Source organism: Mustela erminea, chromosome X, assembly GCF_009829155.1.
Source record: "Mustela erminea isolate mMusErm1 chromosome X, mMusErm1.Pri, whole genome shotgun sequence".
In the NCBI taxonomy this organism is placed as follows: Eukaryota; Metazoa; Chordata; class Mammalia; order Carnivora; family Mustelidae; genus Mustela; species Mustela erminea.
Genome location: NC_045635.1, coordinates 114,230,393 through 114,352,288, shown reverse-complemented (window position 1 = coordinate 114,352,288; position 121,896 = coordinate 114,230,393). Strand labels below are relative to the sequence as shown.

At 42.0% G+C, this 121,896-nt stretch overlaps 2 protein-coding genes, 1 long non-coding RNA gene and 1 pseudogene across 8 annotated transcripts; 1 reads left to right on the top strand and 3 right to left on the bottom strand.

The window, feature by feature from the left end:
• Positions 1 to 5,144: 5,144 nt before the first annotated feature.
• SLC9A6 (solute carrier family 9 member A6) lies at positions 5,145 to 57,849 on the bottom strand. Of its 5 annotated transcripts, none has more exons than XM_032330341.1 (18): positions 57,756 to 57,849; positions 56,732 to 56,956; positions 45,870 to 46,069; positions 44,388 to 44,465; positions 44,023 to 44,099; positions 43,604 to 43,716; positions 40,550 to 40,655; positions 36,854 to 36,995; positions 34,671 to 34,776; positions 34,293 to 34,381; positions 31,368 to 31,481; positions 26,311 to 26,422; positions 25,268 to 25,421; positions 21,090 to 21,179; positions 19,924 to 19,954; positions 17,587 to 17,666; positions 11,602 to 11,707; positions 5,145 to 7,877 (listed from the first exon to the last, which is right to left on the bottom strand). In XM_032330341.1, the coding sequence occupies exons 2-18, from the start codon at positions 56,898 to 56,900 to the stop codon at positions 7,605 to 7,607; spliced, it is 2,040 nt and encodes a 679-aa protein (XP_032186232.1). In that variant the 5' UTR covers positions 56,901 to 56,956; positions 57,756 to 57,849; the 3' UTR covers positions 5,145 to 7,604. The 5 variants fall into 5 exon arrangements, with proteins under 5 accessions (XP_032186232.1, XP_032186228.1, XP_032186230.1 ...); XM_032330337.1 differs by lacking the exon at positions 57,756 to 57,849 and adding an exon at positions 57,106 to 57,203; XM_032330339.1 differs by lacking the exons at positions 21,090 to 21,179; positions 57,756 to 57,849 and adding an exon at positions 57,106 to 57,203.
• Positions 57,850 to 62,435: 4,586 nt separating this feature from the next.
• Positions 62,436 to 66,271, bottom strand: LOC116582941. Of its 2 annotated transcripts, none has more exons than XR_004282560.1 (3): positions 65,848 to 66,268; positions 65,316 to 65,473; positions 62,436 to 62,478 (listed from the first exon to the last, which is right to left on the bottom strand). It is a non-coding gene; the product is annotated as an uncharacterized LOC116582941 (long non-coding RNA). The 2 variants fall into 2 exon arrangements; XR_004282561.1 differs by having other exon boundaries at positions 62,447 to 62,481; positions 65,848 to 66,271.
• On the top strand, positions 66,238 to 77,621 carry MMGT1 (membrane magnesium transporter 1). The gene is made up of 4 exons (XM_032330811.1): positions 66,238 to 66,584; positions 70,602 to 70,654; positions 72,831 to 72,934; positions 74,536 to 77,621. Exons 1-4 carry the CDS (start codon positions 66,506 to 66,508, stop codon positions 74,693 to 74,695), a joined length of 396 nt encoding a protein of 131 aa, XP_032186702.1. The 5' UTR covers positions 66,238 to 66,505; the 3' UTR covers positions 74,696 to 77,621.
• An 18,766-nt stretch (positions 77,622 to 96,387) lies between these two features.
• On the bottom strand, positions 96,388 to 98,020 carry LOC116582371 (annotated as a pseudogene).
• Positions 98,021 to 121,896: the final 23,876 nt, after the last annotated feature.

Here is a 121,896-nt window from a genome sequence, read left to right as displayed (position 1 = left end):
TGGGCCAGCTGTCTCACCTGGCCAGGTGTTCTAACCATTACCCCTGCATCCACTTTTGCCCCATCTTGATAATCCATCTTTCCTACTGCATCTGCAAGGAGAGAGATCTTTCTAGAACCCAAATGTGGTCAATGTCTTCCATATACTGCCACTCCCCAGGAATGTAGTGGGCATGGTGGCCCAGAAAAATTCCTTGCACCAGTGAGCAATGTGTAAGTGCTCAAGTCATAGGAACGGCAGGGCCTTCCCAGGCTTCCCAGCCTCCTGATCCTTCCCCTCCCTGTGCGTTTACCATCTGGACTTCCTTCCATCATGGTGCCATGTTGGCCCTTTACTTGCTAGTCTTCCCCACTGGGCTGTGGGCTGTGGACCCGTTTCAGTGATGGGTCTGCAACACCGGGCACAGTGCCTGGCACAGACCAGACATTCAGAACTAAATAGTAACAGAGACGACACTCTCTCCCTCCAAGGCAGCATGTTAGCCCCCCACTACGGCCCTAACAAATTAGCATAGACTCAGGGGCTTGTCCTCTTATGCTTCTGGAGGGCAGAAGTCTGAGCTGGTTTTACTGGGCTGAAGTCAAGGTGTCAGCCGGTTGCATTCCCTCCAGAGGCTGTAACGGGAGAATCCACTTCCTTGCCTTTTCCAGCTTCCAGAGATGCCCTTCCTTTCTCTTCCGATTTAGCAACATAGCATCTCTCTGACCCTGTTTCTGTTGTCCCAGCTCTTTCTCTGAACACGGCCTGGAAAGGGTCTCTGGTTTTGTGAGACTGTGTGATTAGTCTGGGCCCAGGATAATCTCCCTGTCTCTTGAAATCAGCTGGTTAGCAACCCAACCTATAGTCTTAATTCTCTTTGCCAGGTAACCTAACAGACACAGGTTCCCGGGATGTCCTACAGACGTCTTTAGGGACCATTAGTCTGCCCATCAGGAGCAGAAGTGGGTGAGGAAATTCCATCTGAAGTCCCTTGCTAATGCTTTTCACACAATTGCAATGCTTTGACCTAATGGGCCACAGTGGCCTGGAGATCAAAATTGTGACTGAGTCCCCTCTGTGGTCCCAGCGCCTGGCCCAGGGCTCAGCCCATTTGACATGTTCAGTGTTTGCCGACTGGAAGTCAGGGACTAAAGGATCGGTTGGCAGGAATGTTTAAATCAACCTCTTGGCTCCCCTTAGAAAATGGAGCTTTGAGGGTCGAGGTTTCAAGCAAGTGTTAAAAAAACAATTTTGTAGCACAATGAGGGGTCCAGTTGCCATTGTCTTGCTTTCTCACACTAAACCAGCTTTACAGTTAAAAAAACAAAACCCAAAAAACAGGCATCTTCCATAATTCGACAGAAGTCTTCCAGATTTTTTCAGACAAAAAAAACAGCTCACATGCTTTTTGCCTAGGCTACACGGGAACACAGCTGTATAGGAAATTGAAATGAATAAAAGAAAAAAAAAAAAGCATGTCATAAAGCCTCGTGACTCCCAGAGCAACCAAGAATTGAATCCTTCTCAAGCAATTTTTGTAAGATTAGTATTTAAACACAGAGCAAGCCACTTCGGTTCCAACAAATCTGGAGAAATTAAACCTTGTTTCCAAGAAGTGCTCACTGAGCCTTCGATGCATTTTTTCATCACTGCAAAAGAAATAACTTGCACAAATACATCGTGACACCTTAGGGGGCCCGAGCGCCCATCAGCCAGCACCAAGTGGAAAATGAATAGACCTGGGGTCCAGGCAGACGCCAGGGGCAGGACTCCCCGGCCACAATTGCAGTATGGTGTGTGGCAAAGGAGAGAAGGTCTTTTACTAGGCAGACAGAATTGTCCAGAAACTGTCGGGTCTCACGGAGTTCCGGCTACAGCCAAGACAGCCCCAACTAAGCCAGTTCTCAGAGTTCAGTCTGCACCGTGGCAACGGCTTGGGACCCCTCCAACTTGCTGAACGGGAGATTTCAAGAAAAGCAGCCCGGAGTCGAATCATGGTCTGTAAAGTGTTTTCCATATTTTACTCATACAGCACCTCGTCAGCAAAACCTTACAGGGTATGCAACCTCAGTTTCAAGAGCCTTCGGAATCCTGGTCAAAATGTTCCGGTGTACATCACTTCATCTGCTCCCCTGAGCACGGCTGGCAGCTGCACGGGGGCCGGAATCAGAATCCAGCACCTACCACAGTGTTGGCACCCGGCAGTAGCTCAATGAATGTTTACTGAATCAGTCGGCTGGCATCATTTCATAAGGGAAAAAACAGGCTCAGAGAGGTTTAGGTGGCTTCCGGAGAGTGCCCAGTGGCCGGCAGGGTAGGGCCTTAGGCCTATCGATTCTCCTGCCCCATGCTTCGAAGGCCTTCCAGACCCAGCTCAGTAAAAGATCAGGAGGACCTTGTGCTTCTTTTCAGCACATTCACTGAGCATCTACCCTAAACCAGGCCTCTCCGCCACGCTTCCTGTTTGCTGTCTGCCTGGCTGGTTCCTTAAAGCTTTCGTGTTAACGTTACCTCCCGAACCTTCCCACATTCCCCTGCCACTCCTCGTGCCCATCGCCCTCCACCGTGTTCCCTACCTGTTCCTGATCCCAATCTCTAATTATTTTGTGTGTATTTTGCGTATTTGTGGTTGGCCTGCTCTGCCGGGAATATAAGCTCTGTGAGGGCAGGGGGCCCGCCCAGACTTTCTGGGGACAGTCAACCCACTGTAAGACGAGGGAGATGTGGCCACCGAAACAAAGAGCCAACATGGGCTCAGGCGCATTCATGAAAAAGTCTAGAACAACAGACTCCTGGTGCATGTCCAGAAGATAGGAAGAGAATAAGGCTGTAAGTTTGGGAGCAGAAAGGCCCAGAAGACATACCAGCTCCTCTTTTCAAATGTCTGAAGGCTGCAAGGGAACAGAGGGCACAACTTGCCTAGCAGGTGCAGCCCGAAAGGGCTGACTGGGAGGAAGTCACAAGGGTAGGTTTGGCTTCGAGGTGCCCCTCGTTACAATTGCTGGGTACTGTCTTCCATACGGATATTAAGGGCTAGGAGGGTGACCTGTGTCAATTTTATTCTTCACTGTGTATACAGCATAGCACATGGTATGTCTGTCGCTCAAGGAACCATTTGATTGGATGCATGTTGTGTGGAAGATCGAGTACAGGTGGTGAGTTGTCACTGTTCACTCTGCTCAGAACTGCTCCTCGTCCTCACCACCCTTATTCTGGGTGACCCCCTGCTTAGCTTCGAGGTCTGTTTAAATGTCACTTCATTAGAAGATCTGCCTTATTCCCCTACCAGCAGGCAGCAGTCCCCTCTCCCAGCCTCCTGTACTCTGCCATCACAGTCTTTATGGCGATTGCATTTTATGTTCTTTGCCAATTATTTTAGATATTCCCCTACTGGAAGGCAATCAGTGTTTCTGTAGCATATGCTCTGTGAAAGCAGGGATGGTTGTAGAACTGTCTGCACTATAGCCACTGTGTGTGGCACAAAGTAAGCTCTCAAATATTTCTTGAATGAATTCACTTTATAGCTAAGGAAGCAGAAAGGCTCAGCAAAGTCAAGTAACCAGCTGACACTGTGTAACAGTGGCGCCTGGGTTTGAAACCAGATCTGTGTAACTCCAAAGCCTGGGATTTTTCTACTTCATCACGCTATGTGGGCACAGAGCCACTCTTTAGGACCACATGCTCTGCCACAAAAGATGCCCCCCTCCGGCGAAAATAGTGGAAGGCAGATTGGGGAGGCATGGTGCTAGCCAGGCTGCCTTGCTTATGGACACAGGAGGGCACTTCACTAAGAATTCGAGAAACTTCCCAGTCGGGCAAACTTGTGTTTGGCAGCCAACAGTGCAGCGAATGGAGGGACAGAGCTGAGACTTCACGCCTTTCCCTGGCCTCATGTCAAGCAGGTGGTGGGCAACAGAATGGAAGCCCACAATTTTCTGCAGCCTCCTTCTAGTTCTCCAGATGGATTAGCCCGCAGACCACCACTGGAGCCACTAGAGGAGTGGCTAACAATCTAGACTTTGGATCAAGCCTGGATTTGAGTCCTGGCTCTGTCCCTTACCAGCAGGGTGACAACCTCCCTGCACCTTACCTTCCACGTCGGTGAAATGAAAAGAACAGAATGTACTCCCACAGCATGATTTGGATTATGTTAAAATGCAGCTCTTCAAGAAGACCATGTATACACACAGCCTGTATCCAAGAGGGGCTCCAAAATATGGGAATTAGTATTGCTATCATTTCCAATTTATTCCAAGCTTCATACCTTACGCTGCATCATCTGTGTGGGGTGCCTCCTATCAAGGACTGCCTGATGGAGTTAAAACATCAGTACTTCTGTCTCTTTTTGTTAAATAAACTTAAGTTGAAGAAACTAAGCTTAAGTAACTTAAGTGAACTCAAGAAAACAATGCCCCGAACATGGGGCTCGAACTCATGACCCTGCGATGAAGGGTCGCACACTGCACCGACTGAGCCACCAGGCGTCCCTACCCTTCAACTCTTTACACTCCTGCGTTGAGCCAGGTTAACAATGTACTTACTCAGATCGAATGTCAGATTTGATCTGTGAATTAGAAAACATGGTTTGTTCAAGAAAAGAGGGGTGTGTAGGCCTACCACCTGCGTCTCGCACTGGACCATGAATAAGAAAGCTGGCAACAAAACAGAGTGCTAGTGCAGTTGGTGCCTTTACTAGACAAAGTTGCTGTAAGCAAACCCTAACCTATAAAACTGCTCAGGTACACAAAGAAAGATCTCTCTAACTGGGGAAAGGGCTGTTTGCGTGAGCGTGCTTTCAACTAAACTTGGAATGGCTTTTCTACCTAACGGGACACAGAATCTACTCTCACCACATCATGGAACTGACATTTTCATGACATTATCCATTACCGAGCTAACAGGCTACAAATCAGTGTGATGGAATTTGAGAGCTTTGAGTCTTATTTCTTAAATGGTCCAATTGTGACCACAAGCAAACATGTCCATCCTTACACATAAGCCCCTTGGTTGGCAGCCCCACACGTTACGTTCTGGTAGGTTCCTGTCTGCTCTTTTTTTAAACATCAGTCTTCCCCGCTTTCCCAGTAGGTGTATAGGTAGAAAAATAAATGAAGTCAGCACTCTTTACTTCTCACTAGAATAAACTGTGACTCAAATACGGTGAGTGGTTATTTGCAAGGCTATAATTTTTTTTAATGACAGATTTTCCTAAAAGAAACCACTATAACATCTGTCCAAGTACTCCAAGGGAAAACGAAAAAATACATACAGATTAAGTCTATTTCTTTAACAGCACATTGCCAAACACGGACGACGAGGATAAAATGCCAAGGAACCTTACAAAATAACTTTGAAAGATGCAATGTTTGAGTCACTCAAACGCGCAGGGCTCACAAAGAACAGAACAGTTAAGTCCGAGAGCAGCTCTCCTTTGTGCGTGATGGTAACTCAGACTGTCCTTCATTCGAGTTCACTCAGGTGTCGAAAACCGACGGGTATATGAGCACAGTTTGTTGGTTCTTCTTTGCTTGGAGATGTGCACACAGATTAGAGGAGAGGAGAAGCTTCCAGATGCTGATATAAGCACAGCAGCCTTGGTTCCCCTTTGATAAAGTACGAAGGCAGATTTAGTTGACTCAAGCTGTATCGGTTTCCCTAAGAAAAAGTCTGATGCATGCTGAAAGAGACGAGTTACTGACTGTGTCATGCTAAGTATTTACAGCCATTTTCCTAAAGTGAGCTCAGTAACCTGACAGAATAAAAAAGGTAGTTGTTAATTTTGTGTATGACCTTTTACAACTTGAATAACTTCATGGGTGAATGACGCTGAAGTTCAAAGCCCCTCAAACACACATTAACAAGAAATGAGAGACTGTAAGAAGAGGCGCACGTCCTCTCGAATGCACACGTCACGGGGCTCCTGCATAGCAGGAAAGTCGCTACCACTACGTAACAAATGGCTATGCCAACAGTTAGAGCTGCCGCTCGAGAGTCCGACAGTAGAATTCCCTTAAAATCTCAGAGTGTTCGCAACAGTACAGACACCTTGGGAAGAATAAGTACATATTTTGTTTGGAAAGACATCTTTTGCTGGGAAATTTGAACATCATGTAAACATGTCAGTTTGCGAATCGGGTTAAGATTTAAGGCAATGCTACTCAGACCCGAGGCAGGGGGAAGACCCACAAAAGTTCCCATTTGTCTTCCGAAACATTAACAACAGGTCAGGATCCACATCAGAACATATCCCCCTTTGAAGCATTCGCTGCACCTGTAGGATTTTTCAGCATTACAAAATAGAATCTACTTTCATTCTCTGAGTAGGAAATGGGAAGTTGCTAAGTACTCTTCCTTGAAAACTGTAAAAGAAAAAACAAACCACACCCACACACACCCACATGGCAGCTTCGGTATTTCATATTAAAAAGTAACATGGAGAGGAAGACAAGTCTAGCCGGAGCACATAAAGGAACACTGCCCTTACGGTGAGTTCCAAAGCGGTGCGCTTCTCCCCGACTGACCTTGATGTAGTGTGGAACGATCATGGGAGTCATAAATTAACTTTAAACATCAACTACAGACTAACGAATGACAATGAGACACAGTAAAGTTCAAAAATTTTACATTTTGCTCCTGTTTGGCTGCTAAAGAGCAGCGATTTAAATCGATATAAAAACATCTGACCACAAAGCTTGCTATACAGATAAAGTATATAATCCAAAAGTAAGCAGCACTGAGTTTCTTATTTAAACTTATCTGGTATGGAATATTTACACATCTGGGAAGAGAGCTCTCCGAAGCACCCCCGCTTCTCTTGACTCCGCTCCCGCGCTCTGCCCCGGCCCCCACCAATGCAAACCACCTGCCCTGTGCCATGTACACCCGTACTTTGGCTAGCCTGGCAGGATGATACGACTCCTTCCTATGGTCTTGGTCTGGGAGAAAAGCAACACAGTCTTGGATGTCATTTGTAGCCCTTCTTTTCTGAACACCAGTGTGCTATAGTCAATGAATCTGTTCTTTCATAGCAAGGGTGGGGGGAAGAGGCCCCCCCCACTTCACTCCCAACTCCCAACGGGACAAGATCCGAACACCATCAGCCTCTAATGCCACAACAGGCCACCGGAGAAAAAGGAAAGACAAAGGTCACGACCAAGGCAGTAGCAATGAACACAAGTTTCCCAACAGAGGAACCTCTCGGTCCCTGGGCTTTCCCAGAGACAACACTCCCTCTTTCCTCTCCCTCCCCTCCCACGAAACAAAATTAATTCACGGCACAAGAACTTGGTTCTCTGGTTAAGTATCAGGTAAGTGTAAGAAAGAGTAAATCTGTCACTTGGTGTACTTTAACTGAGACGTAAAGCTAACGGAACACACAACATCACTGTGAAAATAACTTTTTTCTAAAACAGATCCAATCTACATAGTGCAGCCAATGAAACATAAAAGAATAGTTTGTTCACAATCTGCCTTGTACAGGATATTTATATTCTCTCGATGCCATATAAAGAGCATTTATATAGCTTAAACATTCAGAGACATGCACTGGGACTTTTTAGGTAGTACAAATTTCTTCACAATCACATGTGCAAATTTTACAAATCACTAGGTGAGTATTAGTAAGCTTAGGCTGGACTGTGTCTTGTATTATCTAACAAATTTAATGGGGGCTCAGAATCATCCATTGGAAGAACCAGGCGTGTTCCCCGAATGACCAGTTCGTGGTCCCCAAACGCAAGCTCCCGATCCAAGGCATCTTCAGAACTGTTTCCCATAAACCTCCTAGGGGCACCGGATGCTCCCGATTCGGTGTTCACAGTGGAATCCCCATACGTCAAACTAATATCGCCATCATTGAGAATAAGATCGGAGTCATCGTCTTTCAGTTGCTCCTGGTTCTAAATGCAAATAAAAGAAGTCTTAAGAATTGCTATGTGGCTGACTCAAGAAACATTTCCAAGAGAAGAATTTTTCGAGGACTCGTATTAAAACCCTTCAGGGCTAGTCTGCTGCCTTCAGGATAAAGCCCACAGTCCTCACCTTGGCTTAAAGACACCTCCGTGATGCAGGCGTTTCCCCATCCCCCCACCCCATCCCGCCCTGGCATCTGCCTCACCCACTCCAGCCGCCCCACCGTGTGCCTGCCATTCGAACTGCTGACACGTACCCAAACCACTCATGCTTTCCCTTCCCTTCTGTCTCCCCTGCCCTCCGTCCTGTGACTAGAGCCTGCTTATCACTGAGGTCTTGGCTTAAAAGAAAGTCCCTTCCCTGCTGGAAGTCTTCCTTGATCTTGCAAAGCTGGCTTAGTTGTGCCTCCTGTGCTCTTGCCCAGTGGCCGGCACTTAGCCCTGGCCCTGGACTGCCCTTTCCCCTTGTACCACAGCTGCACGCGCACTGACTGGTCTGCTCTCAGCCCACACTAGCTTCTGAGCCCCTTCTGTGCTTGAGTCCAACCACCAGACGGCCCGGGGCACACGGAGGGTATTCTCCAAATGTAAGGTCAATGGATCACTGAGTGGATGAGTGGATTTATGGAAATCAAGCTTTTACTTCAGTATGAACAATGCCTAGAGATACAATGTGTTGAAACCTCACCATACACTTGCCTCCCAGCTCAATAAGCTTTGGTTCTCATGGGACTTTGTGGCCAAAAATGTAGAATTAAATAAATTATGTTCTACAAAAGGGGAAAAATCAAATACACACACACACAGAATGCCATTTTGGTAAATAAAAGAATGTTATATATGCATAGAAAACTTTGGAAGGGTAGCAACAAAATGATGATCTTTAGCTCTGCATGATAAAATTGCTAGTGATTTTTATTTTCTTATGTTTTTGTACTGAAATTTTATTATATTGATTACCTATTACTTTTAAAAATCAGAAAGTCATCCTTTTCTAATATAAAGCATAAGAATCATTCTAAACACTCCTACGGATCTGGCAAAAAAAAAAAAATCTGTGACTAATATTCCTTGAGGGAAGCAGAGCTGATACAAACAGCGGACATCCGTCTCTCCTGAGTTGTATGTGTTTGAAAATCGTGAATTTGTCTGAGAGAGTCAGACTGAGGAGACTGTTAAACACCAATTTAAAACAGTTTTAATTTGCTGTTGCTAAATATTTGCCTAAATACTCAAAGCCATGTGAATTAAAAACCAAACAAACCCATTCTACTAACCAACCGTAAGGCCCTCCTGCTCTGTAGAGTATGACATGAAGGCCCACCAGGGTCTGTCACCTCGCTGAGCGATATTCAACAAAAAAGCTCGGGGATGCCTTCGCACCAGCAAGAGCTCTTCAGCACCTTTAAGGACTGTGCTGAGTGTGAGGTTTGGGGCAATAGCTATCAAATTTTAGAATGCATATATGCCTTTTGACTCAGCAATTTAACCCTTAAAATCTATTTTATATACCTTTATATACTTGGATAAATTCATAGGTACAAGAATATTTACTATAAACATGGTTTGTAGAGACAAAAAAGGAGAGGAAACAACTTAAAGGTCTATCCATAGGAGACTAATTAAATCAATGCTGGTCTAGCCACACTAGGCAGCCATGAATAAAGAGAAGATAATGGGTCTTGTGTAGTCATGGAAAGGTAGCCACGATATATCACTAAGTGAAAATGCAAGTAGCAGGACAATGCAATTGTGATCTCACTTGTATAAAACAGTAAGAAAGCTACACATGTAAATTTGTCTAAGCTTGTGCAAAGCTATATATACACATGTAAGTAACGTACTTCTTGTGTACTAGGAAGTATACACAATAAATCATTAATAAAGACCGTTTCTGGGGGTATGTAAGTGGGAGAAGGAGCAAACTGATTTTTCACTTTGTACATTCCATACTGTTTGAATAGCTGGCCACAAGTAGAGTTAACTTTAATAATTAAAAAAGTAGGTGTTAATTAATTAATTAACAAGTGATAAAACATTAAAAGTTAAGTTTTATGGTTGTTACAGGTTATATGCTACCCCCCCAAAGATGCTAAAATCCCAACCACGAGTACCTGTGACCTCAAATAGAAATAGGGGCTTTGCAGATGATCAAGTTAAGATGAGGTCATTAGTGTGGGCCCTGACCCAGTATGACTGGCGGGTGTCCTTTAACAAAAGGGGAAATTTGGGGACACACACACACACACACACACACACACAGAGTGTCATGTGAAGATGAAGACAGCGATCTATATAACTCATCTACTACAAGCCAAGCAACACCAAAGACTGGCAGCAAACCATCAGAAGCTAGGGAGAGGCCCGGAGCAGACTGAGCCTTATGGCCCTCAGAAGGGACCAACCCTGCCCACATTTAGACCTCAGACTTCTCCAGAACTATGAGATAACACATTTCTGTTGAGCCATTCAGTCTGTGGTACTTTGTTACGGCTGCCCTAGGAAACAAGTATGACAATGTCGTATTTTGCTATAGGCCGCAGGATGCGCAGTTGTGGAACTCTTGGCTTTCGGTGACTGTGAGTGGGTCTCTGGAATCCAAGAGCTGAGGCTCACTGACTGAGCTGACAAAGCTGGCTGCCCCTCTATGGCCTCGTAGGCTGACAGGGCACAGAGGACAGGGAGGCTGCTCGACATGGAGAGCCTGGGCCATGTGCGAGGGAGAGACAAGATAACACGGGTGCTCCCCACACCCCCGGGCACAATCTGTCAGGAAGCTGCATGGACTCAACGTCCCACAGAGCTGTAGGGCACCCCACCCTGTAGGTGCTACCTCTACTAAGACTCCTCTGCCCGTCCCTTCTCTGTGGGCTCTGCTCTAATATACCCCAGAGGAGGGCATAGGGAACCACAAGGTGCCTGTCTACACTGCTTCGCCATGGCCTTGTTGCTCTACTCAAGCTGTTCCATCAGATCAGCCCAGGTGGTGGGCTTAATCCGGGCCCTGTATCTGATGCCACAGATGATTTTGGAAGGGTTGGGTTGGAAGCAAAGCGTTTTTAAAAAAAAGGAACTTGAAAAATAAGATGTTCATATTTTTAAAGTAAAGGCTGTCAGCATTTGTCATTTCTTCCTGTGTTGTGACGCGTGCTGAATCACCAATCTCATGATGGCAGCTAAGGGAAAAAAATATGGACTCTAGGTTCTATCTAGATATGCTCTTGCTGCCGAGCAATGTGGAACACCAGCAGATAAACTCTCCCTGATGTCCAAATGTGGCGGGTTTGAAGTAAAAGACCATCTGTTGTACTTTAGGGGTATCAAAAATGGTTTTATTAATCCTCTCAACATGACTGTGACCTCTCTAATTCATAGATGAAAACATAACACATTCAATACTGAGCTCGGGCCACATACTGTAAATAAACGAAAACCAGTGTGGGATTAGAATTATTTACTAAAATCACTGACAGTAAGTGAGGCAATACACTAGATCTCTTTTCAAATGAGGTTTCAAAGACCATGAAATTGTATCTCTAGATTTCTATATGTATCTATATGCATTTTCTGGCCAGGCAAAATAGGGTTGTATTCCCTCTCACGGATTTTATACCTTAAAGGCCGGTGAAGCAAAACCGAACCAGTGATGTATCCACAGAGCAGAAAAATTTAACTTCATGAAGAACTTAGGTTTTGGATAAAAGCAACTTACTTCATAAGCTTGGGGGCTGGTCAGGCATCTGGCGATGGGCCCGCAGCAGGCAGGGAGCGTTGTAGTGAGAGGAGGTCCACTGTGCGTCAGCAGGGGCTTCAGATAGCTGCACCCCGGGTTAAGGAAGAACCACGCCCCTTTCCTCCCGAACTCCAAACAAGTCGTGTGCTCACCACCACCCTCACGGTGTACCTGCTGCTTCCGAGGGCAACGGAGGCCTTTCACATATGCTGCCTCATTTTGTGGCCACATTATGCCAGCGAGTCAGCAAAGCGAGATTTTGTTACCATCTCTGTTTCACAGAAATGGAAACTGAGGCTCAGGGAAAGGAATGACCCACCTAAAAGTCACACAACGAAGCAAGCGACGGACCCATACATGAACCCAAACTGGTTGGATTCCAAGCCCTGCACCACGTCTACTGCGTCACATTGCCGTTTTTCTTTTACTAAACCCAAAGGGAAGACAGGATCACTCTCAGTTTAGCCCTGAAGGAGATATGGTAGAAAGTAAAGAGTGGGAAGAGTCAGAAAAAAGATGAAATTTTCCAGTCGCAGAATTTAGTAACAAAAATGGTTTTAATCATCGATTGTGAATTCAGCTGGTATCCTGAATGAGTTGAAACTTCGTATCAAAGGAAATTCAACTCTAAAAACGTTAAAAAAATTATGTATCATGAGTTCCTCTATCACAGACCCTCATTTCAGTGTTCATTTATTTTCCAAAAAATAAAAACAGACATGATAACAGGTATGATACTCAGAAGAAAACAAGAGGGAATCGTAAGAAAAAGTAGAGACAATGGGAGAAAGACATATTCCCCACTTTCTGAAGTCACAACCTAAGGTTGTTCTCAGTTAAAAATGAGGAAGAGTCCTGGGGCACCTGGGTGGTGACTCAGTTGGTTAAGCGTCCAACTCTTGGTTTCAAGTCAAGTGGTGATCTTGGGGTCATGGGATTGAGTCCCATGCCAGGCTTCACACTCAGCACAGAGTCTGCTTGAGATTCTCTGCCTCTTCCTCTGCCCCTGCTTGTGTGTGTGTGTGCGCGTGCACGGGAACTCTCTCTCTCTCTTTCTCTCTCTCTCTAATAAATAAAACCTTTTTTTTAAAAAAATGAGGACTAGTGGCGCCTGGGTGGCTGGGTGGGTTAAGCCTCTGCCTTTGACTCAGGTCATGATCTCAGGGTTCTGGGATTGAGCCCCGCATCGGGCTCTCTGCTCAGCGGGGAGCCTGCTTCCCCCCTCTCTCTCTGACTGCCCCTATGCCTACTTGTGATCTCTTTCTCTCTGTCAAATAAATAAATAAAATCTTTTAAAAAAATGAGGACTCGTCCTATATCTATTAAAGAAATGAAAACCCTCCTCAGAGAAAACACTACAGGCCCAGGTGACTTCACTGGTATAGTCTTCCCAGCACTTAAGGAAGAAAACATACAAATCCTCCGGAAAACAGAAAAAGAGAAAAATTCTTCCCCATTCATGTCATCAAACCAGCATTATCTTGCTATAGTCGCTTGACAAGGACATTACAACAATGACAAAAAAGCCCCACAAACCAGTATCACTCCCAAAAATAGACACAAAAATCAGACACAAAATATCAGTAAACTGAATCTAGTGACACACAGAAGGGATGGTGTATCACAACCTAGTGGGATTTCTTCTAAGTGTGCAAGACTGGTATAATATTCAGTCGATGAAAACAGCACAATGACAGATCAAAGGAGAACAAATTAAATACATGATCACCTCAACTGATGCAGAAAGAGCATCTGATAATATTCAATGCCTGTTCATGCTAAAATCTCTCAGGAGACTAGAAATAAAAGAGGATATCCTTAACCTGACAAAAGCTATCTCAACAACCTATAGTTAACATCATACTAAATGGTGAAATATTGAAAATTTTCCTCCTGAGGTCAGGATAAGACAAAAATGTCCACTATCATCACTTATACTCAACATTGTACTGGAGAAGACCAGCCAGTGTAGTAAGACATTAAAAAAAGTAAGGTGTTAGAAAAGAAAAAAGGACACATTATTTTTCACTTGATTTTATAAGCAGTAAATACAAAAGGATCTATAAACTATTCGCTAATAATCAGTGAACGTGACAAGACTGCTGGATACAAGGTCAATATATAAAAACCCCATTATAGATCTATATATTAAGAGCAAACAAGTAGAAAATAAGTACCTTTTGCAATAGCATCAAATACTTAGGGATGGTAAATACAATAAAAGATATGCAAGACTGGTCAATGAAAACTATAAAGCATTAATGAGAGAAATTAAAGATCTAAAGAAAGGGAAGGATATACTGTGTTATTAGATTGGGAGACTCAATATTGTTAAGACGTCAGTTCTCTCCAAATTCATCTATTGATTTAATACAAACCCAAGAGAATTACCAGCAGGTTTTTTTTGGTGAATGGATGAGTGAGTGAGAGTGTGTATGCGTGTGCATGTGTGTGTGTGTGTGTGTGTGTGTGTGTGTGTGGAAAGCGGCAAGCTGTTTCCAAAATTTAGATGAAGATGCAATGAACCTAGAATAGCTAAGGCAATACTAAGGAATAACAAACCTAGAGAACTTCCCCTATTGGACAGCAGGATTTATTACAAAGTACAATCATTACTAGAGTGTGGTATTGATGTGAAAAAAAAAAAAAAGACAAAGAGAGAAGAAAGTCCAGAAACAGACCTCCACTCATATGGCCAAGTGATTTACAACAAAGGCTCCATTCCAATTCAGTGGGTTAAGGACGGCATTTTCAATAAATGGTGAGGGGTTAATTGTATACTCATATGGGAAAAAAGTAGGTGTTGACCCATATCTCACACCATACACAAAAATTATTTTGTGGCGGGTCAAAAACTTCAATGTGATAGCTAAAACAATTACACTTCTAGGAGAAAACATAGGATCTTGGGATATGAAATATAAAAGCATTATCAAGACACAAAACCACCAAAAGAAAAGACTAGTAAGATAAACCTCATTAAAATGAAGAATTTCTATTCCTTACAAGACAGGATTAAGAAAATGAAAAGGTGAGCTAAAGACTGGGGGAAGATATTCATAGTACATACAACCAACAAAGAACCCAATTCAGGAACACAGAAAGAACTACAAGTCAATACGAAAAAGGTAAGCCAAATCAATTAAACAATGGGCAAAGGAACTAAACAGAACTAAACACACTTCATAAAAAATGAAGTCCAAATAGCCAATAAACATATGAAGGAATGCTTGATCTAACTGGCCATCAGAGAAATGCAAATTATACCACATCTGGTATCACTAGGCGTCCATGGAAATGGCTACAATTTAAAAGACTGATTAAATATCAAGTTTTGGTGCAGATCGGAACAAGGGGGACTCCCTGAAGTTGCTGGTAGGAATGTAAGTTGGTTACAACCACGCTGGAAAACTGGTTGGCACCATCTATGAAAGCCGAACAATACACTTGCCTGAAGATTTTCCCCTAGGTATATACCCAAGAGAAATGAGTGCTGACGGTCACTAAGAGATGCATATGTGGACTTTTAACTTTGTTCGTAATAGCCAAAAGCTGGGAACAACCCAAATGTTTATCAAACAGTAGAATGGTTGGAAACAAACAAACCAACAAACCTGTAATATATTTGCACTTTGGAACACCACACAGCAATGAAAAAGAACGAATTATTGGTATAGGCAATGATACGGACAAATTCATGTTGCTAAGTGAAAAAAGTAAGACATAAAATAATACGCAATACATGATCCCATTTATATGGAGATCAAAACCAGGAAAAACGAATCCATCTGCCAGCAAGCAGAACAGTGGTGCCCTTTGTGGGGGGAGGAGGGGCAGGAAAGGCACTACTGACTGTACGAAAACATGGGCAGCTTCGGGGATGCGGGAGATGTTCTTTGTATCTTTACAAGGGTAGCAAGCACACAGCTATATACACAGGTCGCAAGCTTAAGATTTATTATTAAGATATATTATTTCAGTTGTATCTCAATTATAACAATCTGGCTACCCAAAGGACCTGAAATCCAGAATCATGAATGATTAATTCTACTAGGGCACTAGCTATTAAAATTACTGGGTTTGGGGGCACCTGGGTGGCTCAGTTGGCTAAGCGCCTGACTCTGGGTTTTAGCTCAGGTTATGACCTCAGGTCGGGAGACTGAGCCCCACGTCAGGCTCTGTGCTGGGCATGGAGGCAGCTTAAGATTCTCTCTCTCTCCCTCTCCTCCTGCCCCCACCCCTCCCTGCCCTAGCTCTCTCTCTCTCTCAAAAAAAAAAAAAATTACCGTGTCTTAGTCTAGCAGTACTGCTTCAAATCTTGGTGTTTGCTTCTATAAAAATATACAGAAAAATAAGCTATTATTCTGTGCTTTCTCTACATCAGGATTATTTAGTTGTTTCATACATGCATTATGCAGAAAATGTGCAAAACATTTTATGCAGGAAACATTAAACAATTTTTGTTAAATCAGAGGGAAGAAAAAGCCCCAAGAGATATGGGAGTGGCTTATACCCAAAATGCTGATAATGGAGCCAGAAGTAATGACATAATCATTAAACAATTTTAAAGAGGCAGGATCTCTCTCCCTACTGGGAGGCTTAATACAATACCACAGATACGCTTGCGTTCTTGTTTCCATAGAGTATTTTCATTTTGAGTACTTACAAAAAGTGATTGTAAAAATCTAGCAAATGGAATATAGTAAGTAGTAGCTTCTAATGATAAGTGTCAAGTGCATTCTTCTTAAATACACAAAGCTTTCATCAGCAAGTCGAAAGCGAGGGAACCATTTTTTACGTGGTTGTCCCAAACTGGCTTTGGTGGAACAGAGACCGGGTTTTGATTCATTTACTAATAAGCCTCAGCCTAAAAGAACTGCATGCTCCCTTTTCCCAGTACAATTTTCAAATAAGAAATTGATTTTTTTAAAAAAGATTTTATGTATTTGACACAGAGAGAGAGAGAGAGACAGCACGAGACAGCATGCTCACGCACAAGCAGGGGCAGAGGGAAAGGGGGAAGCAGGCTCCCCACTGAGCAGGGAGTTCAATGGCCGACTCAATCCCAGGACCCTGGCACCATGACCTGAGCTGAAGGCAGACGCTTAACCCACTGAGCCACCCAGGTGCCCTTAAGAAATTGATTTTTTTTTTAAGATTTATTTGACATAGAGAGAGAGAGATCACAGGTAGGCAGAGAGGCAGGCACAGAGAGAGGGGGAAGCAGGCTCCCCGCTGAGCAGAGAGCCCGACGTGGGGCTCGATCCCAGGACCCTGAGATCATGACCCGAGCCGAAGGCAGAGGCTTAACCCACTGAGCCACCCGGGTGCCCCTAAGAAATTGATTTTAATAAATGGTAAGGGATAAAGTATTTTCTGAAGGGCATGATTTAAACAGGTTATAGAACATAACACAACCCAAAGCAGCGCTATGAGGAACACTTATAATAGAAGACAGAGATTTGGCAAACAATGAAACACTGGCACCTTGAGTGGATAGGCGAATCTTCTAGTGTCCTGACAGGTCAGGGAAAAGCAAACCCACCACTGGCTACTGCGGTATCTAATATGACTCTGTTTTCATCTCATGTGCATGCTTTTCCCTGAGGCAGCCTTTCCTCTTTTACCCCAGCACACGGACAAGGACTGGCAAATAACCTTTTGCAAGATTCACTAAATTAGGTAAAAGACAGCGACTGCTCCATAAAGTCTCCCATAAGGGCTCCTGAGGCCCATCACACAGCTAACTTCTGCACTAACCGCTCCCTGCTGGCTCGTGGGTTTTCAGAGGGATTCATTGTGGGGACTGTCTCTCATAACCTTCTCCGTCCGCCACACTGAAGGGGAAAAGACCAAAGGTAGGTTTTGTAGTCCACTTCAGGAAGGGAATAGTCAAAACAGCCATCCCATTAAATTGTAACTGGCCATGTTCACACTACCATTTCTCCCCTCAGTTAAGGATACTTATGGTCAAAGTTGTACCATATCCGGAAAAGCCAGGCACTCTCGGCTTTGGTGGTTCTTCTCTCACTTTCAGGGATACCCTGCAAACAGATAATAAAGAAATAAATCCATATACCAAGATAAAAAAACACATTTATTTAGAACGATTTCTTTTTAGACTTGGAAATATAGCCTACTTCACACAAGATACCCTCTATCACGGGTAGCATTAGACATTTAATAGCTTGTATACTGCAGCTTTGGAATACGGAACTGAAATGTTTTTCTGAATACCTCTATTACTCAGGCTGCCTGATGATTTATGAGTCTACTGTCATTTAAAAAAAAAATCAATGTGTGATAATTCGCCCTTAAATCTGCAAGACTTACACCCACAATGTGAATTGCATCTTAACAGAAAACATCACATCGACATCCCTATCTTTGGGAGTTGTTATGGGTCCCAAAAGTAACGGGCTTCTGCAAAGATGCTATGTTCTTAGAACACTAGCAAAATGAAAGCAAGCAGAAAAATTCCATGGTAAGCCTGACTGGCTAGAAGGGAAAACTAACAAAGCAAGCAGGCCTCTTTTAAAATAGCTTCCAAAAACAAACTGGGTCCTTATTTGTAATGCGGTACAGTCAGCAGTGGGGCAGTTAGGTGATCTGGTTCCTGTCAGCTCTGACATGAACTAGTTGGACATGTCCCTTCCCCTCCCTGAGCTTGGATTTTTTTGTGTACACAGCGTGAGGGGTGAAGAATCTCAAAGGCCCTTTCTAGCATGGATGTTCCACGGTCCCAGGCTTTCTGAAGGACACAGAGTTTAGATTCTGGGTTTTGGTTCTTTCCTGTCATTCATGATCTTCAAAATAAATAAGTAAATTTTTCTCTCAACATGTATCCAAACATACACAAAGTAAGAATGTTTGAGAATACTGCATGGGGTTACAGGAGCTGAAAAACAGCTGCACTTCCATTCACACTGGTACACAAAGGTTTGTATGTCTCTGTGTTTTGAAGAGCAATGGGTCCATAAATCTCATGATCCCCCCACTACATAAACACCTATACCCCTAACCCCCACATACTCTGTGCTTCCTAACACATTCCTCTCTGCTTCCCAGTGGACACTCAAAATACTGACTACATGATGCAACAAAGCAAGACACCCACAGGGTTTTGAAGGCAAGGGAAAAATGTTTTTGGTTTTTTTTCTGTATCTCACAGGTGGTACTCACCTACCTGGTTTTCTTTTTCCCATCTCTCCTCTGTGAGGGGACATAGCAGGGGGAGACTTACATGGACCATGACCAAGCGCTGGTCTGGTGAATCGTATGATATTTGATTCTTGTTGGGACACGGGGATGGAGGCCTGAGGAATTACTACCCCTTAGAAACTACCCCAGCAGCTCGGCATCATGGGGATTTGTCCAGCCTGGTTTGCACAAGTATTTCAAGCCCATGAAACTAAACTAGTCTGGTTTGGACCACAAAAGAGGCAAGTACTTACTGTATTACATACACACTCGTCACTCAACAGCTAACAAAATTAGCATTTAGGAAATGAATCTGAGAATTTTTTTTTTGAACCACCCAGAAGACAAACAGACCACCGCTTGTTTCAGACAAGAAAAAGAATGTGTTTTGGAAGAGAGACTTTCCATCTTTCAAAACATTATTTCTGTGAATTCCCATCTAATGTCTAGGATGGAGTCATGTATTCAGTGGTGCCCAGAAACCATGAAAAAGCAGATGGAAAACACCAGAAATGGGTGGCCAGTCTAGAGAAGGCACCTACCAGGGTCAGGTTCAGAGGAACAAGTGAAAAAAGGACACCTAAAATTAAGCAAGGAGACCTGGCCAAGGTAGAGGCACGGGACGAGAAAGTACATTCTCCTGACCAGCCAGGGAAGACTGGCTAAGGACCGCAAAGCTTCTAGGTGGTTCTCAAGGGCAGCTGCTGGTCATCCAATTTGAGAGTTACACAGGAAGAGCAGCTGGAGTGGAGCTGACATCAGAGACAAGCCTTCATGCGCAAACCAGAGTGGAAAAAGGCTCCATGTGCCAGAGCCGCCACTTGAAAACTAGGAGTGCTTAAGGGACTGTTTGGCTCCACGGCCAAACCCAGGCCGGCCCACAGACAGGAGAGCTGTCACCCCCGATAACCATATGTTGTCTAAAATTTGGTTTTGTCCCTATCAAGCAGGGAGAAAAGCCAGGAATGATGTCAGTTAAAAACTGGTGCAAACAGGACAGAGTCTAAATAACAGTGGCATGAAGTGTACGGTAGGCCATTTCCTTTCCGAGTGGCTGCACATTCGAGAGGAACGCTAGAGACAACATAAACGCATATTTACCAAGTGCTCTTGGTCGGAATCAACACCAACCCTAAAGGAGAAACACAAAAGGCAAATGAGATCCTGAGGCTAAAACGAGGTCTAGTCCCCTGTGCGCCGTGTCAGGCCACTACTTTCCCCAACACGCAAGCTATGGAAGGGTGACTCTTTTCTTGCTTCTCTCTGGTTGTTGATGTAGATTTTTGGCTCCTGCCACTTTCCTTAGCAACAGCTTGGATCCCGAGGCAGGCAGGGTCTACTAATGATTCTCTTCCTGCAATCCCACTTACCAGTTTCAGAAAAATAACATTCTCTTCACTGAATGGCAGGGCACTGGAGGCTGGATAGGAACCACTGGGTAGTTCCAAACACAAGGCCGGCACGGCGCAGTTCCAGGAGGGAGCTGCGTATTTGCGGACCTCTCAGCTCTCATGGCAACATTCTGTTATGATGACTGAAGAGAGGGCCCAGTTACAGTTGTTTTCACAGGCTAATGGACAGATATTAGCCTGGCTTCTTCATAATTATCTTTCATCTGCTTAAAATTCCTTTCCGTATCCCAGGGAACAGCTTCATTAGGAAGCTCTCTTGGACTCCTCTCTTGCAACAGCAGCTCCCACCAACTCTGTCTGTTCTTTCTCGACCCTGTTTCTCACATCCTTCTCTCCTTTCCATTCCGACAGCTCAAGCTCAGGCCTCACTGTGACTCATGAGGTCTGTCGCAATTGGCTATAAGGTTGTCTGACTGCCAGGATACCCCCTCGAGTGAGCTGTCTAAAGTACAGAACTCCCTTGGCAAAAGACTTTGAGGGTGGCTTATAACCCAGAGGGCCAAGCCTAAAGCCCTTTGGGTGGCACCGAGGACTCTAAGACTAGTGACCCCTGCCACTCCAACCTAGCTTTCCACCCTCATTTTCCCTCATTCTCTTTTATATACCCTGTATTAGCCATCCCCACCTACACCTGTCCCCAGACCCATACTCTCCCGAGCCTCCGTGCCTTTGCCCTCTATCTGAAATGCACTGTCCCTCATGTGTTTCCTGGTCTTTTGGTAGGCTCCAAAAGAACCATTCTGAGACCCCTGCAGCTGGAACCATTCTTTCCTCTGTCCTACAGCACTTTCTAGATTCCTCTATAATAATACTTTTTTCCTCTATAATAATACACAGTAGAGTATAATTATTTACCTGTCAGTCTCCCCAAATAGACTGTGAGTTCCTTGAGGGTAAAGGCCATGTCTCAATTCATCTCTGTAGCCCCAGAGTCTAGCACAGTACCTGATACACAATAGGTGCTCAAATGTTTATCGATTAAGGTCACTACTACAGACAACACAAAAAAAATAGCAGTGTGAGTAGCTGTAGCAGTAGCATCCCAGAATATGAATACACCAAAGGGAGGAAAATGATGCAAGACCTCATCTGGAAGGCGAGTGAATCATAGTCAAGTGCTTGAAAACAGATGGCCATGACCAGATTCATAATTCAAAAGGCTCATCTTGTCTTTGTTAAATGGCCAGAAGCTGTTTAATACCTTCTTAGCCGTATTGAACTCTAGACACATTTGTGCATCTAAAGTGACATCTAGTGGTCTTAGCGATAGCACATTTGTAATACTCGGAATGTTACTGGAAGCCAGTTCAGTGTAATAAACATTTATAGAGCAATTATTATCTGCCAGGCACTGTGCTAGGCACAGGGCATAGACATGAATGAGACACAGCACCTGCCCTCAAGGAGCTCACAGACTAGTGGGGGGCACAGACACAACTAGAGCGCAATCCCCAGGGGCTTTGCCACTGGGGAAGGCTGGGCTCCAGTCTGGCCTCAGCTCCTTTCTAGCTGGGTGAACTTGGCTATGCAGCCTGATGAACCCCAATTTTATACCTGGAAAATGGGGACCATATCCACCACACAGAGTTGATGCAAGGATTAAATGAGAAATGTAGCTAGAGAGTTTTAAAGCATCTGATGCCTCATCTCACCCCCACTGGACAGTCGGCTCTTCGGCCATTACAAGACTGGCCGACAGAAGTGCTGTAACAGCCATGGCCACGTTAAGCAAAGGGAAGAGGGGGTCCGACAGAACAGGGCAAAGGGAGGAGGCGTCTGAGCTGTGCTATTTCCTGGGGGGGGGGCGGTGAGGGTGAAGGAGAAGTCCAGGCAGAGGAAACAGTATGAGCAAAGGCTCGGAGACCGAGAAGTGCCAAGTCTGTGCGGGAAATGACAGGGAGCCAAGTGTGACTGTCACAAGCTACGTGAAAGGACACAGGAAGAGCTGGCTGGCTGGCTCTAGCTCACTGAGGAGCCTTTGTCTGCACAACAGCTGGAGCAATCCTTTCATATGGTCCAAGAGATCATGTCACTCCCTTGCTTTAAAATCCTAGAAGATTTCCAATTGGATTTTAAAATCCAAACTCCCCACATCCTACAAGGCCAGATAGCAGAGCTCCTCAAACTACGGCTCACAGGCCCCATCCGGTATGCCTCCTGTTTTGATGGAACACAGCCAATCCAACGGATTTACTCATTATCTATGGCTGCTTTCATGCTAGAGTTGAGTAGTTGAGACAGAGACCATACGGCCAGCAAAGCCTAGAATATTTACTATCTGGCCCTTTTCAGGACACACTTGCCAACCCTTGCCCCTGTAGGATCTTGCCTATCTCAGCTCCTGCCCACCCTTTAATCACTATATTCCAGCTATGTGGGCTTTTTTTTTTTCTCAGTTTATTAAACAGGCAAAGTTTGCTCTTGCCTCAGGGCCTTTGCACTTCTGTTCCCCACTGCCTGGACCATTCTTCTTTCTGCTCACTGTTTAACTCATAATCTCTTGTCATTCAGTTAAACTGAGCTCCAGTGGAACCTCAGAGAGACCTTACCTGACTTCTGCATATAAAAGTCACTCTATCCCCAGTCGCTCTCACAGAATCGTGTTTGTCATCACAGCACTAAATTGTTTTCTCCATATATTTGTTTGCTGGCTTATTGTCTGTGTTCTCTTACTAACGTGTAGACTTTTCTATATTACTGCTACCACTGTATCTCTCCAGAGCAAGGTCTTTTACCCTTTGCATTACTGATATTTTGGTCCAGACAATTCTTTGCTGTGGGGGTGCTGCTCTGTGTCCTATAGGATGTTTAGAGGCATCCTTGGCCTCTGCCAACCAGATGCCAGGAGCAGCCCCGTCTCTTTGTGACAATCAAAAATGTCTCCGGACATTGCCAAACTGCAGCCCTCCATTGAGAACCACGAAGTCAGGGCCTAAAATAGTGCTTGGCACGTGGCTGGTGATCAATTGGTATTAATCAAATGAATGAATAAAAGGCACATTGGAAATGCTGTACCAAGAGCTCTACAGACATTAGCTCACTGAATCCTTACAGCAACCCTCAAGGAGGCAGGTACTATTACCCACATGTTACAAATGAGGAACCTGAGGCATAAGAAGAGTTAAGAATTTGCCCAAGACCACAGAATTGGAGAATGAAGGAGCAAGAACTCGAAGTCAAAACTTGGTCTGCATGAATCTTAAATTTAAGGACTTCTCAGCAGCTTCAAAACTGTACTAGACAAATCTGGGGGGAGGGAAAGGAAACTTAAAATCCAGCCCCTGCTCACAAAGAGGCCAAAAAGCCCCAACCAAGCACAGTAAGAACTAACCTAAGATTGTAAGGCAATGCATGTAAGTAAGTGCCAAACTATGCTCCAGGACAGGCAAGATGGCACCGAAGGGCTTGCAAATCTGGTGAGGAGGATTCAACTCTAGGTGGGTTTTTTTTCAGGGGGCAGTGGTAGGCATGGATATTTTGTGTGGAGAGTTGTTAGGAAAGAGAACTGAGTCCAAGGAAATGCTGAGACTCTACCGAAGAGCATTACTTTTCATAAATTATCTTATATGGAATTTTGTTCTTCTCAGTAGAATAGAATGAGGACGAATCTTCATTTACAAGCTCTTAAGGCAAGAAAGGAGTTTAATCCTTCCAAAAGTGAACACCTTCATTTCTTGATGCAGCACGTTCTACAAGAAATGAGGTGAGACCCGAGGCTCCTCTGTCTGTGACTTCTCTGTATGACCTTGAACAACTTAGAAACTTTTAAAGCCACTATTTCCTCACTTGTAAAATGGAGCTATTGTGATTAGATGAATACATGAAATGTACTTAGCCCAATGCCCAGCACATAGTAGGTGCTCAACAAATGCCAGGTCCTCCCTGAAGTAATGATCTGGATTAGAAGAACATTATTTGCAATTATATACAATAATAGCACAGAAATGGTAAGAAAGGATTTTGAAAAGTAAAAAGAAATAAAGACAATAATAACATTCAAAGTGTGATTTAGGGCCGGCTAGTCTCTAGAATGTCTAAGGGAAAGGCATAATAGAATGGAAAAAGTAGAGAACAGATTCTATAAAACATGAAATACTGTTTTCTCTAATGAACCCTACACATTCTAGAGGCTCAGCAGAAGGTCTATGAAGTTTCAGCCAAACACAGAACTAAAATCTACAAAAGCTTTAGCAACACAGGCTGCTGTATCCATGGAAACAATGCAGTACTCCTGAGAGACAGGGAGCTTTCCAACTGAATACATTAACTAGTATGAATTTAACACTAAGACCTTGCAATCTTGGCCTTGGACTGTCAGGTTAGAGACAGTGCTGATCATAAAGTTGAGAGAGAAGGATAACGTCTAGTTATCTGATTAGGATTGGAATAAACTGGACTGTCTTATATGCTGCAGATGAGAAGAAACATTTTCTATCTGATCAGGTGATATGGATCAAAAGCCTTAAATATAGGCATATCCTTTGACCAAGCAATGCCACTCCTAGGAATGTATCCTAAGGAAATAATCGAACAAGTGCACAGTGGTGTGTACATTTATGTATGCTCATGCTGTTAATGGTAACACTTAAGAGCAAAATCCTCAAATGGTAATGGTAACAGAAAAATCCTAGAAATAATGCAAAAACCCAAAGATAGGGATTTGGTTACATAAATTATGGTGTATGCAGCCATGAAGTTCTGATGTAAATACAGTTCCTAACATAAATGCCCACGCTATAATTACATTTACAAATTGCTTTACAAGAATACCTGCAGCGTTGCCCCTTTCTGTTAAAAATACATGTTAATGCATAGCAAGAGATCTGGACGGACATCCCTCAAAGTGTAAACAACGGTTTTTAACTTTCTTTTGCACATTTCCGATTTTCTCTGTACTACAGGTTACGTAATTTTTAGAAGGGAAGAATAAAATATTATACATTTGTCAAAGCTTAAACTTTTCTCATAATGGAAAGAAAAAAACCCCTAAATTAGAATTTAATATGAAAATGAGCTTCCCAGGCACTACCTACCTTATATGCAAGCATGAAAGCATGGCAGTGGTACCACCGCCAAATACCCACACGGTAAAAAACACGATCAGAAGTGTGGTGCTGAACATCATTTGCCGTGCGTAAGTGGCAGTATCGCGAATGGCCAAGGCAAATGCCATCGCGCCACGGAGGCCTGGAAGGGAACGAAAGAGGCTTTCTTCAGTAACTCACTACTAATGTGAGCTTCAGAAATTCAGAGAAGTAAGGCACATTCTAAGAACTCAGAAGCATGTGAACAAATATGTAATATATACTAACAAACAAAAGTATATACAGATACAGAGAATGAGTAGAGGATCCTAACATGTGCTGACCCTTTAGCAGTATTTTGAATTTTATTTTTAAACTTACATGCAGTGACATCCACTCTTTTTGGGCGTGCAGTCCCAAAAAGTGGGACAGTGTGGACAGTGGCTAGAGGCGTGTGTCCTTGGTACTACATCTTTGGTACTACATCCTTGGTACAAATTCCTTGGTACTACATCTTTCTAGTTGCACCTCTCTGTCACCCTGCCAAACCCCTGAGCTGTTCTCCACCACTGTGCTTTTGTCTTTTTGAGAATGGAACCCTTTGAGACTGGCTTCTTTCTCACGCAGCGCAACGCCTCTCAGGCACTGTGCGTATGTATCCCCAGTTGGGCATTCCAGTGCTAAGGAGCACCCCATGGCCTCATGGACATCCTACGGTGTGCCTACTGGTTCACCCACTGGGCTATTTCCAGGTTTTGGCAATTATGACTACGACTGCCATAAACCCTCACACACAGGTTTCTGTGTGAAAATACATGAATCCTTAGCTTCTCTACAACATGTGACGTATTTCTGAACCAGGAATTTGAAAACAGAAAAAAATTCTGACAGAAGGGAACGGGACACTATAAAAAGAATTTTCTACTGGAGGTTGCAACTTCAATGTTTAAGGGAGTCATATTACTAGTACATCATTCCTGTTTAAAATCAAGCTAGCATATGTGTTGTGAGTGGTTCCGTGGAATGGGCCAAGAGGGAAAGTTCCAACTTACCAGCAAACATCATCATGTGCTGAAAATTTGATCCAATCTTACTTCTTCTACCCAAATTAAGTAAGAGGGACAAGGGGTAAATATTAGCCGCTCTTCCCAAGAAAATAGCAATCTAAAATTAATAGGTTAAGGCTAATTTCATTTTACTATTAATATTATCTAGACTACACACTCAAGACGGGGAAAGGCTATCTTCAGCAGCTTAGTCTCTGGGGTGCCTGGGTGGCTCAGTCAGTTAAGCATCTCTGGATTTTTGGCTCAGGTCGTGATCTCTGGGTCATGAGACTGAGCCCTGTGCATGTCCCTCCAACCCCAACCCCACGCTCTCTCTCTCAAATAAATAAATAAAACCTTTTTTAAAAAAAGTTCAGCCTCTAACAGTCTTTTGCTTTTGCTAACAGAGTGCTATCTAATGGAACTTTCTGCCATGACAAAAAATATTCCGTATCTGCCCCCAACACGGTGAGTGTCTGAATGTGACTTGTGTGATGAGGAACTAAACTTTCAGTTTTATTTCATTTAAATTAACTTAAATTTAAATAATTACATATGGCTAACTGGTACCAACTTGGACAGCTCTAACATATAGGAAATTCATTAGATGAATAGAAACATTTTTAAAAGCTGATCTTCTTTGGAATAACTGTAAGATTATTAATGTAATAGGTTAAGTCATCTTAATTTAAGTCAGTGTTGGTGGGAGGGAGAGTAATACTGGCTAAACTTGCCCTTGCTTCCTTAGAACAAACAGACGGGCAGCTCTAACCCCTCCTACCATTGATTTTCCTACTGGCCCAGGTGTGTTCCTCCAAGTCTACCATATCCCCACTGCTTCAAAAGGAAGTCTTAATGGGAATGCAGACTGGTTTGAACTACAAACCAATCCTCATGTCTTTTTGCCCACTTAGCTGTGTAGAGACTCCTGCTTTGCAATTACAATTTTTATGATACAGTCTCCACCCCATTTTCTAAAAGGGATAAAAAGGAGCATTTAAGACACAAAATAAGACAAGGTAGGGGAAGCTGGGGGAGGAGAAAAAACAAACTAGGTGGAGTAAAGTGTGTTGACCGGAGTAACTTTGGAAGTGGACAGAGTCTGTAAGACTACAGGCAAAAGGAACTGCACAAAGGCATCATGGGCTTGTTGGTCAGGTTGTTTCCCATGGGGAGTACTGGTTAACGATTCTGATGCTCCTACGTATGCTGGAACAATTAAAGGAATGGGATGGTGGACCGTGGGAGCCAGATTTCTCACTATTGGAATGGGAATTCGTGGATCATCAAGAGGAGGAGGCCAGGATGATGTGTGTGGTAATGGATTAGAGTTAGAGACATCAGTATGAACTTATGCTTAGATTAATAGCGATATGGATGATTACATACACACATATAGGTATATGTGCATACAGGAGCTAGTACATACATACATCTTTCCTCCCAGTGTCAGCTGAGGGTGCCTAGAAGCCAGGACACCCCAGTAACACTGAACACACTCACAGCTTAGATCTTGGTTTCTAATACCATTCCCCAATAAAAGGAACCAGGGATCCTTGGGAAAATGTTGATTTGACGTTGGAACAGAAAATACACAAGATGAGCATGAAGCATCTTCCCTAGAAAGTAAGGCAGTGCTCAGAAAAAATTTCGAAACACACAACGATGGGAGTGTGCCAAAGGAGCAAAGTACCCACTGAACGAGCTCCTGATGGCCAAAGCTGGAACAGTTTGGGCAACAATATTTTTAAATGTAGTAATGTATTACAATCCGAAGTATAAAATAAATTCCAGTGAGTCCATACTGATATAAATGAAAATAAAACAACAAATGGAGAAGAATAGGTAAGTCCTCCATACAAAGAATTCTAAATAATTTTGTAGATACTCTGTCCTTGAGAAAGTGGAACCTAACTTCCTGCTGTGGATGGTGACTCCCTTCCAAGTGGGACAATAGAGAAAGGGAAAAAAAATGAATGACTTTACAGTGGTGCAACCTGATAAACACTATCTCGGTCAAGTGATGAATGCTAATACCATCATTATTCACATGCTAATGAGTATATGCCCTTGATATAATGTGATGAGAATGGCATCTTACTTCTGCATCTTCCTCCCAAATAATGCACAACCCCAGTCTAATCATGGGGAACACATCAGGAATTCTAGTCGTGACACATTCTGTAGCAGCCCTTCAAAACTATCAAGGACCATCAAAAAGAAGTCTGTGAAACTGTCACAGTCAACTGGGACCTAAGGAGGCATGACAACTAAATGAACTGTGGCATCTTGGATGGGATTTTAGACTAGAAAAAGGCCATTAGGGAAAAACTCTTGAGAATCTGCGTGAAGGACAAGCTTCAGGTAACGATAATGTGTCAATACTGGTTCATTAATTGTGATGAGTGTACCATGCTAACGTGAGAAGTTAGTAACAGGGGAACCTGGCTATGGGGTATAGAAGAACCTTCTATATTATCTTCACAATTTTTCTTTATTTCTAAAACTAGTCTAGAATGCAAAGGTTATCAAAAATAGTGAGTCCCTATAAAAAGAAAGAAAAGAAAAAAAAAAGAACAACAAAACATGGGCCAATGTGGCAGTGACTGCTAGTTATATCCCCAGTATATATCCCTCCTTTCCTCTCTAGCAGCAGAACCTCCTCACTTTCACCTCTAATTTTCATCTGCATACACAGTCACCTAGATAAAGAACAGAATTCCCAGCTTCTCCTGCAGGTATGTGTAACCCAATGGATGTTAAGTGGAAGTGATGTGTGGCTATTCTGGATCATGTCCTTAAAGGGATTGGCAGACACAGGGGAGAGCCATGCTGGCCCCTAAGAAGAAGGGCAACTCCTGAAGGATGGTTGCAAGAAGGCTGCTTGGGTCCCTGAGCTGCCACACTAGTTCAGACTTTGACACAAGAAAAAAAGAAACGTCTATCTTGTTTAAACCTTGGTTAATTTGGGTCCTTGTCACATAGCATCAAGCCTATATCCTAACTAATAGAGCTGGCAAGAGGACAACTCTTTCCTGCTAAAAGTCAATATTCCTGGTAGGCTTTTGCATTGAGGAACCTGAATTCCTGACAGACTCAACATATAGAGAATATTTAGCCTCATTTCTGGGTAAGTATAGTAGATCAAGCCAGTTGACAGCTCCAAAGTTTCTCAAAGACTAGCGGGACACGAAGGGACTGATCTCATGGGAGTCTTCAGCTAGGGTTCTTCTCTTATTAATAGGGTTTTCTCTTTTTTTGCCTGAAGTTCATTCCCAGAAGACTGAAACACGACAGGATGGCATTTCAGTAATACCTTATTTTCTAATAGAGATCCTACTTAGAGTTGTAATTTTAAAAATATTCCTGGTACTCTCTTTGGCAGAAACTTCATTCGGAAGTAGTTTTTAAAAAATATTCCTTTTGGAAACTAATTCAAATATCCCCCTCTCTAATCACACTCTCTGCTTCCATGCCTCACATTTATCTATCCCCCTTGGATCGCTCCCCCACCTCCATCTCCCTGGGACCTCCCATCCAAAGAACCCTCAACTCTTCCCTCAAACAACCAGTCCTCTCCCTTCCTCACTTCGTTTCTCAGCCACATCTTAGTAACACTCTTCCTGGTACCCTATACTCATCCGCCCCTCTCTGCATTTTCACAGCACTCACTTGATTAAACCCCAAACCTCGAAGGACCCATCTCTCTCTCTCTTCTCCATGCTTCCAGCCAAGTACTCCTGGGCAAAGTAGTACCGCAGGGCAGACCGATTCTGCTGTTCGCACCTATTCCTCAAACTCAAAAGCATCCTTAGTACTGCTCGGCAATTCTACTGCATTTCTTCAGTCAACTCACTCACTCGCTTGCCCACGCTCTCTACGTGTATTTCTAAACCCTCTCCTCAAAACTCCGATCACCTGTGGGAGCCAGCCTCCAAGAGGGTCCCCTAGTGTTCACACCTTCGTATAGTCCCTGCGTACACTTACCAGCGGCCATCAGTGTGACCAATACAATGTGGACGAAGGGATGACAGTCACTTCTGAGATTAGGTTATAAAAGGCACATCAGCTTCCATCTTCATGCTCTCTCAGCTCGCTCCCTCTGGGCAAAGTTATGCTGTGAGCTGCCCCATGAGGAGGTCCCCTGGAGAAAGGCCTCTGGCTAAAGGCCATGTGAGTGAGATGGGGAGGATCCTCCAAGCCTCAGACAAGTCCCGAGAGAGGAGAGCCCGAGTCCAGAACTCGACTGCAACCTCAGGAGACAGCCTTGTGCCAGAACCCAGCTAAGCTGTTCCTGGATTCCTGACCCTCAGAAACTGTGTGAGGTAACTGGTGCTTGTTGTTTTAAGCTATTACATTTTAGGGTGCTTTGTTATACAATAGAAAACTGATAGGCCACCTGCTCTTCCCTCCCTCTCAGCAGATGCTCTCACCTCCTACTTTACAGATAAAAATAGAAGCCATCAGACAGGAACTCTACCTTACAGGTGTGTACCTGCATCTTGACATTCCCTGTCCTCTCCTGCAACAATGGCAGAGCCATGCCTCCTCCCGCTGGACGCTTACCCTTCCCCACACGTGTTAGATTCCATTTTCTCCTGTCTTCTCCCAAGGCTGGCACTACTGAGTGCTTGCTTTCATGTGCTCAGCTTCTCCATTCGACTGGTTTTTAAAGCCAGAGCCAGAGACAGAGGAAAGCAGCCCCCTTCAGCCTTTCACCATCCTGCAGCCACTGCCCCACGGCGCAGACTGCAAACTCTTTCCCAGGATCTGCGCTCTCTCTTCCCTTCAGCGACAAAGGACTAACAGTTTTATTTTGGGGGACTGCTGGAATGGTTGGAGACCTTTTTCTGCCATCTCAACCCGTGTTACTTGTGCAATAAACAAGATGAAAAGAGAATAGAATACATAGAATAGGAAAAAGAGGTGCAATTCTTCCTTTGTTTTACTCAGAGGAAAATTTTATATATTTAAATGTATTCTTATCAACCACCTCTCCAGAACACACGTGTGAATCTCAACCGAAAAGAGGTTTTCAAAATAGAACACATAATAAAGGATACAAATGCGCCCACTACAAATGTTGGGTTAAAGACATGGTTCTGGAAGGTGAACAGTGTCAGTCCCATGTAGGAGAAGATGAAATTCTCTGCCAAGAAATTGAGAAGCTCAAACAACTGAAACGAAATTTTGAAAGGTTAGTCCAGTAAATACATTAAGTTATGTAATTTGAAAACAACGAGTATCACTAAGATAACAATGTAGACACTTCACATATGTAAAGCTCATGTATAGCCCTCAAACAGGTGCTTCAGAGGGGAAAAAATGTAGGGATGACATTTCTAGTCCCACAGATAAAGCCAGAAATGTTGCCCCCGCACGTCCCCCCATCATTTCCTTTGTCAATCCCCAAGTTTAGTCATTGTCTTCCACCTCCTCCTCCAAAACCTGTCATGTTTCCTATGGGGATGTTCCTTGTCCCTGCCCCTGGCTTAGTCTAAAGCTTTCAGCAAGCTCAAATCCTAATTACTGCAAAGGGCCCCTAACTGTATCCTGCTGCCCCCATCCCACAGCCTCATCCGCTGAGTCTCTCCGGATACGGTAGTTGGAAGACACCTCCCTCTTCTAGGCTGGAAGATGCAGTTCAAATTCTTTTCTCTTGGCACTGAACGCTTCGTGACAACTTCTGTATCACTGCCTTGTGTGATTTCACTTTTCACGTGGGTCTTAGACCTTGTTTAGGGAGCAGGGGCTTGCGGGTTATAGCCCTGTGCTCCTCCCCTCCCCGGCTGCCTGAGTGCCCCGCCGTTCACACCATTGCCCAGGCAAGTGTTACTGACCCAGCAGCGAGCTGAGACTTGCGACTTGACTTGCCGCATGAATGAATCCCAGGCCCTGTGTAAGCCAGCATCCGTCCATCTGTCACAGTTATCTACCACTGCTCATTCACACGAGCCTCTGCCCCACTAAACAGGGTAGTGGTTAAGTAACAACAGGTGCCCAGGGGTCAAAATGCCTTAGCTTGAAGCCTGTTTTTCCTACTTGCTGGCTGTGTGGCTTTGGGCAGGTTAAACTTTTTAAACCGGGCTTGCCTCATTCTTAAAAAACAGAAATTAAAAATGGAAATAAGTAAGTACATACTTAATTTACTTTAAATGACTTAATATGCTATAATTATACTTATTTGTTTAAGCATAATAGCTAAGCTTTATCTGGTTTTTACTATATGCCTGATACTATGCTAAGGACTTTACAAGCATTATCTCGTTTTAATCTTACAACTCCATGAGGTAAGTACTATCGTGATCCTCATTTTAAAGATAACAACACTGAAGAACAGACAAGTTATGTAACTTGCCCCTGGTCACACAGCCAGCAAGCAGTGGAACCAGGATTTGGAACAACACAGATTCTCTGCTTTGAACCACAATACCAAGGGCTGGCAAAATTTTCCTATGAAGGATCAGAGAGAGAGTAAATACTTGAGGCTCTGTGGGCCACATGGTCCCTGTCATAGTCACTCAATTCTACCAACGTAGCACAAAAGCAACCACAGACTACATGTTAAAAAAAAACAAACAAACAAACGAGTGTGGCAGTATGCCAATAAAACTACTAATGGACACTGCAGTCTGAATTTCAAAGAATTTTCCTGTGTCACAAAATCATCTTCTTTTGTTTCCAACCATTTAAAAATGTCAGCATCATCATCATCAGCCCGCAGACCTTACCAGGAGGTCTGGCTGCTGTCTGCCAATCCCTGTGTCATACTTTGCAGCTTTCCATTCGCTGACGCTAGCTACCTTTTCGTTCCTGCCTTTACCAGTACTGTTTCCCCACAGCTTCTTTTCTTATCCTTTCTCTATGCTTTTCTGAATCCTTCCAATCTTTCTAGGTATACCATTTCTTCGATGATAGTTTTCCAGCCTCCGCAAGCCTCAAACCATTTCCCCACTTCTCTGACCTCTTGTATGGCAAATCATTTGAAACATGTTATCTAAAAGTTCCATTAGTCTGGGTTTTTCTAATGTTATACAAGCTTCAAATCACCAACAAGACCAAAAGACCTTTTTTTTTTTTAAATTCCCCACTCCACTGTCTAGAAAAATACCAAAAACCCCAGCTGATTTTCTTCTCTACACTTAGTACAGTAAATTAATTCATAAAAGGGATTTGTAGCCTCAGCGTATATGCTTGGGGGAAAAAAAGTCTAACTCTTTTGAAGAGTTAGGAAAAAGCACAGGTCACATACTCAATTTGTATCCCCAGAAGAAAGAAGAAAAGAATAAGGACATTTGCTCCCACTTGAGCGGGAGTCCTTTCCAGGCTAATCTCACTGTGTTCTAGTCATTTGGCAAAACTGGAGGCATCTAATCATAATCAAGTATGCATTTAGTTCTATTCCAGACATTTCCTATCATTCATTCATTTGTCCCAAACGCCCCATGAGACTAGGAAATGCTATGCCTATTTCCTCTGTAAGTCCCTTCAGGTTCCCTGCACACCCGATCACTTGGCACCATGTGAAACCCAACCACGGGTGTAGCTGACATTCCTGGAAACAGAGCAGCTGCGAGGTGCCCATGGGAGGTCGATCATCTCCATGTCACCCAGCAGCAGAGCCAGTCAAATCAGAAATGTATCTTGTTTCTATCACTCAGCGGTCCTTCTAGGCAGACCTGAGTGAACTTCCAAAACGTTCCTCTTAAAAGCAATTTGATTAGGAAAACAAGGAAGGGAAGCCAAGTGATCACCGGAGCCACAGTAATAATGGCCCCTAGCTATTCTGATGAACTATCTCTACCTTAAATGCTGCCACCCTTCCAGCTGCCAACCCCATCTATCTTTGGAATCAAAGGAAGAGGAGCTGAAACGAGTGGACATCATTTGGAACCAACCAAAGATGGTTTTTCAGTAAAGACAGACTTTGGTTTTGCTGCCAAGGAGGAAACATTTATTCACAAACTATAATTATAAGCTTCTCTTACCTGTTTAGTTCTATGCTGAGACTCGGTGGACAGATTATTGTAGGTATAATGGGCCTGTGTGATGCCACAGAACAACACTGCAACCACACCTATAAAGACAACAAGTTCCAAGTTCACATCAAAGGAGACTTCCCGACTTTCATACCAAGGCTTGTATTTTACAGAAGATCATATGCTTAGTGTTGAAATTTCCAGTTGTGACTTACTTTAAGAGGAACCACTTCCATTAAAAATCTTTTTTTATATTCTAAGTGACAGCACAAATCCCAATGCTAACAAGTATGTTCAAATGGTAGAGGATGTGTCCACGAGTGGAAGCAATGACTAGCAAAGTCACTCCCTGTGAAGGCTGACGATCAAAAGGAGAAAGGATCCTACCTGTGAAGCCCCATGCTTCAGCCAAGAGGAAGGTACTCCAGGACATCAAGAAGAACAAGCCTGTCTCCAACAGCTGGAACTCCCGTAATTTGGTGAACTTTGTCACGTAAGACTGTCAAGGTTGGTAACAAGATCTCATAATACACAAGTAAGACTACAAAAAATAAGTTGAGGCAAGGCAACCATGATAGGGCAAGAGGGGTTCTTCAATCTAACACAAGACACAGAATAAGGAGGCACCAAAGTGAAAGACTTCTTAAAAGGAGTGTTGTACCAAGGAGTCTGCAGTCTCTGCTTCCATGAGGAAGTCACATAGTTTTGTCAGTCCAATTGTTTTATGGGTATCACATGCCTTGCTGGAAACCACATCATAAAGGACAGTCAGAAAGGCGAGCAACAGATCAGATACACGACAGGCCCCCTCTGACTATTAATCTGCAACTCAAAGCAAGACAGCTTCCCTAATTATAGCAATTTTCAATTACTAAGAACATGGCATTTCCATGAGATTTCATGTTTACTTGATCCCCTAGCACCTCCGTGATGTAGAGCATTCCATGATGAAGAAACTGAGGCATGCCACTCACTTATATGAATCTAAAAATTATTTGTTAGTCGACCGGGGAAGGGCCTGTGCAGACCTGTGACAAATCTCAAGACGGAATCTACGTCTGCTTCAAAAAATGTGTACCACAGCAGAAAGATGAACAAGATACACTCCCTCCCCTCAAGGAGACGGCAAGGGGACAGCGGTATGATTTGTCCTGGTTCCTCCTTCAGAAGTTTGTACTGTCTATTTGTGCCTCAGTTCACCTATAAAAAGCTGTAAGACAAGTCTCTTCCAGCACAAGGCTGAAGGAGAGCACACTTAACAGATCCTTGAAAAAAAGTATTTGATGTTATTACTTTCTTTAAAGATCTTACTTTTAAGTGATCTCTGCACTCAACGTAGGGCTCGAACTCACAACCCTGAGGTCATGAGTCACATATTCTACTGACTGAGCCAGTCAGGTGCCCCCAAAAGTATTTGTTTTACATGAAAATATCTTAAGACATTTTAGAGTTGGAAGCTCTTTAGAGACCATCTAGTCCCACTCATCTTTCCTGCTGTCCCCACCTGCCACCTTCCTACACTGAGGGCCCACAGGTGAAGGGCCAGTGCTCCCATACTGGAAGCTCCAGGAAGGCAGAGGCCATGTCTGTCTTGCCCATCTTTGATGCCCAGAGCATAGCAACTCGCACGCAGCAGGCAATCAAGGAGTGCTTTCTGAATGAGCACAAGAATGACTTGCCCAACATTTCTAATAGCAAATCAGTGGCAGTGCCAAGGACTCTAGAACTGAAGGTTAAAACCATTGAGAGCAGAGATGAACTCCCGTCTGTCCAAACCCAGGAAGCTGATTTTGTTCAATTGACATTATGGTCATACATTTCCTATTTGTCCCACTCAACCAAGAGCAAATGAACAGCAGTGCAGAATACCCAGAGGCTCAGTGAAATATGTTTACCTTTATATCAATTTAGCCAAAGCCTTAAAATTCACTCCCAGAGAGTCACTGTGTCTAATTAGACTCTGGTAGTGAAAGTTGGAGAGCATGGAGCCCAATGCAAAATAAGGAAATTCCTTTATTTATTGGTAAAGATGATTACATAATGTTTTCAAACCAAGTCCTTGATTATAAGGTTAATAATTATAACACAATGGGGTCACCTGGGTGGATGTCAGGTAAGCACCCAACCCTTGGTTTCAGCTCAGGTCACAATCTCATGGATCCCGGGACTGAGCCCCACACTGGGCTCCACACTTCGTGGGGAGTCTGCTTGAAGATTCTCTCCCTCTGCCCTGCCCCCTCCACTCTCTCTCTCTCTGAAATAAATAAATAGGGGCACCCGGGTGGCTCAGTCAGTTAAGAGTCTGCCTTCGGCTCAGATCATAACCTCAGGGCCCTGGGATGGAGCTCTGCGTCAGGCTCCCTGCTCAGTGGCGAGTCCGCTTCTCCCTCTCCCTCTGCCTGTTGCTCCACACTGCTCATGCTCCTCTCTCATGCTGTCTCTTTCTCAAATAAATAAAATCTTAAAAAAAATAATTGTAACCACAACACCAATTATGGAGCAGGAGAGACCATGGAATATAGTATTCAACCACTTTTTCAGTTAACAAGGAAAGATTAACAAAAGGATATTAAAGCGGTTACCACCCCAGTAGCAGCACCCATTGCGAAAGAGCCACTGAAGATCCCAAGGAAAATCCCAATAGACTTGAACATGGCTGTGACATCAAAGGTGTGGCTGTTGTCTCCAGCTGGCTGGTATGCCACTATTGAGCTACAAAAAAGAGATCGTTTTTACTTCTAGAAGCAACTTTTACTTCAAAAACTATCTTAAAAATAATAAATAAATACATTCTCTAGAGTCGTAGAGCTCAAAAGATGAAATCAGGGCCGGAGGAGGGTACGGGGGAAAGGGGACAAAAACCTTTGATTTGAATGGGCAAAATAAGGACAAAAGGTTACCAAAACACCCTGTGGTGGGTCCAGCTAGCAAGAAAATTCAGCTTTTACTTTAAATGACAATTTCGGGAGATTGAATGTTTTAAGGTCTTCTATGTGAAGTTGGACTGAGCCTTTTTCTCCAGTGTCAAGACACTGCAGTACTATTCTTCTATGACTCTGTTCAAGACTTCCTAGCACTGAATGCCTACAAGCCCTAACATACTAATGTGAACAAACTAATGAAAAATTCCACTTGTTTTCAGCAGAGGCATAAGAATATAAAGAATACTGCTCAATACTCAACCTGGTCACATTTTGTTTTTCCTATGGGAAAAAAAAGATGACTGAAGTACCCTTTCAACTTTTAGAATACCAGAATGGGCCCAATGCCTAACATCTATTCACTCACTGAAATAGACTTTTATAGGGAAAAGGGCTTGAAAGTCCATCCAAGGAATTAGAATCCACTCAGCTTACTCAGCTGGATCTCTACCTCAAACTTTTGAAAGAAAGTCACTCTGCAAGTGGCCAAGACACACAATTACAGGAGACACTCTCCATCTTGAACTTACAAGTCCAAACCTGGTCTAAAATGCTTCTTTTAAAATGGTCACCCTGGGAAAGAGAAGTGGCTGAGAAGATCACTGTTGCCAGCAGGTGTCTGGCAAGAGTGCCTACCATTAGTAAATCCGTTCTCATCTCAGTTAATTGACATATCAGTGTTTTTATAAAAAGTGGACTCAAAGACATCATACAAGTCATGTCAAAGAAAAGAAGAAGAAAAAAATACATTCCCAGGAATATAATGAATTTTCCCTGTGGTTACTGCAATACCTTTTAAGGTTCAGGCTGAAAATGGGCTTGCTATACATATACACCAAGTTTTTTTTCATACCTCCACAGTTAAGTTAAAAAAATTATTTTAATAAATATGAAATGGCTTCTAATGTCATGCTATCTTATCTATACATAAAGGGTCCCACCATTTTTTATGATTTTTAAGACGTCAAGAATGGTCCAAATGGATATAACCATTTGTTTAACCATTTCCCTACTGCTAGACATGTAAAACTCGCTTCTAATATTTTTGCTACCATAATAAACATGTGAAAGAGCGTTTTTGCATTTTTTCCAAATTTTGGACTAGTTCCCTGTGCTATATTCCTGGAACCTGGGTATTACTATACCTATGGCTCCTTTTACATGTAGTGCAACTGCTTTCAAATAGACCTATATTACATTTTTGGAGGGAAATAGGACTGTATCTCTCAATTTTTTACTGATCACAACCATTGGCCTAGAAATTCAACTTCTAAAAATCATACAGAAAAGCTCACAAGAATTCACAGAGATTTACACATAAATATGTTCACTGCAGTGCCATTCACAATAAAACAATATTAGAAAACATTGAACATTAAACGGTAAGGGACAGGAGAGGTAAATTTGTGGTGTATCATACAAAGGGATGGTAGAAGTATTAACATAGTAAAATGTCCAAATGAGAAAAGCAAGTTACAGAAGAGTATGTTTAGTACTATGCCTTTTTTGTTTAAAAATTATTAATATAGGGGTTGGGGAATGGGGTAACTGGGTGATGGGCATTAAGGAGGCCACTTGATACAATGAGCACTGGGTGTTATATGCAACTGATGAATCACTGAACTCTACTTCTGAAACTAATAATACATATGTTAATTAATTGAATTTAAATGAAACAAAATTAAATTTAAAAATAAAATAAAATTGGTATATTTTTTAATTGTGAAAATTAATATATTTATATGTATGTTAATATCCTAACGAAAAGGCCTAAATGAAAATCTTAATAGTGGTTATCTGAGAGCTAAAATTTCAGGAATGTTCTACTTTCTACATCAAATACTTTTGAGACTGTTATAAACGTATTAATTTTATTATCATAAATAATGACAAAGAGGTAGAGTGCAAAAGAGTAGATGATACCAACTGCAATGTTAAGAATGTACAAGTGAGCTTGGTTAAAACACCAGGGTGTCTCAGTTCTGGCACTATTGGTATTTGGGGTCAGGTAATTATTTGTTGGGTGGTGGATGCTGTCCTGTAAAGGCAACTGTCTACAGGGCTAGATATTTGCTTAGTAGGAGTGGGTTGGCAGGACTGAGTCCCTCTAAGGTTCACACTCATTTTTTCACCAGCAAACACCTTCTGCTAACATGTATAGTAACTTCCATAAGTAGATTAAAGTCTTAAAGTATCATTTCAGTAATTGTCTTACCGCTTCTAAAAATTAAACATTTCTGCAATGCTTACGTTAAATATGAGAAATACAAATTAAACTACCATGAGATATTGTTCAATCATCAAAGTGGCAAAAAAGTAAAAGTCTGACAAATATTCTGTTGGGGAAGCTATGCGGAAACAGACACTCCCATAATTCAGTGGTTAAAGTGCAAAATGGCATAATCTCTTTGACAGGCAATGTAGCAATGTCTACCAAATTACAAATGTATTTACTCTTGAACATACTAATTTCACTTCTGGAAAATTATCCAACGAATATACCTATGCATGTATAAAACAGGTGAGGTCAAGGTTAATCACTGTAGCATCGTTTGGGATAGCAAAGGACTAAAAACTCTTTAATGCTTCCAGCAATGGGAGACTGAGTAAACCAACTTTAACAGTTCATAGTACAGCACACAGGGTAGGTACTCTGTAGCTGCAAACCAAGAATGAGAAAACTTTCTGCTTCAACATGGAGAGAGCTCCAGGATATAGTTATGTGAGAGAAAGCTAGGCATAGTCTATATTTAGCATCTACTTTTAAAATAAGAAATAAGAGGCAAATGAGAATATTTATTCATATGTGTGGTTGCATTTGGTTGAAGAAATATGAGGATACACAAGAAACTAATCAAAATGGTTACATACAAGGGGCTGGGGGAACAGGAGGATGAGAACGGGAGTAAGAACATGACTTTTCTATGTTATATCTCTATACATTTTTGATTTTTGAACCATGTAAATATTTTATGTGTTCCAAAAATTTAATTAAAAAAGATGTTCACATTATCATGTTAAAATAGAATAAAAAATTATATACACACCACAGTCACAACTGTGTAAAAACAGCACTCCTCATGCATAGAAAACAAGAATAAAAGGCATTGCCTTGAATCTTTAAAGTAATTGTCTTTAGGTGTGAGCAGGATATACCATTTTTTCTTCCCCCCACTTTCCATGTTGTCTGTAAGTATGTATTTCTTTATGAGGGAAAAAAAAAAAACCAATGCCTCAGTCTTTCAAACATCTGCATTTGTAATGTACTTCATTCAATAAGCGACTTTCGGTTCCTAGTACCCCAATATTCAAAATATAGAAGATAACAAGAAAACAAACACTTACGAAGACAGCACTATGGCAACAGCATCGTTGAGGACACTCTCCCCAAAAAGAAGTGCATAGAGTTCAACATCCACTTGAAGCTCGTGGAATATGGCAAGGACAGTCACTAGCATGCAGAGAGAGTCAGAGAAGTATTTAGACATTACAAATGTAACACAGTCCCCTTCATAGATGATTATGATGGCTACTTAGAAATTCATCTCTTCCTCCTAGGATCTGATCCCAACAAATTCTCTTACCATATTAAAGATTCAGTATGTTCCTGTCAATACTGCTCTTTTTCCTAACTGTGTACCACAATATTTCCTTTATCTTACAAACAGCTGAAATTAACCCTGGAGGACTGAGCTGACCTACACGTTTCATGCAAACGCTAATCATCTTTGTCTTGCACATTTCTCTTCCATAAAGAATATATACAGAACTTCTTACAGACCAGGTGATCATTAATCTGATGAAGAAGGGTTACTATGAAAAGCATCTCTTGCTGCTAACTTCATTTTCTCCTTGGAGACTTACAACTTCTTTCTATTTGACTTGCAAATTTCAGGCACATGCTTTAGTTTAGCAAAGACAGTAGGAAATGAAAACACAAGTATGGTTTTTGGCTGAGATGAAATTTATGACCGGGATTACAGCTGTTATATTTAACTTAAGAAGAAGTCAATGACCAGACTATAACCTGAGAAGATTAAAAAACAAAACAAAACAAAACCTTCTTCTAGGCAACAATTCCATGAGAATTCTTAGAAAATCAGATGAGCTGAAGTTGTACTATAACTTTAGTTGCTGAGTCACATACAGCTCACTCACTAAACAAACCCAAGCAGACATGAAAGATTATTCTAATCAGAGATGGGAAAGCCCCTTCACACGCCAACCAACGAAACAGGAAACTTGCATTTTAAAAGATGTAGTTTCTACCGCAAAGCATTTCATTTGGAATATACTGACACAAAAGCTTACTGAGAAAAGGAGAGCAAAAGCAGTGCTGAAGAATTTTGCAAAGAGAACCCATGGCTCACCCTTCTATTGCAAATAACAGAATTATTATAGGGGCAAATGCCTATATAACTCAGAAGAAATGTTAACTGTCCAGTTTAATATGAACAGCACACTTTTACTTGAGCCATTCGGGAAATACCTCTACCAACACAAGACCAGAAGGTTGAATTAATGTAGCCAGTCCAGTTGACTTAGATTTCTCATAGATGTTGAAAAGCCAAGGGCTTTGCTTCTCAGCAAAAGGACGCAGAAAATCGAGACTACTGCCTCCTTGCAAAAACCATTTTCTCTTCATACAGATAATGGGAGCAGCTCTAAATAGTAAGGGGATAGCACTGATGGTCTTGAAAGGAGCACTTTGATTTTCGGTCTTAAAAACGCTGAACTAAAAAACTAAAAAAAAAAAATAAAAAAAAATAAAAAAAAAATAAAAATGCTGAACTATATAAATGCCTCTGTAAAATGCCCTCTGAGTTTTATAAAATCATCTCATATAGAGTAGAGAACATATTTTCCTACTTCCTATATATAACGCCCTGTGCTATCAGATTTAACACAGGAATTCAGAGATAAGCTTATTATCCTACCTTTAATTGTGCTGCATGACAGTTAAAGAAGATGATTAACTTACAAGGGCAAAAAGTGAAACAGAACAAATCTCTGCTGAGGTCCTAAAGCCCAGTGAAAGAAACCTTGTATCCTTAGTTCAAAAACTCCAGTCTTTGGTCCCATCACTAGGTCTTCAGCCTCTATCTTCTCTAAGTTGCTACCATGAAGTAACTGTGAGGCTCATCAATACTGTATTAGGAAAATTACCACCTAACTCCATAGAATGGTATTCATTCTCCAGCTGTGTTCATATCAGAACTATTTCAGGGGTGCCTGGGTGGCTCAGGCCATTAAGCATTCAACTTTGGTTTTGGCTCAGGTCATAGTCTCGGGATTCTGAGATTAAGCCCCTCATGGGGCTCTGTGCTCACTGCAGAGTCTGCCTGAGATTCTCTCTCCCTACACCCCCACCCCCCAGTTGCTTGTATGAATGCTCTCTCTCTAAAGCATTCTTTTTTTCAAGATTTCATTTATCTGAAAGACAGAGAGAGAGAGAGAGGGGGCGCACAAGCAGGGAGAGAGGGAGAGGGAACAGTCTCCCTGCTGAGCAGGGAGCCCGACAGGGGTCTTGATCCCATGACCCTGGAATCAGGACCCAAGCGAAAGGCAGACACTTAACCAACTGAGCCACTCAGGCACCCCAGCGCTCTCTCTCTAAAATACATAAATAAAACCTTAAAAAACTATATCATAACCATAAAGCTGATTTTATAAAAACAATTCTTTAATGTATAATAAGGCCTACCAATGATGCTAAGTCACACTAATGGTAGCACAACTGCCTTCTAATGATCATATAAAAACTATTTTTCTTATTCTTACATGCAGATAGCTGAATATAAACAGGAGGTTTTTAGGGAACTGGTCTTCTAAATGCATGAAAGGAAGTGTACCACTATTACCCATTTTAACTAATCTAGTTCATATTCTCCAAATACCCAATTACTAAAGATAGACACCAACCTGAATTTCTGAAGAAAAGGCCTTAGAGCCATTGTCTAAACAGCATCAAGCTGAGGACCAGTAATGGCAAATGTAAGGAATAAAATAAATAAAATAAAATAAAATAAAATAGGGTGCTTAAGCCAAAAGGACCCATGAATTTTGTTTTTTCCTCTATAATTGGAAGTACAGTACTATGGGAATTTATGAATTCTACACCCAAAGGAAGGACTGCACATATGTGCTTTTGCTAGCAAAATGCTGTACTGGGGCGCCTGGGTGGCTCAGTGGGTTAAGCCTCTGCTTCGGCTCAGGTCATGGTCTCAGGGTCCTGGGATCGAGCCCTGCATCAGGCTCTCTGCTCAGTGGGGAGCTGGCTTCCTCCTCTCTCTCTGCCTTCCTCTGCCTACTTGTGACCTCTCTCTGTCAAATAAATTTAAAAAAATCTTTAAAATGCTGTACTTTAAGTTCTGAAGCTCTGCTCTCATGGACACATACCTGGGTCAGTTGCTGATACAATGGCACCAAACAGCAGACAGTCTGTAAAGTAAAAATCTCCCGCAAGCTGTCCAGTTACTTTCATCAGTGTGACACAGCCATACATTATTGACCTGCTCAATAAACACATTTCTACTTTAGAAAAAATCAGCAACTGTTAAAGAAGTCAGAATTTTATAAGAATAAGAGGAGTCTAATGTAGTACTTTGTGACTAATCCCAAATTTAACTCATTTCATTTAAATATGGTAATATCTTGTCCTTAAGGAGAATTCAAACAACTTATTATCTACGTGAACACATTTTATTGAAAAAGGTCCTTAGGCACACTCAGGAATACAATACTACATAAATCAAATTTGCATTATTTAAAAAGTATAATTTGAAGGATAAAAAGTGTTTTAATTTTCAAGTACTTACCCAATTACAAAACAAGAAATTGCTGTTCCAAGAAAAGCATATGCTAGGATTGACCCAAGGTTTCGAAAGAAATGTCTCTAACAAAAAAAAAAAAAAAAAAAGAAAGAAAAAGTTACAGTGTGTTAGAATACTTACTGATTATTTAGAAAAGAAAAGGCGTTCTATTCTAGTGTGCCTTGCTAATATTCAATGCATTATTCATTAAAGGAAATAAGAGAAATAATTTTTGTACAGGCATAAATTTCAGCAAGGAGAGGAGAAGGGAGGGAAAGCTGGAAAGAACTGCCTGTTTCTGAAGTGTCAGACATGATAAAGTCCACGGAGTTTAAAGTTGTTTAAAATATATGAAATATACAAGCACTTACTCTTTTCAGACTATATCCTGCATAAAATATGATAGGAGGAAGTAATATGTTGAAAAATACTTCTGGATCAAAGGTAACCTGTTAAAATAAAGAGTTCTTTTAGATGAATTCCCTTAGAAGACCTTGTATTACATTATCAAATTATGAAAAAAAAAGATTGAATGTTAAACTGATGAAAGTCAAGAATATTACTGTGGTCACTGAAAAGTATTTCATATGGGATAGCCGTTCTATTTCTCAACCAAACGACAAGGAGACAGTGTTGGAGCAATCAGTTAAGTCATATCTGGGGAAAGGGTAGTAAAATACTATGACATTAAAAAATCTTAAAAATGGGGAAATCATGAACATTTCTTTGCTTTAAATTCAGGAGACCCCCAACTAGGTAACAAAATATGGGGGTATACCATTATTGCCGGCAAAAAGAAACAGACTTCTTACACAGGTAATGCCTCTAAGGGGTATACAGCATAATATTATGGCAAGAACTTTCTGTGTGACTAAGATTTCTAGTCCTGATGGCCCATTTCTTTTAATATCTATTTCTTATAATCATACAGATGACCCTTTCTGCTCATAAGGCTGCAGCAGGATCCAACATGAACACAAAGCTACTACACACATACCCATGCTAAAACTTCATTTACCAGAACTTTTAAGGAACTGGAATTTTCCACAGGTGGAAAGAACTCTCGCTGCAAAGCAAACTAAGCTTGTACAAAACTGTAAAAAGCATTAAGGATGGTCAGAACCACAACCAAGTAGCTCTGAAAGCCAAGTTCTGCCCATGCAGAAGACAGAAGTGGAGGCGCCTGGCCGAGGGTGGGCGGCAAACAGGAGACACGAGCAAAGAGGCCCTGAGAAGCTTCATGGGGAACTATGGCAAGGACAGGAAGAAGCAGCTCCAGGAATGTCGGGGTGCCAGTGAGACTGCAGCACAGCCTCCTACATAAAGCTTTATGCACAGCATGGTACAGTATCTGGTTCTCAGAATGAGGCCCCTGAAATTGTGCCAGATTATGAATCAAGGAAAGATTAAATTGTCCTCCATATAGAACACAGTCAAAACAAGGAAGAAATAATATTAATTTTATTTTAATGGAATATTAATGGAAATATTAATGGAATATTTTAGGTATTATCAAATAAACTCAACGTGCTGAAGTACCATAAAATTCTAAGGACCATCTGCTAATTGAAAGAAATGCTTATAAATTCTGCTTGAGTCAATACTAGTCACCATTTATTACAATTATAAACATCACAGAATGAAACAAAAAGGATTATAGTACTTGGCCTCGATCAGAAAATGAAGTGTACAGATGTCTATTTCCTTCGTATTATATCACACACAAATTGAGATTTCTCTCCATTTTAAGAGACTGATTTTCAACATCATTAAAAATTCACTATTGGCTTCCTTTCCTTTGCTACTAGTTATACACTTTTAAAAAAATCCAAATATTCCCTTTAAGAACTTACCTTTCTAAGCATTTCATTATCTTGAACGTTATTGAGTTCATGTGAACTAATTTCTCCTTTAAGTGTATATTCATAAAATTTTCCACTAACATTTACCAATAAGGTAGTTGGGCTTGACTGCACTTCACAGCTTAGGGTCACATTATTTACGTCACTTGGAACATGAATGCCGTATCGAAGCACAAGGCCCACCAAAAGACCTGGAAATAATAAAAGAACCATATAAGCTCTTCTTCTGGACAAAGACTACTTCTTTTATACCCCATACATACCTTTGGATTGTTAACAGAAAAACTCTTATGATAGGGGCACCTGGGTGGCTCAGTGCGTTAAAGCCTCTGCCTTCAGCTCAGGTCATGATCTCAGGGTCCTGGGATCGAGCCCCCACATCGGGCTCTCTGCTCCACGGGGAGCCTGTTTCCTCCTCTCTCTCTCTCTGCCTGCCTCTCTGTCTACTGGTGATCTCTGTCAGTCAAATAAATAAATAAAATCTTAAAAAACCAAAAAAACTCTTATGATAGTCCTCTGTGTGGTTCAGAACCAATTTCCAAACCGAATGCAGTTACATTTTAAAGTAGTATTAAATTTGCAAATCTAAGAGTCTAATATTCATATAATCCAGTGGGACAAGAGGAAAAAACATTCCCTAGGGCACAAGCATATATCACTGCATCTCTAGATCAAGATATAAATGGGTAATTAGGAATGTAACAAAATAAAAAAATACCTTCAAATTATCTGCACACAGAATATGCTCCAAGGTGTCCCAACCTGACAGCATAATCCTGTTAGAAATGTGTTTACCACCTCCACCTCCATCCATCAGTTCATAAGACCGTTAAACACACAACACTTCCCAAACTATTCTTACAGCATCTGGCTAGCCAAATAATACACGTTTAACAAACTGGAATGTCAACAGCATTTGAAGAGCAACTGAGCTCTTCTACCACTAAAAGCTCAGATTTTAATTGAAAAATATGTGCTTTGGGACACCTGGTGGCTTAGTTGGTTGGGTGTCTGCCTTTGGCTCAGGTCATGATCCCCAAGTCCTGCATTGGGCTCCTTGCTCAGCGAGGAGCCTGCTTCTCCCTCTCCCTGCTTCTCTTTCTGTCTGTGCTCTCTGTGCTCTCTCTCTGTGCTCTCTTTCTCTCTGTCTGGCAAATAAATAAGTAGAATCTTTAAAAAGTTAAAAATATATGAAAATAAAATAAATAAAAATATGTGCTTCAAAATCAAAACATGGAAAAGAAGTCCTCAGTCCAGCACTATGACATCAGCATATTGCTAGAATTATACTTGGACCATCATACTGATATTCAGATGTGCACCATGTTCTAGGTACTAACACCTATATTGATCAAACTGATAATGGCTTTATGGAGATGTAATTCACATACCATAAAGTTTACCCTTTGAACCACACAATTCAGTAGCTTTTAGTATAGTCACAAAGTCATATATTGATCACCACTATCTAATTTTAAAACATTTTCATTGCTCCAAAAAGAAACCCCATATCTATTAGCAGCCACTCCCCCCTGCCCCCCCAAACTCCAGCCCCTGGCAACCAGTAATCTGTTTTCTTTATGTATAGGTTTGCCTACTCTGGACATTTCATATAAACAGAATCCTACAATATGAATTTTCATGTTTGGCTTTTGTTCACTCGGCATCCTGTTTTGAAGGTTTATCCCTGTTGTAGCATGTATTAGACATCACTCCTTTTCATGGTCACATAATATTCCACGGTATAGCTGTATTTCAACTGCAAACTGAACTCAAACTTCTGGAACTTCCCTTAACTCCAAGATGTACTGCACACCACTATCAGTTACACCTGACCTCCCTGTTTCCTTTCACACTAACCCGCCAGCCACTCTCTTAATATATGTGATTAGAGTACTATGCTGAGTAGGCCCCCAGGGTTCAGAGATGAAAACAATGTTCTTCCTTCAAGGAGCTCTCAGCCTAGTTAGTGAAAGCAGACTTAATAAACAATTACAGTATGGTGTACACACACACACACACACACACACACACACACACACGAGGTGTTAAAAAAAACAGAAGAAAGCGGTACCTAACCAAGCCAGGGGAAGTGGGATGTGGGGGGAGTGGGATGGTGGGGAAGTCTTTCTAGAGGTGTCACCTAAGCAAGGAAACAAAGTAAAAGAAGAGATTTTCCATGTAGGAGGTACAGTAGGACACATCCAGTCATGGAAGAGAGAACATAGCCCATTCAGGGAATCACACATAGTTCAGTATGGCTGGGTTATAAAGTGACAGAGTTGAGTGTGAAAGATCGGCAGGAGCTGAGTCATAAAAGACCTTGCAAGCTGGGGAAGGGAGTTTAGACTTTATCTCGAAAGCAAAGGGAAGTCATAGAAGGGTTATAAATAAACAGGGGCTTGACATCAGGTTTCTATTTTAGAAAGACTGGTTGCTTTAGACCACAGTGGTTTGAAAGGGCCAGATAGAAGGCCACTACAGTATTTCAGGCACTAAGCTTAGAGCTTCATCTAAGAGGACAGAGAAAGGGATGGAGACAGATTTTTAGAAGGTAATTAATTTTTCCAAGAATCAGTGACTGAGTAGACCAGGAGGAAGGGAGACTGGGAGAAAGACTAAGAGGAGCCAAAATGACTTGGCAACTATGTGGGTAAGCTGGCCTGAGCAACCAGACAGGTAGCAGGGCCATTCGGTGAGAAAGGGAACAGGTTCACGAGGGAAAACATACAGTTCTGTTTCAGACCTGTTGAGTTTGATGTACCTGTGACAACATGCACAGTTGAGTGTGTGGGGTCTGGAGCTCAAGGAAGTAGGGGGTCTCAAGTGGAGATGGCTGAAGTCAGGTGCCTTTGAGATTACCTGGGGAGCAAATAAAATGGGAAGAGGACTATGGATATATGCCCGGATTTTATCCCAACATTTAACAGCCAATGTGAAGGAGCTGGTAGAGGAGGAGGAGCTGATGAAGGAGTGGAAGGAGGAAAAGTAACAGGAACAGGAAGAGAAGAGGAGGAATTGATGAAAACTAGCTAATGCTGCAGCCAAGTCAAGGAAGACAGGTATTAAGAATGGTCCATTGGGTTTGGGAACGAGGAGCTCACAAGTGAGCTTGGTAAGGGCCGTTCCAGTGGAGCAGTGGGGGCAGAAGCCAGGCCAGAATGGGAAGTGACAAATGTGGGAGGGGGACAAATGTGGCAAGTGGGGAGGGTGCAGAGATGAGGGATTCCTTCAGGCAACTTACAGTCAAACATTTTTTAAGAGAGCAGAAATGAGTAACTGCTAAACAGTATGATGACCTCAAATTTTTAGAAAGTTTTTAACAAAGTCCTAGATTGAAAATAAATGAAAGGGGTGCCTGGGTGGCTCAGTGGGTTAAGCCTCTGCCTTCGGCTCAGGTCATGGTCTCAGGGTCCTGGGATCGCTGCTCAGCAGGAAGCCTGCTTCCCCCCTTCCTCTCTGCCTACCTGTGATTGCTCTCTCTCTGTCAAATAAATGAATAAAATCTTTTAAAAATAAAGAAAAAAGAAAATAAATGAAAGAGGAAAATATTTGCAAGTCAAAAATCTGCTAAGGGATTAATATCCCCCCTATATATATATATGATAAGGACAAAAAATATCCAAAATACACATAAGTCAATAGCAAAAAAAAAAAAAAAAGAATGTGATTAAAAAATGGCCAGAAGACCTGAACAGACATTTTTCCAAAGAAGACACAGAGTGCCTGTGTGGCTCAGAGGGTTAAGCCTCTGCCTTTGGCTCAGGTCATGGTCTCAGGGTCCTGGGATCGAGACCCACACTGGGCTCTCTGCTCAGCAAGGAGCCTGCTTCCCTCTTTCTCTCTGCCTACTGGTGATCTCTCTCTCTCTGTGAAATAAATAAATAAAATCTTCAAAAAAATAAAAAAAAGAAGACATAGAGATGGCCAGTAGGTACATGAAAAGATGCTCAAAATCATTAAGCATCAGGGAAATACAAATTAAAACCATGATGAGATCACCTCACACCTGTCAGAATGGCTAAGATCAAAAAGACAAGAAAGAACAAGTGTTGGTGAGGCTGTGGAGAAGAGAACCCTTGTGCATTATCGGTGGGAATGCAAACTGTTGCAGCCATTATGAAAAACAGCATGGAGGTTCCTTGAAAAAATTGTTAAAAACCCACCATATATGGTCTAGAAATTCCATTTTTGAATATTTACCTGAAGTAAACAAAAACACTAACTCAAAAAGATATATGTACCCACAAATTTCACTGCCACATCATCTATAACAGCCAAGCCATGCCAACGTCCATGGATGGATGAATGAAGAAAATGTGGTGTATATACATAATGGAATATTATTCTGTCATAAAAAATGAAATCTTGCCACTTGCAATAATATGGCTGGATCTTGAAGGCATTAGGCTAAGTGGAATAAGTCATACAGAGAAAGACAAATACCTTATGATCCCTCTTATATGTGGAATCTAAAAACAAAACACCAAGCTCATAGATACAGAGAACAGACTGGTGGTTGCCAGAGGTGGGGTGTGGGAGGTGGAAGAAATTAGTGAAGAAGTAAACATTTATTTATAAAAAATGAAAGATACACTGTGAGGGTAGCTAACCTCTAGAATACAAAATAAGAAAGGGATGGTTGGGTATGAGTTGGGTTTGATAAGGACAACCTCAGTGAGCAAAGGCTATAGATCCATAGTCACCCTGCCTACATGATACAGAAAGAGCTCGTTTCTCTACTATCCTGTAAGGCCTCCTAATCAAGAGGCTCAGTAAAAGTCATACCCCCCTTATATTTCTGTGCCAATATCATAGCTAAGCTACTACAAATAATGATAACAGCAGCACAAATTCTGTCCATGTCCTTAAGGCCGACTGTGGAAGGAATGGTATCCACCAGTTTTCACTCCGATTCAAAGCTGAAATGTCACTGCACGCTCTGAGGAGGGCTCAGCACTTGGACAAATTTGAAACACACACTTTGGCAGTTAAAACTTCAGCAAGGAGAATAATTACTTAGGTTGGAAAAAACTGACATGCTTTTTATTACAGCATCAGACATCTGAAAAATTGGAATTTCTCTGAATAAAGTTGATAGTTCAAGTTAATTTGGGTTCTGTGAAAGGTCAAATTGTAATCAGAGAGTTAGAGCAATTCTCAGTGAAGAGAAGTACACAAAAAGAGTGCTTTGTTACGGGGATAAGGAGGAAACTTCCAGCCTCCTACACAGACAGAGGCACAAAAAAATATTGATATCACGAAATGTAAAATTACCACTAACAGGCAACAAAGAATACAATCTCAAAGAGATATCCTTCACAAAACAGAACGGTCCCACCTCTCCTACACATTCCTGACCCTCATGCGCTGGACCTCCTCCCAGGGATAAAGAACTCAGTGTATCATTGAGGGTCCCAACACTGTATGGGGCTCACGGTCAATGGAAGTTGGTTTTCTATGGGTCTCAGCCCATTCTCCCAGGCTATGACACTAAAAGACTCTGATAGTCAAAATATGGAAGGAATATTGCTGGGATATCAAATGTGGTCAAAATTGATAAAATTTCTACAAATTAACATGTGTATGTTTGTACACAGAGATTTATATACACATATGTATGTGCGTGTATTTATTATATAACATTTGTCTACTTCTTGAAGAATGCTGTTAGATTTTGTTTTAGAAGCTAATTCAGGGGCACCTGGGTGGCTCAGTGGGTTAAAGCCTCTGCCTTCGGCTCAGGTCATGATCCTGGGGTCCTGGGATTGAGCCCCACATCGGGCTCTCTGCTCAGCAGGGAGCCTGCTTCCTCCTCTCTCTCTGCCTGTCTCTCCACCTACTTGTGATCTCTCTGTCAAATGAATAAATAAAATCTTAAAAAAAAAAAAGCTAATTCGACTTCAAGACAACCAAAAAAGGCAAGTCTTTGCTGACCTCTGGTTAGTTTTTCATGTGTTTATTCAACTTTTTGTCTCCTAGCACATTCTCTGCAGCAGATCCTCCAACCTTTATCCTCCTTCTCACATCTTCAATCTCTATATCCTTTTTGGAGAAGCCACAGGCCATCTGATGTAAGCTGTCTCAATTCCAAGCCTCTCCATGTCGACACCAGCTCGTTTCTCTTTAGCCCCACTCTGGGGAAAGATCAACCTCTTTTCAGAGGGAATTCTCTCACTTAGCATCTTGAACTAGTCAATCCCCATCTTAATTCTTTCTGCATGTATTATCTGACCCTCATAACCTCATGTAGTAGATACTATTGTAAACCTCTCAGTCACCGTTTCCGTATCTCTAAAATGGGGATAAATGACTTAGCCACCAGTATTTGGCATTAAGTGATAAAACCAGCACTGAATCTGGTTTTTCTATCTCCAAAGCTTCTCTTAAGTTCCTTTATTTTTTTAGGTACATCCCATGCTGGCATAGGGCCCAACATAGGGCTTGAACTCATGATTCTGAGATCTAGACCTGAGATCAAGAGTCGGACGCTTAACAGACTGAGCTCCCCCAAGGCATCCCAAGCCTCTCTAATTTTCTTATTTATTTATTTTAAAATTTTTATTGTGTTATGTTAGTCACCATAAAATACATCATTTGTTTTTGATGCAGTGTTCCAAAATTCATTGTTTATGTGCTCCATGCAATCCATGCCCTCCTTAATACTCACCACCAGGCTCACCCATCCCCCCACCCCTTCCCTCTAAAACCCTCAGTTTGTTTCTCAGAGTCCATAGTTTCCAATTTTCTAAACATCTCACGTCACAATGAACTGCTCCAGTGGTTAAGGTCTCTACTCCCTCACGGCCTTCCCTCACAATCTACCTCCAAAACCCCTACAACCTAAGTATTATTTCTCTACATATATGATCTTATGAAATTTAGTACAGCAAGATGTAGGAGGAAAAGCACAAGTCTGAAAGTCAGAAGCATGAATTCTGGCTCCATCAAGTTCTAGTCTGTGATCTTAGGGTCGATACACCCTCCTTGAACCTCAGTTTCCTTATATGTTGTGATGGTAACACTAACTGTTTATCTTTATACTTAAGTTTTATCACTTCAATATAAGGCAATAAGGTTAGGGGGTAAGAAAATGGGGCTTCTGAGCCAGATGACTGGGTCTGAATCCTGGCTCAATGCTTACAAATTATGTGACTTCAGGCAGGTCATTTAACCTCTCTCTGCTCCAATTTTCTTATATGTAAAATGGGAGAGATAATAGTACCCATCTCACAAGGTTGTTAGGGGGTTTAAATGAACACATTAGAATGCTCAATGAACACTATCTATTAAGGCACTAGATCCTAAGTGCTTTGTGGGCAGGGAAGATGACTCATATCTGTATTTCCCATCATATCTCATATGTCAAAGACAATAATATTTATTGATGAATCATGTCAGTTAAGCATAGGACTCTGGATGCTGGAAGTTTCAGGCAAAATATTTCTTTCCTTTCTCTTGCTTTCTATAGCTTCTGTAAACACACTATAGCGAGTGATCACTTTTCAGACTCAATTAGCTACCCTGACAATTTTTACTAATGGTGACTCACTTTTAAGCTTCTTAAGCAAGCTAGCCCAGTGAACAGAGAACCCTTGGGTGCTTTCACATTGTGTTCGTAACTGGAGCAATTAGGCTATATTACAATCTAGAAACTGATCACAATTTAATCTTTTCTTTTTTTACTCTTGATTCTCAAAAAGATAAAGGAGAGGCTTATTTTAAATAGCATTCTTCCAGGATTTAGGTAGCTAAACTGACATCACAGAAGTAAAATCATTGGTGGGCTGAATCGTGGAGGGCTGGATAGTTGCAGAGTAAGGAACATTTTCATCCGAAAGTCAAGCAGAAAAATACAGGTCTTAAGTTAATATATTAACAGCTATGATGGTCTAAGAGTCAAAGAAAAGGTAAATGGCAGACAGTAATTAGGATTAGAAAATATCGGTTTCTATGGCACTGAAAATACTTTGACCCAATCCCATCTATTCTCAAACTGGACCTGGGAGTTATTCAGGAGGCTGTTTATCCACAGCCCCCAATGCCATACTGAGAAAATGGAACAGGCTAAAGAATGCCAAGTTGTGGCAAATCAAGTCCAGGTCTGACTCCCAGATAACACCTTTCCACTTGATATTCCACAAGAGACACCCCTGTTTTTCCTTCACAAAATACTAACACTAAGCTACTCCATAACCTTTTACTACCAGAAATGTCAGGAAATGTAGTCAGTAATCCCACTTTCCAATTTAGCTCAAGAGTTAGAGGAAGTTAATGACATCAACTACCAAGGAGCAAATATTTACAGGGCAATTCTAAGTCTGTATTTGATACTAAAAAAACCTGTGTTTGCCTCTCAACTTATAAGACTAATGAATTAAAAGAAATGCTTTGAGCCTGACCTGAGAAAATGCAGTATAATAGCAATAATAATAGTATCAAAGCTATCATTTATTAAACATTTACTTAGGGGTCAGGTACTAAGCTAAAAACATTTCTTCCTCACAACAACCCTCCTGTCATTTCCCCCAATTTACAGGTGACAGTGTAAGAGGGTAAGGGACTTGCCTAAGATCACATAGAGCAATTAGCACAGTGGGACAGGAACCCTGGACTGACTCTAAAGCAGGAGTTGGCAAACCACAGCGAGGTTTTGTTTTTGTGTGGCCCAAGAGCTAGGAACAGTTTTAATGTTCTTTAGCTTTCTTAAAAGGAAAAAAAAGAAGAAAATGCAACAGAGACATATGTGACCCACAAAGTCAACAATATTTATACTCTGGCCCTTGACACAAAAATATTGTGGACCTCTGGTCTAAAGCCCTGCACCTTTAACCACTACATCATACTCTCCCCATATGGAGCAAAGAGGCTTCTATGATCAGCTCCTTGTTTTAACACCATAATACTCATTTGGCAATTAACGGAATTTAAGATGCCATTCTTTTCTTTTTTTTTTTTTTTTTGAAGATTTTACTCGTTTATTTGTCAGAGAGATAGAGAGAGAGGACGCACAAGCAGGCAGAGTGGCAGGCAGAGGTGGAGACAGAAGCAGGCTCCCTGCCGAGCAAGGAGCCTGAAGCAGGACTCGATCCCAGGACCCCAGGACCATGACCAGAGCCAAAGGCAGTGGCTTAACCGACTGAGCCACCCAGGTGTCCCAAGACGCCATTATTTTCTTTATGTGACCTGTCTACCCAAGGAAGCTAAGCGCCTTGAAGGAGGGGCTCTTCTATTTATTTGTATTTTCTGTGCCTAATACATAGTTGGCTAACTAGCAAATGTTCATTCAGTATAGCAAATACAAATCATACGTTGTTACACAGAGAAATTATATATAGAAAGAGGTGTAGCTTAAGGGGCACTGCAAGTAAAATGCAAAAAAATATGAAGTAGGAAAACTACCCAATATGTCTAGAAACTAAGAATACTACGGAGCAGAGATATTTGCACACAGGCTTAGAATCGTATTACCTTACAGATGAAAAATAAGTCTGATTTCATGTATTTTCCTGATGCACACAATTACCTTGTTTTGCCACTCTTGAGATGCACATATGCTCGTTCCAGAAGTCTGTATTTACTGGGAAGGGCTGGGGAGGGGGGTCGTGGAGAAATGTCTCTTTTGTGCCAAGGCTGCTTCTACCTATTTGCTAGTCTGGGAAACAAAGCTCAGCAAGCTCATCAGTTTAAGCCTGTTCATATGAAGATAATCTTCACTCACGGACTTCACTGGAAGGACTGTCTGTCCATCCTCATCTCTTCAGCCATCTACCCTCACAGTCACATTAAGACAGTCAGCAATATGCATCTTTACCACTCACGAGGACTCCCAGCAGGCCAAAATGCCTGTGAGCCCATGGTTTGATTTGCCCTTCTTGCCTTAAGACCAAAATATAAAAATACATAAACAAGAAACCTCAAAAAGCACACTAAGACACCAGAACTAAAACCATTTACTCAAGGATCCGTCAATAACCTTACAGCACCAGCCAGTCACCCATACCGCATATGCATGGTGTTCCTAAACACTGTTTGGCTGAACTGTTCTGATCGCCGTATAGTACAACACACTGCTGGGAGATCTTTAACTCTTTCCTGTCCTAACCTCGGTATGCCTGGATTAGGACGGTAGACCACACGTATCCTAATCAGATATTACGAGCATAGTACAATAAAGCAGGATGTCATTAAAAATACCCTAAGCCTTCCTGGTAGCTTTTTCTGCATTTGGGTTTTCACTTGGGCTACAAGGGAGGTAACGTTTTCATTCTCAACCTCTAAAGGACAGGGCGTAGCAAGAGCTGGGTGATGGGTATAGGTGGACCCCGGCTCCAAAAGGACGCCAGATACTGAGCGGTAGAGATACTACTGCAGCTTCAATGGACCTTAAACAAACTGACACCCCAGAGAAATAGATCGCTACGCTGTCTTCCCCTCCCCCAGTCCCCAGCCCAATCTGACACACCGCACCCACTCCCTTCCCATCCTCAGTCCCGGGTCCCAAGCTTGGTAGGCAGAGGCGGGGGAGGGGGGCGGGGGGTGGTGCGCGGAAGAAAAAGGGGGTGGGGTCGGAGGGAAAAAAGGTGTGGACCGGCAAGGAAAGGGGGGTGAGAAGCAGAAAAAACAGGGGGCGAGGCTGAGGAAATGGGGTGAGGCAGAGAAACGGGGGGCATAGCAGAAAAAGGGGGGGATGAGGCTGAGAAACGGGGGTGGGAGGGAAAGCGAGGCAGAAAATGAAAGAAATCAGAAGGGGAGCTGAACACAGGCCAAGCAGGGCCAGGAGAGGAGGCGAAGCAGCCGGCGGGCAGAGAAAGGGGGAGCGCCAGGGAGCGGACATGGGTTGAGGCACTTGCCATAAATCATAGCCAGGCCGGTTTCATGCAGGAAGCGGGCCCGGCGGTGCTTGAAGAGCCATATCGTGAGAATGGTGAGGGTGAGCAGCAGGATGAAGATGAGCAGGTTGGCGCTGTCCTGCCGGTGGCTCTCTTCCGCTTGCTTCTCGGACACGATCTCCTCATCCATGGCTCTCGCCGCTCCGCCGGCGCTGTCCAAAGCCCCGGCCCAGCCAAAGACGCCCACTGCGAGGAGCAACCAGAACGGCCGCATGAGCCGGTTGGCCCCGGGGCCGCGGCCGCCGCCGCCGCCGCCACCACCGCCGCGGCTGAGGGGCGCCCGCAGCCAGCCGCGCCGAGCCATAACTCCCCCCGCCCCCCGCCCCGCTCCTCACCCGCAGCCGCCCGCGGTCGGACCACTCCCCGAGGGCTCACGGGAAAGAGGCGGGGCCCCAGGGAAGCCGTCGGAGCGCGCGCCGCCGCCACAGCCGCCGCTCTTAAAGGGGACGCGACACTCCCAGCTGGTTCGGGCCCCATCCCTTTGCCCTTCGGGCCTCCACCGCACCGGTTCCCCCCAGCCTCGGATACGCACGCTCGGGGGCTTCCAGGGAACGAAAGGCTGTCGCATCCAGCCCACGGCTTTCTGGAAAAGAAACCTCAGCTCGGCTTAATCAAGCAGAGGCGGATCGGGCTAGGTCTACTTTGGTCCTATTCTTAGAGCTCTCAGGGGAATCGAGCTTTCATAACCCATCTCAATATTGTCCCCCAGTGTCTCTTAACTGGATAAGAAGTTGTCCCCTTGGGGGACGCCTAGAACTCCATCTCTGTAATTTAAATCGGATTCTCCTTGTTCTGTCCTCACTGGGAAAAAACCAACACTGTAGTAGTTCATGAAAGAATTGACTCAAAGGCAAGGAATATGAGTGTGTCTGTACGTTCGGTTTTCCTTATATGTAAACCACCCGCGTCATCTTCTCACATCAGGAACCTGTACAGAGACACTCGTTCATCTCGCAAAGAAGATTCAGTGTGTGCTCAAACTTACCCAAGCTTCAAACCACTCCTCTCCTTCCTAAAGAGGAAATCTTTTGAGGTGTGGTGCATTTCTCCTTCTCTCCTTGCTCCTTTCTTCCTGCTGTTAACAATGCAGATTTTCCCAGCTGGGAAGTCACCTTTGACACCATCTCTCATCTCTCTTCCTCCAAGAGTATTTTCTCTACTTAGCCTCTCCACGCCTCACACCCAAACGGAAAGATTCACAGTTCTCACCTCTTGGAGAACAGTGGCTTCCTATTTTCTCCATACTTATCATCAAGTTACATTTTAGTCTGTGTGGGCTTTTTGTTCTCTCTGGACTTTCATTTCTACCTCTACATGAATGCACTACAAATCCCCAGCCCTGACCTGTCACTCTTCCTTCAGGCCTCTAGCGGTGGGATACTGATCACATCCTGTTGAAGGACCTACCAAGCTCAAAAACTAGAATTGCTTTGAAGTGAGCTCGATTCTCCCTTACAAACATGAATTCCTTCTCAAATTTTGCATACTATCAATGGTATTATCTATCCAATTCCTATCATTCTGCCTAGAATTCCTGATTCTTAAATGCTATATCACCCCCTTGCTAAGACAAATAACATCCAGGTAACTCCAAGCTACCCCATTCTGGATTCCCTCCTGTTAACCGGCTCTTCATTTTAATCTCTTTAAGTTCTGTGAGGATAGTGAGCTTAAGGAAAAAAAAAGACCTAGAACAGGTTGTTCAACTCCAAATTCTGTCCCTAGCAGGTCAGGAACTGTCCCAGGGGTTGTGAAGCCCATTTTCTCCTGTTAGTACCTGGGACTATTCTGCACTTTCCCAAGAAATCTCATGCCTGCCTGTCCCCTATACCCTGGCTCCAGCCTAACCACACTGCCCTGTGCACACAGAAACCCAGGTGAAGATCCTTCCCAGTCTCCCCACTGCCCCCTCCCCAGACCTAGCTTGATCACCCCAGAAGACCCACCAAATTCATTTACCTGTTTCTTCAGGCCTAACCACCTACTCTCAGGCTGTTTTGCCTCAGAACAAAATCATTTTTCAGTCTCTGAGTGTTTGGAATTAAAAAAAAAAAACCAAAAACTCGAAGTCAGAGATTTCTTGCCTGACCAGTAAGCAAATATTTTCAAGCGCCAGACTTTACTTCTGTCCACAGGCCCCAGTGACCTAGCAGCTACCCCACCACCACCACCACCACCCAGCCACCTCTTTATAACACAGTTCTGGGAGGAATCCTGACGGGGCAATAACTCTACCAAGTGGGCCAATCCCCATGAGTTTTGGCTCCCCTGAGAATGTACCCCTCGCTCAACCCAAACCAGTTGCTGCATTGATGTCCCCGAGATGTCCTCCTTTAGCAGCTACCTGAATTTCACTCAGGACATCACGTGCTCTGTGGCTGTTTCAGGCGGTGCTGTGTCACCATCCCGCTTACACACAGACAATGCCTACATGCAACTCCCGCCCTGTATCCTGTGGCCTGAAGAGGTTGCCATTCAGCTCACTTCCCCACTGTTGTTCCAAGCTCCTTGTTCCTCCAGCCCTCATTTTAAGCCCTAACACTCTCCATTCCTTGTCCCCTGATGATTTCCTCGTCTCTCCCGTACATTTACGGAGGATGTGGGCATCTGGGTCACAGCATCCATCCCCCGCCCCAGCCCTGCCTTCATCCCGGCTGGTTCAATGTCCATACTGATAAATCACCTGGAATTTGAGCCTTGTCTCCTTTTCCGTGCGAAAATCAAGATCCTCAAGAAAATCGTCCTCACCTTCCTTACCCTGCCACCTACTTAGCCATCCTGTGGGGGCCCCTCCTTTCTTCCTCCCTTCCAAGCTCAGTGAAAGATACGTTTCCTCTTCCTTTATGAAACATACACTGCAATCTGTGCTCTGCATTCCATCACCTCCTACTTGCCTCTTCCAGGATCTACTCCAACCATCATCTCCCTCCACCAACTTCAATGGCTCCTTGTCCACTAGCTTTCTTTTAATTGAAGTCTAGTGGGCATACAGTGTCACATGATCAGTTTTAGGAGTGCCACATAGTGATTCCACAAGTCTATATGTTATGCTGTGTTCACCGCAAGGGTAGCTGTCATCTTTCACCATGTGGCACTATTACAATACTCCTGACTATATTTCCTGTGCTGTACCTTTCATCCCCATGACTCATTTCTTACAAAACTGGCCCACTGTCTCTTCCTGTTCTCCAAAACCATTTCCAGATCTCTTCGGAGAAACAGGCCACTGTCTATACCTGCCTCCACTACCACATCAGTTTTGTCTCCCCATCAGAAATGAACTTCTCCAAAGAGTTGCCTACATTCTCTACACTCCCATCTGCTAGTCCAGAGATTAGCAACGTACAGCCAGTGGAATCCAGTCTGCCACCCATTTCGGTATGACCTGAAACTAGGAATGTTTTATACATTTTTTGTAATGGCTGTACAAAAGTCAAAAGAACATTTTGTGACACATGAAAATGATGTGAAATTCACATTTCAGTGTCCATCAGTAAAGGTTTATTGGATACGGCTGTGCCCATTTGTTTACTAATGGTCTGTGGTGGCTTTTGCACTACAAGGCACAGTTAAGTAGCTGCCAAATAGACTGTAGAATCTGCAAATAGCCTAAACTATTTACTGGCTGGTCCCTTACGGGAAAGGTTTGCTGACTTCTGCCTTGGCCTCTACCAACTGTCCTCCCACACTTCTACTAGAGGGATCTTTTTGAAGCACAAATCTGATTATATATAGCACAGCCCTGCTCCAAACCCTCCAGTGACCCCACTGTCATCAGTTCTGGTGCCTTAGCCTGACCTGTGACGCTCCCTGAGCCCCGATTCCTTACCGTTTCTTCCCCTCATAGCCCACCCTTCTCCCCCAAATATCATTTGCTTCAGCCATTCTGAACTCTGTGGGTTCCTGAATGCTTCACGTGGTTTCATATGTGTATGTGCCTTTCCATGTGCTCCCACTGCTTGGATGTCCTTCAGCCCTTTCCTCACCTAACCTCTGCTCCTCTGACAAAACTCAGTAGAGAGGTCACTAAGTTTTCCGGGATGCCCTCAGGCTGAGTTTGGGGCCTTTTGTATGAGTTGCCACAGCCCACTGGGCAACTCTTTCTTTTAGCCCTCCTGAAATACTGTCATGCTTGATTTACATGTTTGTTACTCTGCGGGTCATGGATAGGTATTCTGAGGGTAGGAACCAGGCATTACTTATTTCTTTGCTGACAGCACATAGCACAAGGTCTGATCCAAAGAGGTATTCAATAAAACACATCTAAGGGGCCCCTGGATGGCTCAGTCAGTTTACTGTCTGCCTTCAGCTCAGGTCAAGATCCCAGGGTCCTGGGATCGAGCCCCAGATCCCTACTTAGCGGGGAGCCTGCTTCTCCTTCTGCCTCTGCCTGCCACGCCCCTGCTTGTGCGCTCCCTCTTTCTCTCTGTCAAATAAATAAAATCTTTTTTAAAAAAATGTAATACATCTGAGCATCAGTGAATGCCTCTCAAATTTAACTGAGGACCAAAGAAATCTCCATGTGTGCAGATGACATTAAATTCTCTTAGGGACACAGACTCAGTTCAAGGATTAAACTGAAAGAGGACTTTCCAGTACTGGGCACATAGTAAGTGCTCAGTAAATACCTGATCACTGATAAGTGGAGATAAGTTTAGCCCAGTGGTTAGCACAGTCCTTGGCTCACTGGAGATGCTTGATAAACACTGAACTAACTGGCTCCCGAAATGGGGGAAAGGCCAGAAAGCAAAGTTGAGGCCATACTGTGGAAGGTCTTTATGCTGCAGACATTTTTAACTCATTCATTTCCCTGGTCAAAACTTCCCCGATGTTAATTTGGCAGCAGAAAGGGGGATGAATGAAATGCAGACAGATGGGTAGTAGGGGAGGCTGATTAAGAGGTTAGAAAAGTTAAAAAAAAAAAAAAAGGTAGGGGCGTTAGAATAAGAGGCCTTCACTGACTGGAGGCAGTAGGAATGGAAAAGGGAGAAGGGAGGTGGGATTCAGCAGCCCATGCAGAGGTAGGACTAACCTGTCATGGAAACTGACTGGGCAGGTAGATGGGGAATGCTTGAGAAAGGGCAATTAGAAGACTACATCAAAGTTTTAAACCCGTGCAACCTGAAAATGTAGGGGTGCTAATAGCATTAAAATGGGAGTCATGGGGTGCCCAGGTGGCTCAGTGAGTTAAACCTCTGCCTTGGGCTCAGGTCATGATCTCAGGGTCCTGGGATCTAGCCCCGCATCGGGCTCTCTGCTCAGCGAGGAGCCTGCTCCCCTCGCCCCACCTGCCTCTCTGCCTACTTGTGTTCTCTCTGTCCAATAAATAAATAAAACTTTTTTAAAAATGGGAGGCAGGAGGTACAGCTTGGCTCTGGACTGGTTGGATTTAAGGGACTGGTGGGATGTCCAAGTGGAGGGTCTGCAATTCAGGAGTGAAATCAGGACCAGTGAAAGATGTGGGAGCTATAAAGGCAATATTGAAGTTATAGGAGTTCATGTGTTCTCCAAAGAACAGAAGGTAGAAAGAGACCCAGCTTTAAGGCAGTGGTATAAGGAATGTCTATATTCAAGAAGTGGGAGGGGGAACCTAGGTAGTTCAGTTGGTTAAGCATTGTTTAAGCGTCAGACTCTTGATCTCAGCTCAGGTCTTGATCTCAGGGTCGTGGGTTCAGGCCCCGCATTGTGTTCCATGCTGGGTGTGGAGCCTGCTTAAAAAAAAAAAAAAAAAAGTGAGAGGAAGAATAGGTCACAAATATCAGTTGGCGGGATGCCTGGGTGGTTCAGTCAGTTAAACATCCCACTCTGGATTTTGGCTCAGGTCATGATATTAGGGTCCTGCGATTCAGCCCTGTGTCTGGCTCCCTGCTTAGTAAAATTGGCTTGGGATTCTCTCTCCCTTTCCCTCTTCATCCCTCCCCCTCACCATGTGCATGCTTGCACATTCTCGCTCCCTCTCTAAAACAAAGAAACAAACAACAATAACAACAACAAAAAGCCCCCAATATTAGTTAGGACACAGTATAGTGCTAGAGTTTTATGTTCACTTCCTGAACTTATCAGCTCAATGTGCTAAAACAGCAAATTAGACTTTTGGTGTCATTTTCAGTGTCAAGGCTACTTGAAATAAATAATCATTTTAGCCCCAGACAAGTAACCTAGGATACTTTGTGCAGATGTGGTAATGAAACCCCAAGAGAGATATTAGTAGATCTAGAAATGGCCCAGAGAAGAGCAATTAAAATAAACAAAGGGGAGAAGCTACTGATGTTTTAAGAAAGACCAAAGGGATAAAGAGCTCCTTTAGTCTGGAAAAATTGCTAGAAGACTCTACAGAAGCAGCAGCAGGAATGATAATGGCTAACATTTACTGAGTACTCACCATGTGAGGTTATTCTTTTTATTTAAGATTTTATTTTTTTGAAGTAATCTCCACCCCCAACATGGGGCTCGAACTCACAACCTGGAGATCAAGAGTCGTATGCTCCACCAACTGAGCCAGCCAGTAGGAGCACCCTTCCTACCCCAAGTGGGATTATTCTAAACAACTTGTATGTGTTGTCTCCCTCAATCCTAAGAACAATCTTACCAGGTAAGTACTATTATTATCTCCACTTTACAGATGAGGAAATTGAGGCACAGTTAAGTTAAATAACTTGCCCAATCTCCCAGATAGTAAAGGAGAAGCCAGGATTCAAACCCCATCTGTTTCTAAAGCATATACTTTTAACCACAGGAGTATAAATCTTTCAGTAAACAAGTCTTCAAAGATATGAATCAAGTAACCACAGTCTTATTTACTGAGATTCAAAACGTGAGATGCCAAGGGGCCACTTAATACATTAAGAGGGATACATGGTTTCATTGTTTGAACTTCTTACACAAACACACACCATTTTTGTAAAAAAATAAAAAAGAGATGATGCAATTTCAATATAAATGTTGAAAATACTAGTCTACCCAGCAGGTAGTAAAATTCTAGAATTAGTTACCCAGGGAGGTTGAAATAAGTATAAATAGTTTGAAGAAAGATTTAGTACCTACAGTAGATATGTTCCTTTACACATACCTATAACAGCAACGTATTCCTAGGGAAAGTAGGTTTTTGAACTAGGTAGGAAAGGACAGAGCGCGCTGGAAAGAGGGAGAATGTGTGTGGGAAATGGAGGCACAACTGAGTGATGTATGAAGTCACTCGCCTAGTTGGGTGGCATGTAACCAAATTAATTAACTTGAAGATAATTTGGGAATGCAGTGCTTTCTCTATTCAACAGACTATCCTGGGAAGACGTGATGCGCCTTCATAAATAACATCTGGGTCGGAAATGCTTTAGAGATCATTATCCCCACCTTTAACAAATCCACACCATGTATCCTCTGTGCATATGGAAAATGACTGTTTCTTTAGGAAAACTAAAGGCACTTTTGGGGTCACCTAGGAATTTAAGTGTTCTTTCACATGAAGTTTGACTTCTGTTCTAAAAACTCATGAAAACAGTGCTGCCCCTAGCTGTACCTTGCACATTTGGAATGAACTCCAACCTAGAAAACAATGTGTGACTGGACCCAAGGTACTTATTTGAATGATACAATCTTTGGTAACTATGACTCTGAATGAATACCTTGGCTTCCCTTCATGTTAAAATCTACAGATGAGACCATTAAAATCCCACTCCCTGAATAGGAGTTAACCATTTATTTCTAGAAAATGCGAAACTAGCCTAGTTTCTTTTGCATTCTGCACATGGGTAAGATATTCAAAAGAAGAGAATGGGGGCATGTATCTTAGACTGTAGTGGACAAAACAAAATTCAATGCTTGCCCACTACCCTGAAGACTAGGATAATGTATGGTGGCTTATAGAAATACCAGATTTCTTTTCAAAGGAAAGGAACCAGACCTCAGCTCCCTTAAGAAACCTAATGATTTTTCTGCTTTGAATAAATTAATATTAGCAGAGATAATTTAATAAGATATCTGAAAGGCTATTTTAAATTCAACCATTATCAAAGCTAAAACCAAGGGTTAAGACTTTTTTTTTTTTCTGGTCAACTACCTTTTCTATTTTGCCACTTCCTGGGGTGAAGGAAGCACTTTCCTGTCAAGTACAGGAAGATTATTTCCTGGTTCTTCCTGATTGTGTGGTTTATAAATACGCCTACATTTGTAAGGAATACATTACACTGTACTTGACACTGATTGAGTACCGTGTCAAATCTTGGCTTAGAGGTGAAAGAATTGGAGTGGGCCCAGAGAAAAATAATGAACATAATATTTGTCCTCTTGGAACTTACATTCCAATGGGGGAAGAGAAAAAGTGAACAATAATAACACAACAAACATAATAAACAGGTAAATTATAGAATATTTCAGAGGGTGATACAGAGGTAGAGCAGGCTAAGCGGGCCAGGAATGGTAAGATTGCAAATTTAAAAGGCGTGTCCTTTGAGTGTATGAGAGTTAGCAAACTCTCTTTGAGTATATGAGAGTTAGCAAAATTGATGCAGCTCAAAAGTAGAATCCTGACAGGACTGAGGGCATTTACCTTGTGACATGCTGCTTACAACACTGTGCCTATGAGTCAGGGGGCACAGGAGGAGTCAGTGCAGAGTTTGGAAAAATGGATGAATTCCGTCTTGGCCATATTAAGTTCGAAGTGCCGCAGGATAGAAGTAAGCGATTAGCGGGTCTGGAAATCCAGGTCTGGAACCAAAGAGAGACATTTGAGATCGAGATGTCTCTTCGGAATTACGGTGTTATCGACGGTAGCCGAAGGGGTGGGAATGAAGAGGTAAGCTCGCCAAAGGAGAGCAGAGTGAAAGAAAGGGAGAATCTCACTAACGACTGTGTGTATTTTAGGGGATAGCAGACAAAGACAAATCAAAGAGGGAGAGTACACTTTTTTTCTGATCGGAGACAGACGAGATGGGCTGGCGTTTTGCGTGTCCTTTATTCCTCCCCTTTCATTTCTCCCTAAACTGGTTCTCTTAAGGACAAACCCTCCCGCGTGACACCACACTCCTTCGGACACGAGTCTTTCTACAAGACCTTTTGAAGGTAAGGAGAAGGGAACTAACTTTTACGGAGCATCCCACGCGTGCCACGTGCTTGGGGTTCCAAATACCGGGTTGTTCTCTTCTACACCCCACCCGCCTCCTCGCTTTCACAACCTTGCCGCCTTCAGCAGTGTGGGCTCCCGGAGGGCTGAAGCACTGGACAGGCCGGCAGAAAACAAAGGACCCAGCTGGAGGGAAAAGCAAAGCAAACAAACAACCCCCCCCAGCGAGGAGTAGAGACCCAGCGCCGCTAGCCTTGAACCTCCGCCTCCAGCTCTCCCGGAGCCGCGCCCCTCAGCCCCGCCCGGGCCTCTCCTCAGGCCCCGCCCCTTGCCCCGCGGCCCGCGCTCATTCGCTGGCGCCCTTCCGCTCCGCTTCCCCATTGATCCGCTTTTGCCTCCTTCGGTACGCTCTCCGCTTAGCTCCGCCCCCCACAGAGAGCGCACGCAAGCTCGGCTCGTGGTCACTCGCGGACCTTATTCCGTGTCGCTTTCCCCTTCTTCCCGGCATTCCTGCTTCCGCTTTCTCACGGCTCTTTGGTTTTTCCACCTCTGAGGCACTTCGCGCCCAGGGGTTCGGTGACGTCATCTCTCTGCGCTGCGCGGACACCCGCCAGTGGAAGAAGGAACAGCTCCGCCGCCCTTCGCCTCTTTTGTTGGGCTGCTGCTCCTCCGGAATCATGGCGCCGTCACTGTGGAAGGGGCTGGTGGGCGTCGGCCTCTTTGCCCTAGCCCACGCGGCCTTTTCCGCTGCGCAGCGTAAGTGCTGGGGGGACAGCGACCGCTCCTGTGTGGGACTCCGGGGGCGGTGTGTGGGAGCACCCTGAGGGAGTGTCGGACCGGGTGTCCCAGGAATGGTCATTTGAGCCCTTAGAGTTGGGGGGTGACTTCGAGAAGCGGCGTGGGGCTCCCCGGTGGAAGGCTCGGAGTCTGAGTTTGAGGAGACGGGCACCTGAGAGTGCAGCAGGGGTGGAAGGGGAAGAGGGTGTCTGGGAGAGAGGGCTCTGAGCTGACTGCAGGGTGGGCAAAGAGGGAGTCTCTCCGGCTGCGGGGTGACCAGGAAGGCAGTCTTTTGGGGAATGCGGGATAGGTGATGTCAGATCCAGCGTGGGGCTGAGCAGGCAAAGTGTCAGAATGAAGACTTCGGGTGCTCATGGTCCCATGACAACTAGGTGGACAACATCTTGGGCGCTCCTGGCTGTCCAGGTAGAGTGAGAAGTTAAGTGACCGTTTGCCTTATGGGGGCACTGTGTTACAGGAGAAAGAGCACTGGACTGGGAGTCTGGAGGACTGGTTCTGAAAAACTTGATTTACCGCTAAATCTGTGTGACCTTGGGCAAGTCATGTCCCTTCTCTGAGACTTCATTGAGGTGGATTTTAATTCCTGCTTTTTCTGTGTCACAGAGTCACTGGGAAGTTTAAAAGAATAAAGTAAAACTACTTTAACATACACATACTATTGTATCATCAAGAAGAAACTTGGAGTCTAGCAGAGGAGGTATAGCTGCCTTGAGACAGCTGATTTGTTTTTTTGTGGTTTTCCTTCTCTACTAGGCCAGGGGTCAGCAAACTGGTGTGTGGGCCAAATGCAGCCTCTCTCCTGTTTTTGCAGTGAGCTAAGAATGTTTTCACATTTTAATTTGTTGGGGGAAAAAGCAAATGAATATCATTTCATGACCCATGACAATTACATAAAATCCAAGTTTCAGTGTCCATCAATGAAGTTTTCCTGATAGACAGCTACACCATTCATTTAGGTATTGTCTGGCTCCTTTCTAAGTGAGAAGTTGAGTAGTTGACACAGACACAGTATGGCCTGCAGAGCCCAAAATACTTATTATCTGACTCTTTTTTCTTTTTAAGATCTTACCTATCCACCTGACAGAGATCACAAGGTAGGCAGAGAGGCAGGCAGAGAGAGAGAGAGAAGGAAGCAGGCTTCCTGCTGAGCAGAGAGCCCTACAGTGGGGCTCCATCACAGGATCCTGGGATCATGACCCAAGCCGAAGCCGGAGGCTTTAACCCACTGAGCCACCCAGGCGTCCCTATTATCTGACTCTTTAAGGAAAAGTTTGCTAACCTCTGTCTTAGATTGTAGAGCCCACAAGGGCAGCCCATTTTATTCATTGCTGTGATTCCGTGCCTAGCACAATGTTTTCGCACAGTAGGTACTCAATAAATTAGTCAAATGAAGGAAGTGAATTCAAAGTTGAACTTAATTCATTTGCTAGATTACTTTCCATCTTAGGAATAAAGTAGAAAATGAAATGTGAATTCCTTCAAAGCTCTAATTTTTTTCAAAATAAAACCTTTTGTTTATTATGTAGAATTAAAATGATCCAGTTATTTTAACTACTTTTTACATACATGTATTGACGTTTGTCTGATTGAAACTCAGCTTTATTTTTTAAATACATTTTTATTTTGAAATTTTGCAGAGAAGTTGCAAAGATAGTACAGTTACTATATACTCCCCACCCAGTGTCCTGCATTGTAACATCTATTACCATGGTATATTGTCACAACTAAGAAACTGATATTGGTATAATACTACTAACTAAAGTCAAACTTTTTTTTGGGTTTTACCAGTTTTTCCAATAAAGTCTTCTGTTCCAGAAATCAAGCAGGGTATCACGTTACATTTGGTTGTCATGTTTCCCCGGTCTTCTCTATTTTGTGACAGTTTCTCCAAATCTCCAGTCTTTAATGATAACAATATTATAGCTAACGCTTATTAAATGCTTACTGTGTGCCAGGCACTGAACTAAGCGCTTTACATGTATTACCTAATTCAGTCCTACCAAAAGCCCTGTGAGGTAGCTGTTGTTATGACTCTTGAAAGATGAAGTTGAGACACGCATAGCTGGGAAATTTGCACAAACTGACAGAGATGATGGTGGGGCCAGGATTCAAAGACAGGCAGTTTGACTCTAGAGCCTGTGTGCTACACTGCTTTATGAAATTCAGTTTTGTGTAAGTAGTTGAAACAGTGCTGTGCTTAGGTGCCAGAGGTACAGTGATGCCCTAAGGGAGTTCAAAGTCAAGTGGAATCAATAAATAATCACAATAAAGTGCTATAGATGCTATGCTAAGGGTATGTCAGGATGCATGGAGACAGGCTGGGGATGGGAGGTGGGGGACAGAGGGTTAAGGAAATACCTTAGAGCCTTGCTGCTCAAGGGTGTTCAGCAGACCAGCCTCCAGGGAATTGCCTGGGAGCTTGTTAGAAATGCAGAAACTCAGGCCCCGCCCCAGAGTTTATTGAATCCTAATCTGCATTTTAATAAGATCCCCAGGAGATCGGTCTACACATTCATTTGAGAAACACTACCCTAGAGATCAGGATACTGTGTAGTACTGTGTCATTTTCTACAGTTGGCTTCAGCTGTAAAATTTTACAGTACTTGAGCAAGGAGATGACTGAAGTCCAACCCCTTCATTTTACAGATGAGGAAATGCCTGGTTAGAGGTACTGTTCGAATCAGATTAGGCTGCATGCAAAGAAGAAAGCTGGCTAGGAATTGAACAGACAGTAGGAAGTTAGCCAAACCTATTTTTAGTATTGGATTGATGTTTCTTTTACACCGGTCCTAATGTTAAACCTGTAAGATAAAACTTAGAAATGTCTCTAAACACATTGTCTTTTAAGAGTGGCTGCATGTTCACTCACAGCAATTTGGGTCTTTAAGTCAACAGCACATTGTTAAGTAGGGATTGTGCCAGGTTTTTCTAGAATTAGGATTTTGTGTTTTTGTGTTTCTGATGAGATGAGAATGCCTTGTGGCATTTGTCCCTACAGTGGGACCGCTTTATAATGCTCATGTTGGAAAAAGACTAATACTCACCTTTGAAGCTAATTGTGTCATGTCAGATGGTAGCTGCAGATAACACACCTTTGTGCTACAGCATGCTCACCTTTGCTGGGATGAACTTTGTTATGGCAGAATGGCTACCATGTATCTAATGTAATCTTCCCATTATCCCCCACTTTACTGTTGCAGACAGGCAGTAGAAAGATACTGTATTTCTTTGATTCCAAGATACACTCCCCCTCCCACTCCTACATTTCAACAGTCTGAAATTGAGATACATGTTACAATGCACCAGAATGTCTTAAGGTTTTGATGAGATAAAGTCAGTGAGTGACAGGAAGTAGAGGAGCTGGTTTTATGATCCCGGCTGATCAGCTTCCAAATCCTGGTCCTTTTCTTTAATACCTTGCTGCTTTCTGAGGCTAAGGCAGCAGCAGAATTATGATTTAATCAGAGAGGCAGAAATTGATGTTCTGGAACTTCTCCTGTTCCACCACTGCCCCAACATACTCTCTCAGGAAAAAGCATGTCTGTACCAATATTACTTTATTCATACTACGTGATGGTGGTGCTGTATCAGAGTTGAGATTTTCTGTAGGATTATTCGTTTTTAAATAACTGTGATTTCTCTGACCATTTAGTGAAAGAAACTGTTAGTTTCAGAGGATTCTAGTTTTCCCATAGTACCGAAAGAAAAAAAATACGTTTAGGTATTTCTTCCTCTTACTTGTTCACCTTTCACTCTTACGGTGTTTTATAAGGTGACAAAGCAGGTCATGATGAAAGTAAAATAGTTCAAGATCGGGCTGACTGGCTTAGGAAATAGAGGTTTTTGAGGAATCCGGGATTAGCATTACTTTATGTAGCATATAAGTCAGCCGTTTCTTTGGTATATTGATTTGCTTGCATTTTAAGAAAGAAAAATGGGCTACAATTTCCTTAATGGTATGCTTCTGGTTTATAGATCGTTCTTATATGCGATTAACAGAAAAGGAAGATGAATCACTGCCAATAGATGTAAGTTTGTCATTTATATTCCGTTAAAATATATTTTAAAAATTAGCCACATAGCTTATAATAATTTTTTGCTGGTTCTTGTTCTCTTAAAAAATTTCCAGACATGAAGTAACATCTGTTCACTACTTTACTATTTGTCACTCATTGTAAACCCAAAGATTTGGAAACAAAAGATTTCTGTTTGGTTTCTAGAACTGTAGTTTAAGTAGTCATTCTAGAAGTTGTTCTGTTCATAGTCTGAGATGGACTTAAAAAGTTGATTATTTGACTTTATTTTACTTAGCAAAGTTCCTTTTTATGTAAAGTCTAAGAACAAGCAAAACTAAACATTGTTTATGGACATATATGTAGGTGGCAAAAGTAAAGAAAAACAAGGAAGTTTTTTTTTTAAGCTGAAATGACTGTGAACTTCACTCATCATTTTGTTTATCTCGAATGGATTTTAAGTGACAAAATAGTAACTTCTTTATAACAGAATCAAGCAGTAAGTGTAAAAAGTAAAACTGACCCCATAAAATAAAAAATGACAAGTGACCTCACTGCTCAGCAGTTCTGCTGCTACTCCCAGCAGTTTGGAGCATGTCAGTAGTTCAGCTCACCCCCTGTGCATAAACAGCAGTCTTTATTTACATTATGTATAGTTTCACCTAATCAAAAGAGTTTTTCTTTTAAGAAGTTATCTACATGTATATATGTATAGTTTTATAATTAGCCTTTTATTACTTAACATTATTTATCTTGACATAACTTCATGATAACTCACAGATTTGCCACATTCTTGTTCACAGTGCCTGTGATTGCATTATATGAAATAGGTCTTGGTACACTGGTGGTGGGAATGTGTAAGCTGGTATAACATGTGACGTTAGTTTTAATTTAGAAAGTTAGAGTAATAGCTTGTGGCTAATTTTGACTATAGTTGTCTGTAATAAAAGTTATGATGGGCGGGACTATTAAGCCACTCTCCTATCACCTTTGCAGTGTGGTAGGTTACCCCCCCCCACACCACACACATATCCATTTATAACTATTATTTTTAAAAGATTTTATTTATTTCAGAGAGAGAGAGCACAAGCAGGGGGAGCAGCAGGCAGAGCAGGTAGAGGGAGAAGCAGACTCCCCGCTGAGCAGGGAGCCCCATGTGGGACTTGATCCCAGGACCCTGGGATCATGACCTGAGCCAAACGTAGATGCTTAACTGGCTGAGCCACCCAGGTGTCCCTCATTTATATCTGTTTAATATAGCTTGCTTCTGTTTACAAATTGGGAAATTTGAAAAATACAGAAAAATCACAATCAAAATCAAATGTGCCTGTCTATCATCCCAAGTTGGTTAATATCAAATACTGCAAGTTTTTGATTGCACAACCTCTTTGGAAGACATTTTGGTATTACCTAATGAAGTTGAACATGGGTATACCCTCCCCCAGTGATTCTACTCCCATGTGCCAGGAGACCTACTGCAGGATATCTATATTGTCATTGTAAAAGTAACACACAGAAAACAGCCCACAGAGCCATCAGCAGTGGAATAAATAAATTGTGGTATTTTCATATAATGAAATATAAAATGCAGTAAAAGTGAATGACTGCAAGGATATACTACAACAGGGATGAATCTCCCAAAATATTCAAAAATGGGGAAAAGTAAGCAATACACATTTTAGAGGTACATACATAGCTGGTAAAATTATAAAGAAAAGCCTTAAAGAATTGATTAATATGCAGTTCAGTACAGTAGTTAACTTTGAGGGGGTTGGTGAAGGATATAATTGGAGAGGGACACGTGGGACTTGAAAGGTACTGGTAGTTTTATTTCTTAAGCTGGGTGGTGGGTCCAGGGGTATTCTTTTTCATACTCAATGATATTTAACAATAATACATTAACAAATTCTTAGTTGCTCTTGGAAGCAGGTAATAGTTGGTAAATGAGTTCTGAATAGCTTAGTACCTGTTTGCTATTGGAGCAAAACCTAGAAGTATTTTTCCACTGATACACAGAATTTATGGAAGAGTTTATTGTGTCTGAGTTCAGATTATTTAAAGCGAGAACTAACTCCTTGATAGGATCTGGGAGAAATACCTGTCAGAGGCTAAAAAGAGATGGAGGGAAAATTGTAAATTTTTATGACAATATTTTTATGTTATTTGATAATCTCAATCTTTATACTCACAGATAGTTCTTCAGACACTTCTGGCCTTTGCAGTTACCTGTTATGGTATAGTTCATATTGCAGGAGAATTTAAAGACATGGATGCCACTTCAGAACTAAAAAATAAGTAAGTCTTTCCCTTTTCATAGGCATTTCGATTCATAAGGGTTTTATTTCATTTATGTAATTTCAAGTGTATGTTTTCTGGTACATAAAAGTTGATTTTGCTTTTACATTTTGATGGTGCAGTTTGTGTGAATAATGAGGTCAAAATATCGAGGCAGTGTTTGATATGACAGAAAAATGGAAGTTGAATGACAGATGATTGACATTAGACTCAGAGGTCATGTTATATTTGCTTAAAATTATTTATTGGTTAGATGGGTGGAAGGGAATAGGTAAATAGGAAGATATTCCCTCAGAAATGTTTTCCTGTCATCCCTTCTTTTTTCCTTCCCTCCCCTCCCACACCCTTCCATTTTTTTCCCTCTTTTTATCTGCATGTCCCAGCTTAGTCTTTGGAAGAATAGGGGTTTTTGGTCCATTTTCTCTATCACTTGAGCCTAGACTGTGACCTAAACTGCTCTCTGGCCCTTTCCTATTCTTGGATTACAATATATTTGTTATTCTGTTTTCTGTTTTCTCTTGTGCTGCTTCTCAGCTATTTTCTTGAACCTGTCTTGCTTTTCTTTTCCGTATTTCCTACTTTCATAAAGTTATTATTTAGCTTTATTCAATTCCATCTCTGGACTTTACCTACCTTCTTGAGCCTGGCAGTTTTAACCCTTTGCAGTGTGTCCTCAGAAGGGTTCACAATAAACATTTATTTGTTAGAGGAAACTCACCCCCTTGGTACTTTTACTTTTCAGTTTACATTTTAGATAGTTACATGTCAGGCTTCCTGTTATATGTGGGAGTATGCTTGGAATTTTAGGTGGCTGGCTTTGAGATTGGAGTTTTATCAAGCCAGAGTTCTCTTTTTTGCAGGAAAATAGTGTTTAAACAAACCAGTACTAAAAGCCATACACTTAGGTGTTTGTGAACTTTTTTCGACTATACATAGCTCACTGGGAAAGAAGAAAGGATACTCTACTATCACCACCCACTATAGTTCTTACAAAGAGTCTACCAAGAATCATAGGCAAAGGGCCAGGAAAGAAAGAAGTAAAACAGAATGGCATTAAGTAGGTGGTAGCAAAATATATAAATTTAGTAGGTGGTAGCAAAATATATGAGTTTGGACAACAGTAGGTACAGAAGGGCCAAAACGAGTTTTTTTTGTTGTTGTACTTGAAAGATTCTTGGAAACAGATCTGTGAAATGATCGTATTGCTTGAATAGTGAGGGCCAAATGAAAATAATCAAGGGTACAATAAATGTACTGTTTTTTTTAAAGACTATTTGGCATGGGCTAGTTAGTGTTAAGATTTACAGAAGTGATTAAAGCTGAGCGATTATTTGTGTTATAGTCATAGGCACCTTGGAAGGAGTGGCTGAAAGATTTGAGAGCTTTATGTTGCTTTTCCAGGTTTCTTATTTTCCTTATACAGAAACAAACAAACAAACACGAGACACAGTATGATCGCTATGTGTCGCCTGATCTCATGGATTTAAACTTAGTTAAGACTATAACCCATAGCAAATTCATAATTCGTCAGAAGCCTGCTTGTTTTCAAATAGGCTTTTGTACAGGTGTATCTAAAGTGGATGCTTTTTTTTTCTTTTAAGGACATTTGACACATTAAGGAATCACCCATCATTTTATGTATTTAATCATCGTGGTCGAGTACTGTTCCGGCCTTCGGATACAGCAAACTCTTCAAATCAAGATGCATTGTCCTCGAACACATCATTGAAGTTACGAAAACTTGAATCACTGCGTCGTTAAGATTTTTACAAATTATCATAACAGGACAGGACACAGAGCTGGAATATTGGAGTTTGGGGTATAAAACACTCCCCCTATCATCAGTATTTATATTATATTGATCTTTCAGACCTAATTAAAAAAAGTCTATGGCCCTTGTTCGTACGCTGTCAATCAAATCATTAATGGAGTATAAGTTATCTGTGAAATGAGTCTGATCTTTCATAGAGAGAATTCTTTTTTCCATTTAAAACAAACCCTATCTTTTGTAAAAGTCACTGTTTTGAGCACATTTCTTTGAAAAATGTTGATGATTTTGTAATTATTTATTTTCTTAGATTTCTTTTGCACTTGAGTTTTTAGGATCCTTTTGGAAATAATGTGACTACTGCATTTTGCAGCATGAATGAAAGTTAAAAAGTATTTGGTTTTTAACAACAAATGGACTTCTCTAAAGAGACCAAAATGGTGGCTTATCGGTTTTTCTTATGACCCCTAAAAAATGGCTCTGCTTCAGCAGCTGCTTGCCAGTTTTCAATTTCTCATGACTTCTTGCCCCACCCCCACTCCCATATACCTTCTAACATCGGCTGTCTTGTTTCATCACTTCTCTGGGGTTCTGTGTGCAGTGAGTAATTCTTGTGTCAGAAATTCTTTGTCATAAATATATTTAACAAATTCAACTTGGTATAAAGCTACTTGTGTTCTCTTCATTTCTCTGTCAGAAATTTCCCCAATTGATTAAGTAGTTAAAGACTAGTTGAAGATAGACCACAAGACCCTTCATGATTTCATGAATTATCTTGCCTGTGTAGAATAGTAATCACTGAAGAAAACTGATTACTTGTCATCAGCCAGTTTAACTTATTCAAAGTCTCTGTTATTTTATTGCATACTAAACTCGCAAATTAGTAAAACTAAAGAAAACTTCTCATCAAAGGTAGGCTTCAAAGGCATTGGGACAAATATGTTTTAAATATTTGGAACTAGTATCTTCAATGAAAAGCCATTAATGTCATTTAAGAAACTGTTTTATAGCTTTGGATTCATTAGCCGGCTTAGAGTTTTTCCATCTTTGTTGGATGCTGCCGAAGATGAGGATGAGGAGACAGAGTAGACTTTTTTTTTTTTTTTTTAAGAAACAGTAATTTTGGCTTCGGAAATTTGGCTAGCCCTTTGATCTGCAGGGAGCTGAACGCTTCTTTGTAGAGAAGGCTGCTTTTGTTGAACTGTGCAGGTATGAAAACATTGCTTTCTTTGAATTGTGTAGGTGCAAAGGGAATAACTATGCAGACTTGAAAAGCAATACGCTTTCGGCAAGAGTCGTAAGATGCCCTTCTGCTTGATGGCATTTTTCCCATTAGAAATGGACCTCCGCTCTTCTATTCTGCCGGGTAACACATAGCCTCAAGGCATGAGACTCTTTTGTCCTTGAGCTTTTACTGTTGATTAGTTTTGTTTTGCCAACCCAATCTGTGGAACACTGACTCTGCTCTCTACGGAGAACAAAGTTAGAAATCTGCTGATTAGCCTAAGATAAATTAGAAATGAGTTAAAAATGGAATTCAGGGGTTAATGTGATGATAATTAAGTCAAAATATTGTATGAGAAACAAGCTCCTCCCATCAGGCTTGCCTGCCATTTCCTCAGGTATGACTTGATTCGAAAGAGCCTCTTCTCTTTGGGGGCTGCCTTCCTTTTTTTTATTATCCACATACCTTCAGTGCAGCCATTTAAAGGGTGCAGTTCAGTGGTTTTGTCATATATTTGTGAAATGATGCAACCACTACCACAATGCATTTTAGGACATTTCTATCACCCCTAAAAGAAACCCTGTACCCTTTAGCAGGGGGGCCTCTCCTATCCCCCTGCCCCAGTGCCTCCCAGCCCTGGGCAACCACTAAACTACTTTTTGCCTCTATCGATTCACCTATTCTGGTCATTTATTATGAATGGATTCGTACAATATCTGATCTTTAGTGACTGGCTTCCCAAGTATAGTTTTGTATTCTGTGTGGAGTGAGAACTTCTCCCCTTGAGAACTGGGATCGCTGAGGAAGGAAGTGGTTTGTCAAATCAGTAGATGGGGAGTAGGGAGGGCCAGACACTTAACCGCGTTTCTTCATCAATCTTAGGCTGAATGGTTTTCCCTTGTAACCAAGCACTCACGATATACTACTTTTTATAATATTTTGCCTAGTCTCTAGAATAGATATGGAAATCTTTGCCTGCCCAGTCAGGAAAGTCCCAGTAAAAATGATGCCTGAGGATTTGGCAGATAATTGACATAGTTTTCAGGTGCGTCTAACTTTGCTAGTAGCTTGTATACCTCGGGCCAGGTGAGCTTCCCAAATTTCTTCTTCAGTTTCCTCCAGTGAATTTCTGTTTTCTTTTTCCAATATGTACCATAGAACTAAAGGTGATTTGGGTGCATCATAACAGTGCTAAATGGATTAAATTCAGAATTTTATTTATAATGCTTTGAGACAGTCCATGACTACCTAGGGTAGTTTCCCACCCGCCCCCCCAAAAATGTAGTGATGTGAGCTAGTTAAGCCTGCAGTTGACTGCCATTTTAGTGACATTCAGAAGTGTGCACTCTTGGACGGCTCTCTAAAATGTAGGAAGAGACTTTTTAATAACTAGGGAACCAGCCAAATGCTATGGGCTAGTGGCCCAGCCACAGAAAATGCAGATCGGCGGATTGGAGACCATGATGCTCTGTAACTCCCTAATGATTGTTTCCTAAGCACTGTGGCTTATTTTTGAGTGGCATGACAGCATCTTCCTAGTTGTATGTGGCCTGTTTCCATGATGTATTGAGTAGTGTTGTTTGTTGTGAACATCGATGCCTGTAACACCAAGCTAAACACCTTCTTTTGGATATGTTTCCTCTCTTTAAATGGCCTTGCCCTGTCCAATAAATAAATGATTGTCTCACCCTGTTTTTGGTAGTGGTTTTTGTTTTTGTTTTTGTTTTTTAAATCTCATTCTCTTCTGCTTCTCTGTCCCCAGAAAAATGTAAGAGGTAATTTTATGACTGTATTTTTTTCCAGTGTGATGCTGTTCTACTAAATTCAATGGATACTTTACTTTTTATTGTACGTGTAAAGTCGATTTACAATTTTATGGGTTTTTTTTTAGAGTTGAAATAGAATGTGTAATCTCATTTATATTTATAAATTATCAAAGGATCTTTGGGGTATAAGAATTTCAGTCCTTGAGTGGCAGTGCCCAATCATTCCATCACAAATTTGTTATAACTTTACACTTAACGGGAAATCATTATGATTAAAAGCATCAGTGGGCAAATCCAGAGTCTGATGAAAACCCAAGGGGAAGTTCTGGTTTGTAAAACTTGGCACCTATTTGGAGTATTTTGAAAAATAGCACTAGCAATATTCAAATCTACCTAGAAATATCTCAAAATAACCTACAAATCAAATATTATTTAAAAAAGGAAAAATAAAGACGATATACGTATGTGGCAAAAACAAAAAAAATCAGATGGTGCAGAAAGGCATGCCATTAAAACTTGCCCCCTTCTCTCTCGTGCCTAATGCCTCTCTCCAAAGGTAACCAGCTTAGAGTGCCCTGTATATTCATTTGGGGGAAAAATTATTTCCCAGCAAATACAAGTTTTAAAAACTTTTTGTTAATGGAATCACACTGTATACACTCTTCTGTACCTTGCTGTTTTTGCTACCTGTGTCTTATAAGATCTTTCTGTATCAGAAATTACAGAAATATCTCATTATTTTTAATGACTGTGTGGTATTCCAATATAGGAATGTGTTACAAATGTTCAAACACTGATGGGATCTCAGGTTTTCAATATTTTACTACTTCTAAACCATATTGCAGTGAGCATACTTACACATATAATGAGATTATACCCATGGAGTTAATTCTTAGCAATAGAATTGCTGGATCAAAGGGTATTTTTCATTTTCAATTAAGTAGTTATTGCCAAATTGTTCTCCAGGAATCTTGGCCCAGTTATTCTCCCACATGTAATTTGTAAGAACAATTATTTCCAAGGCCCATGCTGATACTGGGTACTAAACTTTTAAACATTTGATCATCTGAAACAGAATAAACAATATCTTGCGTCATGCTTATTGATTACTTACATTTCATTTTCTGTGAACTGTGTGGTCATGTTCTGTTTTCTATTAGATGAATTGTTTTTTATTGATTTGTATGAGCGCTTTGTAAGATAAGAAAATTGGTCCATTGTCATATGTCTAAGAGTATTTTCCTCAGACTTATTTACTTATTTATGTAGTTAAACGTATCAGTCTTTATGGCTTTGGGGATTGCTGCCTTGCTTAAAAAGGCCTTCTTTACATTTAAGAATAAATTTAATGTATTTTTCCAGTACTTTTAAGTTTTTTTTTTTAACCTTTAAATCTTTGTTCGTTTGGACTTTATTTAGGTAGAAGGAGTGAGGTAAGGATTCAATATTTTTCTCCCTAAATGGCTATCTGGTTATCCCAACCCCACTTTCTTACTTTTCTCCCCACACTGATTTGAAAAGCCATCTTCATCCATATACTGAATTTCTGTGTATATTTAGATCTATTTCTGAGCTCTGCACTCTGTTATGTAAATTACCAGTCTTTTAATTATTTTAAGTTGCTGTACACTTTCATATTTTACATTGCTAGTCCATACTGCATTATTATTATTTTCAGGACTTTTTCTAGTTATTCATGTATGTTTATGTTTCCAGAGGGATCTTAGTATCATTTTGTCTATTCCTAGAATCCTACTGATATTTTTCTAAAATTTTATTTTGAAAAATTTCCAACTTAGGGAAATTGTGAAAGAATAATATGAGGAATGCCAATATACTTTTCATTTAGTCACCATTCCTAACATTTTTCCACTTTTGCTTTTGTTATCTCCAAATGTGCTTTTGTCCCCTCCTGAATAGTTCATGGTAAGTGTGGATTTCATAATCAACACTTTGCGACACCATGACATCCCTAAATATGTTAGTGCACTGTCCTATAAGATGAGGACATTTCCCATTTAACCACGATACCATTTTCACACTGAAGAAAATGGTGAACCATCCAATATTATATTCAAATTTCCCCTTGTGTCCCCAGAATGACTTTCATAGCCACCCCAACCAAGGTTTGCAAATTACATTGGTTAGTGTGTCTCTCCAGTCTCTAATTTTAGATGGTCCCCCTACCTCTTCTTTTAAAATGGTATTTTCTAAATAAACTTTATTTTCCAGAACTATTTTAGAGTTACAGGAAAATTGGGAAGATGGTGCAGAGTTCTCATATAACCCATACTAAGTTTCCCCTACTGCTAACATCTTAGGTTACCATGAGACATTTGATGCAAGGAAGGACCCAATATTGATACATTATATATAAACTACAGTTATTATTCAAGTTTCTGCAGATTTTACTTAATGTCCTTTTTGTGTTCCAGGATTCCATCTAGGATACTGCATCACATTTAATTGTGATGTCTTCTTAGGTTTTCTTGGCTGTGACAGTTTCTTACACGGTCCTTGTTTCTGATCACAGCTCTTTTTTTTTTTTTTAAGATTTTATTTGAGAGAGAGAGTGAGCACAAGTTGGAGGGAGGAGTAGCCAGAGAGAGAGAAGCAAACTCCTTGCCGAACAGGGTACGCAACACGGAGCTCAATCCCAGGACCCTGGAATCATGACCTGAATGAAGGCAGATGCTTAACCCCAACCGATGGAGCCACCCTGGTGCCCTGATCTCGACAGTTTTGAGGAATAATGGTCAGGTATTTGGTAAAATGTTCCTTTATTGGGATTTGTCTATCTTTACCATTTTATACTAGGATTGTGTGTGCTGTTGTTATCAAGGGTACATATTTATTAACATTACTTATGTTGATGTTATTTTTGATCACCGAAGTTAGTGTTTGTCAAGTTTCTCCACTGTAAAGCTACTCTTTTTTCCCTATTTCCATACTGTACTCTTTGGAAGGAAGTCACTATGCGTAGCCTACACTTAGGGAGTGGGGAATGATGGTCCACTTCCTCAAGGATGGAGTATCTACATCAATTACTTGGCATTCTTCTGCACAGGAAATATGTTTCTCCTTTCCCACTTATTAATTTATTCAACAATATATTTATATGAGTTTGGGCCCCTGGACTTTTTTTTTATACTTCAGGTTATCATGTAACCACTTTATTTTGAGGTTGAAATTGTTCCAGTTTTGGACATTGGGAGCTCTTTCACTGGGCTCCTGTATCCTTTTGACATACTCTCATTATTGTGGACTTTTTTGTTTTATTTGACCACTTCCTCACCTTCTGGCACTACAAGATGTCCCAGGCTCATTGTGTATACTTCCTTCCCCAGTCCTGGAATCAGCCTTTTCTCCAGGGAACCTAGTTCCTCTTATAGAAGGATGGTACTTGAAACCAGGATCTGAGCCCTAGTTGTACCCAGTGCTGCCAGTGTTTTGTTGCTTCGAGGCCCTTTGAGCTGACAGAGTAAGAAAATACATGTGTGTGCGCTAACCTGTGCATATACACACATATAAATATTTCTGGATGTAACCTCTGTATTTCTATTAAGTGAAACACAAATTCATACTGGTGTTCCATCCATCACCACATAAATCTTTCTAACCACCCCTCCTGCTGATCTGCAAACTCCCACTCCCACACTAAGAAACCTGGTTCCCACCATCTGCTACCTGTTCACTTGAATTGCTTACAAACCAGTATACACAGTTTCAGAAACATTACCCTGTTCTCCCATGGAAGACAACATTTCCAACTAGAGCAGTGATTATGTGTTGGGTTGCCATTTACTTACAGACCCCACTTATTTCCAAATTTACCCCCTCTCCTTCAGTGTGTTAGCTTCACAGATCTGTAATACAGTTAGATTGCTTTGTCACATTCTGCCTTCTACCCTGGGATTCCCCTGACCTAAATGATTTCTAAAAATTTATATACACCAGGGTTCACTTTTTGTGCCCTATAGTTCAGCATATTTTGAGAAATCCATCATGTTATATATCCACAATCACATTATCATATAGAGGAATTTCATAGCTCTAAAATACCCTGTGCTTCACCTGTTCAACTGGGGCCCCAGTTTACCAGTGGTCTTTTTACTGTCTTATCATTTTGCCTTTTTCCAGAATGTCATATAACTGGAGTCATGCACTATGTAGCCTTTTAAGACTGGCTTCTTTTACTTAGCAGTATGCATTCAAGATTCCTCCATGTCTGTCTGTGGCTTAGCTCATTGTTTTAAATATCTGAGTAATAGTCCATTGAATGAATGTTCCACAGTCTGTTTACCTATCATCTATTGAAGGACTTCTCCAGTTTTTGACAATTATGAATAAAGCTGCTCTAAACATTTACATGTATGTTTTTGTGTGGACATAATTATTCATATTAGTTGGGTAAATACCAAGGTACATGACTGCTGGGTCATATGGTAAGATTATGTTCAGCTTTTTAAGAAATTGCCAAGCTGTCTTGCAAAGTAGCTATACCATTTGGCATTCCCATCAACAATGAAGGAGAGTTCCTATTGCTTTGAATCCTTGTCAGTAGCTGGCATGGTAAGGTTTTAAGTTTTAGCAATTCTACTAGGTGTGTGGTGATATCCTATTTTATTTATTTATTTATAGAAAGATTTATTTATTTGACAGAGTAGAGGGAGGGACAGAGGGAAAGAGTCCCATGCAGACTCCTCGCTAGCTGTGGAGCCTGACACTGGGCTTGATCTCATGACCCTAAGATCACAACCTGAGCCAAAACCAAGAAGTCAGTCACTTAACTGGGTGAGCCACCCAGGTGCCCCATGATATCTCATTTTAATTTGCAGTTCCCTAATGAAAACGATGTTGAGCATCTTTTCATATGCTTATTTGTCAGCTGTGTTTGTCTTTTGATAAAGTATCTATTTGGATCTTTTTCCCGATTTCAAATTGTGTTGTGTTTTCTTATTGTTGAGTTTTAAGAGTTTTTGTAGATTTTGAATACAAGTCTTATACAGATGTGTGTTTTTCAAGTATTTTCTCCTAGTCTGTGGCTTATCTTTTCATTCTCATGACAGTGCCTATCACAGTGAAGTTTTTCATTTTAGTGAAGTCCAACTTAGCAAATTTCTTTTATAAATCATGCTTTTGGTTTTGAATTTAAAAGCTCATTTCCAAAGGGAGAGAGGGAAACAAACCATAAGAGCCTCTTTTTTCCAAAGATTTATTTATTTATTTTAAAGAGAGAGAGAGAGAGAGAGAGAGAGCAGAGGGAGGGGCAGAGGGAAAGAATCTTTGAGCAGACTCCCCACTGAGCATGGAGACTGATATGGGGCTCAAGGTGGGGCTTAGTCTCAGGACTCTGAGATCATAACCTGAGTGGAAATCAAAGGTCAGATGCTCAAGCAACTAGCCACCTGGGTGCCCTACCATTAAAGACTCTTGATGATAGAGAAAGAACTAAGGGTTGATGGAGGGAGGTAGGTGGGGCATGGGCTAGATGGATGATGAGGATTAAGGAAGACATTTTTGATGAGCACTGGGTATTGCATGCAAGTGGTGAATCACTGAATTCTGCTCCTGAAACCAATATTGCAATGTATGTTCACTAACTGAAATTTTAAAGTAAAAAAATTCAGAAAATAAAAGCTCATTTCCAAACCCAAGATCATCTAGGTTTTCTCCTATGTTTTTTTTAAATAGAATTTCATTGTTTTTCACTTTATATTTAGGGCTATGATCTATTTTGAGTTAATTTTTGTGAAAGATATAAGATCTGTGTCTAGGTTCCGTTTTTTCCATATGAACATCCAGTTGTTCCAACACCATTTGTTGAAAAGACTATGCTTTCTCCATTGAATTGGCTTTGCTTCTTTATCAAAAATGAGTTGACTATATTTGTAGCTCAATTTCTGCTTTGTCTGCTCTGTTCCATTCATCTATATGTATACTCTTCCATCAATACTATACTCTTGACTCCTGTAGCTTTATACTAAGTCTTGAAATTGGGTAGTGTGAGTCCTCCATCTTCGTTCTTATTTTTCAGGATTGTGTTGGCTATTCAGGGTCTTTCATCTTTCCTTATAATCTTCATAGCCTGTTTGTCAATAACTACAAAATAACTTGCTAAGATTTTTATTGGAATTACTTTGAATCTATAGATCATGTTAGAATTGAAATCTTATTAATACTGAATCTTCCAATTTGTGTACATGGAGTATCTCTTTGTTATATAGATTTTTGGTTTTACACAGAGATCCTGTACATATTTTGTTTGATTTATATGTATTCATTATTTTGGTGGTGTTGCAAATGGTATTGTTTTATAAATTTCAAATTCCAATTTTAATTGTTGGTATTTAGGAAAGCAATTGACTTTTGTATGTTAACCTTATGTCTTACTCTTTATTATCATTTTTAAATTTTAGGAATTAATCTTGAATTTTATCATATGCTTTTTCAGTATATATTGAGATAATCATATATTTTTTCTTTTATGTATTAAAGTGGTAAATTATAAGAATAGCTTTTTAAGTGATGACCCATCTTTGCATTCATGGGATGAAGCAGGTGCCCATTAAAAAAAATACAGCTTTCTAGGATTTTTGTTTTTCATGATTTTCTTTAATGTTAACCCTACTTTTATAAAAATTTCTTCAAACCACAGGTTTGGTAGTAAGACTAGAATTCTGCTAAAAGTTGGATTTATTTCTTTCATGATTGTTCTTTTTAAAGATTTATTTATTTATTTTAGAGCAAGACAGAGAGAGAGAGCAGCAGGGAGGGGCAGAGGGAGAGAGAGTACCAAGCAGACTCTGCCCAAAGTGTGGAGCCTAACATGGGGCTAGATTTCATGGCTCTAAGATCATGACCTGATTTGAACAAAGCGTTAGTCACTTAACCAAATGAAGTACCCAGGTGCCCCTATTTCCTCCATTGTTATTAAGGACACTAACCTCCTTCTTTGCCATACTTGGTATGTCTTTCTTTTTCCAGTCAAACACTTTATAAGGTAATTCCATCCCAAAAATATATAGGACATTTATGTAAGATGCAACTTAATAAAAGGGATGTTTGTAAACTTACCATCAAACTTAAACATGAGAGTATTGCCAATACTATTGTATCCACCTTTTATGTTTAGCAATATTTATGTCTTCCTTAAGAAATCTTTTCCTAATTTGAAGTCTTCCAAATTTCTTCCATAGTCATGTTTTTTATGTTTAAGTACTTAATCTAAAATTGTTTCATTTCTTATATATGGTGTGAAGAAGAAACCCAATTGCATTATTTTTCATGCAGATTGCCAGTTGTCCCAGTGCCATGTATTGCACAAAGGAAAAATGTCTGTTCTTTTCCCAGTGATCTGAAATGACATCTCTGAAATGCATCAAATGTCCTTCTATTCATGAGAATTTTTCTGGTCTCTGCATTGTTCAATGTATATACCTCTGCATCTCTAGCACACTGTCTTTATTACTAAAGGCTAGTAAGGCTTGGGATAGTAAGGCAGATCCCCCTAATTTGTTCTTTGTGTTGGCTATTTTGGAGCATTTACTTTTCCATGTAAATTTTAGAATCAGCTCCTCAAGTTTCATAAAAACCCCTGTGGGGTTTAGATTATAATTGTGCTAGATTTATACATTAAATCAAGTGGTGGAGGAAGTGGACACTGAGTTTCCTATTTATTCTCTGATGTCTTTCAATAACATTTTATAATTATCTACATATCGACTTTATACACATTTAGTTACATTCATTCCATACACACACACACACACACACACACTCTCTCTCTCTCTGTTGTGTATATATTCCATACATACTACTATTTCTATCTTTATATATCTATCCTTATATAATTTTGCTAATTTTAACAGTAAATTAAAAATGTACAAATTAAAAGTGTACTTTCCTGAATTTCTTGTGGCTGGTATATAGAAATACAATCAATTTTTATGTGTTGATTTTACACCTAGCTTCATTGTTAAATTCTTTGTCTATAGACTACTTTGAGTTTTTAGTTTAGCTAAATAACTTATTTATCTTTTATTGTCTCAGGGTGCAAGCTAGGGATTCTTGTAGTCCAGTGTTGAAGAGAGATGGTGATAGTGGACATTCTTGTCTTGTTCTTTTATTTTGTTTTTAAAGATTTACTTATTTATTTGAGGAGGGAGCAGAGGGGTAGAAGCTCAAGCAGACTCCTCACTGACTGGGAAGTCTGATTCAGGGCTCCATCTCATGACCCATGAGATTATGACCTGAGCTGAAATCAAGAGTCGGGTGCCCAACCGACTGAGCCACCCAGGCACCTCTCTTGTCTTGTTCTTGATCTTACAAAGAATACTTCTAATTTTCACCAGTAGGAATAATGTGCACTGTAGATTTCTGGTAGATTCAGTCTTCAACAAATACTTTTGATTTTGTCCTCATGAATAGTTATTGCATTTTATCACTTTTCTACATTTTCTACAATGTTTTTTTGCATTGGTTAGAATGATCATATGACTTTGCTCCTTTGTTGATACAGCGTACTGGTTATGGGTTTCTTGCCTCTCAGCTCCCAATTCACCCATTTGGCCCCATCTCTGGAATTTGTCTGGTTCATTTAAATTTTGTTTTCTTGTGGCAGTTGTTACTGAAGTTTGCCTTTAGGGGGCGCCAGAGACATTGCAGGGGAAAGTTTTGCTCTCTGGTTGTGGGCTACGGATACAGCAGGCCCCTTCTGGGCACGAGGCTTCTCCAGCACCACGCTCTGCTCCCCACACAGCTTTTCTAGTACCCTGATACGGGGCATTGTGGCCAGCGGCACTCCTTGGCCAGCAGCTTCTCTTTAAACCCTTCAAAACAGTAATACATTAGAGTGCTTCTGGTGAGACAGCTCTGTGCGCAACGTCCTCAGATACCCCTGAGACAGATTTCCAGCAGCTGTCAGAGAGCAGATTTCTAGAAAGTTCCACCGGTGTGGCACCAGAGCTTGATTGCCATTCTCTGAGTTGCTGCTAGTCTCTCTCAAAAAGGTACGGATTACAACTCCTGGCATGGGAATACCCTTCCTTGGGAACTTTTTCTCTGTTCTGGAAGGGGTTCTTCCTTGGGTATTCTCAGCCCAGGGGGGTGGTACTATTCCCTGGTTGATCTTTCTCAACCCTGGGAAGGAGAGCTCTTCCTTGGGTACTATAGATCAGCCATGGGGTGAGGGACCAGTCCTTGGGTGCTCTGCCTTCAGCTATGTGGGGCTGTCTTTCTTGGGTGACTCTTTCAGGCCTGGGGGAGAACTTTCCCTTGGTCACTCTCAGTTGTGTTGATGAGGGGGCTTTATTTGAGTCCAGCGAGGAGGATCTCTTCTTTGGTACTCCATCCTGGGGGAAGACTTTCCCCTGAATGCTCCCTGTCTCTGCTATGTTGGGCAAGGGTCTTTCCTTGCTTGTTTATCTGCCATGCAGTGGGGAGTTCCTTTCCTGATTGCTTCATCTCAGCCCTGGGTTTGGGGCTGTTTCTTAGATTCTGTATCTAACCTCTGTAAAGGGAAACTCTTCTATGGGGGCTTTACATTGCCCTGGGGTGGGGGCTCTTCCTTGGAGACTCTGTCTTAGAGATGGAGAGGGGGCTTTTACTTGAGCACCCTGTCCAAGTGGAGACCAAGAGGATATTTCCTAAGGCTGTCTGTCTCAGCTGTGTTAAGGGAGGGGCTTTCCCTTCAGTGTTTGCTCTCAGCCCTAGATAAAGGGATTCTGCCTTGGGTTCTACAGCTCTAATTCCAGAGGGTGGGTTTCCAGCACCACAGAAATCCTCTGCCGTGCACTGAATCATAGCTCAGCTTCTCCAACAAGATCTGGACTTCAGTACTTTTAGAGGGGGTGGATTTTTTCCCTTAAGCCCTCTCTAAGTCCTGGAGAGGACGTTTCATTGGATGTTCTATTTCAGCCCAGGTGTGGCACTCTTTCTTGGGTGTTTATGTCGGGGTGAGGGGGATTTCCCATGGGCATTGTATCTCAGCTATGCAGTAGGGGGATTTTCCTTGGGTGTCCTGATGAGGATACTAACTTTGGTGCCATGACTCAGTGCTAGGAGTGGTGCTTTTCCTTGGGTGTTCTTTCTAAGCCCTGAAGGGCGGCTCTTCTCTGGAGTTCAATCACAGCCCTGGTGGGGATGGGAGAGATATGTTATATCTGGACTTGTGGAAGAGGTCACTGATACAAAGACACAGGACAGGGAATAATCCTTGTCTCACAGAAACTAGACTTGATGGTATTCCACCTTACCCCAGTCTTCAGTTAGAGTTTCCCTTAATCTTTCTGTGCTTTGGTTTCCTTATTTATAACAAAGAGGGTGATCATCGGACCTAGTTCACAGGGCTCTGTAGAGGATTAAGTGAGTTCATGTAAGCCATTTAGGATAATACCTGGCAGATAGTAACTGCTCAATGAAATGCTTTTACCCTCTTCGTACTCTTCTACTGTGGGAAATGCAAATTGTATGAAAAATTGTTTCTTGGGATTTTATTTGAATAACAGGGAGCATAGTTTTGATTATCCTTGCATGATAACAGCTTAAATATAACCTTTTCTTTTTAAACATAACCTTCTATACTTCTGATCTGTATCCTCCAACATTGAAAAGCACCCATCTCTGCCTGGCACCTAGGTGGACATATTTGAATCTCCTTGTGTTTGGGGACTTACACTTTCAAACTATTCTACCCTTCATTATCTATGTGTAGCATTAGGTAAGTGGTAATCGATTTTATTAATGATGACTTTAAAACATAAAAAGGCACACACACACACACACACACACGATTTCCCTTAAAGAGAGTTGACACAGAGTGGGTTATACTTCTTTAATGGGTAATCGTGTAATTGGCTCCTTTTTAGTTGATGAGAGCCACTCATTCCCCAAACATTTTGATGAATCATGGCTCTATTATATTTGACTTTGGACAACAACTTTTTTTTTAAAGATTTTATTTATTTATTTGAGAGGGAGAGAATGAGAGAGAGAGAGAGAGAGAAAGAGAGAGAACACAAGAGGAGGAAAGTCAGATGGAGAAGCAGACTCCCTGCTGAGCAGGGAGCTCAATGGGGAACTCGATCCTGGGACTCCAGGATCAGGACCTGAGCCATAAGGCAGTCGCTTAACTGACCAAGCCACTAGGTGCCCTGGACAACACTTTGTATTTTCACTTCCTCCTCATTCCGCTTAGGCTGGATTAAAATTAAGTTGCATTTCTGAGAATAGAACATCTCTTGGTAGATGGTAAGTTTTTGCTGCATGATCAAAACTTATATTGATGATGCAAATGCATGATTTTAGACACATAGGCAGACTTTCCAACTTTGCAACAGTTGCATTTTTGTCAGTGATGGAGTATGTTGATTGATTTTTTTAATTTCTTTTTTTTTTTTTTTAGGGACTGATGACCAATGAAGCAGATGAGTTTGCTTCAGGGCTTGAAAACAAAATGAAAAATCCTGGAGAACCCGACAGTCCTTTGTCATGTAAGAGAAGTTAGAGGACGCCTTGCTGTTAATGAAATAGTAAGGAAGATGGTAATTATGTCTTTGAGAAACAGTTATGAGCATGTTTGCCAGTAGAAAGGAAAGAATCTAATAAGCTTCAGCCATTTGGAGTTGCTGCACGAGTTGGTAGGATGAAGCACGTCTCTGTGGCAGTAGGAGATGATGGACTCAACAGGACAGTGGGCCTGCACTCGCTCTCTGCATGTCCTCACCTCCTGTTCGTCCGCTAACCCAGTGTCATCCGGGTTTTGCTTCCTCTGCTCCACTGAAACTGTCCTTGTCAGTTCCCCAGTGTCGGCTATATGTTGTCTTTAACTTCTCAGCAGTATTTGACACAGTCATTCACACAATCCTCCATGAAAACCTTGGGCTTTCAGAAACCACATTTTCCTGATTTCTTTCTCCCTTACTGGGACTCTTTTTCATTTTCTTTTTCTACTTGTTTCTTTTCATTCCCACTACTAAATACTCTATGGCCACTAATCCGGATCCTGGGCCTTCTTTCCTTGAATATACTCTCTCCCTAGATGATCCCACATAGTCTTGGAACTTTAAATATGACAATGGGTATTTCATCAACTCCCAAACTGATACCTCTAGATTACAACTTGCTCCTGAACTCCAGACTCAGATTCAAATGCATACATGGTATCTCCACTCACATGTCTAAGAGACTTTAAAAACTCCACCCATTCCTTGTGTTTAAACTGAACTCCTGAACTCCCTCCTTTGCATATACCTTCTCCACATACAGCACAGTCTGTTTTGGCATTTGGTGTTATAGTGAAGAAATTATTGGGGAATCTGGGTGGCTCATTCTGTTGAGTCTCCTGCTCTTGGTTTTGGCTCAAGTCATGATCTTATGGGTCATGGACTGAACCCTGAGTCAGGTTCCACACTCAGTAGGGAGTCTGCTTGCTGATTCTCTCCCTCTGGGCCCTCCCCCTGCACACACACACACACACTCTCTCTCAAATGAATAAATAAATCTTTTATAAAAGGAAATTATTGCCAAGTCCAATGTCTTGAAGCTTTCCCCCTATGTTTAACTTCAGGAGTTTTATAGTTTTAGGTCTTACATTTAGGTCTTTAATCCATTTTGAGTTTTTAAATCCATTTTTAAAGATTTCATTTATTTATTTGGTAGAGAAAGAGAGATCACAAGTAGGCAGAGAGGCAGACAGAGAGAGAGAGAGAGAGAGAGAGAGAGAGAGAGGAGGAGGAGGAGGAAGGCTCCCCACTGAGCAGAGAGCCCGATGCAGGCCTCTGTCCCAGAACCATGAGATCATGACCTGAGCCAAAGGCAGAGGCCCAACTCACCGAGCCACCCAGGCACCCTTGAGTTCATTTTTATTCTTGGTGTAAGATAAGGGCCCAACTTTATTCTTTCTTATGTGGGTATCCAGTTTTTCCCATACCATTTTTTATAAGATTTATTTTATTTATTTATTTGACAGGCAGAGATCACAAGTAGGCAGAGAGGCAGACAGAGAGAGAGGAGGAAGCAGGCTCCCCGCAGAGCTGAGAGCCCGAGGTGGGGCTCTATCCCAGGACCCTGGGATCATGACCTAAGCTGAAGGCAGCAGCTTAATCCACTAAGCCACCCAGGTGCCCCTCCCATACCATTTTAAAAAATTTCTTAAAAGTAAGCTCTAAACCCAGTGTGGAGCTCGTACTCATGACCCTGAGATCAAGAATCACATGCTCTAGTGACTGAACAAGCCAGGTACCCCCTTCTCCCAGTAACATTTTTTGAAAAAACTCCTTTCCTTATTGAGTGGTCTTGACACTTACAGAAACACATTTGACCATATATGCACAGATTTATTTCTAGGATCTCTATTCTATTGGTCTGTTTGTGTATCTTTATGCTATTACCACACTGTTCTAATTACTGAAGCTTTGTAATACATTTTAGAATCAGGAGTGGGAGTTTTCCAGTTTGATTCTGACTTTTCAAAATAGTTTTGGCTATTCATTGTCTCCTGAGATTCCATATGAATTTTAGGATGAATTCTTCTATTTCTGCACAAAACGTTGTTGCAATTTTGGTATGGATTACATTGTTGATTGCTTTGGGTAGTACAAGAATCTTAACAATATTAAATCTTCCAACCATGGACATGGAATGTCTTTCCATTTATTTGTATCATCTTAATTTTTTTCAGCATTTTTTAAAAAGTAAACTCTAGGGGCACCTGGGTGGCTCAGGCTCCACCTGCCTTCACCTTGGGTCATGATCTCAGGGTCCTGGGACCGAGTCCCGCATCGGGCTCTCTGCTCATTGGGGAGCCTGCTTCCCCTTCTCTCTCTACCTGCCTCTCTGCCTACTTGTGATCTCTCTCTCTCTCTGTGTCAAATAAATAAATAAAATCTTAAAAAAATACCTAAAAAAGTAAACTCTACACCCGACGTGGGGCTTGAACTCGACCCTGAGATCAAGAGGCACTTGGCTCTACTTACTGAGCCAGCCAGGTGCCCTGTTTCAGCAATGTTTTATAGTTTTCAATGTACACATGTTTCACTTTCTTTGTTAGGTTTATTTCTAAGTATTTTATTCTTTTTTTACAAGAATTATTTATTTATTTTAGAGAGTGTATGCATGAGCACACAGGCAAGGGTAGGGACAGAGGAAGATAGAAAAGGAGAGAAAATTTTCTAGCAGGATCCCCACTGAGCTCAGAGCCTGACACAGGGCTCAATCCCAGGACCCTGAGATCATGACCTGAGCTGAAACCAAGGGTTGGACGTTTCAATTACTGGACCACCCAGGTACCCTTCTAAGTATTTTATTCTTTTTGATGCTATTATAAATGGAATTGTCTTCTTCATTTTCATTTCAGATTTTTCATTGTTAGTGTACAGAAATGCAATTGATTTTTGTGTGTTGATTTAGTATCCTTCAACCTTGCATGAAAATTCATTTTATAGTCCTATGTACACTGTAAGCTCCTTTTTGTATCCCCCACAGCATCTTGCACAACATAGATGTTTTAGGCATCTTTTGGTTAATGACATTTCTCTTTATTTTCAATTTAAAAAAAAGATTCACAACCTTGAGAAGGTACTAGAAAAAGTAATTTTTGCCATCTTCATAACAAAGTTAATTACATAAAAAACATAGCCTGTTATCACAACTATCTGTGAGAAACAAGGACAAGTTTGCTGTGCTGTAGAATGATGTTGGATATTGCTGGTTTCCTAGAATGTGGTTCTCAAGGGAATTGCCTTCTGGAGGTTAAGAAAAAGCAGTGGACTTTTTTTTTTAAAAAGATTTTATTTTTATTTATTTATTTGACACAGAGAGAGAGAGAGAGAAAACACACAAGTAAGCAGAGTGGCAGGCAGAGGGAGAGGGAGAATCTGGCTTCCCACTGAGCAGGGAGCCCTATGCGGGGCTTGATCCCAGGGCCCTGGTATGATGACCTGAGCCGAAGGCAGATGCTTAACCAATCGAGCCACCCAGGAGCCCCAACAATGGAACTTTTTAATGCTGTGATTCTCCATCAGTAAAATTTGGCTTTGGCCCTAAGACTATCCATTGAAAATATAGTTTGCTTTCTTATTTGTTTTCCCACTTGAGGAAGGGTATGGAATTAACTCTTCAGGCAAAATCCTACTACTGTCCTAGTGTCTATGGCAGGTCACACTGCTGGTACTGACAAGTGCCTTCTTTCACCACTGCTATCCTCTACTGCTCCTCAGCTCCTCATGATTCTTTGCCTGGGAAGAGGAGTTGAGCCTTCTTTTTTTTTCCTTAAGGATTAATTAATTCATTAATGAGAGAGAACATGAATGGGCATGCGCAGGAGAGCGGGGCAGGGGAGGGGGAGAAGGAGTGAGAGAGAATCCCAAGCAGACTTTGAGCTGAGTGCAGAGCCCTATGGGGGCTTGGTCTCATGACCCTGAGATTATGACCTGAGCTGAAACCAAGAGCAGCTGCTCAACTGACTGAGCCCTTTGAACCTTCATTCTTTTTTTTATTTTTTTGTAAAGATTTTATTTATTTATTTGGCAGAGAGAGATCACAAGTAGGCAGAGAGGCAGGCAGAGAGAGAGAGAGAGAGGAGGAAGCAGCCTCCCTAACCAGCAGAGAGCCTGATGCAGGACTTGATCCCAGGACCCTGAGATCATGTCCTGAACTGAAGGCAGAGGCTTAACCCACTGAGGATATTTAAAGTGTACATCATGATGATGTGATAGACATGCATTGTTCATTGACTTTAATCACAAAACACGGGACTATCAAGAAGCTGTCCAAACATATCAGACATATGCCTCCACAGCACTTTGGTAGTAGGAACTCAATTTCCTTTGATGGTCAGGTTCAGTCACCCCAGCCAGTACAGTATAGCCCTTCTTTGCCATTGATTGAGAGGTCTGGGGAGTCCAAGTGCCCAGCTGGGAGACTCAACTTCCCATTCAATGGAGTCATTGTTTTATTTCCTGGTGAAAGCATTCTTTCTTTGGAACGAATATCTCTAGCACAGAAGAGCTAGATCTCTTGTCATAGGACAAGGAAGCAAAAATTTTCTGTTGTCTTGCTGGGGTTAATAGTGAGGAGAGGCACTCCTGTTTCCATACCTTGATTGCAGGATCCATAAATCCATGTGATAAGAGGAACAGTACCATATACCTATGCATGTAAATGCTTAGCTACCCCAGATCCTCAAGTTACTGCCACTTAGCTAGAAACAAGTGAGGTCTTCCAGATGCCATTCCACTTCAGGATGAGGAGAAACCTAAGACCAGTGAACTCCATGAATATTGCTCAATAGCTGCACTCATTTCCTATAAAATGGGTTCCTTGCTTAGAAATGATGATCTTTGGAATACCATGATGGTGAATAAGGTATTTTTCAAATCTACAAATATTGGTTTCTTTTTTTTAAAAAAGATTTTATTTATTTATTTGACAGACAGAGATCACAAGTAGGCAGAGAGGCAGGCAGAGAGAGAGGGGGAAGCAGGCTCCCCGCTGAGCAGAGAGCCCAATGCAGGGCTTGATCCCAGGACCCTGAGATCCTGACCTGAGCTGAAGGCAGAGGCTCAACCCACTGAGCCACCCAGGCACCCCTACAAATATTGGTTTCTCAAAAGCACTACAGGTGGGGGACGCCTGGGTGGCTCAGTTGGTTAAGCAGCTGCCTTTGGCTCAGGTCATGATCCCAGGGTCCTGGGATCGAGTCCCACATCGGGCTCCTTGCTCGGCAGAGAGCCTGCTTCTCCCTCTGCCTCTGCCTGCCTCTCTGTCTGCCTGTGCTCGCTCGCTCTCTCTCCCTCTGTCTCTGACAAATAAATAAAATCTTAAAAAAAAAAAAAGCACTACAGGTGGGAAGGAAAATCCATATCCAGAGTATCTATTTAAGTAAGCACAAAGCATGGCCCCTTCCTTAATAAAAGTGCTCCACCATGAAGCCCCTGCCACCTGGTATTTGGCTGATCAGTCACAGGAGCCATATCAGGGGCTCCATGGTGGCTCCTGCTTCTGGCAGATCAGGCACTCAGCAATGGTTGTAGTGAGATCAGCTTTGGTAATCCCAACCTGCCACTTGGCCACCTAGTTCTTGAGCCCACTGGGTTCAGACATGACTGCTGGGGAAGAGCCTGATGGGTATTTACACAATGGGTCCCGTAGCCATCAGATTATTATTTTTTTTAAGATTTAATTTTAATTTTATTTATTTATTTGTCAGAGAGAGAGAGAGAGAGAGAGAGAATGAACAAGCGGAGTGGCAGGCAGAGGCAGAGAGAGAAGCAGCCTCCCCACTGAGCAAGGAGCCCGATGCGGGACTATCCCAGGACTCTGGGATCATGACCTGAGCCAAAAGCAGCAGCTTAACCGACTGAGCCACCCAGGCATCCCTAGCCATCAGATTACTAAACTTCTGCCCTAGTAAGGTTTTCTTTGCGGATTACCCATGGGACACACTTATCTTCATATCATATGTCTATTCAGTTGGGCGTATCCACATACCTCTTCCCTAGACCTTTTTGTCACAAACTTGCAGTCATGTATTTTCAAAGTCCCTGACCATTCAGCTAATAACTCAGACACGGTCTATGCATGGTTATACACTCATACCTTTGGCCAGCTCTCCTCCAGGCAGAGTGAACAAGCAGATGCACTGCTCAAAATTTTCCCTCTGGGAAGTTTACCTTTCACCAGTGTCCTTCAGGGCAGTCCCAGATGAGACCAAAGTGCATCTGCTGTCCACTTTTGGCCTGTGTGGGAGACAGGATTCGAATTATGCCCCTCCCCACATATTCCAGTCTTCTGGTTATTCAAACACTAGTATGAGTACAGCTGTGGGATGTTTTTACTGCAAAAATGAGTATTTTATTTTGGTAGCATTAAGGGATAAAACAACAGTATTTCTACTGTTGAGGTGAAAACAATGTTTAAACTTTGTTATCCTCCAAATATATTCCAAATGAGAATGTTTTAGGAAGGTCCCAAAGCACAGGCAAATTTTAACACAATGATACGGGAATCTGTAATACTGAAAATAACGCTCTCTGACAGGGTGTTTAAAAACATATTTTTTGAGTTCTAAAAGCAGTCAAGCAATCCCTTCCAAGCAACTGTGTCAAGAGTGAAACAGCATGTTCCATTCATACTCTAACAATTTCATTGTAATACTTTTTACTGCTATGACAATTTTATATAAATTTTCCTATACTTAAAATAGGGTTTTAAAGTGGAAGAGTATACAAAATTCCAGATAAAATGATAGGGGAAGAAATTTAATAAGGTGTTCCCTCCCCTCCCTTATCATAAATGATAACCTTTAGCAGTTGGGAGTTGAACTTTAAAATACAACCCCCCCACCCGGGGTGCCTGGGTGGCTCTCATTTAAGTATCTGACTTCGGCTCAGGTCATAATCTCAGGGTCCTGGGATCGAGCCCTGCATTGAGCTCCCTGCTTCTCCCTTTGCACCTCCCCCCTGCTTGTTTCTCTCTCTCACTCTCAAATGAATAAAATGTTTAAAAAATTAGAGACAACCCCCCAAATGAAAACCCAAGTTTTAAATCTTAATCAGATATAATTGGAAAAGTTTACTTATATTTGAAAACCTTTTATAAAATCATTTCTTTTTTGTATTAAAGCAGAAACCAGTTCCCAAAAGCTCTTATTCGATTATGTATCCTAATTGGACTAATATCTGACAGAAGACTATCACTTTTGCTTTTGTAATTGTGATTTTTCACTGTAGCTTTTATAGAACTCATGGTCCCTAATATACCCCCACTCTTCTTTCCTGGGTGGGGAAAATGGCTGCCATAATGAACTTCTCACTGATAGAGTTTCTGGAAATATGTGCTGTTTGTTATTATTCAAGGGGGACAAAATTCTGGGTGGATGGCCTACAGGTTTTCTCGTGCTGCATACCTGTCTCCACATGAAAATTGCTAGGAACTTGAGGAACCGCATTTTTCAGTGTGTTGGCAGCCAGGGTACTGTCAAATACTGTCCTGTCCCAGTGATCATCATCATTAGTACAGAAAACGTCTGCATTCACTCAGTTTCGAATATGCATCCTGGGTCAAGGCCAGCCCTATATTGTGCTCCCAAGTTTTCATCTTTAGCTTGTTAGCAGTGCCAGAGAAACGTCTCCCTGGGGGTCTGGGTCCCTAGAGAGAGAGCACCACAGTTAGGACATTCTTGGTGGCTTTTATTCTCCCATCTTTTGGAAGACGTGCTAAAAGCCCAAGGGTAAGTAGTGATCCTTGTCTAGTATAAGCATAAGTCCAGCAGCATCTTGAGTATTTCTGGCCATTTCCCATACAAAATGCAGTTTCCCCCACCACTGTTTGGTTTGGGAGAACTTGGCCCCTCCCCCAGTAGCCCAAGGAGTGGGGATATTGGGCGTGAAAGCACCCCATTTTCAAAGCTGCATTCTTCAGGTCTCTGCAGCAGTCTCTCCAGGTCACTGCCTGGAGACTCATTGGGAATGACTGATGGCTCCAGGACAGACACTTGCGGGACCGGAGAGAAGTGGATGCAGCCATCGCCGGACCCACATCTGCCCTCACTGACTCACCATCACCCCCACCCCGCCCACCCCGGGTGTGCTCGTGGGGGGCTGCGCCCTTAAAGTTCTCAGCTTGCCCACACCCTGGCCCCCCCGCCATGTGTCTCAGCCCGCCCCCCCCCCGCCCCCGGCAGCTGCAGTGAGGCCATCGCCCCTGCCACTGGGAGCCAGGGCTCAAGGTCTGTCCTGTCCTGGCTCTCTGGGAAGACATCCCACAACCGCGCCCTACTGCACCCCAGCTCCCTGACCTGGGCCTCCAGTGCCCCCGCGTCCTGGTCCTCACTGCAGCCACGGCCCTGCAGCCCCCTCCCACCCAGGCAGTAACCTCCTGTGATGGGCTTTTGCAGTTGACAGAAACTCTTTATATCCACTGTCCCTGAGATGTCCTGCGGCTGGGCCTGATCCACGCAGGTGAGTCCTTTAAAGGTAGGCAGCTATCTCCGTCAGGGAGAAGAGGAAGTCAAGGATTTGCCACGCTTTACCACTCTGAAAGTGTAGAAGGGTCCATGTGAGAAGGGTGAGAAGATATGCAGGAGGACCTAGGAGCTGACCGTGGCCCCTGGCCGACACCCAGCAATGCGATGCAGACCTCGTGTTTACAGTCTTAAACTGTGAATAGATCCTCAACATACCAGTCAAGAGGGAGCTGGGACTGAAAACCACAATGAGATACCACTTCACACCCACCGGGATAGCTGTTAATAGGTGTTTAACAAGCGGCCTGAAGAGATTGGAATCTTCCCACGTTGCTGGTGGGAATGTGAAATGATCTGGCATCTTGGCAGAACAGGCTGGCATTTCATCAAAAAAAGAACACATCAAGTTACAAAATAGCCAGCAACTTCACTTCTAGGTACATACTCAAGAGACACAGAAGCATGTGTCCACACAAGAACTTGCACGTGAACAAGATCCAGCATTATATTGCTTCCATGTCCTTACCCCAACCTTCAGAGCCATTCCCACACATTTACCCCAGGCTACTGTGTATCTCTTGGAAAAGATGTGACGTGCTTCTGGTGACTATCACATCTTGCCACGGGTCTCATTTTTTCGCTCAGTCTTGGCCCCTGGACCTTCGAGTCTAGGTATATGTTAAGGAGCAGTGAGAGGCAATGGTAAGAGCTACAAAGGAAGACTAGCAGGGCCTTGCCTGGCCACCATTTCAGGTGAGACCCTTAGAGCTTATTCAGGCAAAAGGGAAATAAGCTCTCCAGGTAGGAGTGGAAGGGCTGCTTCTGCTGGCAAAGACATCTCACGTAATTCAGAGGTTTGAGGACCTGACTTATCGGCATGCATCTGTATATCTGCACTCCAATTTCCAGCATCCTATGTCTCCCAGTCAGTGTCCTAATATTAACAGAAAGACCCTGCAAGGTTGTGAATTTAATTTGTGTTGTAATTCAGCCACTCAAAGACTAAACTTTGGATCTGGATTCCCCAAATTTTGCGCCCATGGTTACAAGAGAAAACAATTTCTTTCAGGCCTGTAACAGGAATTCTCAGGTGCTTCATCTGGACCTTGATCTGGGACTGTAACTGTCCCGAGCTCAGTCTTTTCTTTCCTCAAGTTCTGAAGTTCATTTAGAAATGACAAATCAACTCCATAATACTCCATTTTTTTTTCTTCATAGTCCTCCTTATTTTGATGAAAATATTCTAACATATCATATACTTGGTGACCCAGAGACTTACTTATCTTTTATAGGCACTTAATGATAGGTAACTAAAGGTGAACATTTGAGTAGCATTTTTGCCACTTCCCGTAGTGGACTAACAGTGCCAACTTTACCATTGGAAACAGGATATTAAAGCCTTCCAGTCTAAATAGAGATGTATTCCAGGAAAACCAGTACAAATTCAGAGAACACACTGTTAAGATTCTGTTCCTTTGGAACTATTCTCAGTACCCCAATCTTTATTAGTTGCTTTCAACCTCAAAAGCACAACTAATGGGAGATTTTAATATGTGTATATCACATATACGAGTGTATATGAACCAATGAACTTGGTTGCTATGTAGAACTGGCTCAAGCAGTCCCTTAAGGACATTGTCTCCAGGTATGATGTTGGAGCAGCTCAGGCAGATAGGAATGGAAGACCATGTGCAGGCTGACTTGCACATTCTGTGCTTTTAAAACACCAAAAGAGGGACAAGTTTGTCAAAAGGTACAGTTGGGGTTACATAGGATAAGTCAGTCTAGAGATCTGATGACAGTTAATACCGTGTCAAATCCTGGCAATTTGCTGAAAGAATAGATTTTTGGTGCTCTCACCTCCCCTCCCCACAAAATAATTATGTGAGGAGATGCAGATGTTCATTAGCTTGACTGTAATAACCATTTCACTATGTATATGTGTATACATCATTGTGTTATAAAACTTAAGTGTGAACAATTTTTAAATTTAAAATAAATAAATACATAAATAATTTTAAGAAACACTAAAAGAAAAACAAGATAAAGTGAGGTTTTCCTTTCATGTTTATACACAAGTTTATATTTGGTAGTGTTCTCATTAATATCCACATATTTTACATAAAAAAGACTTCGATTTTACATATGTAAAAATAACACATCTTACTGGTTTTTCACAAGTTCATTAATGCTGGAGAAATTTCTACTTATATCTTTCTTATGATTTGTCATTCCTTCATGGAAAAATAAATTGTACCATTTTCTTTCATTTTTTTCTTTTTTTTTTAAAGATTTTATTTTTATTTGTTTGACGGAGAGAGAGAGAGATCACAAGTAGGCAGAGAGGCAGGCAGAGAGAGAGGAGGAAGCAGGCTCCCTGCTGAGCAGAGAGCCCGATGTGGGGCTGGATCCCAGGACCCCGAGATCATGACCTGAGCCGAAGGCAGAGGCTTTAACTCACTGAGCCACCCAGGTGCCCCCCATTTTCTTTTAAAAAATGAAGAAGAGGTCATAAGAATTGGACTTCAAAACATCCCTCATTGTCATCAATGGTATTTGTTCACATTTGGTCCCAAAATGTTGAACTTAACAGCAGAGTGAGTTTAAAAGATGGATTTCAAAACAGGACAATGTTCAAGATATCAGCACAGAGAGAAACATCACAAGTCTAGAAGCAGGTTGTATAATGGAATTAATAAGGGTTTGGTTATCCCCCCCCCCTTGCATTCAGCCAGCTGCAGAAAAAGTAGGGGGAATAGATGGATGGTTATATAAATGGATGGATGGATAGATAGACAGACGATAGATTTGTTAAAGAAAATTGGCCTTACGCAACTGTGGAAGACAGTTAAGCAGGCTCTATAAGGATGTTGTCACCTCAGCTAAGGGTAAGGAAGTAAAAAACAGACCAGAACCCACAAACATGATCTGGAATGCATAAGGACAGATCGAAGTATGTACTCATCCTCGTTTCCTCTGACCTTGGGGGTGATGGTAACCCACAGACGCCAGGAGGACCCTTTGCATGGAGCTAAGTGCCTACATGTGGCCCAGAAGATAGAGCTGCTGAAGGAAGATCCAGGGGAAAGAAGAGAAATTGCAAGGCCAGCTGCTACTTCACCCCGTAAGGTGAATCAGCCAATCAACAGCAACACGTGGGAGCTACAAAATGGCTGCCGCTTCCCCTCAGACACCATCCCCAATCTTCAAAGAATCTGTCTGTGGCACACTGTAACCACATACATCCCAGAAAGGGGATTGCGGGTGATGTAATTTGGCCTAGCCAAATTGATGCACTGACACGAGTGATACCCTTGTCATTGTGGTACCCATACCTATCTCCTTAAACCATACTTAATCTCCACAGACGATGACAAAGTCACACTTCTGCCTAACATGACACAAATCTCTCCCACCTACAACTGAGAAAATCCTAACCCTTCCCTAAAAGAGGGCACTAAATCCTATATTTTCTTGTCTTGTTCATTCTTTGGCTACCTGATTTACCCCGCAATTTAATATATTGTACTTTAAATACTGAAAAAAATTTAATAAAACATCTTGTGCTATAAGATAAGGGGATGAGAAGGTTTCAAAACCAAAATTATTTGCTTAATATTATGTGAGTAAATTCCTATGAATATAAAGAAGTAATTACCCATTATTACAGTCCTTTTTCTCTGCATATGATTATGTGATTACTTCTTCCACATTCCACCTTCTTTTAGCCTCAAAGGCACTTTTTCTGAGGATGATCCTTTTCCTGATGGGTGACCCAAACTTTCTCTACTGAGGATCATGGCCATTAGCAGTCCTGAATGAATTAACTTGGTGTAGTTTCCATTGACCAAAGTAAGTGGATGTGGGCATATTGACATGGGAGTATCTCGTGCGTTGCCCACATACACCTGCTTACTCCCCTTCTGTCCAAGAGTCCCTGAATCAACCAAATCCCACACCTGACTTGGTCAAAGATCCAAAAACTTGTGTATGAAGGGGGAGGCTTCTTAAGGAAGTGCCCTTCTAAAAAATTTTCTGTTACTATCTTTCTCCCACACATACCCAAAGGGGCCTGCATCCCTTTACCAGGGTGACCGTCTGTTGGGGACAAGAAATAATCAGATTTGTCCATAATTAGAGGACCCCAGCTCCAAACCAACACAAATTAGAGGACCCCGGCTCCAAAACCAGCACAAACCAGTGTGACCATCTGTTGGGGACAAGCAATAATCAGGTTTTCCATAATTAGAGGACCCCGGCTCCAAACCAGCACAAATTAGAGGATCCCGGCTGCAAAACCAGCACAAACCAAAACATCTTGGAATAACACTGGGCTTACTGCTGGCCTTAGTAGGACCGAAGGCTTGACCAGGGGACACCTCATCCCCATGCCACCTGAGCTGTCCGTCCTAGCCTGGGTGCTCTCTGACCCACCAAGTGATTGCCATGGGTGTGCTCAGAAGCACCCTTTTCCAAATGGAAGTGGTGTGTGCAAGATCAGCCCAAGCAGGTCCCGAAGCCATGAGGGCTTTGCACGAGGAAGTGGCCCCAAACCCATGGCTCTGAGTCCTGCGACCTTCACTTCTTTCTCTTGCTCGGGAGAATTCCCAGATGTTCCCCATGACCTTTGCCCTCTGGTGTTCTCCCATCACGACATTACAGGACAAAAGTGACTTCGCAAATGGAACTGATCATCTGACCCTTGTAGTGGGATGAATGGGAGCGCCCAGCCGCCCTCCTGAGCCTTTGAATCAGTGTCCTCCAGCTGGTGGCTGCGCCCAGGGAGTTAGAAACCTAAGAATTTGATGTGTCATCGCTCCCTTGGAGACAACAGAGCCACATGAGAAGGGCCCGAGAGTGACCTCTAGAGGCGACACTGAGCCCTTGCTAACAACCTGCGAGAAATGCAGCATCTGTCTGATAGCACGAAGGACTTGACTTCCGCCAAAGATGCGAATGAATTCGGAACGGCGTTCCACCCCAGATCTTCCAGACGAGAGCCCAGCTCGGCTGAAATCAGACTTCTGAGCTACAGGACCCTGCGAGAAGAGAGAACAAATATTCTTTCAAGGCTCTAAGTTTGGTATGATTTTTGAAGCCGTGAAAGTGGGGGTAATTTGTCACACAAAATAAAAAAATGAATAAATAGCCTCCCGGAATGGGGATTCGCATACGCTCATGTGGATTTCGCTAAAGCCAGTTGGCTAGAGAAGCAATACGTGCAGCCTGGATTCTAGAGAGTTCTTCCTGATATGCAGGCACTGCCTATTCCAGTTTCCTTCCAGAACAAGAGAGAAACAGCATAAATAATTTACAGTCTCAGGCACTGGATTTTATACTTAGTTTACTATGTAGCCTATAGGAGGAGGCATGTCAGGGTCGGTGGAGGCAGGGCCTGTGAAAATCCGCTCCAGCATACAGGCAAGGAGAACACGGGCCAATCCTGTCTAATTAACTGCTTTCAGAACCGTGCTAGTTAACCCAAGCCTGGCAACAACCAGAAGAGCCTTCACTCAAGAGAGATGGCTCCGTCCCGCTAGAGACGGGGAGCTTTGGGCTGTTGTCGCCAGCACTGTTCTCACTGCCCCCTCCTCAGCACCGTGGTGGCCTTGAAACCAAGGACCTCGCGTCCACAGTGGCTCGGAACACCAGTGACAGTCAGCCACTGGAGAGGACTAAACTGATGGGAGCTCCCCACAAATCTCCTTTCCCAGACTCTTGTCACTATTTGACGTGCCCGGTGACTCCACCCCCAGGCTCGTCCATCACTGACCAGTGTGAGAGCCCGCTCTGAGCAAACAGCCATTTACTATCTGAAGGTGCAGGGTAGGAGTTCCAGTAGGGAGTGTTGGACAGAAGGGATGGTGGTGGGAAATCTTGTCTTGCTTTGATTTTATGTGGAATACTTCTAATATTTCTCCCCCAGGAATAATGTACAATGAAGATTTCTACTGGAGATTCTGCTTAACAAAGGCTTTTAATTTTTCCTCATGAACATTTGTTGCATTTTTAAAAACCATAACCTTCTTCCTCTTTGGCGAATATAGTATTTTGGTTTTTTAATTTTTTACCTCTCAGCTTCAAACTTACTCTTCTGGCCTGATATGTGAAAAATGTTCCAGTTCCTATAATTTTTTCCCCCATGGCATGTGTAACTGCGCTCTGCCTGTAGGGACACCTGAGACGTGGCCGGGAAGACTTGCTTTCTGTGTTCTGAGCAGCGGGCACAGCTGGCCCCTGGGGGGCATGAAGCTTCTCCAGCACCTGGTTCCGCACCGCACACAGCTTCTCGGGGGGTCGGGCTGCTGCAGGGCAGTGTGGCCAGAGCACCCCAAGTCCTGTAACTGCCTTTACACCTCCCTGGGCCAGTAATAATAAATAGATCAACCTTCTGGCTGGACAGCTGTCTGTGCTCACCACTCCCAGACCACCTAGGGGGCATGTTTCCAGCCGCTGCCAGGGGGCATATTTCTGGAAAGTTCCACCTGAGAGGCACCACAACTTCAGTGCCATTCTTGTTTCCAGGTGCCTGGAACAAGGTCAGGATTTTAACCCTGGGAGTGTGGATTTTTTTTCCCTGGCGCTCTCTCTGTGCCCTGGGGGTGCCTCTCCCTTGGCTGTGGTGTCTTCCTGAGGGATCTACCTCAGCTCTGTGGAGAGACGCGGGTGGGTTCTGATCTCAGCACGGGGGAGGCATTTTCTGGGCAGCTTGTCTCAGCCATGTTGGAGAAGAGGCAGTCCTTGGTGGTGTCTTGAGTTCTGTGAGGGACTCTGCTTATGTAATTCTCTCAGCACTGGCGAGGGCACTTGTCTTTGGGTGATCCCCTCAGTCCTACGTGAGGCACGGGGGGAGTGGTTCCTGGCTCTCGGTTCAAGCTCTGTGAGGGGGATGTTTCCTGGGCTGCACCAGCTCAGCCCTCGGATTCCTGTCCCTGAGGGCTTCTACCTCAGCCTGCGAGACACTCGCCTTGGGGTGCAGTTCAGCACGAGGGGGCATTTTCCCGGGGTGCTCTGTCTCAGCCATGGTGGGCCTGGGCTTCCGTGGTGCTCTGCTGGTCCCTGGTGGGGACTCGTAGTCCTGGGGAGACTTTCGTGGGGGCTCTGTCCCCTCCTATGTGGGTGATGTTCCTCGGATGCTTTAAGACTAGAGTGAAACCGGCCTTGGGGGGCTCTGTCTCTGCGTTACAGGGTAGATTCCTCATGGTGTGGTCTGTCTCAGTCTTTGGGGTGAGGTTTTATTTGGGTGCTCTCGTGCACTTTGAGGGGAGGTGCTGTCACTGGGTTGCTCTGTCTCAGTTGTGGGGTGGGGTACTTTGATTTATTATTTCTCTTTTTTCTCTTAGCTACTTCTTTTTTTTTTTTTTAAAGAATTTTATTTATTTGACAGAGAGAGATCACAAGTAGGCAGAGAGGCAGGCAGAGAGAGAGAGGAGGAAGCAGGCCCCCTGCTGAGCAGAGAGCCCGATGTGGGACTCGATCCCAGGACCCTGGGATCATGACCTGAGCCGAAGGCAGTGGCTTAACCCACTGAGCCACTCAGGCGCCCTCTTAGCTACTTCTTATTCTGATTTTAAAATTGACACTTTTTTTCATTGGGAAAAAAATGAAATGTTATAAATACAAAGGGAAAACAGTAAAATGTGAACATATTTTTATCTTCCCTTTTAGCAGTTTTTTAATGTGCAAATAGATACTTTTTACCCCAAATTGAGATCATACTACGTATCTTAGAATCAGTTGTTTTCTATAAGTTTATGTCATCAGCAATTTCTCTAGTTGGTAAATGTCAGCCTAAAACCCGTGTTTTAATGGTTGCAAAGTATTTAATCATATAACGATATGAAAATATTTCATCACTTCTGTAAAGCATTCAATTTATTTGCAACTTTCCACCTTTATAAATTGTATTTATAATATATTTATATACAATATTTTACAATAAAATTCACTTTTATAAATGAGAAGAAATAGTATTGTGTGGGAACAGATCAAGAGACGTTAACCTTCAAAAAATTGCAGCATTTTTAAAAAGATTTAAAAAAAATTTTTTAAAGATTTTATTTATTTATTTGACAGAGACCACAAGTAGGCAGAGAGGCAGGCAGGGAGAGAGGAGGAAGCAGGCTCCCTGCTGAGCAGAGAACCCGATGTAGGGCTTGATCCCAGGACCCTGGGATCATGGCCTGAGCTGAAGGCAGAGGCTTTAACCCACTGAGCCACCCAGGCACCCCTTAAAAAGATATTATTTATTTATTTGGCAGGCAGAGATCACAGGTAGACAGAGAGGCAGGCAGAGAGAGAGAGAGAGAGAGAGAGAGAGAGAATGAGAGAGGAGGAAGCCGGCTCCCTGCTGAGCAGAGAGCCTGATGCGGGGCTCGATCCCAGGACTCTGGGATCATGACCTGAGCTGAAGGCAGAGGGTTTAACCCACTGAGCCACCCAGGCGCCCCACAAAATTGCAGCATTTTAAAAACTTTATGAGGAGGCCCATAATAACTCTTATTATTTAATTTTAATATTTATATGGAATGTAGTATTTTCTTGAGTTACTTTTAATATTATTATTATTATTATTATTATTTGGTATTAGGTTTATTTCATTTCAAACATTTTGAACAGGCACTGGTTAATTCAAGCAATAAAAAATATTTTGGAAAGAATACCGGCTAACTTTTAACAAACTAGTGAGAGTTATCAAATATTTACAATGAATATAGAAGATATGGGGCAGATGGTTTTAATATATAAAAAGCTAAAACTGAGTAAGAGAAGAACTAATGGAATAGTTGGGAAGGAACATCAAGGGCACTTAAAGAAGAAGCAGTTCACTAAAGGAGAAGTAACAACAGGTAACAAGGGTAGGGGATAGGTTTTTCTTCATTAGCAAGGTTGATGTCTGGTGATATTGTCTGTTATGCCCTTTCAGGGAGGCATGCCTCCTCTCCCCCACAGGGTCTTACCAGAACTGTGCCTTCTTGACACAAACTAGGGCAATCAACACTCTGCAGGGAAAAGTCGAGGCTGAGTTGCTCAAACAGCGACATCTTAAAGAAACTCTCCATCAGTCCATGCTTCTTGTATCGCCAGAATTCCCCTGTTTCAACTGAAGCCAGATTGCTCAGTTGCATTTTCCTTGATTTCTTTATCTCAGCCTTGAAAGACTTCTGTCTAACCTTTCAGCCATGGCCGGGGGAATCTAGGTGGGAGTCTGGGTCCAGCAATGGATGAGACCTCCAGCTACAGCACATTCTAGACAGTTGGTATCCAGGCATTTGGGACTCTCAGCCAGTCTGGTGGGTGTGCAGGGGCCTCTCATTACGTCTAAGCTGTATGTCCCTGTTGGTTAATGAAGGCGAGCACCTTCAAGCCATGGATTGACCACTTGGGTATGTCTCTCTGAAGTGCCTTTTCGGGTCTTTTGCTTATATGGTAAATTTTTCACTGATAGAGTTCTACAGCAATTTTTGGAGAGAGAGGTATATATATCCAATTATACATACAGATTAATATATTTAAATATAGACAATTTACATGTCATTTCTACTTATTAGATAGTTAGACATTATAAATATATTAATATATGAGTATTTTATATATAAATGTTTATCCAATTATATATATAATTTTATATAGATATAATTTTGAGTCTTATAATCTCTCTATATTTTTATATAATATATATTTATACATAAATATATATTATAAATATATATTATATGTATATAATTTATATATAATTTATAATGATGCATATAATTTTGAGTCTCTTCTACAGATTTATTTTGCTTTTACTTTCTCTTGATAGCATCTTTTTGATGAACAGAAGTTTTAAATTTAATTATATATAACTAAACACTATTTTTTTAGTTAGTGCTTTTTTTCTCCTTGTTAAAAAAATCTCTGCCTACTTTAAAGCCATGAAGATAATATCCTAAGTTTTCTACTAGATCTCCCATTCATCTCTAATAAAGTTTTATGGAATGAAATGAGGTAAGAATAAAAGTTCATTTTCTCCCCCTGTACATATTATGTGGACTTATTAAAAACACTGTCTCCTTTCCAAAATGATTTGCAGGGGTTCTTGTGTGAGAAATCAAGCTGTTTTATATTTCCAGATTCATTTCTAGATTCTTTGTCCTTCTACTGGTGTGTTTTCCCTACCTTGCTCTGTGACCACATTGTTTTAATTACAGTGTTTTTATAAGTGAATCTTCATATCTACTAGGGTGTGTCTTCTAACTTTGTTCTTTTCCCAAAAGATTGTCTTGTCTATTCTAAGCTTTTTGATATTTGTAACTTTTTCCTATTAGCTTTTATGTTTTCTTTTTTAAAGATTTATTTTATTTGTTTATTTTAGAGAATGAGATGGAGAGTGAGAGAGTGCTCACTAGGTGGAGAGAGGGGCAGAGGGAAAAGATCTTTTTTTAAAAGATTTTATTTATTTATTTTACAGAGACAGAGAGAGAGCACAAGTAGGCAGAGAGGCAGGCAGAGAGAGAAGAGGAAGCAGGCTCCCCACTGAGCAGAGAGCCCGATGCGGGGTTCGATCCCAGGACCCCAGGATCATGACCTGAGCTGAAGGCAGAGGCTTCAACCCACTGAGCCACCCAGGAGCCCCAAGGGGAAAGAACTTAAGCCGTGTCCACACTGAGTGCAGAGCCTGACTCATGGCTGGATCTCATGACCTCAGCTGAAATCAAGAGTCAGATGCTCAACAGACTGAGCCACCCAGGCACCCCTCAGTTTGTCAATTAAAAAAAAAAAAAGTTACGCTGAAAAGAAATTAAAAAAAAAAAAGGAAGTAACATGATGAGATTTTAAGCGGGATTGGAAGAGATCATTTGGGGGAGAATCGACAGTAATGTGTCTTACTAATGAGTCTTTCAATCTATGCAAAGAAGTATTTCTCCTCATTTCCTGGAGCTTTGAATTTCTCAGTGATGTTTTGTACTTTTTGTGCCATGCTTTAGCACAGCTTTCGTTAGGTTTAGATATTTGATGTAACTGATACTATTTTAATGGCATTTAAAAATGTTTTTCTGATTATTTGTTGCAGAAATAGAAAAAGTGGTTTGTATTATATCTAATAACTTGATTAATTCACTTACTAACACTAATGATTTATATTCTTTTGCGTATTTTATATACAGAACAATGTCATTTGTGAATAATGGCAGTTTTACTTCTTCCTTTCCAAACTTTATAACTATTATACTTTCCTAGTGCTACTGCACTTTTTTAGGACCTTTGTAAAATTATTGAATATAGAGTGGACATCCTTGTCTTTTTTCCAAACTTGGGGAAAATCTGTTTGATATTTCATCATTAAGTATAGTTGTTTGTTTGTTTATTGTAGCTGTGCTCTGTGAGATTAGGGAAGTTGCCCTGTATTCTTTTTTTTTTTTTAAATTTCTTTTCAGTGTAACAGAATTCATTGTTTATGCACCACAGCCAGTGCTCCATGCAATACGTGCCCTCCATAACACCGACCACCTGGTTCCCCCAACCTCCCACCCCCTGCCCCATCAAAACCCTCAGATTGTTTTTCAGAGTCCATAGTCTGTCATGGTTCACCTCCCCTTCCAATTTCCCCCCCAACTCCCTTCTCCTATTCATCTCCCAATGTCCTCCGTATTATTTCTTATGCTCCACAAATAAGAGAAACCATATGATAATTGACTCTCTCTGCTTGACTTATTTCACTCAGCATAATCTCTTCTAGTCCCGTCCATGTTGATACAAAAGTTGAGTATCGTCCTTTCTGATGGAGGCATAATACTCCATAGTGTATATGGACCACATCTTCCTTATCCATTCGTCTGTTGAAGGGCATCTTGGTTCTTTCCACAGTTTGGCGACCGTGGCCATTGCTGCTATAAACATTGGAGTTGCCTTGTATTCTTAGTTGTTAGTAGTTTTATCATGAATAGGTGCTGAAATTTAACCCATTTATAAAAATTATCATAAAGTTTTTCCTTTTTGTGTTTGTTTGTTAATCTGACACATTATATTGCTTTCAAATTTCAAACCAATATTGCCTTCCTGCACTGTACATCCACAATAAGACAAGATCTATGTCCTTCAAGGTACTAGTGTATATTACTTGCTAATCTTTTGTTTAGGATTTTCATGTCTAAGTTCAGGAGAAGTCTTGGCCTGTTCTTTCCATTATTGTCTTCTCGGCTGTTGTTAACAGGTTTATAATGGTTTCCTAAAAAGAGGACAAAGAAGAGGAATTATTTCCCCTAATGAGTTGACACATATTGGTTTATACTTCTTCAAAGAGGTAATCATGTTTTCATCCACTTTTGGTTGATGAGAGCTGCTCATTCCCTAAGCACTCTGATTAACTATGATTATAACATGTTTGACTTAGCATAGTCTTCTATGTTAGCATCCTCCATTTTCCCCATAGACTGGATGGAAATTAGGCTGGGTTGACTAGAACAGAGTGTTTGTAGGCATGGTAAACCTTGGCCCCTAGGAAAACTCATATAAATGATTCAGAGGCATGTTGCCTATACAAATGTAGAATGCAGTTTGGGCATGGTTGCATTTTTGTCATTAATGGAAATTGTTCCTTGATGCTTCTCAGGAAATAATGACTGGTAAAGCAGAGGAGTCTGCTATCAGGGATGAAAGCCAAACAAACATCGTGGAGAACCCACGAGTTCTCTTCATTCTAAGAGAATGCTGAGCATGGCACTGCTGTCAGTGAGAGGAAGGGGAGGGAGTGTCCCACCCTGGTGGCTCAACCATGTCCTTGGAAGATGGTGAGGATGCCCGTCCTCCCTTCCCCGACCTGACTTGACCCAGGACAGCCTGCCACTGGCTCCTCCATGCCAAGGGAGTAGTTCCCATCAAGGTCACTGGCTTTGGGTGAGGCTGCCATTAATTTCTCAGCCACACTGGACACAGGGGTTCAGTCTGTCCTTCATGGAGACATTCCTGGCTTCCCAAACTCCATACTCTACTGGTTTCCTTCTCCTTATTGGTAACCCCTTTCCATTCTTTTCTTCTGCTTTTCCTTTTCTTTTTCTCCTGTAAATATTGTAAAAATTCCTGAATCCAACCATTTCTCTTTATCCCTCTAGATTTCTCTGACATGACCTTTCATCAAGATAATACAGTAGCTTCCTTTTCAAAAGATTTATTTATTTATTTATTTGAGAGAGAAAGAGAGACAGACGGAGAGAGAGAGACAGAGAGAGAGTTGGGGAAGGGGCAGAGGGAGAGGGAGAGAAATCCTCAAGCAGACTGCCCACTGAGCACTGAGCTTGACCTGGGGCTCCAACCCGGGACCCTGAGTCATGACCTAAGCCAAAACCAAGAACCAGCTAACCAACCAACTGAGCCACATGGTGCCCCTACCCATTTTTTATTTTGTTTGCCCTGAGACTGCAACTCAGCTGGTCATGGTGCTTGGCCTGGTGGTGGGGGCACTTAATCCTTTACTGAAGGATCTGGACATTTAGACGTCCTTTCTGATTTGGGTTATTGTAATTTTCCACATACTTTAACCACAAAACATGGGAATATTAGGAAGTATGGTAGACATTCCACACATACTTATTCTAGGCCACTGCCTAAGCAAGAACTCAATTTCCTTTGATAGATTGTACCAATCCAGCCTGTTCAGAAACCCCCTTTATATCTGTTGATTGAGACAGATGAATAATCCACAGTGGTTAACTGGCAGTCTCGAGTTCCATTTCAATGAATCATTGCTGGGTCACCTGTTGATAAAATTTCTCCATTTGGAACAAAAATCTCTACTCTGCAATTGCAGGATCATAGGGAAGCTCTATTTTTTTTTTAAAGATTTTATTTATTTATCGGGGGGGGAGAGCTAGCACAGGCAGACAGAATGGCAGGCAGAGGCAGAGGGAGAAGCAGGCTCCCTGCTGAGCAAGGAGCCTGATGTGGGACTCCATCCCAGGACGCTGGGATCATGACCTGAGCCGAAGGCAGCTGCTTAACCAACTGAGCCACACAGGCGTCCTGGAAGCTCTATTTTTAATTTCTTGAAGAATCTCCACACTGTTTTCCAAAGAGGCTGCACCAACTTGCATTCCCACCAACAGTGTAAGAGGGTTCCCCTTTCTCCACATTTTTTTATGTGTCTGATAGCCATTTGTATGTCTTCATTGGAGAAGTGTCTGTTCATAGCTTCTGCCCATTTTTTGATATGATTGCCTGTTTTGTGTGTGTTGAGTTTGAGGAGTTCTTTATAGATCCTGGATAACAACCTTTTGTCTGTACTGTCATTTGCAAATATCTTCTCCCATTCCGTGGGTTGCCTCTTTGTTTTCTTGAATGTTTCCTTTGCTGTGCAGAAGCTTTTGATCTTGATGAAGTCCCAAAAGTTCATTTTCACTTTTGTTTCCTTTGCCTTTGGAGACATATCTTGAAAGAAGTTGCTGTGGCTGATATCAAAGAGGTTACTGCCTATGTTCAACTCTAGGATTCTGATGGATTCCTGTCACACACTGAGATCTTTTATCCATTTTGAGTTTATCTTTGTGTATGGTGTAAGAGAATGGTTGAGTTTCATTCTTCTACATGTAGCTGTCCAGTTTTTCCAGCACCATTTATTGAAGAGACTTCTTTTTTCCACTGTATATATTTTCCTGCTTTGTCGAAGATTATTTGGCCATAGAGTTGAGGGCCCATATCTGGGCTCCCTACTCTGTTCCACTGGTCTATGTGTCTGTTTTTATGCCAGTACCATGCTGTCTTGGTGATCACAGCTTTGTAGTAATGCTTGAAATCAGGTAACGTGATGACCCCAGTTTTATATTTGTTTTTCAACATTTCCTTAGTGGTTCGGAGTCTCTTCTGGTTCCATAAAAATTTTAGGATTATTTGCTCCAGCCCTTTGAAAAATATCAGTGGAATTTTGATCAGAATGGCATTAAAAGTATATATTGCTCTAGACAGTATAGACATTTTAACAATGTTTATTCTTCCGATCCAAGAGCATGGAATGGTCTTCCATCTTTTTGTGTCTTCTTCAATTTCTTTCATGAGTGTTCTGTAGTTCCTCGAGTACAGATCCTTTACCTCTTTGGTTAGGTTTATTCCCAGGTATCTTATGGTTCTTGGTGCTATAGTAAATGGAATCGATTCTCTAATTTCCCTTTCTGTATTTTCATTGTTAGTGTATAAGAAAACCACTGATTTCTGTACATTGACTTTGTATCCTACCACGTTACTGAATTGCTGTATGAGTTCTAGTAGTTTGGGGGTGGAGTCTTTTGGGTTTTCCATATAAAGAATCATGTCATCTGCGAAGAGAGAGAGTTTGACTTCTTCACTGCCAATTTGGATACCTTTTATTTCTCTTTGTTGTCTGATTGCTGTTGCTAGGATTTCTAATACTATGTTGAACAAGAGTGGTGAAAGTGGGCATCCTTGTCGTGTTCCTGATCTCAATGGGAAAGCTGCAGGCTTTTTCCCATTGAGGATCATATTTGCTGTGGGTCTTCCATAGATAGATTTGATGAAGTTCAGGAATGTTCCCTCCATCCCTATACTTTGAAGCATTTTAATCAGGAACAGATGCTGGGTTTTGTCAAATGCTTTTTCTGCATCAATTGAGAGGACCATGTGGTTCTTCTCTCTTCCCTTATTGATTTGTTCTATCACATTGATTGATTTGCGAATGTTGAACCATCCTTGTAGCCCAGGGATGAATCCCACCTGGTCATGGTGGATAATCTTTTTAATGTGCTGTTGGATCCTGTTGGCTAGGATCTTGTTGAGAATCTTAGCATCCATATTCATCAGTGATATTGGTCTGAAATTCTCCTTTTTGGTAGGGTCTTTGCCTGGTTTGGGGATCAGGGTAATGCTGGCTTCATACAAAGAGTCTGGAAGTTTTCCTTCTGCTTCATTTTTTTGAAACAGCTTCAGGAGAATGGGTGTTATTTCTTCTTTGAAAGTTTGGTAGAATTCCCCAGGGAATCTGTCAGGTCCTGGGCTCTTGTTTTTTGGGAGGCTTTTGATAACTGCTTCAATCTCGTTACTAGATATCGGTCTATTCATGTTGTCAATTTCTTCCTGGTTCAATTTTGGGAGTTTATAGTTTTCCAGGAATGCATCCATTTCATCTAGGTTGCTTAGCTTATTGGCATATAACTGTTGATAATAACTTCTGATTATTGTTTCTACTTCCTTGGTGTTCTACTTCCTTTTAATTCATGATTTTATTAATTTGGGCTTTCTCTTTTTTCTTTTGTATTAGTGTGGCCAATGGTTTATCAATCTTATTGATTCTTTCACAAACCAGCTTCTAGTTTCATAGATACGGTCTACTGTATCTCTGGTTTCTACCTCATTGATCTCAGCTCTAATCTTGATTGTTTCCTTCTTGTGTGTGGCGTTGGTTTGATTTGTCATTGATTCTCCAGTGCTTTAAGGTGTAGAGACAGCTGGTGTATTCTGGATTTATCAATTTTTTTTGAGGGAGGCTTGGATGGCTATGTATTTTCCCCTTAGGACTGCCTTTGCTGTATCCCATAGGTTTTGGACTGAAGTGTCTTCATTCTCATTGGTTTCCATGAATTGTTTATGTTCTTCTTTGATCTCCTGGTTGATCCAAGCATTCTTAAGCAAGGTGGTCTTTAGTTTCCAGGTGTTTGAGTTCCTTCTGAACTTTTCCTTGTGATTGAGCTCCAGTTTCAAAGCATTGTGATCTGAGAATATGCAGGGAATAATCTAAGTCTTTTGGTATCAGTTGAGTCCTGATTTGTGACCCAGTATGTGGTCTATTCTTGAGAAGGTTCCATGTGCACTTGAGAAGAATGTGTATTCTGTTGTTTTAGGGTGGAATGTTCTGTATATATCTATGAGGTCCATCTGGTCCAATGTGTCATTCAATGCTCTTGTTTCTTTATTGATTTTCTGCTTTGATGATCTGTCTATTTCTGAGAGAGGTGTGTTAAGATCTCCTACGATTAATGTATTCATATCAATATGACTCTTTATCTTGATGAACAGTTTTCTTATGTAATTGGCTGCTCCCATATTGGGGGCATAGATATTTACAATTGTTAGATCATCTTGGTGGATAGTCCCTTTAAGAATTATTTAGTGTCCTTCTGTATCTCTGACTACAATCTTTAGTTTAAAATCTAATTTATCTGATATGAGAATTGCTACCCCGGCCTTCTTTTGAGGCCCATTGGCATGAAAAATGCTTCTCCATCCCTTCACTTTCAGTCTGGGTGTATCTTTAGGTTCAAAATGGTTCTCTTGTAGACAACATATAGATGGGTCCTGTCATTTTATCCAATCTGCAACCCTGTGTTGTTTTATGGGCACATTTAGGCCATTCACATTGAGAGTGATTATTGATAGATATGCTTTTATTAACATCGTGTTACCTTTGAAGTCTTTCTTTCTTTAGATTGTCTCTATATTTCTGTTCCATGCTATTCTTAGGATTTTTCATTTTTTATAGGACCCCCCCTTAATATTTCCTGCAGTGTCGGCTTGGTGGTTGCACAGTCTTTTAAGCCTTGCTGGTCTTGGAAACTCTTTATCTCTCTATCCATTTTGAATGTCAGTATTGCTGGATAAAATATTCTTGGCTGCATGTTCTTCTCTTTTAGTGTCCTGAATATATCTTGCCAGCCCTTTCTGGCTTGCCAGGTCTCTGTGGACAGGTCTGATGTTATTCTGATGGGCTTTCCTCTGTAAGTAAGGAACCTCTTTTTCCTAGCGGCTTTCAAGAGATTGTATCTACAGTTATGATCCCTCAATTTGACTATCAGGTGCCTTGATGTTTTTTGGAATCTATAATCTTGGCGGGAGACCGTTCTGCCTCTAGTACATGAACGCTGGTTCCATTCACGAGATTGGGAAAATTTTCATGAAGAACTCGTTCCACTATATCTTCTAGACTTCTTTCATTCTCCTCCCCTTCAGGGATTCCAATAATTCTGACGTTGGAACATTTCATGGCATCGTTTGTTTCCCTGATTCTGTTTTCATGGCTTCCAAGCTGTTTGTTCCAGGCTTCCTCCTGATTCTTTCTCTCTGTTTGTCCTCCAGATCACTAATTCTATCTTCTGTCTCAGTTACCCTAGTTTTTAGAGAATTTAGATTAGATTGGAACTCATTGAGAGCATTGTGAACCTCATCCCTTGTGGCTTTCAGTTCTGCCCTAACATTGTGAACATCATCCCTGATGGCTTTCAGTTCTGCCCTAATCAATTCTGTTTGTCATCCATGACTTTCTCCAACCTAGCTATTGCCTGGATAATTGTTAGCCTGAATTCTTTTTTCCAACATATTGTCTATGTTGATAGCTATTAGCTCTGCTGCAGAAGGCCCATCCTCTGTATTTTTCTTCTGTTGGGCATTCCTCCTCCTAGTCATTTTGGTGAGAGATGACTGAACGGATGTAGCTGGATGTATCGACCATGGTGCAGTCAAGGTGCACCCTGGAGCACTTCTGAGAAATCAGGATTCCCCACCCAAACAAGAGAAAAAAAGAAAAGAAAAAGAAAGAAAGAGAAAGAGAGAGAGAGAGGGAAAAAAGGGAAGATAAAAGAGAAGGTTCAGCCCAAATGGGCCCCAAGGTAAGATTTATGAAGTAGACAAACAAAAACAAACAAAAAGATTGATAAAAGTATATGACAAGAGAAAAAATATATATATAAGCAAATAAAGGAAGAACGTCATCAAAAAGAACCCCAAGTATAAGATTTGTATACTATCAGGACAAACACAAAAACACAGAAACACTGGTGGAAGAAAAAGATGGGAGAGTGGTTATAAATTCTCAGGGTGGGTGAGGAAGTTTGTTTTGATTCTTCCTGGATGTATCTTGATATCTTTGTTAAAAGACTCAACTTTCCTAAAATAAAGGGGGATTAAAAATTGTTTTACCTAGGGGCGCCTGGGTGGCTCGGCGGGTTAAGCCACTGCCTTCGGCTCGGGTCATGATCTCAGGGTCCTGGGATCGAGTCCCGCATTGGGCTCTCTGCTCAGTAGGGAGCCTGCTTCCTCCCCTCTCTCTCTCTGCCTGCCTCTTTGCCTACTTGTGATCTCTCTCTGTCAAATGGATAAATAAAATCTTTAAAAAAAATTGTTTTACCTATAGGGGTAGCATTGATTGGGGAAAGGGGGTTACCTTGAAGTTTAACTCTATATGAATATTAGAAAATAAAAATAAAAAAGGAATAAACTATACTAAACTAAACTAAAATTTAAAAAAAAAGTAAAAAAATAGAAATGCAAAGAAAAACACAGGTGTATGTATCAAAAAGTTCAGGTTAGAAGTTATTATGGAATTTGATGTACTAGACATCTCACTGTGATGGTAAATAGGTTAAAAAATTATCTATATTTAAAAAAATGAACTAGAATAATGGGAACGAGTTAAAAATAAAAGTTGTCCTATGAAGTAGTGATGGTTGTTCTCTTGTAGTCTTTTTCTTTTTTCTTTCCTGGTTGGTTTTCTGGGGGAGGGGCCTGCCACATGGGTTTTCAGTCAATGATGTTCCCTGAGTTAAGTCCTCCCACCCCCCTCAAGGAGGTGGGCTCTGAGGAAACCGTTTTTTTCAGGCTTTTGTTCTCTGGAGGTTTTTATACTTGTTAACTTTTTTTTCCTCTCATCTTGACTGCTTTTGATGGTTTTTGTAGGTTTAGAGGAAAGCAAACTGCACCCTGACCTCCCTCTCAGAGAGAAGCCTCAGCCTGGTCCCCTGTGGGTGCTGCAGAGCCCATATAAATTCCCCCTTGGCTGCTGGCAGAGCAGGTTCCGAGTCGCCGTCCATGGGGACGCAGGATCTTCTGCTTGTGCCCAAAACCACAGCAGCGGCGGCTGTCTGGGAGCTCCAGACCGCCAGAGAGGTTCCAAGCAGCGATCCTCACTGAGATTTTCCCGCTGGCCCAGGCTGGGAGTGCCTGGTCTTGCTGGGTCTAAGAGCGCCGGGCTTGCACGCCCCTCTTTCAGGGATGGGTGTGGGTTGTGCATGCGTCTCAGGTTCTAATAGCAGGGTGTGGGTCTGAGAGCACCAGGCTGCGCCTTCACGCACCTCTCTCAGGGGAGGGTGAGGGGCGCATGCATCACAGGCTCTGTTAGCATGGCTTGGCATTCTGCCGTCTGGCGAGGCTCCCAGCCCCTCACAGGAGCCGGACCCCATGCGTTCTTGGGTGTACTGGCAGCTCAGGGACCAAGACCTGGTTTCTCTGCCGCACTCTCTCTGGCTCAGCGCCAGGGGAGGCTGTCCTGGGTCTGGGGACTTAAGCCCCTGTCCCTAGCTGCCCTGGTTCCCACAATTTCTCCCCGCGATCCTTTGGTTTTTTTGAGTGCTTTCAACCAGTCTCCAAGTTAATGCTGGTCCCCAGACGCAGGGCACTCTCGTATTAGGGGTATTACTTTCCAATCGGTCGCCTCTGGTGGCTTCCTCCCCCTTTTGTTTATCTTCTGATATCAGTCTGATGTTCCCACTCTGCTTTACCTGCCCACTGGTGTCTTCTGCCCCTGTAGAGATCCAGACGTGTATAATTCTGATCTCAGGCTGATTTCATGGGTGATTGGAGTTCTTTGGTAGGTAAGCAGCTCACTTTAGGATACAGGTTGAAACAGCGCCTCCTTCTACTTCCCTGCCACCTTGTCTCCCCCAAGGTGGTAGGTTTTTCAATGGGTCACGGTAGCATACCACAGCGAGTTATATGTTACAACCAGCGTCTTAGTAGGCCACTTCATTGCTGTTTTCCTCTTTAGTGGTAAGAAAAGCAAGATGTAGAAACTTTCCGTTCACTAATGAGCATTATCCTAACATTTCTCAGACTACTAAATCACTAAAAATTTCACTCATTTGGAAGGTCCCTGATTTTGTGTGGGAATTATTTGCCATGTTCTCTCATTCAAGTATGTTGCCAATGTGTCTATATTAGTTTCTACATCCTTATAAGCTAGAATAATGTCATCGATGCAAAAAAATAGCATCATGTCTGGTGCAAGGAAAAGCTAATCAAAGTCTCTAAGGCATAGGTTATGACATAAGCTCAGAAAGTTGATAGAAACCTGCGGTAGAAGGTGAAGGTGCATTGCTCCCCTTTCCAGCTCAAGGCAAACTCCTTCTGGTGATATTTAATGAGGAAAGAAAAAAGCATTTGCCCAATTAATGCTGTATACCAGGTGTTTGGGGATGTGTTGGTTGCTAAAGCAACAAAAACCACATGCAGGACAGCAGCTATAATTGGAATGACCACCATTAGGTTGATGATAATCATCCATCTTTCTTTAAGAGCCATCTTTTTTGCACAAGACCTGTATTGAAGTTGAAAAGGATGTCATAAGAATCACAGCTCTGCATCTTTCTAATTCTCATGGTGGCAAAGTCACTCCAACCCCTGTAGGAATGTGGTACTGCTTTTGGTTTACTATTTTTATAGTTAAAGCAGCTCTTCTATTTAGACTTTCTTATCACAAGAGCCCTCACTCCATACATCAGGGAGCCAGTGTGGAATTTCTGCCACTTACTGAATATGTTTGTTATAATTATAGACTCTGACACTTGGGAAATGGTCAGAGCATGAATTCATTGACTGATTGGGTTCACTGTGAGTGGAAAGTGAGATAAAACCACATGGATTACCTGACCACCGTAAGCCAATACTCTAACTAGAGAACAATACTGGTATATTTGTGTCTCCTGGAATTAGTGCCAGTTCAGAGCCAATATTGAATAATCTCTTGGAATTCTGATTACTTACCTTTCCACTGTGCATTGTTATCCTAGTAATTGGCCACAGGTCCACTGGGGGAAGGTTGGGATAGCAATTAAAAGCATAAATATTTGGCAGTGTAGCATGGTCCTTCCTCAAGGGTAAGCCCAAAGTAATTTCTGACCAACAGAGAAGAGCCACACAGAGCTCTTTACAGATGCCCGGGCTCTCCTTAGAAAGCAATTTACCACAGCCTCGGTGAATTTTGTATCTCCTGGAACTCCTGAGGTGAGTGAACACATCTTACAGGATAAATTCACTTTAACTTCCCCGGCTCTTTAAAGTTTTGTGTTTATTCCCCTCAGTACACCAGGAGAGCTCTTGCATTTCTCCTTAATTAAGGATAGGCTGCCTTTGGGACTTACTTCAACCAACAGCCAAGCAAAGTGTTAGAGCCATCCCTATTTGCTGAAGCAAAAGCATTGGATCCAGAGGCTTGGCTTAATGACTCCATATCAATAAATTTGGTCTACTTAACTTTATTTTCCTTCATATCCTACCCTTAAGTATTTTCTGTGCAAATTCCCCAGATTTCTAACTATTTGTTTTGGAAAAATCATATGGTTAGTTTTGGTAAATTATTATTTTTTTAAAAAATTTTTATTTATTTATTTGAGAGAGAGAGAGAAAGAGAAAGAGAGAGCAAAGGTGAGAGTAGGCAGAGGGAGAGGGAGAAGCAGATTCTCCACTGAGTGGGGAGGCCCACACAGGACTCAATCCCAGGACCCTGGGATCATGACCTGAGATGATCAATGGCAGATGCTTAACCAACTGAGCCACCCAGGTGCCCCAGTTTTGGGAAATTCTACACCCACTCATGGGTCACAATACAACTCACATTTCCTGGCCTGTGGGAATTTGAGGCTTGTTATAGGGTTTTGAAGGAGAGAGAGGTGGTGGAGGTAGCTTGTGTGCAGGATTAGCCATACCCTGCAAGGCGGCCCCATTAGGCAAGATGATTACAGATTCTTTGGACAGAGAGGGAAAACCTCCTCAGATGGCTGGGTCAAGCAACTTCTATTGGCAAAGGCACCTCAGAGAACTTAGGGGTTCAAATTACAAGGCTCCATCAGGCTGTGCATGATCCCACTCCAACTTCCAGGATCTCATTCATTCTCAACCAATGCCCTAACATTATGTGGAAAAATTCTGAGAATTTGGGAAATCATATTGTGTTCTAATACAAAAAATCACAGGATTAGGCTTGGACTTTGGTTTTCCCACATCTTGGCCCTGTGGCTGTAGGAGATTATGATTTCTTTCAGGGCTAGTTCATCGAAGCTTTTAGATCTTTTATGTAGACCTTGAGCTGGGACTTGAAGAACATGGGGACATTATTTTCCTTCCCTATATCCTCAAGCTGACTTAGAGGCAACCAGTTCTCCACAATATCCTCCTTATTGTGACTACAGTGTTCACAATATCCTCCTTATTGTGACTACAGTGACAATTGGATTCATTTGGTAGGTTCTTGATTATAGGGATCTAAATGTCATAATTTGAGAATCTCAGTTGTCACTTCTGCCACAGACTACCAGTGCTCTTTTACCATTGGAAACAGAGTCACCAATGCCTTTAAATCTAGTCAGATTAAAGAAGAAATTTCATAAACTTAGAACATTTTCAGAGAACTCATCCTTAAGATTCTGTTTCTCTGGGGTGCTGGGTGGCTCAGTCGATTAAGCATCTGCCTTCAGCTTAGGTCATGATCCCGGGGTCCTGGGATGCAGCCCATGTAGGGCTCCCTGCTCAGCGGGGAGCCTGCTTCTCCCTCTCCCTCTGCCCCTTCCCCCTCTGCTTGTGCTGTCTCTCAAACAAATAAAATCTTTTTTTAAAAAAAGTCTTTGTTTTTCTGGAACCGCTCTCAGCATCAAATCTGTATCCCAGTAGGAGAGAATATGGACACGTGTCTGTATGTGTCCATGCACACATGTGTTGATGTGTGTGCTAGTATGGATTTGTTCCAGGGAAAGGATTTCATGCAATGGTCCTTGCTGATTTGGCAGTCTCTGTCAAACTGCATCCTTATCTGATGCTGGAGCAGAGCAGAAATTCAGAAACAAGGGGCCAGGAGCAGGCTGGAAGCCACAGACATGAGCCTCATGCCCCACAAAGACCTACTGATGTCCATGAGTGTACATTTCCTTCTACTCTGCTTGGGGAAGAGGGTGTTCTGTAGAGGCCAGGGCCCTTCTGAAAGGACTAATTGCCAAGGCCCTTTACTCTGATTCACGTTAGATGTCTCCTCCTCAGGGAGGCCTTCCCTGACCACCCCGTAAAAGCTACTGTCCACCTTTTTGCATCTCTCCATTGCATTTGTACTTTGTGCAGAGTACTTACCACTACGTGACAGTTGTTCTGCTTGTCTAGTGTCTCATGGAAGATCCATGCGAGGGGCATCCAGTTCACTGTTCTTCCACACCTAAATAAACAGCTGCCACTTAGTCAGTTTGTACCAAATAGCTAATGAATTATTTCTAAACCTCATGA

Bases quoted from the DNA above. Each gene is read 5' to 3' on its own strand.
- SLC9A6 (XM_032330338.1), bottom strand. From the start codon at position 57,074: ATGGCTCGGCGCGGCTGGCTGCGGGCGCCCCTCAGCCGCGGCGGTGGT. The intron at 36,996-40,549 runs GTAAGTGTTTGT...TCTTTTTTGTAG, and splicing joins GTTGCCATAGTGCTGTCTTC to CTCAATAGTGGCATACCAGC. The intron at 25,422-26,310 runs GTAAGTTGGAAC...GTTCCCTTCCAG, and splicing joins GCACATGATGATGTTTGCTG to GCCTCCGTGGCGCGATGGCA.
- MMGT1 (XM_032330811.1), top strand. From the start codon at position 66,506: ATGGCGCCGTCACTGTGGAAGGGGCTGGTGGGCGTCGGCCTCTTTGCC. The intron at 66,585-70,601 runs GTAAGTGCTGGG...TCTGGTTTATAG, and splicing joins GGCCTTTTCCGCTGCGCAGC to ATCGTTCTTATATGCGATTA. The intron at 72,935-74,535 runs GTAAGTCTTTCC...TTTTCTTTTAAG, and splicing joins ACTTCAGAACTAAAAAATAA to GACATTTGACACATTAAGGA.